Here is a 143549-nt window from a genome sequence, read left to right on the forward strand (position 1 = left end):
GTGTCACCGCGTGGACATCGAGAACGTGTGGTGGCTGGTACAATGTTCCAGAGACGCGTCAGCGTCGCACTGTTGGTCAGTGCTCTTCACGGGGTGGAAACCTTGATAGGGAAAGAAGGGAATGCTGGGAGCAGCGGATATAAAAGACTCATTACCGGACTGAAAGCTAGATTGCCACTTCTAACCCCCAATTTGTCAATCCACCAGAGTGCTGAAGAGTATAATTTTCTAGTCAGCGCTTTAGACGCAAGGTCAGACAGAAAGGAGCTTCCATAAAAATCGTTGAGGCCTTGGCCAAAGAATCAAGTGCAGCCCAGTGGCCATCTTCTGAGACTAGAACGTGCTCAATTAGTGGGCCTGAGAAAAGGCCGCTCTATGTTCTGGGAAATGGGAGTCACCCTGCCTGGCGCGGGCTGGTTCCTCCCGAAAGAGGACATCTAAGGATGACACAGACAGGACGTGATCACTCCCCAGCTCCAACAAGGGCCTCCACGTGCCCCACTTGCCCAGATTAAAAACCAGGGCCTGGGGCTGCAGGAAGACTGCGACGCTGCCTAGATGCTTGGAGAGAGGTGCGCAGCAAATGCCAAGCGGTGGGCTGCAGCAACCAGATAGGTAATTAATGTGATTAGGAACACAGAGAGGAAGCATGCTCTTGCCGACTGAAAAGCCCAGGAGCATAATTACTGTTTTCTTACCAGCTCACTGTCTGTTCACATTTCAAAGCCTGGTTGGTGTTAAGACTGCTGTGTAAACATCAATAAAATCCAAAAGTGCCAGATCATCAGGCTTCCAGGGCACAATGGCTTTTTGTTTTTGGTATATTCATTCCTTTAAAGATGCATTTCAGAGTTGCAAACATTAGGAAGAATCATCTCCATGCTTTGGACTAATCTTCGAGTTTGTAATGAGTTAACATCTCCCCCCAGTGAACATTTATTATGAAGGCTAATTAATTGCTTTCCAGCTACAAGAGCCCTTTGCATTCAAAGAAAGTAGGATTCACAAGCAGAGACTATACTGTTTATTAAACAAAGCAACGGAAACAAAGGGCTTCTCCTTTCAAAATCCCTTCTATTTAACATAGCTTTAATCAAGAAAAGAAACATACAAATGCAAGAAATATGTACAGGTAGAAAAGGCATACCAACCAAAATGCAACATTAACTGAAGGGAAAACTAAAGCAATGCTCTGTAGTTGCCTGGATGTCCCTAGGGGACGGCAAGTCACTGCTTATCAGCCTTCCTCAGAAGAGACAATTTTGATTAATATCAGACCCATCTGACTCAGTCTATTAGACCCTGAAGGAAGGATATTTTCAGATAAAAAAGATATGACTTTGATTAATAATTCTACCCTATTGCCATTCCAAGCATTAACAACTATGTGGCACCTCTAGAAAGAGAGCCTTTGAATTCTAGGAAGACACGCCTACTACAACACCCAGGTTCCTGTGCACAATCACTTCTCGGCTCTCCCTCCCGAGAAGGGACCCAAATCGTGGAGGTGTCACCACTGGAGAAGTGGAAACCCTACTTACATAATTTATTTCACTGTCTGCAGATTTAGGGTCAATTACTTGTGACATAATTCTCGGTTGAAGACAATGAAATCTTAATAAAACTGATAAAAGCCTAAAGACAGAGGGAGTGACTGCTACTACACTCCCCGCCAGCTGACCCCGAGGTCTGACATGGTTTACACCACAGTCCTCCGAGCGGATTTCCCTTTGCTGCCAGTGGGTTCCCAGACGCACAAGAGGCAACGGCTTAGTCCCCCACAGAGAGGCACTCCTCAGGTGGGGCGGGGCGGGGGTCGGGGGTCGGGGGTCAGTTCGCCTTAGCCCTCTGTCTACAGACTCCTGCCCCGTTAGCAGGCTCAGCTCACATCGCCGCAGCGTTTCTCCTGATGCTCACGATCAACCTTCTGCCATATTCTCTGTAGTCCACGGGCTTCACGTCCATCACAGTGGCCTTAATTCGAGACTCATCCTTTGAAAAGAGAAAAGCGATTTGTGAACGAAGGAAAGCCTGTGGCCATGGGGCAATGGTTTCAATGATCCCAGCAGGAGAAATCACAAAGACACGCTGGGTTCAGAGTTCTGTCATTCCGATAAGGAAACAATGATGGTGAGAGCCCAGGGCAGACTTTCTGGGGCCGGGAGAGTGGACAAAGGCCTCCCTTCGATACAGACCCCTCTCACCTGTCCCTCGCGCTCCCAAATGCTCAGGAACCTAGACTCCAAGCGCGATGGACCTTAGAGGGCTCATGAAGTTCAATGTATTCTCTTTACAGAGGGGGAAACAGGAGCCCAGAGGAGACAGTGACTTCCTAAAGCCACACAGCTGGCTCTGAAAGCAGGGGCCGTGGGGAGAGGAGAAGCACGCACGGCAGGGGAGGGAGGCCTGCCGTGGGCCCACCTCGGCCCCGAGAGAGGCGACCTCGCTGTCCTTCACCTCCCCTGTCCACGTCACTCAGGGGCCGAGCAACTCTTCCATCCCTCCCCTTCCTGACACCACCCTGACATCGTATCACTGACCTCTGGAGTCCCTGTCTCACTTAACACTCAAAAAACCGAGCACAGCTATCAGCAGGTATTAGGGTTAAGGTCTGACAATAAAACAGGACGAGTAAACCCTGAGGCAAGCAGAGAAGTTTTCTGAATTCTCTCCGGTTCACTAGGTTGGATGTTGCCTGCAGAGGCAGAACCGGGTGAGGCCAGCTCAGGGGCTCACACGCTACAGTGTGCTCTGTACTGACTAAACCCAGTCGTATTTCTAAGCATGGTTGAGAGCAAAGCTCTGAGGTTGGACTGCCTGTGTGCCATTATTAGCTCTGCCACTTGTTAGCGTATGAATTTAGGCAAGTTACTCATTCTCCGTATGCCTACCTTTTTTTGCTGGTAAAAATGGGGCTAACAATAGTTTCTACACATAGGGTAACTGCCAGGATGAAGCGAGACAATGTATGTAAAGGGTGTAGAACAGTATCTGGCAGATAGTAAGTACTCAATAAAGGCTGTTTTATCATGACTTTACAACCGTATGATGTTATGAGCTATTTAAGGAATTTTCAAGGTAATTTTAACTACATATGGTCTTTGTTTCACATACTGACTTTAGAACCCAAACCATGTGGAAGATGTGAGTCCATTTTGTTGGGACACAAACCAAAAACCCCCAGGTTTTAACTGAAAAGGCCATACAGCGGGACTTCCTTGGAGGTCCAGTGGTTAAGACTCCGCACTCCCAATGCAGCGGGCACAGGTCTGATCCCTGGTGAAACTAAGATCTGGCTTGCCGCAAGGCACAGCCGGGGAAAAAAAAAAAAGGCCACATAGCATTTTTTCTCTGGATGTTGACACTGGACAAGACCCTTAACCTCTTTTTTTTTTTCTTTTGCTGTACGCAGGCCTCTCACTGTTGTGGCCTCTCCCGTTGCGGAGCACAGGCTCCGGACGCGCAGGCTCAGTGGTCATGGCTCACGGGCCCAGCCGCTCCGCGGCATGTGGGATTCCCCCGGACCGGGGCACGAACCCGTGTCCCCTGCATCGGCAGGTGGACTCCCAACCACTGCGCCACCAGGGAAGCCCCCCCTTAACCTCTCTTTAAGTCTGTTTCCTCATCTGAAAACAGGATGATGCTTGGTACCCCAGTGCTGGGAAGATTCAATGAGTAATAAATGCAGGGTGCTTAGCGTTGGGTCTGGAACACAGTAAGCAAGGAACTGACAGTTAACACTATAATGTCGCGGGGGGTGACAAACAGCAGTTCCCCACTGCTAACCCTCCTGCACCTTGGGTGATGTTACTTACATTGTAGGTCTCCAATTTGACCCTGATCCTGAATGTAAAAGATCTAAAGTTGGCATTCTGGAAAACTTCCTCAAATGCTTGTTCGTTCTGCAAAAAAAAATGTAAAACTGTAGGCATGGAAACTACCAGACCATCTGAAAATGTCCGTGAGATTTCTGAAAAGACTTTGAGGAAAATCCTTGAGAAAATGATCACCCCCAGTGGCTTAAAATTTCTTAGGAATGACTAAGGTGACATTTCATCACATAAAACTGTTTAGGTAGAATTTTATTAAAAATTAAAATACTCTACCTAGAGTGCTCAAATTCATAGGGGCAGAAAGTGGAATGATGGCTGCCAGGGGCAGTGGAGAGTTAGTGTTTAATGGGTCCAGCGTTCCAGCTTAGGAGGATGAAAAAGTTCTCGAGCTTGATGACGGTGATGGTTGCGCAGCAACGTGAACGTATTTAATGCCACTGAACTTACACTTAAAAATGGTTAAAATGGTAAGTTTTATGTATATTTTACCACAATAAAAAAAAAACTGAAACACTCTTATGAAACACATTTCTAAACTTTAAAAGTCTGTGATGGAATAGATCTGAGGCTCAGCATCTTCATCACCAATTAAGGATGGGAGGACACACTCAGAAAAAAGTTCAAGTTGTCATATGCATTATTTCAGCCTCTGGATTTACAGCTATGGATTTGGTGAGGAAGTGAGGAAGACAGGAAAAGTAGGCAAAGGTTAGGGAAAAAGTTTAAAAACGATACTCCTCTCTCCCTCTTTCTCTGGCCCCTCAAATACTATTTGATTAAGCTGCTGAATTAAAAAAAAAAATGTCTGGTAAACAGGGATCAGAGAAAGCATTTTATATAAATATGCATAAAATAAATGTACAAGAACTTTTTAAAAAACAGTTCATATCAGTCAAGTATTATCTTTGCCAGCCACTTGAAACATGAAAATAGCTTTATTATATATAGAACTGTTTTGTGTAAAGGTTACTACACACACACACAAAGTCCTCAGGCTTTCGGGTATGTAAATAAAACAATGTGTTAAACCTTCAGAAAATCACACCAGCTGCCATGATTCTTTCAAGATCAGTGAAAGCATGGAGCGCCTACTCCAAGAATATCATGGTTCCTGAGGGAAGAGTTTCTATATGTCCTCATTCACTGGCAGTGAAACCAGCCAAATGTAATAAGCTCATAAAAAATCCTGAAAGGCTGCCTCAAGCCTTAAAATCTGATATGAAAATAGAGGACCAGGCAAAACAGATAAAAGATACCATCATACTTTAAAGTCAATTCCAGTTATTTCTGTAAAAGGGCTTGTTGGGATTATTTTTAGAGAGCTCATGGACAATTTCAAAGAGACACAGGGGCAGAGCTAAACGGACAGAATAGAAGACAGAAAAGAAAAACACACACACACCAAAACAAATGACAAACCCTTTTTTTTGTTAGTGGCTTTTATAAGTATCCTAACCGATTTGGAGGAAAACAGGGGAAAAAAATCTACAGATAGATGCTAATTTGTGTGGCCCAGAAAATATAGCTTTTATTGGTCTTTACATGTTTTATCTGAGCAAGTACCTTTCTTAAGTTTAGGATAATTAGTAATCTATTCCCTGAATTAAATAAAACTAATATGTGAAAATACTAATTTATAAAAATGAAATGGAGAAAGTTATCTTATGAAAGCAAGTTGCTTCGTAAGAATTCCATCTGACAACATGAAATAAGCAAGTACCTTATACGTCAATTTAAACCAGGATTGATTCAACTTTTCAGAAAACTGTTCGTTACATTAAAAAGGCACATCTGGAATGGATAAAGATGTGGTACATATACACAATGGAATGCTACTCAGCCATAAAATAGAATGAAATAATGCCATTTGCAGCAACACGGATGCAACTAGAGATTATCATACTAAATTAAGTCAGAAAAAGAAAGACAAATACCATACATGTGGAATCTAAAATATCACACAAATGAACCTATCTACAAAGCAGAAACAGGCTCACAGACATAGAGAACAGACTTGTGGTTACCAAGGTGGGGACAGGTAGGGGGAGAGGGATGGACTGGGAGTTTGGGGTTAATAGATGTAAACTATTACATTTAGATTGGATAACAAGGTCTTACTGTAGCACAAGGAACTATTCAATGTCCCGGGATAAACCATGATGGATAAACCATAATGGACTTAAAGTCCAACAAAGACTCAAAAAAAAAAAAGGCACATCTGTACTTCAGCTTATTTCAGAAGACACCTTCCAGATCTCAAGTGACTGCAGGCACACCAACTCTTGGTGTGCTAACAGTAACAGGAGAAAAAAATGCTGGAAAGTGCTGTTTTTAAAGCATTTTCTCTACATTACTTCATGCCTCATTGTTAGCACGTCCAAGGTAGACACAATTAGACAGAATCGGATAAGCTCTCAAATAATCATCAGTGAGAAACTATACAACACCCAAAAGCAACAAACCAAAAAATATTAAAGAGCAAAAAATGGGCAAGTGTTATAGCATGGGAACTATTACAGTAATAATACAAGACGTGGCTGACCTTCTCTTTTAACTCCCCAAGATAAGCAGTGCTTTGTCCAAGGATGGCCTCTGCAGACTCCTGGAAACATGTGACCCACTGATTCTCTTGAAAATCAGCAATATTTACCTAAAAAACACAACTTTACGTTATTTCAGCAAAGAAATAATAAAAGGAAGACACGCTAAGGAGACTGGAAGGTTAACTTTTTCTACTCATTAAAGTAATTTCTAGGGAAAAAACCCATTTCCACTATATATGCCATATTCTTTCCAAAGAATGTAAAAAGTATCCAAGAAAGAAGTTCAAAATGTAAGTCTGGATCACAGCAGGAACAAGATGTGGTGTGTATGTGTGATTTCAGATCTCAGTGGAGATACAGCCCAACTAAACTCTCCTTCAGACACAGAATCTGGGCACAATGGACTCAGTGGCCCTCCAGCCACAATGGCCTTTGGACTAAAGGTTTTGAACAAGCCACCAAAGTCCTCTGCATTTTAAACCGTACATCCTTCAGTCACCAGGAGGCACTCCATAAGACAGCTCTCAGTCACTGCTGGCATCCCAGACAATTGGAAAGCCTGAACTAAAGACAGTGCCAGGCACTTGGTAGGGACTCGAGAAACACCACAGTGGTCCTCATCCACCCATTCTACTTACTGACAGGATCATGCGGTACTTGAAATTGGGAAATTCACTGTCACACTTCTCGCAGCGGTACAATCCATTCTGTTGATCAATCACTTTCTTATTGCAGTCCTGAGTTGGGCAGGCCTGGTACATACAGTTCTCTTTGCGAAGATACACCACTGTCGCCACAGAGCTAAAATAGTCGGGCTTCAGGAGAAAACAGTGACATGAGACACAGAGCACAGGCCTATGTTCAGGACTGGACTTGCCCTTACACATGAGGGGTAAGTGTTTACATATTCTAGTTCTCATGATCACAGTGTGATTACTGGGAATAATTCATTCTATAGTTTTAGAAGTCACTTGTGCTGATTATAAAAGCCATGAAGGTAATAAGCCAAGTTATAAAGCATATTATTCCTTAACAATAAAAGAATTAATTCTAAATTAGACTAAATTAATTAAAACTGAACAGATTATATGAAAGACAAAGACTTCAAGAGACAAAGACTTGTTCCTCCTGTTCCTCTGACCCTCCAAAGGTAACAGAACCAGGAAACACTGAGGAATGCAGTAAAATCTAGCACAGTTATGTTCAACCATTCCTCCCACATTAAAAACAACAGCAATGATTTCTAGCGTCTAGATTCAACTTTATCTCTATTTGGTCAGGTGTCAGCAAGCTTTTTCTGTAAAAAGCTAGACAGCAACTAATTCAGGCTTTATAAGCCATTGTTGGGTCACAGTCTTTGTTGCAGCCACTCACCCTGCTGCTGTGGTGCAAGATGGTCCACAGACAGTATGGAGATGAGAGCGGGTGGCTGGTTTCAATGCGCTTGTATTTACAACAGGCAGCAGGCTGGATATGGCCCGTGGGCCTGTTTGTGAATCCCTGGTCTAAGTCATCAAATTCAGAATGCAAAAAGACTGAACAAGTGTCTTCAAAGAGGAGACGTCACTGATAAGTAAGTGTAGCAAGGGCCAAGTCATGTGCATGGGCTTTATGTTGCTATTTGCTTTGCCTTTTAACTCTCATGGAAAGGATACGGGAGGAATAATTTTGGGGGGCAAGCAGTTCCCTCTGGGTGTACTCAATTCAGGGCCAGGTCAGCAGCCTCTGGGGCTTCCTGATGTTTCAGAACAGAAGAGGCAAAACAATACGGTGGATGTTTAAAGAGCTTGGGCAAATCCTCACTCCAAAAGGCCCTAGAGAAGGGGAGTCTCTGAGGAGAATGCCTGAAGGATGTTTCTATATTTCCAGGTAAGGTCCAGATTCAAAGTGTGACTTGAAAGTTTGGGTGCGAACAGGTACTCTCTAGGCCTGATTTCTTGTTACCTACTGTCTACTCCTAGATCTAAGAAGGAAACTGGTTGACAAGAGACACAGATCTGTCCAATGTTTCATTCTCAGGATGCTGTATAACAGCATTATGAATTGCAGTCATTGACAATGATGAATAAGAGAGTATAGCGAAATGAGACAGTAAGGAATAAAAACTATATTGTATCACATGAAAATAATAAAGCAGGAATTACTGGTTTGGGGAGCATAAAGGAGAAATAAATGATTTAAATACTGAACTGCTGACAAAATACAGCTTTAGATTAAGACGGGAGGAGGGTCATTAGATACAAACATTGAAAGGGAAGTTGCAACTAAAGCCAAATACCAGAGCCATTCTTGTCAGAGAATACCAGCAGCGCTCAGCCCACGAGACGTTAATATTCTACAGCCAGTGAGGGCACATGTGAACTGCCCGATGTCTGATGCTGAGACTGACTAATGCTCGGTGTGAGCTATAATCTCAAAAGCCACCTTCTTGGTATACGGGCATTTCAGTTTGCAGGAACAATCAGAGAGAAGAAATATGGACCTGAAGGCAGTTCATAAAATACACAACCTGATTACTACCACTTGGCTAAGTTCCCTCTGAGAACTACACAACTCTCTAAGTCAAAGCTTGAACATCTTTCTGCCTCAACCTACCTGAGGGATGTAACACACTCCTATTAGAAAGCACAGCTCCTTCATTCTGGCTGGGATCCTCAACCAATACGCCGTGCTCTGGGCAGAGACGCAGGTAAGACTCATAGCTCTGAATTAAGGTCTAACAGCTGGTAGCAGAAATGGAATCTGAAAACTATTGTCTTGCACATTTTACATGCTTTTGTGAAGAAAGTTAGGAATGCAGATACCTTGTCACCTTGGCCCAAGTTCTCTGATTTAACCTCATATAAAGTTTTCCAGTTGGTGTTGGTCCCTCCTATTCCTCCACTCTTTAGATCAGAGATGGAAACGCCAGCTAAGGCTTGTCCTTCCGAGTCAAACCTGAAAAACAAAGAATAACAGGCACTATGTATGCTTATTGAATATGATACTTGTTCCTACATGCTATATACGGGCTATCCACTCCCCACCCAACTTCTTTTTTTTTTTTTTTTTGTGGCTGCGTTGGGTCTTCGTTGCGTGGGCTTTCTCTAGTTGCGGCGAGCGCAGGCTACTCTTCGTTGCAGTACGTGGGCTTCTTATTGTGGTGGCTTCTCTTGTTGTGGAGCACGGGTTCTAGGTATGCGGGCTTCAGTAGTTGTGGCACACGGGTTTCAGTAGTTGTGGCATGCAGGCTCAGTAGTTGTGGCTCGTGGTCTCTAGAGCAGCCTCAGTAGTTGTGGCGCATGGGCTTAGTTGCTCCACGGCATGTGGGATCTCCCTGGACCAGGGCTCGAACCCGCGCCCCCTATATTAGCAGGCGGATTCTTAACCACTGCGCCACCAGGGAAGCCCCCCCCCCCAACTTTCATAGGTCAGGGCCAAGTGAGCTGATGGTAGTATCTTCCTCATTGTATCTTAAGTCTACTGAAGAAATGGAATGACCTCTTTTTTATCTCAATTGCTTTGATGCCCCCCAGTGGTCAAGAAAGACAGTGCCCAACTACCACAGAACCTTTTATTAAATTAGCCTTGCATATCAACACTGGCTGGAGGGCCCAAGGCCTAAAAACAGTAACCCGGAAAGTCAACAACAAAAAAAGCAACAATGGAGAGCTGTGGTATAGTTCTTTGGGCTACTGATGCTCATTTTTGCTCAGCAGCTGCATTTTTATCATCACTGAAATGTATCAGGATAGAAAGGGACAGTTGACATATTTTAAGAGGGTAGCAAAAAGTGTTCCCATGGTGAAAGATCTTTTAAGCCTGGTATAATTTCAAAAGATTATATGATTCAAAGTAATTTCTTAGAAGGTATTTATCTGTTTCCTTGTAGATTTACCATCTTAGTGAGATTTTACTCATGCCAGTATATATACATATTTTAAGTTATTTTCTTTTTTTGATTTTATTTTTGGCTGTGTTGGGTCTTCATTGCTGCATGGGGGCTTTCTCTAGTTGCGGTGAGCAAGGGCTACTCTTTATTGTGGTGCGCGGGCTTCTCATTGCTGTGGCTGCTCTTTTTGCAGAGCACAGGCTTTAGGTGCGCGGGCTTCAGTAGTTGTGGCACGCGGGCTCAGTAGTTGTGGCGCACAGGCTTAGTTGCTCCGCGGCATGTGGGATCTTCCTGGACCAGGGGTCGAACCCACGTCCCCTGCATTGGAAGGTGGATTCTTAACCACTGGGCGCGCCACCAGGGAAGTCCCATTTATGCCGTTATTAAAGTTGAAATTAATTTATGTTAAATTATTATAAAATTGATTACATTTCTTGATCACATATCAGCTAATATGAAGGAAAGGGGGCCCGAGAGGAAGTGTCTCAGAAACATACTTGTGGCAGGGAAGAGTCAGTCTGAGATTAACCACATACAGAACAGGCTCCTTAAAAAGAGAGCATGGAACAGAACGGATGCTGCCCTAAGCTGCAGACAATTGCCTTTTTGTTCTGTCTGATCAGCGGCTAAATCTGTCACAGAGGCACAGCAAGGTCCACAAATCTGTTTCACCACAACTAGCTACATGAGTTTACGGTTTCAAAAACTCCAAGGAGACATTTGCCACCGAAGACAGCTATCCGGAGTCAACAGAGCAAGGAGAGAGGCAGCCCTTCTTACAGTAAAAACTCCACATCGTTGCAACCAAGATCTAAACATCTCCAGTCCTTGCTTAGTGGGACGTGTACACTGAGCTTCTCTTTGATCAATGCCAAGTTCTTTTATTCTAGAGGCAGCCATGTCTTTTTATGTTGACTGGGATCACAGTTATCAAGAAAAATATGAAGACCTTAATGTGGGCATGCAATTGAACTGGGCTCGAGCTCCAGCGCCTGTACAAAAATCAAGCAATAAGAACAAACCAAAGCTGTGATTACGTCTGGTCAGGTTATTAATGAATGGGCCTTCCCTTATAATGCAATGCTAGCTACCAGAAGAGTTAAATACAGATCCACAGGGACCACATGCACAAGGCTGGCTTAAGTGACATGATCATGCCAGTAGATATTTCATGAAACTATTCAAATACTAGTGCAACTGGTTCACATTAGGCTCAAACAAAAGTGGGGAGTATGTAACACGAGCTAATTCCTTAGTCACTCAAACCCTAAGACATGGTTGGAAACCAACACACTCCCCCCTGTGACCACAGCTACACAAATTATTTAAGCTCAAGCTAGTTCCAGGGCTTTCCCTGACCACATCAATGCTTGCACACCATGCTTCAGTTTGAAGTGCTCTTTTAAGGCAGAGTTTAAACACCCTAAACAGCTAGACATAGTGAGGAGATTTCAGTAGCTTCTCCTCATCCCACGAGTGCTTCATGAATAACAACGCAATGCCCACAAAGGCCCATTGTGCCCACCGCACTTGATCAGGGTCCAGTGAATACATGCTAGACGATGCAATCGGCACCAAAGACTGGACGGAACAAGAAGCACTCTCTCCCCCGACGCCGCAGAAGCCCACAGCTTTGAGTCATGAAAAGACAGACGCCTCCGCTCACAGACGCCTTCACCATACAGCTGCTACCGCCGGCCTCACCTGCTTCGCAGGATCAAGGTCGGCAGGCAGCATTCCCATCCTAGTTGCTCCCTGCGACTCTCCAGGTTTGTCATGGGATTACAGGTCTGTCAGTTGAAGGGCATTTAGAGCCATCCTTTCAGAAGGCACAATGTCTCCAAGAAATACAGGCACTGCTCCACCCAGAAACGAAGCTCTCTGCTTGGCAGACAGCTCATATACCGATCGTGGGAACCAAAAGAACCAGCTCTTCTCCAAACTAAGGCTCAAATAACCCTTGTGTTTAGCCCCATAAAACCTACCATCCACGAAGCTTGTAGGCCTCTGGGATGTCAGGGTTCACAATGACGGTACTTGAAGACAGTACAGAGAGGCTCCGTCCACCAAAATCAGAAACTCTGGCTCCTCTGATAGCCATCACGGGTTGTCTAGAACCGTCAAATCTATCAGCCTGCATAACAACAAAGACACCGAACAAACACAAACAATTGTCACTAGCAGGAAGAACGCACAAAACATTTTTACAGAAAACAAGGGAAACAGCCAACAGGAGAGTGAATGCAATAAATGGCACATGGAATCTATACAAGAATATAGAATCTGCTCGGAGACACATCAAAACTAATCGAGAATTAGAGGAAAGAGCGTTTCACTATGTAAAATCTAAATCTTAGCAAATCTCACAGAAGTAAATCAAATAAAGGTTTTCAAATACTCCCCAGACAGTCCAACCCTTCATTAGGAAGGGTCTACACAGCCGACATGGCCAAAGCCCCACAGCTTCCAGGGCAAGACCACCACCCTGGAAGCTCTTTAGGTCTTCGCCTCTCTGCACGTGCCCTGACCACTCAACGCGGGTACTCACATCTTCTCCCCACAGAGCAGCATTCACCACTTTCCCTGACATGTCCATCAAATAGATATTCCTCTTAGAGACTTCTCTGTTGTTAGACTTCACTGTGATTTTAGTGACATCTTCATAGCTCTTGCAGATTCCGATTATGTCTAAAACACAGGCACAACGTTTTAGCAAGAGATGGTCAAGGCTCCCATTACAGCATGACCAGAGGTTGGACAGCAAGCACTGAAGTCTCATGCCTCCCCTAGATGTTGGAAACAGAACTAATAACCACCACTCTCTTCATTCTCACACACATACTTACCTACAAGTGAGTCTTTAGACTTGTTCTCTAGGTCACCAATCCCTGTGAAATCAAACTGAACTGTGGGTAAATGACGACCATCTTCACAGGGCATGACAGAAGTCTCATTATTGAAGGTCATCTCATAGTCATTTTTGACGGCTGTGAACTGTTTGTTGGCGATCTTCAGGGTGCCTTTAGAGAAGTAATAGACCTGTAAAAGAGGCCAAGCTATGGAACATGGGATAGGCCATCAAGTCGGATATAAAAACCCTTTACGGATCACACAGCTCTCCAACAGACAGCATCCCCTCATCCCACCGCTCGGCTGTTCCCGTTCTCGACTCCATGCTACTGTACCTTGTTCACATCAATAAGAGGAAAGAACTTGTCCACTTGCTCATTGAAAGCAGTCGCTCTGATTTCGCCCTGCAGAAGCATGCGAGAACAGGTTAGAATTGGGGAGTTCAAGTTTTACCAGTGAAAAACAGGACATCTTAGTGTCAAAAGGACATCTTTAAAGCAGTAGCACAGTCACCCCAGAAACACACAGTTCACAGTCACATATTCAAGTTAGTAACCCTGATGAAACAACCCAAGTTTAACTGGTTGATCCCGTTACTGTGCTTCATTAACCTCAAGTTAGAAACCTAAATAAATAAATAAATAAATAAATATTTTCGGACACTGAGTGACACGACTGAAGCCCCCAGGGAAGTGTGCTGAGCCACATGTCTGCACCGAGCGAGGAATTACTTCATACTCAGGAGTCACTGCCAAAAATGTTAAAAACAAGTCATACTTTCAAGTTGCTTGTGATTGGATTTTCACTTTTACTTTTCCATCAGTCAAAATGCTACAGAGGGAGAAGAAACTTAAATTAACAGCTGAATTTTTAGCCAAATGACAGATGAGACCAATAATTTGGTAAAAAAAAAAATTAGGTTCTGACACCGATTCTACCCTCACAGTCAATACATTTTAGGGTATTATCCCATCTTCGAAAAACAAACAAAAAAATAAAAACAAACCGTTTTTTTCGGCCCTGCTAGAGGTTTGAATAGGAAATATGCAGCAGTCTGAAAAGAATGCTTGAAGTATACATTAGGAGTTATAAACAAAACTAATGGGGCTTCCCTGGTGGTGCAGTGGTTGAGAGTCCGCCTGCCGATGCAGGGGACACAGGTTCGTGCCCTGGTCCGGGAGGGTCCCACATGCCGTGGAGCGGTGGGCCTGTGAGCCACGACCACTGAGCCTGCGCATCCAGAGCCTGTGCTCCGCAACGGGAGAGGCCACAGCAGTGAGAGGCCCGTGTACCACACAAAAAAAAACCAAACAAAAAAAACAATGGACAGAGAAATAGCATGACAAGACTTTGTGGAGACTCCACAACATGGATTTTTCGTCTCTTCATCACGGTTTGGTCTTGTTTAAGAAAAGCACATAGAGGGACTTCCCTGGTGGCGCAGTGGTTGAGAATCAGCCTGCCAATGCAAGGGACAAGGGTTCGATCCCTGGTCTGGGAAGATCCCAATGCTGCGGAGCAGCTAAGCCCGTGTGCCACAACTACTGAGCCTGCGCTCTAGAGCCCGCGAGGCACATCTACTGAAGCCCGCGCGCCTAGAGCCCAGGCTCCGCAACAAGAGAAGCAACCGCAATGAGAAGCCCGTGAACCACAACGAAGAGTAGCCCCCGCTCGCCGCAATTAGAGAAAGCCTGTGTGCAGCAGTGAAGACCCAACGCAGCCAAAAATAAATAAATAAATTTATTTTTTAAAAAAACAAACAAAAAAAACCCCAGAAAAGCACATAGTGTCTGCACAGCCAGAATCCATCTCCCACAAAACCGATCACTTATCACATATCAAGGCTGCTGCATACCTTCTGCTGTGGCCCAAAGCTCCACTTGGCTCCTAAGCAGACATAACCCCCTGGGGCTTCGACTAAGCCTGCCAGCAAGTCAGACAGTGTCTCTGGTTTCTCCTGCCCATGAGGCTACTTACCTTTAGAAAACTAATTTCTACTGCTACAAATGCTTTCGTTTGAGATCAAGGATTTTATTTATGACTTTAACCCTTTGCCCCCAGACAGCATCAGAAGACTACAATAGAAGAAGAACAAGAACAATCGTGTTTCTTCTTGGCTTACTATTGTTGTTCACCGCACAGGCCTGCACAGAGGTGAGCCCCCTGTTTCTCAGAGAAGAAGACTCCTCTTTCCCCACTTGACAAATACTCACACTCTCATCAACTAGTTCTATGGAGAAAAGCTTCCCTTCCCCTCGGGAATTGCTCCAGGTACGGATCTGACTTTTGTTGGTAACACGAGCACAAATAGTCCACCTAAAAACCAAATACATTATATTAGTGTTTGGAGTCTTACTTGGGAAAGATCTGAAAGGTTCCCTATCATCTTCTTATAGCCTTTCTTATCTTATGCATATTCCATTTTTCAGTGTAAACTGTATTTTAATCCAGCTAATTAAAACCCCACGATGACATCCAGGTTTGACAGTTTGTAGAATAAGCAAATAGTAAAACACACAAGGTGATTTAACACTGACTCATTCTCCTGTCAAATAAGTAAATTTATGAACGTTCTCTCTTCTCCAAAAAGCATCACCAAGGCAACACTATCCCCTTAATGAAAGGTTCTAAGCTAGAAAATGCAGTAATACCAGCAATTATATTTTGCCACTATTTTCAATCATGGGAACTGATATAACTGATGTCAAACTTCTGTCTCGTTTCCAAGACACACTGAATATAAATATAGGGATATGGAACGCGGTGTTGGTTCAGGCACCAAAAGAAAATACCCTCAAGCACTATGACCTCAGACAGAGGCCACTAAAAAAGGAGGCACATGGTCTGACATCCAGTCCTAGTGCCCATCCTGAATGCAGGTGCTGGGCACATTAGCTACCTTACTCATAATTTCACAGGGGAACGGATCTTCGCTATATTGCAAAGAATTGAAAAACAAACAAAAACATATCTGAAAGAATTCTGAAACGAGTACTCACTAATTTTCCACAGCTTAAATTAATTTTGAATGGGAAGAAGTCATATAAAAGAAATATCTGTTCAGGTTATATTACTATGGTTAATACAAACAGCAGAGATTCTTTTAGCCAGCTAAATCAGAGTAATAATTTTTAGACTAAAAGTCACCTATTTATATGATAAGATGAAATACCTTCTGAATTAGAAAATTTATTCTTACTCATAGGACTACCAACTGATTCTTGAAACATTAAATCTTTTAAATTTCAAATTCTTTTAAAACGAATGAAATTCCACAGGCTATGGATGACTGCTCTTTTTGCCCTTCTTTTATTGAGAGTTAAAGGTTGCCACAATTTGTTATCTCCTCCCCCTCTAGAGAAAGAAAAAAGGAGGAAACCTATTTTATGTGTGGTAATCCTGAAGTTCACATATAAGTAACTCAAGAGCCCATAATAACCTCTTATATCGTTTCTAAGTCCCTTCTAAACTTATTCCATGAAATAACTCACTTGGACTGGTAAGGGGTGAGGCTGGCAATGGGTACCACTTTGGCCTGTGTTCCCCCGGAGCTGCTCCCTAGGCTGGTACCTCCAGGTTTTCCAAATGTCTTTGAGGCACCAAAAGTCTTAGATACAGTGGAACCTTTAAAAACAAACACAAAGAAGGACAATCATTATTTTATTTAAATTTTATAGTAAGTTTTGCAAGAACTCTCAATTACTAGTGACATCATACAAGATGAGAGACAAAGTTTTTCCTTTTAAATAATCAAGAGATTTGGACATCAAACAGAGACTGAAACAGGAGGCTAGAGGCAGATCTAGGAAGAAGGCTGGGCACACAGATGTTCACGACTGTATCTGCTGACTTACGCCCTGAGGTCAAGATAATAATGGTAATGAATCCAGACACTGCTATTTCGGAGGTCAACCCTCTTAAACTTTTCCCGTGTATCAACAGGCAGGATAATGGGTCAGAGAAAGAAAATCAACCTTCTTGACTGGTAAAACTGATGACAAGTCACTAGTTGCATAAGAGAAAAAGCAAAAGGAAATGCTCGGAATTAAGGGACACAGTGGGTGAGCCATCCGAGGTGAAGGATACCTATCACAAATATATCGCCTCAAAACATCCCCAGAAAACTCCCAGTTCTCAACTGGTCTTACAGTCACGGAAAGTCTAGAATGAAGTTTACTGGACTGGGTTTAGTTGGGAGCAAAGGGCAAGCATCAGTTTTCGGTTCAAGACAAGTAGGTGGCTGGCTTTTGTGACCCCTTCTTGACTCCTTTAGCCAAGCCTAAGAAGCTGTCTTGCACTTGGGAAGGATACGTAATTACGTAAAGCCTATAAGCAGATGAAATCTTTTACATGCACGCTGTTTCTATAAAGCTTCAACCTCCAAATTCAGAAAAGATAATTTAGTCCAATGATTTCACATATTCTATATCAAAACATTTCTTCAGAATGGCATCTGGCTAGAAATGTAAATCTTCCATCACTTGGCATTTATTTATTGAGTTTCCACAGCCCGTATTGCACTATTCTAGGCATTTGTAGCACTTAGTAAAAAAGATACATACACAGTCCCAGGTCTTCAAATTTTCTCTTCTAACTGGGGAGTCAAGAAACGACTACACACACAACAGTAACAATTACCTCAAGGTGACACAAGGAAGCACACATACTCTACAGAATATTTATGTGTGTGTGTATATACATACCTAGTATACAATACATAATTATATAAAACACACACACATCCAGTTTTCATGCTGGCAGGCAGCCTCCCCTCCATACACTTCCAGTCCTTTTTCTTTCAGCACCCAGTTATGTGTTTAGGGAATGTTAACTGATTTTTTAAAATCAATCTCAATATAAGCCAAAGATAGACAACTGGAAAGATAAATCTGTACGGGTGGGGGGTGGGAAGAAGAATAACATACTATTTGTATTTTAGCCTAAGGAAGTAACTTTTAGGGTCTTTACCATTTTAGATAATCTATTCTACCACCCCCCTTTGACAGTACATAATTTGAGAGTTCTGTATAAATAGATCCACTTAGAAAGGGAGATGGATAGAAGATAGCTAGCCCTCGCAAGGTAGATAAAAACATCAAAGACTCATGGGGAAAAAGACTTATGTCCTGCAACTTTCACAGAAACATTAGTGACGTCTTAACCCTGCTTTTCTTAGAATCTTAGCATTGAGAAATAGAAACTAATAGTTGAGGGGAGGGGAATAGGTGATGTATGTGAAGCTGGGACAGAAAAAAGAAACTCTAAAAGTAAATTTCAGCCAAACTCTACAGATCATAATTTTCAGTGGCGACATCCCACATGAGGAGGTTCCTAAAGCAAAGGCCAGAAAGTAAACAAGATGATTCCATTACAGCCTCTCAGGACCTGCTGAAGAGAAAGTTAAAAAGAAACTATTTCTCATCCATGAGACAGAGAAGCAGGACCTATGACCAACATAAATGATACTGTCTTCAAGCTAAGATAAACACAAGAGCCCCAGATGGGAAACCTGGAGACAGACAAGCCAAATTTAATAAGTGGATCCTAAAGAGTTAAAAGGCGAGAATTTAAAAGGTATGTATTTCACAAAGTCAAGAGGGTCTAAGTGAGAAACTACCAGATAAACTGTTAACAAAGAACAGTGTATAATTCTGATTTTTTTTAAAAAGCATATTAAGTATCTTTAAAAGACAGTCTTTAATCATTTTTTCAATCACACACTTTACAATAATTCCAAGAAGAATTGGAATTATTCTTTGCAAGAAGCAACTGTCGTGAACAGCATTTTGAAAACTCCCTTTAGTCTCAGATTAAATTTCAAACCATCATTCGAAAGCCTGCCACATACAATCAGCAGGCATCCTCATATGGCAGCCTTACCCACTCCCGAGCTCCCATTCTGTTGCTGGGGCCTGCTGGCTGGTGGACTGGCTGCTGAGACTGGAGGAGGAACTACTGGCTGTTGTCCATGTCCTGGTGATCAAAAGAGAAAGACCATTTTAGTGCAAGTAATTTGGGTTAAGAGACTTAAACTTAAGTAGAAGAAATACTCTGAGAAAGTGTAAATTTGTGATATTGTCAAGGACTCTTGTGGGTTGGAATTCATGCTGGGGCACTCAACTGCATGCAGCGAATGTGCTAGGGGTTCACACTTATGTTTTCATTACCTAAAAGGTTGGCTCCATTTACCTTTCACCTGCTTATAATTGATAGCTTTTGGTTTTAATGAGGTTCTCCCCTAAAGCCTTGCCCATTTCTCCCACGTGAACCTGAAATAAAGTCACTGAGCTGAATCTGTGACATTACCACTATTTCCATAGCAACAAATCGATGTTATCAACAGAACTGTGTTCACGGCAGGATCTATCAGAAGAAAAAGCTGGGTGGTAACAAAAACCTAAAAGCGGTTCAATTGTCTCTGAAGTGCTCCTGCTTCAAAGGGAAAGAAGACATTCAGAAAGGATTCTACCCTTTCCTTCCCAAACAAAGCAACTTTATTTTGCAACTGACAGTTGGTGGAAAATAAGAGTTGAAAGCGCCTTCGGTACTGTGAAGGCTAGTGAACTGTCACAGCAGGAGAGATGAGGATGGAGTTCAGAAGCAGCTGTGGCAGGGAGACAGTAAGATTAAAAGGAAAAGGAGGGGAAACGAGCATGTCTCTCAAGCAGAAAATAAGAAATGCCACACCATCAGAGTATTTACTTGCCCCCTCACCTCTTCTGCAAATGTTTAGGAAACTGAAGAATGTTAAAATTGCAAAAATACACTTAATTTAAAAAAATAATAGTTTTATGGAATTTGATGTTGCCTTTGTGATTGGCACTAAAAATAGAAGTCAACCCAATCTGGGCTGTTCACTAAGAGTGCTTGCAGCACACAAGTGCAGCTCAAAACATATCCTAGAGAGCCCTAAGAACAGACATGGTGAGCACCCCTGGATAAAGCTCCCTGCCTGCCGCCTTGCCCCTGCTTCTTCCACCACTGAGTTTATTCCTGCTGGGTTTTCCAAGGCCCTAACTCACATGGGCACACTGCACACTGACTCCCTTTCCTCCTGCCAAAGTTACTCTTAACTGGTACAACTAAATGGGAGTTAACAGTGCCATTACAGTAAAATTAATTTAGCATCAAATTAAAAGGGTTAAACAGAACTGATTATTTAGTTCTTCCTATAGAGAGAAAAACTGAGAGGCACCATTTACAGGGAAAAAAGAGCCAAGATTATTGACAATGAATTTCTGTGTTTTATGTTTTAGCTTTTCCATCACCTCTGAATTTACAGAGTGTCATATGAGATTGCTTGGGAGGACTGTTCTCCTTTGACAATGTGTCTTATGAAGGAACATTGTGAAATTTTACAGTGAACCTTTTTTTAAATCAGTAGGGAAAAGATGAGTTGCTCAGTAAACAGTATTGGGGCCAAGTGGTTGGAAAAAAATTAATCTGTAATTTTTTTTTTTTTTTTTGGCTGCATTGGGTCTTCATTGCTGCATGCAGGCTTTCTCTAGTTGCAGCGAGCAGGGGCTACTCTTTGTTGCACTGCGCGGGCTTCTCATTGCGGTGGCTTCTCTTGTTGCGGAGCACAGGCTCTCTAGGCACATGGGCTTCAGTAGTTGCAGCACAGGGGCTCAGCAGTTGAGGCATGCAGGCCCTAGAGGGCGTGGGCTTCAGTAGTTGCGGCACGTGGGCTCAGGAGTTATGGCTCGCAGGCTCTAGAACGCAGGCTCAGTAGCTGTGGCACACGGGCTTAGCTGCTCCACGGCATGTGGGATCTTCCCCGACCAGGGCTCGAACCCGTGTCCCCTGCATTGGCAGGCGGATTCTTCACCACTGCGCCACCAGGGAAGTCCCTTAACCTGTATTTTTACCTGCTTCATGAAATTTTATTCAAATGAACCAAAAGATTTAAACATTCGAAGATGGAACCATGAAGATACACAAATCCCTGCTGTACTCCACCCTAGTTCCTCCCCCTCCCACTGTCTGAAACACACCTACACTCTCAAGTCCCTTCCTCCTCTCCACGCCTGCTTCTTCAAGTATCTTGCTGAACAGGACATGGTCACAGGATCTTGCTGATCTCTTACACTCATTTCCATCAAAATGTAACTAACCTTTATGAGGTATCTATAGTAGAACGGTGGTTACCAGGGACTGGTGGGAGTGGGGAGCGACTGTTCAATGGGTGCAGAGTTTCAGTTTGGGGTGATGAAAGAGCTCTGGAGGTGGATGGCGGTGGCGGTTGCACGACAATGACTGTACTGAACATCACTGAACGATACAACACTTAAAAAATGACTAAGATGTAAATTTTTTTTTTTTTTTTTTCGTATGTGGGCTTCTCACTGTTGTGGCCTCTCCCGTTGCGGAGCACAGGCTCCGGACGCGCAGGCCCAACGGCCATGGCTCACGGGCCCAGCCGCTCCGCGGCATGTGGGATCTTCCCAGACCGGGGCACGAACCCGTGTCCCCTGCATCGGCAGGCGGACTCTCAACCACTGCACCACCAGGGAAGCCCCCTAAGATGTAAATTTTATGTTATGTGTATTTTACCACAATTTTTAAAAATGTAACTTATCTGTTTACCTATTGCAAGATCAACATTTTAAAACATTTTAACATATGGATTAAAAGTAATGCTATAATTTCTTTTTAGTAGTACATAACATAATGGTATAGTTTTATCATCATTGGATTCTTAGAGTCAATGAAAATAGTATATTTAACAAGACTCCAATTAGGCCCTGTAATAGACATGTTCATAATAGCTACAATTTTCTGAATGCTTACTATGTACCAAGTACAAGGTTAAGTGCATTATTCCATTTACTCTTTAGCTCTCTATATAAAATATATATAGATAGTATTATTGCACTCATTTAACAGATGAGAAAAGTGGGTTTAAGAGGTCAAGGAACTTGCCCAGAGTCACCCAGGAAGAGACAGAACCTAGTCTTGAACCCAGGTTTGTCTGACTAGATCTATTCAACTTCACCACCATCTAGTTAATTTTTAATCCTAAGCAACCAATTCTGGAAGCCAGAACTCTTAATTATATAGAACATAACTAATAACCACAATATCTGGTAGTTAGGAAAAGCTACTAATCCATTTATTAGAGCAATCCTTAATTCCTGCTTTGGACCACATTTGTAAATCTGGCACAAAAGACAAGAGACATTCCCAAGCCAAATGGATAGCAAGAATGTTGGTGCATTCTAAATAGCAACAACTGCCCCTCAATTTAATGCACTGCAATACAACCAATAACCATAAGACGTAAAAGAAATCAGTACACAACTAAATAATAATCTTCCTAAAAATTAAAATTATACCCCAAAGCAGTAATACAGATATTCAACTTCTGATAATCTTCAGTTTTATGTCACCTGCAAACCAAATCATTCCAATAAGGTGGACCAAGGTCATAATTCTTAGACCTTTTTGCTGTATGCTAGCTTCTTATCGCCAGCTCTGACCCAGGAGGGATATAGGATATTTAAAAGCAGACTCGAGCTCCTCAAGTTACTTGCACTCCCACCTATCTTTTTTTTTTTTTTTTTTTGCGGTACGCAGGCCTCTCACTGCTGTGGCCTCTCCCGTTGCGGGGCGCAGGTTCCAGATGCGCAGGCTCAGCGGCCACGGCTCACGGGCCCAGCCGCTCCATGGCATGAGGGATCTTCCCAGACCAGGGCACGAAGCCGCGTCCCCTGCATTGGCAGGCGGACCCTCAACCACTGCGCCACCAGGGAAGCCCCACACCTATCATTTTTATTATCATTATAATAGTAAATGAGCCACCAGCTGAGAAAAATCAGCCAACAGACAACAGAGTATACAGAGTAACAAAAAACTCAATTTCTACCAACAATTACTTTCTTAACAACCACCACAAAGAATTTAAGGTAGAGTCAATCCAATAAGTACGATTTCTTATTGGCAGAAAATGGACAGAGTCAGGCTGAAAAAAATTCCAGCTAGTATCTTTCAATAATGAGTGATACTAATAACTAAGCAGCAAGTTAAGAAATTTAAGTCTAAGTATAATACTGTGGTTAGAAATAGTGTAGGTTCATAGAACTAATATACATACTGATTAAAAAATATATAATGGTAAATATGGGAGATTTAAAGCCATCCAACCCAATACTGTATGAAAAGTGAACTGTGGGGGGCTTCCCTGGTGGCGCAGTGGTTGAGAGTCCGCCTGCCGATGCAGGGACATGGGTTTGTGCCCCAGTCCAGGAAGATCCCACGTGCCGCAGAGCGCCTGGGCCCGTGAGCCATGGCCGCTGAGCCTGCGCATCCGGAGCCTGTGCTCCGCAACGGGAGAGGCCACAACAGGGAGAGGCCCGCGTACCGCAAAAAAAAAAAAAAAAAAAAAAGAACTGTGTTTGAAATTTTACTTCTCACATTTTGAAAATTCTGTAAGTATCTTTACTTAATGTGGTACTAGTACCATGAGACAATTTCAATACACATTTTGGAATTCCTCTGCTTATTTCTGGGCTGGGTCTAGTGAGTTAGGTCATCTGATACGTCACAGGTCTGGGTTAGGTGCTAGGAGGATACAAATCTAACCTTAGCTCTCTATCCACTAATAACAGTCTCCTTGCTTTCCAATAGACAATTAGAAACCATTTCTGTCAAATACACCCATAAGGTAGTAGTCACTATAACAAAACTATTTTCATGATGGCCCAAGTAACAATGTGTTACTGATCCGGTTACAATGAAATTCAATAGCAAATACTCTTTAACAGCAAAATTCTGTCTCATCCCTCTGCACTTTAACAGACCCTGAAGAAAGGGAAGAGCCAGAGGAACTGGGTATTGAGACAAAGGAGTGTTTTCCATAGTTGTATAGTTCTGACCTCAAGTGGTAATCATCTTTTAACCCTTTCATCTCCATCTTTACATCAAATACTTTTGCCCCTGAAAGGCAAAATGTCCAAAGCAACCATTCAGTTAAATACAACATAAGAAATGTAAGAAATCTGGCCAAAGGTGATAAGTTGGGCATAATCATCTCTCCCTCACCCCTACGGCATCCAAAGATTTCATAGAGATGCTAAGTATCACTTTGTCTTGACTCTCCTTCCTAAAAGCTGAGAATAAGATAACCAATGTGCTCATTTTAACAAAAGTTTACTAATGCAAAACAATTGTGATGTTCCAATTTAATATTTTAGAATTCTACCTGAATAGGCTCCAGCTTTCCCTTTCCAATTTAAAGCACCAAATTATTATGTTTGGTGTAGGTAAAAATTAAATCTAGAACGTTTCATTTCTGGAAGAAGCATGGTGATGACCTGGTCCAAAACCTTCCCACTTCTTCTAAAAATCATAGAGAGCAACAAGAATGAATACCCGTTCCATAAACGAACATCCCACATACAGACTGCATCTTTAGTGAAACTAGGGGAAAAAGACAAATTGCAAAGTATGTGAAAGTGAAGCCCAAAACACCACAAATCAAGACATCACAACTGTAAGAGAGAAGCAGCATGGATGATTTAAATACAAACAATGAAACTGCACAAGTACTAGAATAAAACATGGGTGAATACCTTTATAACTCAGTGAGGAAGACCTTTCTAACTATGGCTCAAAACCCCAAAGTCATAAAAAAAAAAAAGAACTGGAAAATTCGACTTCATAAAAACAAAAGTAAACTGCTGCATAGCAAAAAAAACACCATAAGCCAAGTCAGAAAGACGTTGTAATTCATATCAGAGACAAAGGACTAATTCCTCTATTTTTTTAAAGAACTCTCTTAAAAATTGAGAAGAAAAAGATACACAACCCACAAGAAAAATGGGCAACACAACAGTTCACAGAGAATAAAAAGCCCTTAAACATTTAAAAGGATGCTAACCTTGCTCAGAATACAAATTAAACACTACACTGAGAGGCGAGTTTTCATCTATCAGATTGGTAAAAAAATCAAAAGATTAACAACATACTCTGTTGGCATAGCTGTGAAGAAACCAGTATTTTCACATACTGTTGGAATGCAAAATGATACTATCCTATGGAGGGAACCCAAGCATATCTACCTACCACAAAGGCATTTATCCATTGATCCAACAATCTCACCTCTGGCAATCAAACCCCCTCTGACCATGTACCTGCATATGTATAAAGTTATCTGCTGCAGCACTGTTTTAGTAGTCAGAGTATGGAAACACCCAAGTGCCCATCAATAAAGGGCTGCTTAAACTATGGAATAGTCACACAACAGAATACTCTAGACTGTTAAAAAAATAAATAAAAATAAGGAAGATCTCTAAGTATATGTATGAAAATATCTCTAGGCCGAAATTTTAAAAAAACACAACAGGATAAAAAAAAGAGACAGGATAGTGTACACAGTATCCTGTCTTTGGTGTAAGCAAAGTGGATTATGAATGAAAATATATAATTTATGTATTTGGTTATATTTTCATTAAGAAACACCTGAAAGGGGAATTCCCTGGTGGTCCAGTGGTTAGGACTCCAGGCTTCCACTGTAGGGGGCCCAGGTTCAATCCCTGGTCAGGGAACTAAGATCCTGCAGCTGCATGGCATGGCCACAAAATAAACAAACAAACAAACAAAACAAAAAACCACCTGAAGGGACTTCCCTGGTGGCACAGTGGTTAAGAATCCACCTGCCAATTCAGGGGACATGGGTTCGAGCCCTGGTCTGGGAAGATCCCATATGCCATGGAGCAACTAAGCCCATGCGCCACAACTACTGAGCCTGCGCTCCAGAGCCCACAAGCCACAACTACTGAGCCCATGTGTCACAAGTACTGAAGCCTGCGTGCCTAGAGCTTGTGCTCCGCAACAAGAGAAGCCACTGCAATGAGAAGCCCGCGCACCACAACAAAGAGTAGCCCCTGCTCGCCGCAACTAGAGAAAGCCCGCGCACAGCAATGAAGACCCAACACGGCCAAAAATAAAAAAATAAAAAGATGTGGTCTATATACACAATGGAAAGCAAAAGCTTCATTCTTTGAAAAGGTCCATAAAATTGATAAACCCCTAGTCAGACTTATCAGGAAAAAAAAGAGACACAAATCACCAATATCAGGTCTAAAAGAGGTGACATCACCACAGTTTCTACAGACACTGAAGGGACAATAAGGGACTACATTTATTTTATCCAATCTGATAGTTTCTGCCTTTTAATTGGAACATTTATTCTATTTACTTTGATATAGGCCAATAAATTCAACAACTTAAATAACATGGTCAGATTTCTTGCAACACACAATCAATGTGAATGACTATGTATCTGTTACAGAAACTGCATTTGTAGTTTAAAGCCGTTCCATAAAAAAATATATATGTATCAGGGCCAGATGGTTTCACTGGTAAACTCTACGAAATATTTAAGAAAGAATTAATACCAATTCCAAATAAACTCTTGCGTAAAATTTAAGAGGGAACACTTTCTAACTCATTCTCTGAGGCCAAGATTACTATGATACCAAAGTTAGACAAGGTATGACAAAATTACAGACCAATACCCCTCATAATATAGATGTAAAAATTCTAAACAGGGCTTCCCTGGTGGCACAGTGGTTGGGAGTCTGCCTGCTAATGCAGGGGACACGGGTTCTAGCCCTGGTCTGGGAGGATCCCACATGCCACGGAGCAACTAGGCCCATGAGCCACAACTACTGAGCCTGTGCATCTGGAGCCTGTGCTCCGCAACAAGAGAGGCCGCGATAGTGAGAGGCCCGCGCACCGCGATGAAGAGTGGCCCCTGCTTGCCACAACTAGAGAAAGCCCTCACAAAGAAACGAAGACCCAACACAGCAAAAATAAATAAATTAATTAACTCCTATCCCCAACATCATCTTTAAAAAAAAAAAAAATCTAAACAAAATCACATCAAGTGGATTTGCTTGATTTAGCAAATCAAATCCAACAATACATAAAAAGTAGAAAGAGATCATGACATAATATGTACCCCAGAAATCAGATTGGTTTAGCATTCAAAAATGAATGTAATTAACCAATGAAAAAAGAAAAACGATATGATCATCAGCAGACACAGAAAAAAATTTGACAAAATTCACCTTTTATTCCTGATAAAAACTCTCAGCCGAGGAACAGAAGTAAACTTCCTCATAGTGATAAAAAGAATCTATGAAAAACCTACAGCTAACATAATATAATACTTAAAGGTGATAATACTTAAAGGAACAAGATGTAATAGTTAAAGGAACAAGATATAATAGTTAAAAGAACAAGACAAAAATGACCAGTAAGGGTTAATATTTTTTCTTATGTATTGGCCATTTGTTTTCCTTCTACTGTGAAGTGTTTCTTCTCATCCAATGCCTGCTTTCCTACCGGAGAACTTTTCCTTGAAAAAAATAATATCAATAATAATAAATATAAAAAAATTTTCCCTTGTAAAAAATTTAGTAAGTATTAAAGATTAACACTTCGTCAGACTTATCTTTTGTAACTATTTTATCCTAGTTTATGTTTGCACACCTTTCTATTTCTAACATGCAAATTTTAAAATTTTAATGTAATCAAATATTCATTGTGAATTATTCCAATCCATTTAATCCATTCTCTTTTATTTCTTTAAAATATTTATTTTATTTTTATTTATTTATTTTGGCTGTGCCAGGTCTTAGTTGTGGCATGCAGGATCTTCATTGCGGCATGTGGACTCCTTAGTTGCAGCATGTGGATGCCTTAGTTGCGGCATGCATGTGAGATCTAGTTCCCCGACCAGGGATCGAACCTGGGCCCCCTGCATTGGGAGCGCAGAGTCTTACTGGCTGGACCACCAGTGAAGCCCCCATTCTGTTTTATTTCTTTATTTTTAAAATTTATTTTTGGCTCCGTTGGGTCTTCATTGCTGCGTGCGGGCTTCTCATTGTGGTGGCTTCTCTTGTTGCGGAGCACGGGCTCTAGGCACGCAGGCTTCAGTAGTTGTGGCTCGTGGGCTCTAGAGTGCAGGCTCAGTAGTTGTGGAGCACAGGCTTAGTTGCTCCACGGCATATGGGATGTTGCCGGACCAGGGATCGAACCCGTGTCCCCTGCATTGGCAGGTGGATTCTTAACCACTGCACCACCAGGAAGGTCCCTATTTTTATTATTTTTAATGGTTTCATTTTTTTAACTTTTTAAACAAATCTGGAATTTATCCTGGTGAACAATGAGGCTCTAACTTTTTTTTTTTTTGGCCGTGCTGCACGGCTTGTGGGATCCTAGCTCCCAGACCAGAGATTGAACCCAGGCCCTCAGCAGTGAGTGCACGGAGTCCTAACCACTGGACCACCAGGGAATTCCCTCTAATTTTATGTTTATTTGACTTGATGGAGGGGCAGACAAGCCTTCTCGAGTCAGTGATTTGATGATTCTTTGACTTTTTTTCTAAACTATTATTGTCTCTCTTGTTTAAAGTAATTAAATTTTTCTGATTTCACTGGGCTTTCCTATATATTTTCACAAGAAGATAAAAGTTATTATCAAGAGATAATCACTGTTGAAAGGATTCTGGAAAGACAGCAGAGTAGGAAGCACCAGCAATCTATCTCTCAACCTAGACTACAACTGCACTGGCAGAATTCATCTGTTATAACTACTTTGAATTCAGAAGTCTATAGAAGGCTTGCAACTTCAGGGGAAGGCTTGGTTGGTGAATTTCCACCAATACCAGCCCTCAGCACAGTAACAGCTGCCCATTCCCCACCCCTCAGCCATGTGGCACACAGCAGTGGACCTGTTCCTGGAGCAGCCTGCACACCATTTCTGGAACTGAGGTGGGCAGAAAGGATCCTGTCCTCCATAATTGGGGATCTGTGCTGTGAATGCTGCTTCTGATCACAGAGGTGCAAAGAGACAGTGACCATTGCTGTTGCTTCCTCCAGTGTTGCAAGCCCTAAGCCCTCTGATGAAGTGCCTTCCAGGGATTTAAAGGGCTGGCACTCTTTCTTCCCACTTCATTTTTCTCTTCTTCCCCTTTTGGGAGACCGACATTAAAGACTAAGATATTCAAAATAACTGCTAGAGGGGCTGGAGGTCGAACTAATCACCAATAATTCAATCAATCATGCCCAAGTAAGGAGGCCTCCATAAAAACCCCAAAGGGCAGGATTTGGGGAGCCTCTGTTGGTGAACACATGAAGGTCCGAGGCAGATGGCACACCCTGAGGGCATGGAAGCTCTGCACCCCTTTCCCCATACCTCGCCTTATGCCTGCCCTTCTACCTCGCTGTTCCTGAGTTATAGCCTTTGTAATAAATCGGTAATCTAGTAAGTAAATTGTTTCTCTGAGTTCTGTGAGCCACTCTAGGAAATCACTCTAATTGAACCTGAGGAGGGAGTTGTAGGAAGCTACAATTTATAGCTAGTTGGTCAGAAGCACAGATAACAACCTGGACTTACTTTTTTATTTTTTTAATTTTATTTATTTATTTTTGGCTGCGTTGGGTCTTCGTTGCTGCACGCGGGCTTTCTCTAGCTGCGGCGCACGGGGGCTACTCTTCGTTGCGGTGCACGGGCTTCTCATTGCGGTGGCTTCTCTTGTTGTGGAGCACGGGCTCTAGAGACATAGGCATCAGTAGTTGCGGAGCGTGGGCTCAGTAGGTGTGGCTTGCAGGCTCTAGAGCACAGGCTCAGCAGTTGTGGCGCATGGGCTTAGTTGCGCTGCAGCATGTGGGATCTTCCCGGACCAGGGCTCGAACCCGTGTCCCTGCATTGGCAGGCGGATTCTTAACTACTGCGCCACCAGGGAAGTCCCAGCCTGGACTCTGGACTGAAGGGGAGCGGGGTGAGGGGTGGAGGCCGTCCAGTGGAACTGAGCCCTAACCCTGTGAAATCTGAGGCTAACTCCAGGTAGCTAGTGTCAGAACTAAATTGAATTGTAGGAGACCCAGCTGGTGTCCACAGAGAAATGGAGAATTGCTTATCAGGGGGAAGAAAAAAAACCCATACATCTGGTCACAGAAGAGCCAGAAGTATGTATGACTGTTGTTTGTAGAGAAAAACAGAGGAGAGGTTTTCCTTTACAGAGTCCTACCATCATTTCTTCAGTATTGAAAAAAAAAAAACAATGAAAGAATAACCTGGTTGCTAGACTCCCAAATCACTAGTTTTAGTAAGAGTAACAAATCAAACTATATCAAAAGGAAGAATTCCAAATCTATGAAGAGGTATTCAACTGAGTGCTACAACCTATAAAAAATATTTTACCTTCATTATAGGGCACTGGATTGCCAATCTTTAATCCAACTTCTTCAGCTGATTTCAAAACTTCTAACTCCATCAAAATAACCACTCTCCTACAAAGGCAAAGAAATAGAAACATGTTAGAAAAAATAAATTCAGAAGCCCTTCAAACGACAAGCTACTTAAAAAGCTTCCCCCAATAATCACTGCGATAAAACGATTTCCCTTTGTCAATTGTTTTTCATTACTGAATAACTTGAGAAACATATGATGTCAATTCCTACATAAACATTTCCCTTAATCTTTCATTGTATCATTATCAAGGGCTTTTATGATTGCAGGGTTTTCATTTCCCAGCTAGTTCCTTAATTAAAATGCAGTGTCCTTACTACATACTGTATCTTCAAGGAGCAAATGACATGATAAGAATTTAGATTACTAAACCCAAGAATATGTGGCACAAGAGATGATCTGCTTTCAGAAACATATACTTAGCTGAACAATTACCTTTTCCCAGTGAAAACCATGACGATAGATATTTTTTAATTGTGATTACTATTAACCAAGGACTTCCAATTCTTTGTCCATCTTTAATTCTGACTAAAACCTTTCAATAACTTCTCAAGGACCTTCGGCCACAAGTTAAAAACCTGTTCACACAGCCTACAAGGCTCTGTAAGGTCTGGCCTCGCACTAACCTCTCCGGCTCATCTTGCGCCGTTTCCCCGTGGTGCACTGCTCTCCACCATCTGTTTCCTTCCAGCTCTTGGTGTACATTCCGCTCTCTCCTGCCACAAGGCCTCTGTACACGCCGCTTTCTGATTGTGATGGTCTCTCATTCTGCCTCATCTAATATTCAGACGCTTCCTTAATCTTTGGTTTAGATCAGTTTTCTGTTATACTCCTTTCTACAGCCATCATTTCTGTCCTTCAGGTCACTTCTCTCAGGTTTAATTAATATATATTGACATATAATGATTAATATTTGGGTTAATTATGTTCATTATTTGATTATTTACTCACATATGATATATTTTAGTTGTATATTCATTATTTATTATCTGTTTCTCTTACTAAACTGCACTTTCGGTAATGGCAGGTATCCTCCAGTGTTTACTGTAGCAACTGGTCCACAGTCGTTGCTCAGTACGTGCTTGAACAAGAATGTCACAATCACGTTCGTATTTTAAAGAGGACTGCAATATGAAGGAATCTGAGGGGAAGACAACTGGAGGCGGGGGGAACAACAGCAGGAAGAACTGACGGGGCCTGAATTAGCATAGTTGAGATGGACATTAAATATAGTAGATGGGAAATTCAATTCCCTGGTAGTCCAGTGGTTAGGACTCCATGTTTCCACTGGAGGGAGGACAGGTTTGATTCCTGGTCAGGGAACTAAGATCCTGCATGCCGCACAGCATAGCCAAAACGAAAAAAAAAAAAAAAGTAGATGGTCTGGAGCAATTATTTAAGCAATAATAAGCCCAACCTCATTGTGATGGATTCTTTAAATGGTCTGACTGCTGTATTTTGGATTTTCACATGCAATTGATCAGTTTGTGCTACCTTTATCAAGTTTTCATATCAAGGTTATATTTCTTCAATAAAATAAGCTTGAAACTATCTGTTTCTGAATATTACATACAGATTCACTATAAAAACTCGGATAGATATTTAGTGGTATTTTAACTACCTTCCAAAAGTATCCACATTTTGGATAACATAGAAAAATGGAAGGCTTATTATCATTTAGCATTACCCTAATATCAAAACCTAAGAAAAAACACACTAAAAAACCCCACTAATTTTATTTTGTAGTATACATACATCCTAACTAAAATATCAGCAAGATGAATCCAGCAGCACATCAAAAGAATACACCAATATCAACTTACAGAAAACACAGATGACAAGGACACATTACAACTTTATAAAGATACAATCAGCAAAATCCAGACTGTGGGAAACGGTGCATGAGGATAAAGTACAAATGACCTGGTTTCTTCAACAAATAAACACTAAGGGAGGAAAAAAGATATGGAGGAGGAACCTAGATTCATAGAGACTTAAAAGAACTATCAACCTACTGCAGTGAGAACATTACTTTGGACTCTGATACAGACAAATTAATTAGACACACACACGAATAGTTGGAAACTGAACAGTGACAGAATATTTGATATTTTAGGTGCAAAAATGGAATTTTAAAGAAAGAATTACTATCTTTTAAAGATATATACTAAAATATTTGTGGAGGAAATATGTCTGAGATTTGCTTCAAAATCATAGAGGAGGGTAGATGTGGAAGGCATTTAGATAAAACAAGATTGGATATCAAGTGATAATCTGAAGATGGATAACAGGATACATAGGGATTCACATACCATACTCTTGAATGGACTTAGTATCAAATACTATGTAAATTTACTGCAGTTCTTTGTATTCCAACAGGACTTCTGTGGGTTTTTTTGATACTTGAAAGAATAAACATGGAAGAAGAATAATAAATATGGAAGAATAAATACAGAAAAACTACCAGGTGGGCTTCCCTGGTGGTGCAGTGGTTAAGAATCTGCCTGCCAATGCAGGGGACACACGTTCGAGCCCTGGTGTGGGAAGATCCCACATGCTGCGGAGCAACTAAGCCCGTGCACCACAACTACTGAGCCTGTGTTCTAGAACCCGCGAGCCACAACTACTTAGCCTGCATGCTGCAACTACCGTGCGCCTAGAGCCCGTGCTCCACAACTAGAGAAGCCACTGCAATGAGAAACCTGAGCACCACAACTAAGAGTAGCCTCCACTCGCAGCAACTAGAGAAAGCCTGAGCACAGCAACAAAGACCCAACACAGCCAAAAATAAATAAATTAAAAGAAGAAAAAAAAAAGAAAGAAAAACTACGAAGAAAATTTGGGGGGAGAAAAAAGTAAAGGAAGACATCATCTGTAAGTTACTAAAATATTCTACAGATGATACTTTACCTGGAAACACTATGGCAGATGTAATTATCTGTGTTGATATAGATGTGGAGAAACTGGAACCCTCATACATTGCTAGAGGGAATGTAAATTACTGTAGCCACTCTGGAAAATAGTCTGGCAGTTCCTCAAAAATTTAATCATAAAGTTACCATTTGACACACAATTCTACTCCTAGATATATATAAAATAAACAGAAACATGTCCACACAAAAACTTGTACACAAACATCTACAGCATTATTCATAATAGCGAAAAGGTGGAAACAACCCTAACGTCCAAACGACTAGATAAACAAAATGTGACATATCTATACAATGGAATACTATTTGGCCATAAAAAGGAATGACGTACTGACATGTGGTACAACATGAATGAACCTTGAAAATACCATGCTTAGTAGAAGAGGCCAGCCACAAGAGACCACATATTATATGACTTCATTTATAAGAAATGTCCAGAATAAGCACATCCTATAGAGACAGAAAGTAGATTAGTGGTTGTCTAGGGCTGGGGAGGATAGGGAGTTTGGGGGTGATATCTAAAGGGTACAGGGTTTATTTGGAGGGCAATAAAATATTCTAAAATTAATTGTGGTAATGGCTGCACAACTCTGAATATAGTAAAAACTATTTTACACTTTAAATAGATGAACTGTATGGTACATGAACTATATCTCAAGAAGATGTCACCAAAAAAAAAAAAAAAAAAAAACAAAGAAAGAAAAAACAAACTCTGGCACTGACACGAGACTAGACAAGCAGATCAAAGGAAAAGATGGCAAACAGAACAGAGTCAGATAAAAGGAATACTAGTCTCTCTTTATCTGTTTTTGTCACCAACCATCAATTCTCCACACAGCTATCAAAATAATCTCTTGGAAACTTTAAAAAACTTAAATCAAATTGTACCAGTACTCCCCTGCTCGAAAGCCTATAGCTTCCCATCACACTTAGAATAAAATAAACTCCTTACTGTAAGTCTTCCATGATATGGACTATCCATTTGGGAAAAATTAAGCTAAATTCCTCCTTCATACCCTATATAAAAGTAAACCTCATATCAAATCACTACATTGTACACCTGAAACTAATACAATACTGTAAATCAACTATACTTTAATAAAAAACAAAAATCAAAACCTTAAATAACTTAAAATAATTCCACTGCTTTTAAAACTAAAAAACAAAACCTCAGATGAACCAAAATCTACTTTAAAAAATTCACAGAATGTCTGAAGAACTAAGAAGTATTTTTAAATAACCCAGTCACGAAGCTTCCTAAGGAAAATACAAAATTCAGAAGCCATAAAGAAAAAAATGGACAAAATTGACTAAATTTTTAAAAAATTCTTTAATTCCACATCACAAGACACCATAAACAGTCGATAAAAGTAGACTACAAGGTCTAATAAAGAATTAGCTAACAAAGAATTAATTGATATCCCTGATTTACAAAGCGCATCCTCCACGTCTCCCTGAACACACACACGCAAAAGACAAAGTATATCATCAAAAGCTATTCAGAGAAAAAGTACAAACAGTAAGTATATGAAAAGACACTTGACCTCACTAACAGGGGAATTTATTATTTTATATACCTATTGTTTTCCTTTTATAATACAGAAATTTAAGTTAAAATAATGATGACTGGCAATTATTTTTTAAAAATCAGTAATATCTGCTATGTTGACAAGGTTAAGGGGAAACAAGTATTTTTCCCCCTAAAAACAGGTTTATTGAACACATATCATAAAAGTTATCCTTTAAAAGTATAATTCAGTGGTTTGTAGTATATTTACAGAGCTGTGCAAGCATCACCACTACCTACCTTCAGAACATTTCTATCACCCCAAAAAAGAAACCGTGTGCTCCATGGCAGTCACTCTCCATTCCCCCACCACTGGAAACCACGAATCTAATTTCTGTCTGTGTATTTGCCTATTCAGAAACAGGTACTCTTACACAAGGCTCAAGAGTATGTTAATTGGTATACTTTCTACAACAGACGTCCTTTGATCCCCACAACTCCTAAGAAATAACAGCATGAGCATGTAAAGATAAATGTACAAGGATGACTGCTAAAGCCCTGTTGGGAATAAACCTAAATGACCATCAAACCTAACTGACCAGGGCTTCCCTGGTGGCGCAGTGGTTGAGAATCTGCCTGCCAATGCAGGGGACACGGGTTCGAGCCCTGGTCTGGGAAGATCCCACATGCCGCGGAGCAACTAGGCCCGTGAGCCACAACTACTGAACCTGCACGTCTGGAGCTTGTGCTCCACAACGAGAGGCTGTGACAGTGAGAGGCCCGCACACTGCGATGAAGAGTGGCCCCTGCTCGCTGCAACTAGAGAAAGCCCACGCACAGAAATGAAGACCCAACACAGCCAACATAAATTAAAAAAACAAAAAAAAAACCTAACTGACCATCAAGGTAAGGAATAAACTTGGTTGTACACACACAGGTTCTCAGCAGAGGCAGGAAGGAACACACGGCATGCAGCCATGCTGAAGCGGTGAAATAAGGCAAAGCTCACGGGAGTGGAACTCCACCCTAGACTGGAGTGAATGGAGCTCGAGGTTTAGTACTCAACCACAGCAAAGCTCTCCACCCTCCCCTATACCATACCCTAGAGGAAAGAAAAGTGGCTAGAAAGCACCACTCAAGCACTCAGGTAGCCTGGAGTGGAAGATAACAGGTCCCAAGTGGGAAGGTTGGCAAGGGGATGTACCTGGACTAGACTATGTCAGAGCAAATGAAGTCTGGACAGAACTGTCCACGTTAAGCATGAACAAGATAAAAGGAAATGACATAGCAACAATGTAACACACACAGTGTATAAAAATAAAAGGAACAGAAGAGGCAGAGACAATTAACAATCCCATCTAGAGGAAAGCATAAGCCAAGAAAGGGAATACTTCCCAAGTGTGGTGTGCAAAATAAGACTAAGATTTCAATAAAAGTCAAAAGATGAGATGAAACAAGAGATTGAGAAGAAAAGGGCGCTTGAAAAGTTAAGGAAAAAACAGAACAAAAGCAGTATCATTATACATCTAATACTTAAACTATAAACATCAAGGAACAGAACAGAGAAAGCTAAAAACTGAACTATAATATATAATATGTTGGAAAATCTTAACTGAATCCAATGCATGCATTAGAAAAAAGACTAGAGCAAACTGAATGGAGAACAAAGTTACCCTGGAACTCAAATGAAACAGAAACATAAGTAAAAACTGGAACACAAATGAAACAGAAAAGATCATTAAGGAATAACAGAACAATCTCATCAAAAAGAAAGACCTAACTCCTAACTGCAGACTGAAAGGGCACCATGCACCAGTGGGGGGAAAAAAGGAACCACGGACATTTGAGACATAGCCTGGTTAAGTTACTGAACTTGAAACATAAAGAATTCTTCCATCTAATCTACAGAATCCATTCAAGTTTCATAAATTGTCTTATGATATGCTTTAATGGCAATAGGATCCAGTTCAGGATCACTTGTTATATTTAATTATATCTCTTTAAACTCCCTGAATCTGGAAGGATTCTTTTACTTTCATGCTTGAAATTTGAAAATCAGTTATTTTACAGAATGTCCCTCAATTTACCTGAGGCTTCCTCATGATTAGATATGGATTATGCATCTTTGGCAAGAATACAGTAGTACTGATGCGATGTTCTTCTCACTGCATCCTACCAGGTAATACATGACTTCTGTTTGTCCCATTACTGGTAACGTTAACGTCAATCATTGGAATAAGGTGCTGTCTGCCAGCTTTCTCCACTGTGAAGTTGCTTCTTTTCCTTTTACAATTAATAATTATGCTCTGGGGAGGTACTTTTACCCTATGAATAACTTGTTCCTCCATCAAATTTTTACCACTTGTTTCAGCATCTGTGGTAGGCTAGATGACCACCCCCAACCAAAAGATATTCAAGTCCTAATCCCTGGAACCTATGAATGTTACCTTATATGGCAAAAAGGGACTTTGCAGATGTGATTAAACTAAGGATTGAAGTGGCAATTTTATCCCAGATTATCCGATGGGCCTTAAAAGCAACCACATATCCTTCTAAGGAGGCAGAGGCAGACCTGCCACAGACAGAAGAAGAGGTAACGTGACCATGGAGGGAGGGATTGGAGTGATGCAGCCGTAAGCCAAGGAATGCTAGCAACCACCAGAAGCTGGAGGAGGCAAGGAATGGATTCTCCCAGAGAGCTCCCAGAAGGAGCCGCGCCCTGCCGACACCATGATCTCAGCCCGGTGAAACTGACTTCAACTTCTAACTTCCAGGGAAAATAATTTCTGTTGTTCTAAACCACCAAATTTGCAGTAATTTGTTACGGCAGCCACAGGAAACTTATATAGCACCTATCAATGTTTCCTGCCTGAATTAATACTATGACGGTTGCCAAATGGTGATTTTCTAATTCCATCAATCCATTTACATTTTTAGATGGCATTCTATTGTAAGAAAAAGCTTTCTGGGCTTCCCTGGTGGCGCAGTGGTTGAGAGTCCGCCTGCTGATGCAGTGGACGCCGGTTCGTGCCCCGATCCGGGAGGATCCCATATGCCGCGGAGCGGCTGAGCCCGTCAGCCATGGCCGCTGAGCCTGCGCGTCCGGAGCCTGTGCTCCGCAACGGGAGAGGCCACAACAGTGAGAGGCCCGCGTACAGCAAAAAAAAAAAAAAAAGAAAAAGCTTTCTGTCCCCCACCCCGTATTCATTTATTCAGTATGGACTTATGAATTCTTATTTTATTCAGTAGGTTGCAGTCTGTTACTATTCATTTATTTACTTACTTTTAATTAATTAATTAATTAATTAATTATATGGCTGCGCAGGGTCTTAGTTGTGGCAGGCGGGATCTTCGTTGCCGTGTGCAGGATCTTTGTTTCGGCATGAGGATCTTTTAGTTGCAGCATGCGGCATCTAGTTCCCTGACCAGGGATCGAACCCAGGCCCCCTGCATTGGGAGTGCAAAGTCTTAACCAGTGGACCACTGGGGAGTCCCTATTTTTATTTCGACTTTTAAATTGCCCTAGATTTGGCAAATATGACTCTGCTAGCCAACAAAAAACGTCATATTTCAGCTGTGGTTAATCAGGTGTGAATAACAGTTCTGCTCACCACTGTATCTCTAGCATGTAGCATCTTGTACGTACTTAGCATACTCTGTTGGCTGAAGAAAGCGTTTACTATGAAAGTCAAGACTGCAAAAAGGGCAGTGTTACATAATTAATTATATCTTCTTTTGCCCTAATAAGTGATCCCATTTCATTAAAAGATATTTAAAAAGAGAATCCTAAAATCAGTGCTGCTGAACAGATTAGAAATAAGAGCTCTGCATTCGGCTTTAATTTCCTGCTGTGAAATTTCCAGTTCGGTTCCATATTTTTCTCCTTTTGGTGCCACATTTTAGTTGCCTGAGTTCAGAACTCAATAGTTGTAAATTCTTAGCTGAAAGCTTTTCGACTTCTAATTGAATTTTGGCATCCAATGAACTTGTCTGTTCAAAAATTAGTCTCATTATACAACACAATAGAACAGAAAAAAAGATACCACATACCTTCCATCTTTCAGAGTGTTCACAATAAATCGGTTAATCTGGCAAATACAGTTGCTAGACAATCGTTCTTCCTCAACAAGAGGGTTCAACTGTGTTGCCAACATGAAAGCTGAAAAGCACAGAGATTACTTCAGTCTCTAAAACATTTCAGTCATGACAATCTAAAAGCTGATCATACCTGTACCAGCAAAGAAAAACATTATGCCTTAAATATTAAAACTACTCAGACTCTGCATAGTGAAAAACAGTAGTAATTTGCTGGGCATTAAACATCTGCTGCTACTCTGAAATTAAGTATTTCTTAAGGTGCCCCAAATCATCTTTTCCATCACTCAGGTTTCATGACAAAGACTAAAAAATCTTTTCTAGGTCCTTCACCTTGTGACTAGAAACAGTAAGTATATACTCTGCAAATTCTCTCCTTTCTCCCTGTAAAGCTTCCAACACAGAAATAAAACCCCAAAAAGACAAGTATCGGACAGCTAACCAATCATATTCACTAAATGTCAATATCATCCTAAGGGAAATTAATCAAAGAAAGCACAGAGCACCAGTTAGACAAAATTAAGCCAAGTGGCAGCTTTCCACTCGACCCAGTCTATTGTTAGAATGCACTCTGCCAGCTGCAATTCTGTCTTTACGAAGGCAGAGCCAAGCCAATGTAGACTTCTGGAATGCTCCAATTACTGCAACCAAAGTGTTGGGTGCGCTTCTATTATTTAAATACAAATTCCTAGATTTATACATCATACGTACAAGACAGAGTATTCAATCCATCACTCATAAGCAGTCGATAACGGGGTGGATTATTCCCTGTAGCAATGGGACGGATGTTCTAGGAAAGAAAACATGATTCATTAGCCAGGTTGTCTGCTCAGTCCCCAGGGATCAGTAAACTTAAGTGGCAGGAGAGTGCCTTCACCATTAGTTCAACACAATTGAACTGCTTGCCCATTCTCGACACCTAAATCCAAGTAAAAGAAAATTGGATTTGATGATTCTCCCACCAACCTCTCTCTACTAACGTTATTAAACATAACATAAACAAGAATAAAATAGGTTGCCAATACTCTTCTGTTCTCTCTCCCTTAACTCAAACTTGATTGAAAATTAATTTTAAAAAACATCCAATAAGGCACCTAATATATGTATGGTACTATGTAGGAAACATGATAAAAATACAAAATGGAAGAAAAAATCCTTGCCCTGAAGAGACTTATAACTGGGGTGGAGACAGAGGCAGAGAGACATAGCAGAGGTGTGCACATAATGACAAGACATTTATTCCAGCTTAAAGGAAATCAGAGGCAGCTTTCTGAAGAAAATGAAATACGAAAACAGCCTTAAGATGACTGGCAGGGAGGGATTCCCTGGTGGCACAGTGGTTAAGAATCCACCTGCCAATGCAGCGGACGCGGGTTCCAGAGCTGGTCCGGGAGGATCCCACATGCTGGGAAGCAACTAAGCCCGTGCGCCACAACTACTGAGCCTGCGCTCTAGAGCCCGTGAGCCACAACTATTGAGCCTGTGTGCCACAACTACTGAAGCCCACACGCCTAGAGCCCATGCTCCACAACAAGAGAAGCCACCGCAATGAGAAGCCCGTGCACTGCAACTAGAGAAAGCCCGCATGCAGCAACGAAGACCCATCGCAGCCAAAAGTAAATAAAATTTTAAAAAATAAAATAAAATAAAATAATAAAACTGGGAATATTTGCCTTAAAAAAAAAAAAAAAGATGACTGGCAGGGAGTTTGGGAGTAACAGGGAGACAGACCCTCAGGCTTACTGAGTCACAATCTGCAAGTATGATCCAGGATTCTGCTCCTATTGATTTTTAAAATTCTCACTAAAATTCGAGAACTCCTTAAATGAATGATAGGGTTAATGAAGAATTTTAAGCAGACAAGTTGCTTTCAGGTAGATCTCTCCAGAGGCCATATGTAAGGCAGATTTGAGCAAGACAAAGCCCAGGGCAGAAAGACAACCAAGGGGGCAGAAGTACTGATGTGTAGCGCTACAGTATCCACCAACTGTGGAAAGACAGAAAGGCAAAGCCTCAAACGTGAACCTCCAAAGGTCAAACTCTGGCTAACACGACATTAAAAATAAAGCCTGGTTCCTCTCTCAGAGTTACAACATGGACTGGACTATTTCTGTGATGATGAAGAGAATTTTGTAAAGTGGACACACTTCCTGAAGTGGATTGTATGTCCTCTATCAAATGTAACTTATAATTATATGTAAGTTTAAAACACGTTTGACATAAAAATATGTAGGTACTCACAATGACTTGGAGAATGGGTTTTATGAATGTATCTCCCTGTTGCATTATGGCCTGAAAAAGTAAAAACAGATGCTTATGAGATAGGCACTCAAATCATGATTAAAACTTGACATATTTTTAATTTGGTGTCTGGAATAACCCACAGATGACATTATTAAGAGACCCTTTTCCGAGCTTATCATTTGAAAATCTACTTTAAGCTTTAATCACTCTGGACAAATCATAAAATCATACAAGTGGGATTCATACTTACCGACAAGGATACTACATCTAAAACGCTGGCATCGCGTATGTACTCATTATTCATAATAGCACATTTATTTTCCTACACTGCCCATTAATAGGGAATCAAACAAATAAGTACAGCAAATCCTTAAAACAGAATATTATGCAGCCTTAAGAAGATGTTTCGGGCTTCCCTGGTGGCGCAGTGGTTGAGAGTCCGCCTGCCAATGCAGGGGACACGGGTTCGTGCCCCGGTCTGGGAGGATCCCACATGCCGCGGAGCGGCTGGGCCCGTGAGCCATGGCCGCTGAGCCTGCGCGTCCGGAGCCTGTGCTCCGCAATGGGAGAGGCCACAACACTGAGAGGCCCGCGTACCGCAAAAAAAAAAAAAAAAAAAAAAAAAAAAAAAAAAAAAAAAAAAAAAAAAAAAAAAAAGAAGATGTTTCTAGGGACTTCCCTGGCGGCGCAGTGGTTAAGAATCCACCTGCCAATGCAGGGGACACGGGTTTGAGTCCTGGTCCAGGAAGATCCCACATGCTGCGGAGCAACTAAGGCTGCAAGCCACAACTACTGAGCCTGCGCGCCACAACAACTGAAGCCCGCGCGCCTAGAGCCCATGCTCCACAACAAGAGAAGAAGAGAAGCCACTGCAATGAGAAGCCCATGCACCGCAATGAAGAGTAGCCCCAGCTTGCCCCAACTAAAGAAAGCCTGCGCGCTGCAACAAAGACCCAATGCAGCCCAAAAAAGAAAAAAAAGATGTTTCTATACCACTGGTTGCCTTTGTGAGAGGAACTGGGTGATGGGGGACGTGTGTGGGAGGCAGACCTTGCACTACATCCTCTTTTATACTGTTTGAATGTTAAATCGCATGACTCTATTAGCAATTATAAAAGTAATTTCTAACAAAAGCAAAATAACTATTAATCAGGCTTTTAGTTCGTTTTTTTTTTGTTTGTTTGTTTGTTTGTTTTTGCGGTAGGCGGGCCTCTCACTGCCGTGGCCTCTCCCCTTGCGGAGCACAGGCTCCGGAGCACAGGCTCAGCGGCCACGGCTCACGGGCCCAGCCGCTCCGCGGCACGTGGGATCCTCCCAGACCGGGGCACGAACCCGCGTCCCCTGCATCGGCAGGCGGACTCTCAACCACTGCGCCACCAGGGAAGCCCTTTAGTTCGTTTTTTAAAAGGCATCATTTAAAGGTAACCATCAGAAAAACTAGCTAGCTAAAACTCGTTGTCTGACGTCTGCTTTTGCCCATGCTGAAATAAGTGATACCAGACTAGCTCTTCCAAACATAAACTAAAAACTGGACAAAAATATATAAACTGTTTTCAAATACCAGGCAACAGGTAGAACAAGACTGTGGTCCCTGAAAGGAAAACAAATGAGCTTCTGCACAGAGGCACTTTTGGACCATAGCATAGGGAAGGGAACCCAAGAAGAATATGGCAGTCCTGCTGAGCACAGATCACTTTGGGGAGGTGAGTCATCTGGACTTCCTGGATGCAGAGTACCCGACAGGAGGGAGCTACATAGAGAAAGAGCTTCAATAACCTATGCAGGGGTTCCCTTGAGTTTTTGGCTGAATTCTAAGTTGTGCATACACAGAATGAGGTGCCACAGACCAAGTAAAGATTAGAGAGCTACAAGCTGAAAAATTACTGGCGCTCACCCAGGCTAGAGCACATGTGAGTTCCAATTAGCCATTTGAGTGGAGAGAACTCAATAAACACCTGGTGCATTCAGTAGAAACCCCAGGAAGGCCATGCTTTAGAAATAGACTAAACTATCCCCAAAGTAAAAGCTACTCTAGACCCACTACAGTCTCAGAGGGCTCAGCTGATCTGCAAGTAAGCTAACAGTCTGCCAGAACAACTCAATATTCTCTATACACATATTCTAGACACTGAACAATGTATTGTTCATAATGTCCATTGCCATCTGGGGTCCCAAGACCTTTGCAGAGGGTACATGAATTGAAAACTATTTTCATCATAATAAACAAGCTTTTGTCCTTCTCACTCTCGTTCATTCAATACAATGAAAAACTGGCTGAAGGACTAATAAAACTTTATACTGTTACCACTTATGAATGTCTACTGGATGAAAAATCAGTAATAGAAATCACAGCAGTTCCACTTGCTAATAATAAAGCAACTTGTTGAATTAAAGAACAAGATACATCATGAAGACTGAGTTAATATCTCTTCCGCAGAATTCTACTTTTGCCTTATGAATGGATGAATAGATAGATGTGGCTAGACTGGCTGCTTTGCTTGTGCTCATCTCGTATCAGCACCAACTAACCATCTAGTAAGATCATCTTTCATGTGAATGCTGAGAACAAACACAGACTATGTTGAAATATTCCAAGTGTTGAATCACTTTCAAAACTCATGGTTTATCCTGAAACAGCTGTGTTGACATTTGCACTGATGGTGCAAAGCAGTGGTAGGTAAAACTACTGGTGCCTTAGCCGAGGTACTATAGTAGTAGTCACTGTATTCTTCACTGCCCTGAACACACTGGGGAGGGGAGTTTCACTAAAAAAAAAAAAAAAAAAAACTTGAAGAAATAAAATTATTACATTAAATCTTAACCTTGAGGACAAAAAAATTTTAATATTCTATGCAACCATACAGAAAGTATGCCAAAGTCCTTCTGCTGAAGTATGGCTGTGGCCTTGAGGAAAAGCACTGCTACAACTGTTCCAGCTGCAAGTTGAACCGGCCGTTTTTTCCTCATGGAACGTCATTTTAACTTGAAAGGGTAAACGACAAACCGTGGTTATTCAGACTTGGGAATTTAGTGGATATCTTCTCAAAAATAAAGTGAGACAATTAACTGTATTTGTTGCCAATGATAGAAGAGTTTTCTAATGAAAATCAGGACTTTTGAAAACTTGTATTCACCAGCTTCCTAATACTTACTGACTTTCCTTAATTAAATCAGTAATGATGTTAATAAGCATGAATTTTTGTCATATAACAAAATATATCAACATTTGGAAGATCTGTAAAATGCAACGAACGAATATTTTCCAAATGACCGAAACATGGCGTTACAAATAATGCATAGGTAAAAGATCCATTCAAAATGGAAGACAGGCCAAATCTACATTCCAACTAACCTTTAAGAAACTACCATTTGTTGAGTTTTGACACAGTGTTAAAGGAAACCTGATTTTCTATTCAAAACACTTCTGACACCAAATGTGTGGGTTTTCCCCATGAAGCAATTCTCTGCAGACACCAACTGGGCGTCTCACAAGTCAACTTAATTTTGACACTAACTACCCAGAATTAGTGTAGACCCCACAGGTTAAGGGCTCAGTCCCTCAAGACTGTCCAAGTGCCCACTTCATACACTAATCTCAAGTAGTGCGTCCCCAGGTGACCCACTTTACACTTGTTTGACTTGGCTACAAATTGTGGGGACTTCCTTGGAGTCCCTCACAGAACTCAGGGAAACACTTGACTTAGTATTACTGGTATATTATAAGAGATAGTTAAAAGGATACAAATGAAAATCAGATGGAGAGGCACATAAGACAAGGTCTGGATGGGTCCCAAGCACAGGAGATTCTGTTCCTGTGGAGTCTGGAGGTGTGCCCCCTCCCAGCATGTAGATGTGTTCACCAAACTAGAAGCCCTCTGAACTTTGTTGTTTAGGGATTTTTCTGAAGGCCCCATTACATAGGCATGATTTTTTTTTTTTTTTTTTTTTTTTTTTTTGCATTACGTGGGCTTCTCACTGCTGTGGCCTCTCCCGTTGCGGAGCACAGGCTCCGGACGCGCAGGCCCAGCAGCCATGGCTCACGGGCCCAGCCGCTCCGCGGCATGTGGGATCCTCCCAGACCGGGGCACGAACCCGTGTCCCCTGCATCGGCAGGCGGACTCTCAACCACTGCGCCACCAGGGAAGCCCCATAGGCATGATTGATTAGATCGTTGGCTATTGGTGATTAGCTCAATCTCCAGCCTTTATCCTGTGGGGTGAGGTGTAGAGCAGAAAGTTCCAACCCTTTAATCACATGATTGGTTCCTGGCAATCAACCCCTATCCTGAAGCTACCCCGGAGCCCACAAAGAGTTACCCCATTAAACTTCAGGTATGGTTGAAAGGGGTTTATCATAAGTAACAAAAAAAGCTCCTCCAATCCTATCACTCAGGAAATTCCAAGGGTTTCAGGAGTTCTGTGTACCAAAAACTGGACAAAGACCAAACATATATTTCTTATTATATTACAAGATCACAAGGATCAGAAAAGAAGCCTGAAAAAGGCTATTAAAATACTCCTCCTTCTTCCAACTACATATTTGAAGCCAGATTTCCTCCATATAGTTCGACCAAAAAAACCATATATCCATATACTGAACGCAGAAGCTGGTATGAATATCTAGCTGTCACGTCTTCTAGTAAGCCAGATATTAAAGCAATGTGCAAAAATGTAAAACAATGTCACTTTTCTATTTGTTTTGAACTATATAACTGTTTTTCCTAAAACATGTTATTTATGTTAACAGATGAGTTTATTACTATTTTAAATGAATAAATATTTTTAAAATATCTGTTATAATTTCAAATATGATAAGGGAGATATAACCCACAAAAAAAAAAGCTTTTGGGGGGGCACTCAGTGATTTTATACAAATGCAAGGTATTCTAAAATCAAAACATTTGAGAACCACTGTGTTTTGGACCAAACATTTGTGTCCTGACCCCACCTCCCAATTCATATGTTGACGCTCTAACCCTCAGTATGAGAGTATCAAGAGATGGGGTCTTTGGAGGCAAATACTTTCAGATGAGGTCACGAGGGTGGAGCCCCCATAATGAGATTACTGTCCATATAAAAAGAGGGACTTCCCTGGCAGTCCAGTGGTTGAGACGCTGCGCTTCCACTTCAGGGGCCACGGCTCGATCCCTGGTCATGCAACTAAGATCCTGAATGCCACGAGGTGCAGCCAGAAAAAAAAAAAAAAAAAAGAAAGAAAAGAGGAAGAGACACCAGAACTCACTCTCTCCACACAAAGAAGAGGTCATGTGAGCACAGTGAGATGGTAGCTGCAAGCCAGGAAGACAGCCCTCACCCAGAACTAAATATGCTGGTGCCTTGATGGATTTCTCAGCCTCTAGAATTGTGAGAAATAAATCTGCTGTTTACATCACCTAGTCTACGGTATTTTGTTATAGTAGTCCAAGCTAGGATGCGCTGCCCTAAAACAATCATTAAAAACATAAAGCATCGCTAATAAGCCAAAAGTGGAAATAAATTTTAATCATAAAAAATACTCAAATAATCCAAAAGTTGGGAAAAGTTAAAAAATAGAAAAAGAATAGATGGGACAAATAAAAAAACAAGCAGCGGGCTTCCCTGGTGGCGCAGTGGTTGAGAGTCCGCCTGCCGATGCAGGGGACACGGGTTCGTGCCCCGGTCCGGGAAGATCCCACATGCCGCGGAGCGGCTAGGCCTGTGAGCCATGGCCGCTGAGCCTGCATGTCCGGAGCCTGTGCTCCGCAACGGGAGAGGTTACAACAGTGAGAGGCCCGCGTACCACAAAAAAAAAAAAAAAAAGCAGCAAAATGAAAAACTTAAACCCAAACTTGTAATTATATTAAGTGTAAATGGTTCAAGTACTCCAATTAAATGGAAGAAATTATTGTAATGAATAAGAAGGACCCAACTATTTGCTCTGTACAAGAAACGCACTTCAAATATAAAAAGGCAAATTAAAAATAAAATACTGGAAAAAGATGTATCATTAAAAGCAGGCAAAGTAGACTTCAGGACAAGGAATATTACCCGGGATAAGAAAGGACATTTCATAATAATAATAGGGTTGATTCCTAAAGGAGACACAGTGGGGACTTCCCTGGCGGTCCAGTGGTTAAGACTCCGCACTTCCACTGCAGGGGGCACGGGTACAATCCCCAGTCAGGGAACTAAGATCCGCATGCTCCACAGCATGGCCAAAAAAAAAAAAGACACAATGATAAATGTGGTCACCTAACAACAGGGTTTCAAAATACATGAAGGAAAAACTGACAAAATGAAAAGGAGAAATAGACAAATCCACTATTATAATTGGTGGTTTCAACATTCTTCTCTCAGTAATTGACAGGGCAAATAGACCAAAAAATATAGAAATAAGAATATAGAAAACTTAAACTATCAATAAACTTGACCTAATTAGATCATCTAACAACTGCAAAATACACATTCTTTTAAGTGTACCTGGAACATTTTCATCAAGATAGTCCATATACTGGGCAGTAAAACAAATCTCAATAAATGTTGAAAAGTTGAATTCATACAGAGTACGTTATTTGACCACACTAGAATTAAACTAGAAATCAATAACAATATGATATCTAGAAAATCTCAAATACTTGGAAGTTAAACAACAACCTTCTAAATAACCCATTTGTTGAAGAAATCAGAAGAGAAATTAGAAAGTTATTAACAGAATGAAAATTAAAATACAATCTATCTAAATTTGTGGGATGTACCTAGAGCAATGCTTAGAGGGGAAAATACAGCTTTAAATGCTCTCATCAGAGAAGAAAAAAGCTCCAAAATCAATCATCTAATATTACACCATAAGGAGCCAGAAAAAGAATAAATTAAACCCAAGTACACAGAAGGAAAGAAATAATAAAAGAGCAAAAATCAATGAAATAGAAAATTGATAAAAAATAGGAAAAACACAATTGAACCAAAAGCTGGTTCTTTGAAAAGATCAATAAAATTGATAAACTTCTAACTAGTCTGGTCAAGAAAAAGAAAACACACATTCTCAATACCAGGAATGAAAAAGGCATCAATATAAATCATACATATATAAAATTTTATATATATTTATATATATATAAAATAAGGGAATATTAGGAACTTTATGAAACAACTTAGATTAAATAGATAAGTCCCTTAAAAAAACACAAATTGGGGCTTCCCTGGTGGCGCAGTGGTTGAGAGTTTGCCTGCCGATGCAGGGGACACGGGTTCGTGCCGCGGCCCGGGAGGAGCGGCTGGGTCCGTGGGCCAAGGCCGCTGGGCCTGCGCGTCCGGAGCCTGTGCTCCGCAATGGGAGAGGCCGCGGCAGTGAGAGCCCCACGTACCGCAAAAAAAAAAAAAAAAAAAAAAAAAAAAAAAAAAAACACAAATTATCAAAACTACATAAAAATACAGAAAATCTAGATAATTCTATATCTATTAAAGAAATTCAATTTATAATTTAGAATATTCCAAAAGAGAAAACTCTAGGTCCAGATGGCTTTACTGGTAAATTCTATCTAACACTGAATGACAAAAAACACCAATCCTGGGCTTCCCTGGTGGCGCAGTGGTTGAGAGTCCGCCTGCCGATGCAGGGGACACGGGTTCGTGCCCCGGTCTGGGAGGATCCCACATGCCGCGGAGCGGCTTGGCCCGTGAGCCATGGCCATTGAGCCTGCGTGTCCGGAGCCTGTGCTCCGCAACGGGAGAGGCCACAGCGGTGAGAGGCCCACATACCGCAAAAAAAAAAAAAAAAAAAAAAAAAAAAAAAAAAACACCAATCCTGCATAAATTATTTCAGGAGATAGAAGAGAACACTTTACAACTCATTGTATGATGTTAGCTTTACTCTGATAGAAAAAACAAAGTCATTGTAAGAAAGAAAAATTACAGATCTATATATCACTCATCAATAAAGATGTAAAAATCCTCAACAAAATATCAGTAAATCAAATATAGCACTATATAAAATGTATATAATATGTCATGACCATGTGAGGTTTATTCCAAGAAGGCAAGGTTTACTCAACATTCAAAAATCTATTATTGTAGTCTGTCACATTAACAGAATAAAGAAGAAAAACCACAACCATCTCAATAGATGCAGAAAAAGCATTTGACAAAATTCAACACTTACTCATTATAGAAAGTCTCAGCAAATCAGGAATAGAAGATAGGGTTAAACTGATAGGCATCTACCAAAAAATCTAATTACCAATCACACTTAATGGCAAAAGACTAAATGACCTCCCCTAAGATCAGGAACAAGGCAAGGATATAACTCTCATCACTTTTATTAAATATGGCAGTAGAGCTCCTAACTAATGCAACAAGATGAGAAAAAGAAATAAGGGCATAGGGACTTCCCTGGTGGTCCAGTGAGTAAGATTCTGAGCTCCCAATGAAGGAGGCCCGGGTTTGATCCCTGGTCGGGGAACTAGATCCCACCTGCATGCCACAACTAAGAGCCCGCATGCCGCAACTAAGAGTCCACATACCACAATGAAGATCCCATGTGCCACAACTAAGACCTGGCGCAGCCTAAATAAATAAATAGATAAATAAATATTTTTTAAAAATATATTTTAAAAAAGAAATAAAGGCATAAAGATTGAAAAGGAAATAATAAAACTGTCTTTATATGCAGTCACGTATGTAGAAAATCCTAAGGCATCTACAAAAAACTACTAAGTCAATTTACCGAGTTTTCAGGATACAAGGTTAATATGCAAAAATCAACTGTTTTTTTGTTTTGTTTTGTTTTGTTTTTTTGCGGTACACGGGCCTCTCACTGTTGTGGCCTCTCCCGTTGTGGAGCACAGGCTCTGGACGCGCAGGCTCAGCGGCCATGGCTCACGGGCCCAGCCGCTCCACGGCATGTGGGATCTTCCTGGACCGGGGCACGAACCCACGTTCTCTGCATCGGCAGGTGGACTCCCAATCGCTGTTGTGGCCTCTCCCGTTGCGGAGCACAGGCTCCGGATGTGCAGGCTCAGCGGCCATGGCTCACGGGCCCAGCCGCTCTGCGGCATGTGGGATCTTCCTGGACCGGGGCACGAACCGGTGTTTCCTGCATCGGCAGGCAGACTCTCAACCACTGCGCCACCAGGGAAGCCACAACTGTATTTTTATATACTGCCAATTAACAACTGGAAAATGAAATTTTAAAAAATACCATTTTAATACCATTAAAAAAACCCTAAGTCTAACAATACATATGCAAGACTTGCATACTGAAAACTACAAAACACTGAGAGAAATTAAAGAAAACCTAAGTAAATGAGAGATATAGCATGTCCATGGTTTGAAAGATTCAATGTCTGTAAGAAGTCAACTGATCCCAAATTGATCTATAAATGTAATGTACTATCAATCAAAATCCCATCAGGCTTTATTAGAAATTGACAAGCTGATTCTAAAATATATATGAAAATATAGAGAACCTAGATTCAGTAAAACAATTTTGAAAAAGAATGAAGCTGGAGAATTTATACTACCCAATTTCAAGACTTACTATATAACTACAGTTATGAAGACAATGTGGTACCGCTGTAAGTACTGACATATGGAGCAATGGCAGAATAGGCATTCTAGATACAGACCCACATATATATAAATTCTATCAAAGGTGACAACACAATTCAATGGAACATTATAGTCTTTATAACAAACGGGGCTGAAACAACTGAATATCTGCAATGGAAAGAATGATCTATACACCATACATAAAAAGGCAAACTTGAAATGGATTACAGACCTGAATATAAACTAAAACTATAAAACTTCTAGAAGAAAACACAGGACAAAAGATTTGTAACCTTGAGGGAGACAAAGATTTTTGGGGACAGAAAAATACAATTCAGAAAAGGAAAAACAAAACAAAACAAACCCAACTGAACATCAAAATTTAAAACTGCTCTTTTAAAAGAACACCATTGGGGCTTCCCTGGTGGTGCAGTGGTTGAGAGTCCGCCTGCCGATGCAGGGGACACGGGTTCGTGCCCCGGTCTGGGAAGATCTCACATGTCGCGGAGCGGCTGGGCCCGTGAGCCATGGCCGCTGAGCCTGCGCGTCCAGGGCCTGTGCTCCACAACGGGAGAGGCCACAACAGTGAGAGGCCCGCGTACCGCAAATAAATAAATAAATAAATAAATAAATAAATAAATAAACAAACACCATTGAGTTTCCCTGGTAGCCTGGTGGTTAAGAATCTGCCTGCCAATGCAGGGGACATGGGTTAAAGCCCTGGTCCGGGAAGATCCCACATGCTGCGGAGCAACTAAGCCCGTGCGCCACAATTACTGAGCCCGTGCTCTAGAGCCCGCGAGCCACAACTACTGAGCCCATGTGTCACAACTGCTGAAGCCTGCGCGCCTAGAGCCCGTGCTCTGCAACAAGATAAGCCACTGTGATGAGAAGCCCACGCACCGCAACGAAGAGTAGCATAGCCCCCGCTCGCCGCAGCTAGAGAAACCCATGCACAGCAACGAAGACCCAACACAGCTGAAAATAAATAAATAAAATAAATTTATTAAAAACAAAAAACAGCATTAAAAGAATGAAAAGCCTCAGATTGGGAGAAAATATATATAATGCTTTCATCTAACAAAAGACGTGTCCAGATTAAATAAAGAATTCTTACAACTAACTAATAAGAACATGTTCCAATTTTTTAAACAGGCAAATTAACATACACTTCGCAAAAGGAATACAAACAGCCAATAAGCACATGAAAAGATGCTCAAGATCATTAGTCATCAGCGAAAATCAAATTAAAATCACAGTGAGATACCACTACACATTCACTAGAATAGGTAAACCTAAAAAGACTGACAAAACTAAGTGTTCGTGAGGAAATGGAGCAAACAGAATTCTCATAAACACTTTGGAAATAGTTTAGCAATTTCTTATAAAGTTAAATGTTCAGTTATCACATGACCCAGCAACTGCACTCCCCAATATTTATCTCAGAGGAATTAAAATATATTTCCATAAGAAGACTTGTACATAAAAGTTCATAACATCTTCATTCATAATAGCCAAAAAGGAAAATAACCCAAATGTTCAACAGGTAAATAAACAATTGTGTTTATTCATACCATGGAATACTACTGGGCAATAAAAAGGTGCAAACTACTGAAACAACATGGATAAATCTCAAAAATCATTTTGCTGAAAGAAAGAAGCCAGACACAAAGGGTACATATTATTTGATTCCACTTATATCAAGTTTTAGAACAGTCAAAACTAACCTATAGTGATAGAAACCAGAACTCAGAACAGTGGTTGCCTAGGGTAGGGGCAGGGGATGGGAAAGGAGCAGATTGGGGTGATGTATACATTTGTCAAAACTCATCAAACTGCATATAGTTTGATGTATTACTGCATATAGTTTGATGTATTACAGACTGATATAGTTTGTAAACAATATGTATTATAGTTTTTGTTATACGTAAATCAAATTGAACTTCAGTAAAGGTGGTTTTTTTTTTTTTTTTAAAGGAACATAACCGGGGGAAGAGACAGGTCAGTAATTTCATCAAGCACCTTTCTGTTTTATTTGATTCTAAAACCAAATACATGTAGTACTTTATCATTCTTTTTAATTTATTTGTGTCATCATAAATAGTGAATATAAGACTTACTCTTCTGGGATATATAGCATGATATATACACTTAAGACAGAACTGACTTAAATTTTCCAAATTAACATTGCTAATAAAAATACAAAGCAACAGTGGTGATCATTTTGTAATGTACAGAAATATCAAATTACTATGTTGTGCACCAAGAACTTACACAGTATTGTAAGCCAATTATACTTCAAAAACAAACAAATGAACAAACTTATAGAAAAAAGAGATCCGATTTGTGGTTACCAGAGGCAGGAAGTAGAGGGAGGAGGAACCGGACAAACGTGGTCAAAAGGTACAAATTTCCAGTTATAAGATAAATAACATACAACATGATTAATATAATTAACAATGCTATATATGAAATTTAATTAACAATGTTATATATGAAAGTTATTGAGAGTAAATCCTAAGAGTTCTCATCACAAGGAAAAAAATACTTTTTTCTTCTTATTTTGTATCTATATGAGGTGATGGGCATTCACTAAACTTACTGTGGTAATTGTTTCATGATGTATGTAAGTCAAATCATTATGCTGTACACCTTAAACTTATACAGTGTTGTATGTCAATTATATCTCAGTAAAACTGGAAGGAAAAAAATACAAAACAATAGAATGGAATGGTTCAGAGCACATGTTCAAATCCTCACCTCATGCACAAATTACTTAACTTCTCTGGACTTCAATTACTTCATCTGTAAGATGGGGTTAATGATAAAAATCTACTTTACAGGGTTACTGTAACTACTGACTATAATAAAGTAACTGGCACATTGGAAAAGATCAAAAGTATTCATTCCCTTCCCCTTTCTTTGTATTACCTAATTACTCAAGATACAAATGCTATTAGTTCTAATTACCACAATAGTTCCACGCATAATCTCTTATTTTATGTTAGCTCTTGCCGATAATGCACTATTTGTGTGTTAGTGCTTACTCTTTGGGGTCTATGTCTTTTGAACTAAAATGATATTACCTGCTTTAGCTGATAAACAAACTTGACAAAGGTACTCTATACTCCATCACCACAAACACACACACACACAAATTTTCCTTATCGTTTATGAACAAAACCTAAGTAATACTTCACCTAACACTGGAAATATGTTTCCTAAATTTTGAATATGGCAAAAACTAACTCAAATTACTTGAAAAATACCAGTCACTTTCCTTTAAGGTGAAGAACAATTCCTAATTTGTCTTAAGGATGCAAGGTAGCAGCTATAAAGTAAACAAGGACTACAATTTGCAATCACTTCTCGGGGTTATTTCTAATTTATTAAAATATTCACTCAACTCTGCCAACTGTTCTTCCCCATCCATCTCTGTCCCTTTTTTTTCCCTGACTCACGCGCAATTAGCAAACATTTATTGGGTACCTAAAACTTGCCAGCAGTCCTTCCGGTATTGGGGAGGCTATGTTGAGCAAAAAAACAGACATAATTTCAGGCCTCAAAGAATTTACAATCCAGTGGTGGGAGACAGAAAGTAACTGATATGAATCAAATAAACAACATATAAATGTAAGATCACATCTGTGATTATTAATAATAGGTAACATATAATGAGCATTTATTATGTATCAGGCATGGACTAAGCACTTTAAATTAATAGCTCATTTAATCGTCCCACTAACCTTAGGCAATAGGTACTAGGTATGATTAACCTCATTTGACAGAGAGGAAAGGCAGAGTTTAATATCGTGAACAAACAGGAATTAGGGGCTGAAAATAAAGGGATTTAGCCTAGCAAGGGGAGTCAAGGAAGGCTTCTCTGAGGAAGTAACTGAGCAGAGACTTGAAGGTTACATTAGTCAGCCAGGGGAGAATGAAGAACCACCCAGGCAGTAGGCACAGGTTAAAGAATGTTCAAAGCCCCTGTGGAAGGCAGGAGTATGAAATATACCCGGATTTAAATTAAAAAAAAAAAAAAAAAAAAAGGAAAGGCTGGAAAGGAGGAAAGAACTGGTGGGAATACGCTATGATGGGAATGGCGGGAGGAGGGTTATGCTGGGTAGAAGTGAAAAGGCCAGGCAGAAACAATGGTGCCAGTGTGGATGGAGAGAAGTAGATGCATTTAAGAGATATATGTGGAGGTAAAACACACCAGACTTGGGGAGGGACTGGACATCCGGGGTGACGGAATGTGTAGCAAGAATGATTACACAATTTCTGGCTGTTATAACTCAATGAATAATGGTGCCATTCATCCAGACAGGGAACGGTAGAGGCCCAAATTTAGAAAGATAATGGATTTGCTTTGGGACATGCTGAATTTAAAATGTTTTTGAGATATCAAGTACGCAGCTGATAGAGGTTTGTCTTTGAGTGTAAAGGTGGCTCCGGACACAGAAATTTACGAGCAATTGACATACAGATGGTAATTTGTCTCGCGAGAAGAGTCAACAAAAAGTTACAGAGAGATCTCCAAATAAGACGGGGAAAGACAAGCCAAGCTGAGCCACAGAAACCGAAAGAAGAGGGTGTTACCAAAAGAAAGCGAGGCTCAATAGTCAAACGCTGCTGAGAACTCGGGTAAATTTAACTCTCAAAAGTGTCTGTTGGATTTAACGACCTGGAGGCACTGCTGACTTCAGCCAGGGTTACTTCTATAGTGATCAGGGGAGTGACTGATTGGAGTCTGTTGAAGGGTTAATGGGAGGGGAGGAAAAGAACTGAAAACTGACAACTCTAGGAAAGTTAGGCTGCGGATGGGGGAAGGGGAGGAGAAAGAGAGTGGCTGCGGGAGAGAGATGGGCGAAAATCAACAGTTTATTTTGTTTCATTTCCTTAAGCAGGAAAAACATGAGCGTGTTTAAAAGACGATGGGAAAAATGCTTTGAGGAGTGATGATTCTAGGGAGTCACCCGGCGGTTCCTCCCCGGCCCCCGCTGTCTCCTCCTCCCGTGTTCTCTCCCCCTTCTCCACCCCGCACAGCCCCAAGGCCCACAGCCACCCCGGCCCGCGCCCGGCTCGCAGGCGTCTCCTCACCGCAATGGCCCCCTCGCTCAGGTGGCCCACCATGGTTCCGCCGCAACAGCTCCAACGCTCCCGCTCCCCCGCAGCCCTGGCTTTACTCCAGGGAACCCGCGCGCTCCAAAGCGATTGGCCCGAGGACTTGCGTGCACCGCGAAGGCCTCCCGACGCGCGCACGGCACGGGGGCGGGTTTAGGAGCCGAGCAGCCACCTCATTGGCCGAAGCGCGGCGGGTGGCCCACATGACTCACCGGAGCCCAGGTCCGGGGCCTAGTCGCTGGATTGCCTGGCCTGGGGGCGGGGCGCGGAACCGCGGAGCGCGCGAAGCGTGATGCGTGATGCGCGATGCGCGAAGCGTGATGCGTGATGCGCGAAGCGTGACGCGGACGCAGCGAAGGGCGCGGAGTGGATGAGTTACGTTAGCATTCCGAGCAAACTCTCGGAAACGTACCCAATTCGGCCTTTGGTGGGCAGACACTGACTGGTAGCCCAGAGGAGTGGTAGAGCTGTTGCCCTAGTAACTCTGCTACTGGATGTAGGCAAAGCATTGACTTGCTTCCTTCAGCAACCCAGAGCTGAGCTCCCGCAGGTTCCAGACCCTGAGCTTGGCACAGTGGGGATCTCTCAAGGTAAATAAGACCTGGTCCCTACCCTCAGAGAAGAGCACAGTCTGTCGAGGGAATTGCTGCTGTGAGGAGCACTAACTCAAGGTAGACATGGTTTGGGCCCCAGGAGAGACACAAAGTGTGCTGCTATCACAGGTGGAAAAATCAGGGAAGGCTTCCCGGAGGAGGTACCATTTGAACTGGGCCTTGAAGAATGTTTGGAAATTTGCCAGGTGGACTCCAAGTGAGGGTAGGGCCAATGAATAGTCTTTGTAACACCTAGGGAGATGAATAGCCTGGCAAACTGGGGATAGCTTTGAGTAGCTAGAATAGTAGGGTACAGAGGAAGAAGTGAGAGTTGAGCATTAGAAAGTAAGCCAAGAGTCAAATAATGAAGGGTTTGTACTGGGCTTCCCTAAATGCTAGGAGGAGCATTGATGAATTTAAGGCGGAGTACTGACATCTGTCTCAATGTGGAAGATGGACTGAATTTGGAATGGGGAAGTGGGGGGTCTGAGGGCGTGGAGACTAGTTATAACACTCCAGAAAGAATGCCGGACAGGAAATGGTGCGGGCTTGAACTAAAGGAGTGACCTGGGGATTGAAAAGAAAAAACTGAACTGGGTAAGAGTTCTGATTCATCATTGTATAACCAGTACCTAGTATGATGCCTGGAACAAAGTAAGCTTTCAATAAATATTTCTGAATGAAGGGATGTTGAGTGAATTGGGGTGAGAAACAATAGGTGCTTCCTCAGCGTGTAAACAACTATAGGAAGAGACCACAAGAATTGATTTTGTTGCTTCATGCATGCTTGAATGGAATCTTGACTTTCTAGAATTGTGCATTTGTAGAAATCCGAATTCCTTATTTTCTTATTCATTTTTTAGATTTAAAGTAGCATGGATCTCCCCGTGGATGAGTGGAAATCGTACATACTTCAGAAGTGGTCTTTGCTCCCCAAGTCCATTCAGGTTACAATTTCTGCAGCAGAGACTTTAAGCGATATCTTTCTTTTCTCATCTTCGCTTCTTCAGTAAGTGAATGGAAGCTTTAACCAGGGAAATTTTGATGCGGAAAACGTTGTCTTTTGTGATTTGCTCTCAAATTATATCTCTTTTTTTAAAATATAAATTTATTTATTTATTTTCTTCGTTGGGTATTGCGTTGGGTCTTCGTTGCTGCGCCCGGGCTTTCTTTAGTTGCGTCGAGTGGGGGTTACTCTTCCTTGCAGTGTGCGGGCTTCTTATTGCAGTGCTTCCTCCTGTTGTGGGGCACGGGCTCTAGGCACGCAGGCTTCAGTAGTTGTGGCACACAGGCTTAGCTGCTCCGTGGCATGTGGGATCTTCCCGGACCAGGGCTCGAACCCGTGTCCCCTGTGTTGGTACGTGGATTCTTAACTACTGTGCCACCAGGGAAGCCCGTCAAATTATATCTCTTTTTGATGGAAAGTTACCTTTAGGTTTTTATATTTTGGGGCATTCAACACTTCTTGCTGTTTCCACAGTTCTTTCTAACCTACTATTATACAACAGGTAGGGATGCTATTTAGCTTTTTCGGTGTCAATATTATGTTTCAGTAATCAGTGCCTTGCTGTTGTCACTAGGCTGTGCACCTTGCTGTATCCCAAAGGATACAGTGGACATTTACTAGCTGCACATAGAAGTTCATAAATGCTCATATTTGGAAAGAACCATAGAGGTCATACAGTCTAACTCCAGTAGTTTTCAAACACTCTTGACTACACTCTTCAATAAGAAATATATTTTATATCACAACCTAGTACGTATACTAGTTTTTTATACGTATATAAAAAACTGAAACAGGGGACTTCCCTGGTGGTCCGGTGGTTAAGACTCTGCTTCCACCGCGGGGTGCATGGCATCCATCCTTGGCTGGGAAACCAAGATCCTGCATGCTGCGGCGTGGCCAAAAAAATAAAAAATAAGTAAATAAAAAACTGAAGCAGGAGTTTCCCAAACTTCGTTCAGTGAATTTTTATTGAACATCTATTTTGTGCCAGCCACTGTGCTAAGTGCTTAGTAAGCAAAAAATACATCATTTGAAAAAAAATAGACAAAGATCCTTACCTTTGAGGAGCTTAATTCTAGCAAGGAGGGACAGACAATAAACATCATAAATAAGTTAAAATATATAGTATGTTAAAGGTGAGAAATACAGTAGAAAAAAAGGAAAAATTGAACAGGGTAGGGGAAATAGGCAGTGCCAGGAGCGAGAGTACAGATTGTAGTATTAAGTAGTATAATCAGATAAGCCTCATTGAAAGAGTGAAAGTGGAGCAAAGTCTTGGAGATACAGGAGTTAACTAAAGAGATATCTGAGAGAAGAGCATTCCAGGCAGAGATCCTAAGGTGGGAGAGTATCTGGCATGTTTAAGCAACAGCAAGTTGGATGAACAGCTAGTGGTGGATGAACAGAGTAAGCCAGAGGGAGGGAGAGTGGTAGGAAGTACCATCAGAGAGGTAATGGGACACGCATGGGAGTTGGGGAAGAGCAGGTGGCACAAATCGAGTTGACCCTTTCTTAGTGCCTTATCTTTTTACCCTGAGTAGGAAGTTATTGCAGGGTATAGTAGGCAGAATTCTAAAGATGCTCCCCCTGCCCCCACGCCAGCATTCTGGTCCCCTGGTTACTCAGTCCTGGTCCCCTCGTTACTCAATCTAACATTAACCTAAGCACTGCTGGGAAGGGACTTGGCTGATGTAATGAAAGTCCCAAGCCCCCTGACTTTGAGATATAATTATTGGGTGGGTGTAACCCAATCAGACCAGACCTTTAAAAGCAGAGAGTTCTTCCCAGCTGGTAGCAGAAAGGGAAATCAGAGAGATTCAAAGCATGAGGTTTGAATGCGATTTGGCTGACTTTGAAGATGGAGCTACATGACACATGACAAGGAATGCAGGAAGCTTCTAGAAGCTGAGAGTGCTTCCTGGCTAACAGCCAGCGAGGAAATGGGGACCTCAGACCTACAATTGCAAGGAACTGGCTTCTGTCAGTTCTAAACTCAAAATCCTGGATGAGTTTAGATATAGATTCTTTCCCAGATCCTCTCTATAAGAGGTCACCTTGATTTCAGCCTTGTGAGACCCTAAGCAGAGAGCCCAGGCAAGCCCACCTGGACTTCTGATCTACAGAACTGAGAATAATAAATGGGTATTGTTTTAACCTGCTGAATGTGTGGTAGTTTTTACACTACAGTAGAAAACTAATTCACAGGGTTTTGAGATAAGAGTGATACAATCTGATTATATTTTAAACAGATGTCAGCAAACAACAACCGGCAGGGTAAATCCATCCTACTGCCTGTTTGTGTGGCCATCAGCTAAGAATGGTTTTTACAGATAAATATTTGTAGTCGATTTGATGATGGGGAACATTGGCTTTGAACTTCAGTTTAGCAAAATGGTATCCATTAAAAAAATTTTTTTTCATTCTTCTCATTAGTAGACCTGTGTTACAAAAGAATTGTACTCAATTATTATACCTTGAATTTTGTCAGTAAATGATTTTTACAAGCGTGTTTTTTCTTTTGTTGTATAAGCACCTATGTAATAGCCTCGATTTTACCTCTTGGCCCAAGCAGGCTAAATGTCTCTGGTTTTCTAGAGAAAGTTTGCTGATCCCTGTTTTTCTTTGTTTTTTTTTTTTGCGGTACGCGGGCCTCTCACTGTTGTGGCCTCTCCCATTGCGGAGCACAGGCTCCGGACGTGCAGGCTCAGCGGCCATGGCTCACGGGCCTAGCCGCTCTGCAGCATGTGGGATCTTCCCGGGCCGGGGCATGAACCCGTGTCCCCTGCATCGGCAGGCGGACTCTCAACCACTGCGCCACCAGGGAAGCCCTGATCCCTGTTTTAAAGGATTGCTCTGACCACTGTGTTGAGTATAGTAGGAGTAAGAGTGGAAATAGAATTGTTGGAAGGCTGTTGCTTTAATCCAGGTAAGAGAGGAAGTGATAGTAATTTGGGCCGGGGTGGTAGTAGTGGGGATGATGAGAAGTGGTTGGATTCTGATGGTGTACTTAATAGCATTTCCTGACAGATGGGATATGGTATGTTAGAGAATGAGAGAAGTAAAAAGTGACTCCTGGGATGTAGACCTACAGGGCCAAAGGTAGAAGGATGAAATTGCCATCACCTGGGAAAGCTGCAGGTGGAGGTGTCTTGGGAAAGAAATTTAGGGGTTCGTATTTCAGTTGGAAATGTCTAGTAGACATTCAAGTGGAGATGTCTTAATGAGCATGGAATTTATGAGGCTTGGGCTAGAGATACAAATTTGGGAATTACATGGCATTTTGAGCCATGAGACTGGAAAATTTCACCAAGGAAGAAAGTGTAGATGCTTACTGCATGTGATGTACTTCTTGATATTTTCCCTTCTATTGATCTAATTTTTAAAGTACTAATCAGGACCCTCTAAACTGATTTTGTGACCTACTGAGTCATGACCTACAGTTTGAAAAATAATGTTAAAACTCTGGGATTGGGCTTCCCTGGTGGCGCAGTGGTTGAGAGTCCACCTGCCGATGCAGGGGACAGGGGTTCGTGCCCTGGTCTGGGAAGATCCCACATGTCGTGGAGCGGCTGGGCCCGTGAGCCATGGCCACTGAGCCTGCGCGTCCAGAGCCTGTGCTCCACAACGGGAGAGGCCACAGCAGTGAGAGGCCCGCGTACCGGGAAAAAAAAAAAAAAAAAAAACTCTGGGATTTGTGGATTCCCTTTAAAAAATTTCCAAAAATGTTGGAGAACTGCTGATGAAAACTCTGGTTGATACCAAGATAAATTGGTATAGCTTACTAACAGCAAAAAGGAGTATCAGTAAGAATCCAAATTTGAAGTTTTGGAGCACTGAAAGGAATATAAATCAAAGAAGAGGATTTGTCTGATTGTTTAATGTTGGAGTTCCTCAAGACTCCTGCCTAGGCTCTCTTTCCTAGTCACTGTCTATTCTCAACCAGTTCAGCCTCATTCACACCCATGACATCAGTTACCTCCTATATGCCGATTACCCTTAAAATTATATCTCCAGCCCTCACTTCTTCTCTGAGACACAAATGTCTAATCCAGATGACTACTTAAAGCCTCAAAGATACTTAAAATTCAACATATCCAAAACCAAACTCACCATCTTGTCTTCGAAATTAGATTACCTTCCAGTGGTGTCTATCTTAATGAACTGCACTGCCTTATTTCAGTCCCTAAAACTAGAAACCTGTGAACCATTTTATATATATATATGTATGTATTTATGTATGTGTGTATATGTATATATATATATATATATATATATATGTATATTTATTTATTTATTTTTGGCTGCATTGGGTCTTCACTGCGTGCGGGCTTTCTCTAGTTACGGCAAGTGGGGGCTACTCCTCATTGCGGTGCATGGGTTTCTTATTGAGGTGGCTCCTCTTGTTGCAGAGCATGGGCTCTAGGTGCATGGGCTTCGGTAGTTGTGGCTTGCAGGCTCTAGAGCGCAGGCTCAGTAGTTGTGGTGCACAAGCCTAGTTGCTCTGTGGCACGTGGAATCTTCCCGGACTAGGGCTTGAACTCATGTCCCCTGCATTGGCAGGCGGATTCTTAACCACTGCGCCACCAGGGAAGTCCCCCATTTTATATTTTAAAATAACTCATGATCATTCCCCCTTTTTACTTCAGATCATCATGATCCCTTAGTGAATTACACCACCATCCATCCAGTTGCTACCCAGAAACCTAGGAGTCATGCCTGATTTTTCCTTCTTCCTCATACCCCGTATTAAATCCATTGCCAAATTTTGTCCATTGTAGGACTGTGAACGCTAAATTTCTTTCACATTTGGCAAATAAGACTTCTGCTTCTGGATAGGATATAATAGGTCACAACAGGCAGTACTTTTTTTTTTTTTTTTTTTTTTTTTTTTGCGGTACGCGGGCCTCTCACTGTTGTGGCCTCTCCCGTTGCGGAGCACAGGCTCCGGACGCGCAGGCTCAGCGGCCATGGCTCACGGGCCCAGCCGCTCCACGGCATGTGGGATCTTCCCGGACCGGGGCACGAACCCGTGTCCCCTGCATCGGCAGGCGGACTCTCAACCACTGCGCCACCAGGGAAGCCCCAGGCAGTACTTTTGAAACTAAAAAATATTGATACTACAATAATCATATTTTTAAAGACACCAGAGAGCAACAAGGACCAGATGGACTAAAATTCCAGAGAGCGAAGACTCCTTCCTAGGCGTTCGCTATCCATGGTCTTTCCTGGGGGTAATTAAAGGCTGAGGATCAGGCTGGCCCCAAGCACAGGGACTGTCCTGGGGGAAACTGAAACCAGCAGACCTTTTGGCGGTCATTTGGGGCTGATGTGATGGATTGGAAACTACAAGATGGCCAAACTCAAGGCCCAAATTTAAAGCCCGTTTGCCTCATGGGAGCCTTGCCAGTTCAGGTACTAGGTACCATTAGGGTTATACTTTTTTTTTCTTTGGCTTGTTGTTTTTCTTTTTTATTAATGTTAGTAAGATACAAGTACATTCTCATCGCAAAAGATTGATACAATATTTAATAAACTAAAACATGAAAATTTCCCCCTTAGCCTTCTCATTCTCTTTCAGAGATTACCACAAGTTATTGGAACTTTCTATTTCTTTTTTATGTATTCTCGTACATTCATACATAAATGTGTGCGTATCTTTTTCTCCTCTATTAGATTATATTATGTGTTTTGTTCTTTGAAGTTCTTTGCAGCATCACACCTTAATCTTTTTAGCAACCAAAGGAGATTGCTAGTATATTATTGCCGCAACTTACTTATTTGTTTCCCTATTGATGGGCAGTTATGTTCTTTCCAGGTAGTTGTTTTTGTTTTTTTACTGTTACAAACAATGCTGCAATGAACAACTTTTATATATGTTGTACATATGTTTAGAATTTAAGATAGATTCTTAGAAGAGGATTTGTTGCATCAGTGGTTGTGAGCAATTTAAATTTAATAAATACTGCCAAATTGTCTTCCAAGAAGGCTTTACCCGCTTACCATGAACATATCCTTGCCAACATTAGAAAACAACAGTCTTTTTTTTTTTTTTTTTTTTTTTGCCACACCGCACCACATGAGGGATCTTAGTTCCCCTACCAGGGGGTTGAACCTGTGCCCCCTACGGTAGAAGCACGGAGTCTTTTTTTTTTTTTTTTTTAATTTATATATTTATTTATTTATTTTTGGCTGCATTGGGTCTTCATTGCTGCGCACAGGCTTTCTCTAGTTGCAGCAAGTGGGGGATACTCTTTTTGTGGTGCGCGGGCTTCTAACTGCGGTGGCTTCTGGGCTCACGGGCCCAGTTGCTCCACAGCACGTGGGATCCTCCCAGACCAGGGCTCGAACCCGTGTCCCCTGCATTAGCGGGCAGATTCTCAACCACTGCGCCACCAGGGAAGCCCCGGCAGGCGGATTCTTAACCAGTGCGCCACCAGGGAAGTCCCAGAAGGCAACAGTCTTTAATTTTGGCAACCTTAAGGACAAAATAGGCTTGTTTTAATTTGCATTTTTCTGATTGCTAGTGAAGTAATGCACCATTTCTGATGTTACTCATTAATATTTGTTCTGTGAATTTTTGTTTGTGTCCTTTCCCCATTTCTCTAGAGGGTTGTCTATCTTTCTCTTAATAATTTTTAAGGGGTCTTCATGAATCTGACCATATATTTCTTTGCTATATATGTTACTAATTTTTCTCCTAGTCTATTATTTATCTGTTTTTATTTTACCTTTTGTCTCATTATATATAAATTGCATGCATATATTTTAACTTTTTTTTTTTTTTTTTTTTTTTTTTTTTTTTTTGCGTTATGTGGGCCTCTCACTGTTGTGGCCTCTCCCGTTGCGGAGCACAGGCTCCGGACGCACAGGCCCAGCGGCCATGGCTCACGGGCCCAGCCGCTCCGCGGCATGTGGGATCTTCCCAGACCGGGGCACGAACCCGTGTCCCCTGCATCGGCAGGCGGACTCTCAACCACTGCGCCACCAGGGAAGCCCTATTTTAACTTTTTTACAGCCATTTCTGTCTTTTTCTTTTATGGTTTCTGGGTTATGTGTCTTAGGATAGTCTACTCTTCCCCAAGATTATAAAAATATTCTTTATTTTCTTCTGACTTTTTTGGTAGTTTTGTCTTTTAGTTTTAGCTCTCTAATCCATCTGGAATTTATTTTTGTGTGTGATGTGAGGGAATAGTCTAAGTTTTATTCCAGATAGTTTTCCCACGTCAGTTATTGAATAGTCCATCCTTTCCTCAGTTCTTCAAAATGCCACATTTATTAAAATTAAATTCCCACTTTTCTATAAATGAGTTTCTAGACTCTACGTCTGTGCCAAAACCAAAGAGTTTTAATTACTGTGACTTTATAGTATCATACTAGAATTTTTTCAGTTTCAAGTGACAGAAACCCAGCTCAAATTAGGAAATCTATAGGCTATGGAAACTAGGATGTGCAAAGGCAGATCTATTTTTAAGCAGAGTTGTATCCAGGAGCTCAGAAGATGTCATCAGACTCTATCTCTTCATCTGTCAGACAGACTGTCTCCACCTGGTGGGCAGTATAACCATTGGTAACCTTGAGCACATGCTGATAATAGCTTAATAACCACAAGAAAAGAGGTCATCTTTCCTAAGAGTTTTGGCAAAAAAGGTCTGGGTTGGACTCTGATCAACCTAACTTTGATGGCATGCACACCCCTTTAACCAAAGATGTGGGCTCCTCTGATTGGCCAGGCCTGTAACACATGCCCAACCGTCTTGCAAAATTGGGGTCAGTCCTACTTCAACCACAAGGAATGGTTTCCGCACTGAGATTTTGTTACCAGACGTGGTGAGAAGGAGCAGTTGAAAGCAGGGAAGTCTGGTACAAATGTGTCTTTGCTATCTGTTAAGCCAAGTTCCCACACACATATGCACAGTCATTATTCTTTTTCAAGAATATCTTGGCTATTCTGTGTACATTTCCCCCATGTGGACTTCAGAATTGACTGTCACGTTCAATAAAAAGTATCATTGGGTTTTTGATTGGGAATTTATAGATTCATTTAGGGAGACTTGACACCTTTACAATATTAAATTTCCTCATTCACGTAAAGGGTATGTCTTGCCACTTGTTTAGGGCTTCTTTTATGTCCTTAAATAAAGTTTTATCATTTTCTTTATATAGGTCTTGCACATTTCCTCTTAGATTTATTCTACTTCTTACAAGGTTTTTGTTCTTGTGAATAAGACTTTTTCCCCCCAATTACATTCTCTGACTGATGATTGGTGGTATAAATATAAGCTAGGAATCATCTTATAATAGGCCACCTCACTGTACTTTCACATTATTTCATCATTTTTTATGCCAATCCACTTAGAATTTTTAGTAAGTATATCTGCAAACAGCAATCCTCCTTTCAAATATTTGTACCTCTTCTTTTACTTTTTAATTATAGCATTATTTAGACCTCTGGTGCAGTGTTGAATAGTAAGAGGCATTTAGGACATTGCTATAGGTTTGTAGTATATACCCTTTATCAGTTTAAGGAAGTTGCGCTATCTTGTATCATAAATAAGTGTTGAATTTTATCAGTCCTTTTTTTTGATATGTTTTGGGAGGAATGATCATTTTCTTATTCTACTTTAATCTGTTAAGGCAGAATTGACATCAGTAGATTTACTGAAGTTGAACTGTTTTGGAGAATAACTCTGGTTATCATCTAACATTTTTTTTTAACACAGGGCTAGATTCAATTTGCTGAGGTTATTTTTAGGATTTTTATATCTATATTCTTAAATGGTATTAGACTATATATTTGTGTGTGTGTGTGCTCTGTTCATCAACTCTTGGTATCAGGGTTATGATAGCCTCATGGCATGAATTGGAGAGCTTCCCATATTTCTCTATGCTCTGAAATAATTTATATAATGTAAGGATTATTTGATTCTTTAAAGCTGGTAGAAAATCCTGTAAAACTATGTAGACCTGGTACCTTATTTTTATTTATCTATTTTTGGCGGTACGCGGGCCTCTCACTGCTGTGGCCTCTCCCATTGCGGAGCACAGGCTCCGGACGCGCAGGCCCAGCGGCCATGGCTCACGGGCCCAGCCGCTCCGCAGCATGTGGGATCCTCCCGGACCGGGGCACGAACCCGTGTCCCCAGCATCAGCAGGCGGACTCTCAACCACTGTGCCACCAGGGAAGCCCCCCTTATTTTTTAAAAAATATTTATTTATATTTTATTTATTTATTTATTTTGGCTGCACCAGGTCTTAGTTGTGGCATGCGAACTCTTAGTTCCGTCATGCATGTGGGATCTAGTTCCCTGACCAGGGATCGAACCCGGGCCCCCTTGCATTGGGAGCACAGAGTCTTACCCACTGGACCACCAGGGAAGTCCCTAGACCTGGTACCTTATTACATGGAAATATTTTCCTTTTTTAGTTTATTTTTTATCAGAATAATATGCACATAGTATAAGAAGTCAAACAGTACTTCAAAACTTATAAAGAAAAACAGCAACTCTCGCTTACTCTTCCCCATTTCTATTCTGCAAAGACTGATATTTAAAATCATTCTGTTTCTTCCAGAATTTAATTTCATATTACTAAACAGTATGCTAATATTGCTATTTTTGAATTTTCAGTTTTAGATGCCAAATCTAGCTCTCTTACCCCCAACTCACATGTATATACTTTGTTTTTCCCTCATTCTATCATCATAACTATATTATAGTATATAACCAGTAGAATATGATACTGGTTAAATCAGTTTTCAACGTGTATATCATTATGTCTATGTAAATATCATATGAACCACAAAGTATACTTTGAATTACATTTCCTTTCTTGTACAACTCTTATTTTCCCTGAAGTTAAAAATTGCCTCTATTTTTATTTGTTCTGTGTATCTCTCACTGCTTCATCCCCAATCTTCTCTACTTAACAAGTTAGTTCCAAAGAGCTGTTTGTAAAACTATTCAATCATAATCTAAAATGACCAAAAAAGATTTAAATTTCTAATCTCCATATGTTTGCCCAGTAAATGAAAGTATGAATTGGGCCTTCAAAGCTTAAAGCCAGGCATACACTCTTCTTTCTTGCCATTTACAGTCTTTGAGGAATGTTTTACCAAATTAGATGCGTTTTGTCAGTATCAAAGACCTTTTGAGACACATGGACCTCTCGCATTGATAATCTAGTGTCCTAGGGAATCCTTAACAGACTCACTATCCGCACTCACTGCCTTCCTATTTGTTTTGATTTTACACTGATTCAAATGGAATACTTTGTTTTGCCAGCAATCAAGGAAATGCTCAAAGACTAACGTATTTAAGTAAAAAAAGAACATAGGAGCCAGTCTGAAGAGGTTTCCATTGGCCAAATTTAGGACAATCTGAGCATCAAAAAGTATAATGATGAGGGCTTCCCTGGTGGCGCAGTGGTTGAGAGTCTGCCTGCCGATGCAGGGGACACGGGTTTGTGCCCCGGTCCGGGAAGATCCCACATGCCGCGGAGCAGCTGGGCCCGTGAGCCATGGCCGCTGAGCCTGCGCGTCCGGAGCCTGTGCTCCGCAACGCGAGAGGCCATGGCAGTGAGAGGCCCGCGTACCGCAAAAACAAAAAAAAATTTTTTTAAATAATAAAAAAGTATAATGATGATAATGGTTTATAAGAATGAATTTTTTTAAGTCCATGGTGATACTCAAAAAAATACATAAATAAGTAAAAGAAGAAAAGGGGGAAACATTTGTCTTTACAGAAGAATGCTAATTAATAAGTTTAGAAATAATGATAGAATTAGAAAATCACCATTTTGTAACTCCCAGTGTAATAAGTGATTCTGGCAATAATCGTCAATGGATGCTCAAAACATTAGAAGAAAGATCACTGAGAAACAGGTTATTCACATGGTCTCAAAGTATGGCCCCATAGATTACTTATTAATGTTACTTGTTACAAGGGGAAAGTTATCTTTATATTAGAGAAATCTAACAGTCACCACTTTAACCAGGTGACCAAACAACATCACCAGTAGTGATGGGACTGCCTGACATGTGTCTCCTGGTTTGAAACAACAAGAAGTATACAGATTTAATGATGGACTAATATTCTTGACAAAAATTGTTTGATCTGAATCTAATCATGAGGAAACAATGAGACAAAACCAGAATGTGTAACGTTTTCCTGGTCTTGAGTCTTCAAAAAAACTTAATCATGAAAAACAAAAAAATTATGGGACTGTCTCAAAAGAAACTAATGAGAAATAACTAAATGCAGTATGTTAGAACTTTGATCTGGCATCAGGTTGGGGTAAGAAAAAGAAAGAAAAGACATTTTAGGAATAATGGAGAAATTTTAAATGATATTTGAATTAGTGTTATTTTTTTAATTTAATTTATTTATTTGGTTGCATCGGGTCTTCGTTGCTGCATGTGGGCTTTCTCTAGTTGCATCGAGCGGGGGCTACTCTTTGTTGCAGTGCTCGGACTTCTCACTGCAGTGGTTTCTCTTGTTACGGAGCTCGGGCTTTAGGCGCGTGGGCTCCAGTAGTTTTGGCACGTGGGCTCAGTAGTTGTGGCTCGCGGGCTCTAGAGCTCAGGCTCAGTAGTTGTGGCGCACAGGCTTAGTTGCTCCGCTGCATGTGGGATCTTCCTGGACCAGGGATCGAACCTGTGTCCCCTGCCTTGGCAGACGGATTCTCAACCACTGTGCCACCAGGGAAGTCCCTAGTGTTAATTTTTTAGGCATGATAATGATATTGTGATATCAAGATACAGAAGAATGTCCTTATTCTTAGCAGAGGCATGCTGAAATATTTAGAGGTGAACTTCCATGATGAGTGCACTTACTTTCAGGAAAAAAAATGTGTATGTGTGAATGTGTGCGAGTTATTAAGCTGCAGTTTCTCAGCTCTGATCTTCTGTACTCTTTGCTGGGGCTGGGACTTTCTGCTTTGCCAATTGACCTTATAAGAGGCTTTACCTCTCTAGGGCTCTAGAAAGAGAAGGCACGGCTAGAAGAAGGAACTTGGTTCCTTCTATCTGCTTCCTAGTTAGACTCTACATGCCAAAGAATGAAGTTGGACCTTTACCTTACACCATATGCAAAAGCTAACTCAAAATAACTCAAAGACCTAAACTTAAGAGCTAAAACCATAAAACTCTTAGAAGAAAACATAAGCCAAAAGCTTATGACATTGGATTTGGCATCTTTTTCTTGGCTATGATACCAAAGGCACAGGCGACAACAACAACAAAAATAGGCAAATCAGACTTCATGAAAAGTAAAATATTTAGTGCATCAAGTGACTATCAACAGAGTTAAATAGGCAACCCACAGAATGGGAGAAAATATTGCAAATCATACATCTGCTAAGGAATTAATATCCAGACCATATAAACAACTCCTAAGACTCAACGACAACAAAAAACCCAGTTTAAAAATGGGCAAAGAGCCCCCACTCACCTCAACTAGAGAAAGCCCATGGGTAGCAACAAAGACCCAACACAGCCCAAAATAAATAAGTAAATTTTCTTTAAAAATGGGCAAAGGACTTGCATAGATACTTCTTCAAAGAAGATAAGCACATGAAATAAGCATATGAAAAGATGCTCTTAACATCACTAATCATTAGGGAGATGCAAATCAAACTACATGATACCTTATTATCCTCATATTTATTAGATGGCTACTATCCAAAAAAATAAAACAGAAAATAACAAAGTGTTGTTGAGGATGTGGAGAAATTGGAGCCCTTGTGCACTGTTGTTGGGAACGTAAAATGGTACAGCCACTATGAAAAACAGTATGGCAGTTCTTCAAATAATTAGAAATAGAATTACCGGGGCTGCCCTGGTGGCGCAGTGGTTGAGAATCCGTCTGCCAAGGCAGGGGACAGAGATTCGAGCCCTGGTCCAGGAAGATCCCACATGCAGCGGAGCACCTAAGCCTGTGTGCCACAACTACTGAGCCTGAGCTCTAGAGCCTGTTAGCCACAACTACTGAGCCTGTGTGCTGCAACTACTGAAGCCTGCGAGCCTAAAGCCCATGCTCTGCAACAAGAGAAGCCACTGCAATGAGAAGCCCGAGCACTGGAACGAAGAGTAGCCCCTGCTCGCTGCAACCAGAGAAAGCCTGCACGCAGCAACGAAGACCCAGTGCTGCCAAAAATTTAATTAATTAATTAATTAATTTTTTAAAAAAGACAAGGCACCAATTTAAAAAAAAGATAGAATTACTATATAATCCAGCAATCCTACTTCTGGGTTTATACTCAAAAGAATTGAAAACGGGACTTGAACAGATTTATTTGCACACCAATGTTCAGAGCAGTATTCATAATAGCCAAGAGTGAAAATAGCCCAAATGTCCATTAACAGATGAATGGATAAACTGTGATATATACATATAATGGAATATTACTCAGCTATAAAAAGGAATGAACCTCGGAAACATTATGTTAAGTGAAACAAGCCAGACATAAAAGGATGAATACTTTACCATTCCACTTACATGAAGTACCTAGAGTAGACAAATTCATAGAAACAGGAAGTGAAATAGAGGTTATCAGGGGCTGGGGAGAGGGAGGAATAGAGAGTTATCATTTAATGAGCGCAGAGTTCTAGTTTGGGCTGGTGAAAAAGTTCTGGAAATGGATAGCGGTGACAATCGCACAATATTGTGAATGTACTTAATGCCACTGAACTATATACTTTAGTTAAAATGGAAAGTTTTAAAATATTTTAGCACAATAAAAAAATTAATTAGAAAATTGTTCCATCTCACTTCCACAAATTTTTTATCATAACATTCCAGAAGAAAATTTGAAATATTAAAAAAAGAAAGCTTTTCAAAACTTTAATTACTGAGTTAAACCTGGTACTAGAAGAATGAATTATTGCAGCTTAGTTCTTAATTACACTGAAGAACAATTACAAAAACATTGAGTTTGTCATCATTTTGGATTAAGATTAAGGGATATCCATTGTTAGGCAAGAAGAATTTTACTATTATTACTGTTCACCACAACTTCTTTGTTTGAATAGGGTTTTCAGGTTTAACCTAATTTACAACAACATAAAAACAGAACAAAGAATAGGATCTATGGTGTACCAGATATTCATGGGGTATTGTCCTCATATTTTCTGGACTGGAATAAATTTTGAACAGGCAAGCACACCTTCTGAATTAAATCTTTCCTTATTTTTCTTTTTGTGTTATTTACTTTGAGATTTTTTTCTGTATTGTGTTTAAATATTAATAAAATATTTGATATTAACTTAAAGATCAATAGTGTTTTGTGAAATTTCCATATATACATACACAGATGCAGCTTACTGAATCACAATGTGAAAGGTATTTCTTTTTTTGGTTGTTGTTGTTGTTGTTCCATTACTGCCTTTCTGGTTTTTTTGTTTTTAATTTTTGGCTGCGTTGGATCTTTGTTGCTGCGCACGGGCTTTCTCTATTTGCTGCGAGCTGGGGCTACTCTTCCTTGTGGCACGCCGGTTTCTCATCGCGGTGGCTTCTCTTGTTGCCGAGCACGGGCTCTAGGTGCGTGGGCTTCAGTAGTTGTGGCACACGGGCTTAGTTGCTCTGCGGCATGTGGGATCTTCCCGGACCAGGGCTCGAACCTGTGTCCCCTGCATTGGCAGGCGGATTCTTAACCACTGCGCCACCAGGGAAGCCCATGAAAGGTATTTCTTATTGTGGGTCTTTGTAAACAAAAATTTGAAAAACACTTTTCTAAACATTCTGCAGTTTTGTCTTTGATTTCCACTTTGACCCAGGAGTTGCTTAAGAGAATTTTTAGTTCCCATGTTATTCATATTTTGCTTCATTGCATTGTATAGTCAAAGAGTATAGTCCAGGTTATTCTATACTATTTCTTTTTATTGGAAAAAAAGAAAAAAAAGGTGTATGTTTGTGTATTTATACATTAGAGAATTCGTATACTTGTTTTTAAAAACTTTGCAGGTTGAAATAATTTCAGATTTACTTGCAAAAATAGGATATTGTTGTGCAATGCCCTTTCAGATTCCCCAAATGTTAACATTTCACTACATTTACTTTATGATTCATCCTGTCTCTTCCTTCTCCTCCTCCTCTTCCTCCTCCTCCTTCCCTCCCCCTCCCTCTTGTCTCTCCCTCCCCCTTCTCTCCCTCCCTCCCCTCTGTCAGCCATTCACTCAGGTATTTTCAACAAAGTTTAGGTGGCGAGTATACCTTGGTGCAAAGACTTGTGTATTGTGTCCTTCTCCACACCCAAACTTCTGTATAATGCATTATCCAAGGAATGGTTTATTGGCCAGTAACTGAATAAAAAACTTATATTCTGTCCCAATAGAAATTCCAGTCCCTATGTCTCTGAGACCAAAGATTTTTCCCCCCAGTCACATTACATAACACATCCAACCTCTTTTGTCCCAGTATTTTGTAGGCAGTCACTCCTGTTTCAAGTGCAATGGTTAGGAGTTTTCCTAGAAATAACAAATTTGTGCTTTTTTGTTGTTGTGGTTGTTCTTTCTTCATGAAGACCAGAGGATGAGATGTTTTTAAAAAGGCTTTCTAGAGGTTACCTTGTTGGAAAGGACCCCAACGCTCCCCTTTTCTACAGAGAAGAAGGAAACAAAAAATTTCAGAAGAAGGATTATATGGGAGCCACAGTGCTGTACTCTAAGGTAAGAGGACCGGGCCACCCCGCCACGCCCAGCCCAGCTCAGCAGGAGGGGCTGTCTCAACAATTTAACAATTCATATTTCTTCAAAAGAGAGAACCGTTACTGCTGAATTGTGAATTGTGTATTGTGTAGCCACTAGTAGCTTTGCCTATTAATTTTGGATTGGATTTGAAAAAGAAAACTGGCACAACTCAGCTTTTGGTCATATTCTGAAACAAAGGATAGTTTGTATTATACGTCCTGAATTCCATCAAGAAACTTCTATTCTCATATTCCTTCAGACACAGTGTAGCAAGTCTCGTTGGATGCCTTGGCCTCCCTCCTCCATGTCTGTCAGCTCTTACTGAATTGTGTGCCTTTTTTGTCTGAATAACTGATGAGGCTGTTGCTGTGATAGTCCCAATTTAGAGAACAGCTGGATTTTTGGTTGGCCACCATGTTAGCTTATAGCCAGTATGACTTAGGTAAAGTTACAAAGGAAAATAAGCTCAATTGCCACAGCCCAGTTGAACTGCATTTTGAAGGTTGTCAACAAATATTTAAAATTATTACACTAACCATCAGTGAACTAGGTTTCAAGGAGGAATAGTGGCTTTTAACAATCTGTTGCTCTTGTCCTGCTTCCAGAGTAGAAACTGGAACAAGATCCCTGAGAGATTTCCTTCCATAATTTTTTAGAGATAAATATGGGTTTAAAGCAAGAATATATCAACCTCTTAAACCAGGTCTGTGAATCCTGTATATTGAAAGAATGAGTGTGAATTTGAAGAGTGTACCCCCTACTCTGCATCTTTAACAGGCCTATGCTTAAAGTTTGGAATTAGTTTTCCAAAAACTATCAGACCTACAACAGCATCTTCTAAAATTGATAAAAGCCCTGCTTTGTAATGCTGAAAAATGTAAGCATTAGTGATTGCTGAAGAACTAAAATCCATTAGATGTAATGATCACTGGTAAATGGCTTAATAGTAGTTCTTTTTCAGAGCTAATCTTTTTTCAACTGTATGCATGTGTGTCATAAATGTGATCACAGGGGAAGCTGTTCAAGGAAAATAAGTAAACTAAAAAGTGAAATCAGACAAAAAAATTGAACCTTCCTATTTCATGAAACTAGTATTTTGTTGATTGTGGTACTTTGCAGTTTTCCATAGAGCTGCTATTTTCTTTCTTTTTTAAAATAATATTTGTTTTTGTCTGATTGTAAATGTAATATATGTTTACTTGGAAAATATAGAGAAGCATAAAAAAGTAAGAAAAAATCCCATAACCAGTGATAAGCACTGTTAACATTTTTGCTTATATCCAGCCAGCCACTTTTTCCTCTGAAAATATGTTTTTCTTGTACAAAATGGCGATAATACTGTACTTACTGTTTTATAACCTGCTTTTTTTCCCCTCAACAATTTATTGTGACCGTTTTCTCATGTTATTAAATTTTCCACTAAAACATGATTTTTGTACAGCTGGCTTAGTGTTCCATTACAGAGAACTATACTTGATTTAACACCTAGTGTTCGCAGAGTGTTTGGTATCATAAAGCTGCAAGGAGCATCTTTCTATGTAAATATTTGTATACACCTGACTATTTCCTAAGGATAAAATCCTAGAAGGGCAATTGCTTGGTCAACTGAATGTATTTTTTTTTAAGGCCTTTGGCACTTGTTGCTGAATCATTCTCCAGGAAAAAACTAGTTACATCCCTTCTAGCAGAGTATGGGAATGTTCATTTCTCTATATCCTAAGCAATATTGGTTATTTGGTATTATTAACATTATTTTATCTTTTTATTTTGGAATAGGAAATGTGTTTACATAGTTAGAATTTTTAAGGTGCAAGAGTATAGAGTGCAGTCTACTTCCTCTGTCCCCCAGCCACTCATTTCCCATCCTCAGAAGCTAGCACAGTTAAAGCTATCTTTCCAAAGGTACTCCAGCATATATAAATAAATACAAATAATCTCCCACTCCTGCACACACATACTCTTTTTATATAAATAACATTCTATACACACAGTTCAGCACTGTGTTTTCCACTTATATTCTGTTATATAGATATAGTAGTAATTTATTTAATTAGAGTCCTTTAGATCACTATTTACCTTTTTTCCTATCTTTTGTTACTTCAGACAATTCTGTGATAAGAAACTTTGCATGTGTGTTATTTTGCACATATCTATAGGATAAAGGATTATATCTGTAGGATAAATCCCTAGAAGAGGAATTGCTGGGTCAATGGAGATATAGATATATGTATTAGGAGATATATATTGTCAAATTGCCTCCATAATTGTGAGACCAGTTTACACTCCCACTAGCAATGTATGAGAATGACCGTTATCCCACTCCTATGCCAACTCAGTACGCTATCAATTTTACTTCTTTGCAAATCTGATAAGTAAAAAATAGCATCTCAGTAGAGTTTTAATTTGCATTTTGCTGATTATGAATGAGGTTGAGCATCTTTTCATTTGTTTAAGAGCCATTTATATTTCCCATTAGAATTGTTCATATCATTTGCTTATTTTCCTACTGAATTATTGGTTGCCATCGTATTGATCTGTAGGAACTGTTCATAAAGTAAAGAAATGAGCCCTTTGCCTGTAATAGGAGTTGCAAATATTTTTTCCAGTTCGTTTGTCTTTTGATATTGCTTTTATTGGTTTGTTGCTACAAGTAGATTTTTTATTTTTATGTGGTCAAATTCATGAACCTTTTATGACTTCTGGGTTTGTGTCATAATTAGAAAGGTATTTCTGACTCCAACATCACTTTAGATTATTTATATAGTTTCTTCTGGTGCTCTTATAGTTTCAATTTTTTTTTTTTTTTTTTTTTTTTGCGGTACGCGGGCCTCTCACTGTTGTGGCCTCTCCAGTTGCGGAGCACAGGCTCTGGACGCGCAGGCTCAGCGGCCATGGCTCACGGGCCTAGCCGCTCCGCGGCATGTGGGATCTTCCCGGACCGGGGCACGAACCCGTGTCCCCTGCATCAGCAGGTGGACTCTCAACCACTGCGCCACCAGGGAAGCCCTAGTTTCAATTTTTATATTAAGATTTTGATCCATTTGTTATTTATCCTAATGAAAGTTTTATTATCATATATCGAGAACCAACTTTATTTTTCCTCAGTGGCTACTTGTCCCAATACTTTTATTGAATAATCCCTGTCTTTTCTCCAGTGATTGGAGATGCCACCTTTATTTTTATTTTTTTTAAATTTTTTTTGGCTGTGTTTGGGTCTTCGTTGCTACGCCCGGGCTTTCTCTAGCTGCAGCGAGTGGGGGCTACTGTTCGGTGGGTGCACAGGCTTCTCATTGTGGTGGCTTCTCTTGTTCCGGAGCACGGGTTCTAGGTGTGCGGGCTTCAGTAGTTGTGGCTCGTGGGCTCTAGAGCGCAGGCTCAGTAGTTGTGGTGCACGGGCTTAGTTGCTCCATAGCATGTGGGATCTTCCTGGACCAGGGCTCAAACCCGTGTCCCCTGCATTGGCAGGCGGATTCTTAACCACTGGGCCACCAGGGAAGTCCCACCTTTATGATTATTATTAATCCTTGCCAATTTGGTGGTAGAAAAAAGTAGCCCTTTTCTGCTTTCATTTTCATGTATTTGACTATCTGTATATGAGCTGTTTCCCACGTATCATTTGTGTTTCTTCATTTGTGAGTTTCTATTTGTTCCACTCACACTTCGTTATGTGCCGGATTATGCTCCTCAGTTTTCATTTACCTTTAATACTGTTTGTGGCTGAAGCTGTGTCTGAAGCTGCGTGTCTGAAGCTACTGTCTTCAAAGTGCTTTACCTATTTATTTCCTCACTTGATCTTCACACCTTTCCTCTAAGGTAGTTAAAAATGAAGCAGATGAAGCACAAAGAGATCCAGTAACTTAACCAATTTCATACAGTCTTTAGTAGCAGAGCCCCTATTATCTGGAAAAAAAAAAACTCTAAAGATGCTAGTTTCCATGTATACCTTTAACCGGTTCATTGTTCTGCAGGGAGTATCGCATTCAAGCCCCAACTCTGAGGACATTTCACTGTGTTACGCCAATCGCTCTGCAGCCCTCTTCCACCTGGGTCAGTATGAGGTGAGTATCAGGATGCCTGGTGTGATTGGAGAGGATCTGCAGGGGGGTTCCCTGGAGGACTAGACCTTCATCCCTGCTTCTACATTAGAAAGCTAAAATTGGAACTGGTTGAATTGGAAGCAAATTGATACCTCCCGAACTTTTTCTTTCTCCTGATTCACTTCACCTGTCTCAGGTGATTACATGGGGTAGTGTGGGTTGGCAGGAAAGAGACATGCACATCCCCCAGGGCCGTGGACTCTATCCAGTGGGTCAGCAGTGCTCAGTGTCAAGATCAGCTATGAGATACGTTGCTAATAATACTTCAGGTTCCAAGTGTTTGCAAACTAGTTACTTGTTCAGGGTGGTGTTTTTTTTTTTTAATAAGTAGATGAGCATGCTCAAGAATATCCCTGCAGGGCTTCCCTGGTGGCGCAGTGGTTGAGAGTCCCCCTGCCAATGCAGGGGACACGGGTTCGTGCCCCAGTCTAGGAAGATCCCACATGCCGCAGAGCGGCTGGGCCCGTGAGCCACGGCTGCTGAGCCTGTGTGTCGGGAGCCTGTGCTCCACAATGGGAGAGGCCACAACAGTGAGAGGCCCGCATACCGCAAAAAAAAAAAAAAAAAAAAAGAATATCCCTGCAATAATAAGTCTCACCCTCAATATAAATTTTGAGTGGGAAAGTAAAAGTTGCACTGAAATGCCTGTTGGGTGGGGGGACTTCAGATGAGTGGCTTCCTCCTCATCCCCAAATTGAGGTCTAAGGACAAACTCTAAAATGCCACTTGGGCACATCCATTTTGGAATTCTACAAAAATTTAAAGTATACCCTAGAGTTAAGAACTATTTGAATCACCACAAGTTCACACTTAAGCCCTTTGGACTAAGAAAGAAGAGCAAGAATCTAAGTCACGGCCCTAAGCAAGAAAGGCCTGGGCTACTATAGACAGCATTGGGAAGACCTTGTGAAACATTTAACCCTTTATAACTTCCCTATATTGTTACTTCTTATAATAATAATTCCCATGTATTGAGCACATACTATGTTCCAGGCATCTTTTTAACACTTTCGATATATTACCTTATTTTCATTTTTAGTTCTATCCTGTGAGGTATTATTATCCCTGTTTTTCAGATGAGAAAACTAAGACACTGAGAAATTAATTCACTTGCACAAGGCCATACAGCTAGCAAGAGGCAGAGTGCGTACTGGGACGCCCTCTTAATCATCGTACTATGCTTCTATCTGTAAGACTTTTTTCCTTAGAATCAGAAATATTTACTGACAGTTAAACATAATATCTTCAGCATCTGTTTCTAATCATTCAATTAAAAGATCACAGTAGAATATGATTTAAAGAAATAAGCACATGATTGTAGTTCCTCCTTTTTTTTTTTTTTTTTTTTTTTTTTGCGGTACACGGGCCTCTCACTGTTGTGGCCTCTCCAGTTGCGGAGCACAGGCTCTGGACGCGCAGGCTCAGCGGCCATGGCTCACGGGCCTAGCCGCTCCGCGGCATGTGGGATCTTCCCGGACCGGGGCACGAACCCGTGTCCCCTGCATCAGCAGGTGGACTCTCAACCACTGCGCCACCAGGGAAGCCCTGCTCCATTTTTAATAATCTTTAACTTGTAGATTTTTGTTAAGACTTTCAAATGGACATTTAAGAGTAGGGACCAAGGGTCATTTTGGGATTTTCTTTCTGTTTGCAGACATGCCTTAAAGACATCGTCAGAGCACAGACGCATGGATATCCAGAAAGATTGCAACCCAAGTTGCTGTTGCGTAAGGCGGAGTGTCTGGTGACCCTGGGGAGACCACACGAGGCAAGCCAGACCATCAGTGATCTTGAAAGTAACTTTGCTGCCAAACCAACCCTAGCAGCTTCCCAATTTCAGATTCTGCAGAGAACCCTCTGTCGTCTGAAAGTAAAGGTACAAGAAAAGGAGAATCTCACAGAAACCTCCCCAGCAGCTCTAACCAAAGCCTTTGAGGATATGGACCTAAGGGAAGAGAATGAACACATTTCCAGCACATCATCATCTGTCGGCTTATGTATGGACCCTTTAAAAGGCCGCTATCTGGTTGCCACAAAAGATATTCTCCCAGGAGAGCTTCTGGTGAAAGAGGATGCTTTTGTGAGTGTCCTTAACCCAGGAGAAATGCCACCATGGCATCATGGCCTCGAGAGCAAGTGGGATACCAGAGCTACCAATGGGGACCTCTACTGTCACCGATGTTTGAAGCACACTTTGGCCCCAGTTCCCTGTGATGGATGCAGCTATGCCAAGTATTGCAGCCAAGAGTGTTTGCAGCAGGCCTGGGATCTCTACCATAGTATAGAGTGTTCTCTAGGGGGGCTGCTTCTCACACTGGGTGTTTTTTGCCACATTGCCCTGAGGTCGACTCTTTTAGCTAGATTTGAGGAGGCTGGCAAAGTCATAAATAAGCTTTGTGGTGAGATTACTAACAGGGATATCTGTTTACCTGAAAGCAAGAATCTGGCACAAATACTCAGTTATGACCTGGGAGGGGAGAGTAAAAAAAAGGGCAAAACAGTTGAGACCCCGATTCCTGGATGTGATATTAATGGGAAGTATGAAAGTAATTATAATGCTGTCTTCAGCCTTTTACCCCATACAGGAAACCATAGCCCTGTGCACAAATTCCTCTGTGCTCTGAGTGTTTCTGCACTGTGCAGGCAGCTCGAAGCAGTCAGTGTACAGGCCTTCACAACAGGTCTGAAATCGTCTAAGCTGAAAGCAGCAGCGGCTCCTGTGTTGTATCCAGAGTTGAATATTTGGGGAGTGGCCATGCTGAGACACATGTTACAGCTACAGTGTAATGCTCAGGCAATAACAACCATACAGCAAACAGGTAAGAGGGAAACTCTTTTTTCTGCCTTACAATATTCTTCTTGATGTAGCTAATGTTTGCGGAGAAAGGACTGTAAAGGAGAACAGTAGCATTCAAACAGATCAGTGGCCTAAAGGAAAACACAGCTGTCTTATGATTATGCCATTGAGAAGCTATGTGACCTCAACTTATTTTGATCCTACTCTGCCTCAGCTTTCTCATTTGTAAAATGGATAGTTTAATCGCACCTAACTTTACAGAGTTGTGAAGCTGGTGTGTTTGTTTGTAAAAATACTTTAAAACCCTATTACCAAAAAAAAAAAAAAAAAAAGTTGTGGGAGACTTCCCTGGCAGTCCAGCAGTTGAGACTTCGCCTTCCAATGCAGGGGGTGCAAGTTCAATCCCTGGTTGGGAGCTAAGACCCCACAGGCCTCATGACCAAGGAACCAAAACATAAAACAGAAACAATATTGTAACAAATTCAATAAAGACTTTAAAAAATCTTAAAAAAAAAAAACTACACTGTTTAAAAAAAAAAACCTATTACACTATTAATTTCTGATTGTGGAGGAAAGCTGAAACAATGGATAAACAAGACTGCAGAAGGAGCAGGGTCTGTAGTTAAGGTATCAGAATCTTAACTCACTCCTTTGACTCAACTACTCTCTTCTGTTTTCAGTTGCCAGGTTTTCTCCCATTCTTCTGTTTTAACTCTCCGAGAGAGGAATCTGGCCCATCACAGCTTTTCACACAATGCTGCTGTAAGCTGTTGGCCAGCCTGTGTTTGGGCAGGCTTCTGGTCAGGGGGCCAGCAATCTGGAGGCCACCTCTAGACACAGACCAGCCCTAGCCCTGCTTTCCTGAACCAGCTCCTATAGAAGAGGCTGTTAAGGTAGATGGGGAGGTTGCACGTGCCCAGCATCATGAGTGCCATCTCTAATACAACTGTACTGACAATGGGTACTATTATTAGAAAAGAAATGGCATTTCCAGTATTTCTATTGTGTGATCTCCATTTTAGCGGATAATGTGTTTCAATTCAATCAGCTCATTATATTTTTCTCAGTTTCCTAATTAACCCTGTGGAGGGGAGGAATTAGGTCATATCTACACCTAGGATTTATAGGCAGATTAATATTAAATGTGGCTTCACTAAACTATATACATGCTTAACTCTTCTACTCGTGTCATATTAGGTAATCTAGAATTCTGTCAACCTTTTGTTTATATATTTTTATCTTCAATTTTAATTCATCTGCCAAGTTATATAGTGTATAGTATTTCACTAGAGGTATTTTGGGGCAGGACTCAATTCCGCATCCTGAAGTGCATGGAACATCCAAAAATAGCACTGGCCTCATCCCATGATACAACAAAATCATACTGCAAGCTAGTCTCCATTTTCTTCTCTGCTTTTGCTGCTTTGAGCCATTGCTACCTTCTAAAATATGTATCTGTTGAGTGTTTTTCCAGAATTATGTTTCCCCTAGGGTACATTCACTGGCATTTTAAAAACTACTGTTTTCATTTTTTGTTTTTCTGAATATAAAAAATAGTATATGGAGCTTCCAGATAATATGGCAGAAAGCTGCCAACTCTTGATTCTGTTGTGTCTTGCCTCTAAAATACTTAGTAGAACATACAAAAAAAATGTAAATGTCAGTAGCTCTAAAAACTATGGAAACTATTTTCTGGGTAAACAATAGCAGTGACCACAAACTCAGGCTGAATCCCTGAGGCAGGATGGCAGAGCGATAGGGACAAACGAAAGTGTTTTCCATCCACCTTCCTTCATTGGCCTCCCTCTTACAGTCAGAGAATCTTAGCCTAAAATTTGTTGCTCCCTGTGCATGAGATTTCATTACAGTCAATTTTTTATTTGCATAGCAGGTGTTGAGTAAAATTTTTCACAAGTTGTTAAGAGTGAATTTTGGTAGGAAGACTGTGTATAGCCAGAAATACGTGTATTTTCTGTGGCTAAAAAGGACTAGAAAAATAGATACGTAGCATAATACTGGAGACCTGGAGTGACGGAAAGAGAATTGGAGACTCTGTCTTCATCTATGAGGTTCTAATATTTTATGCATGATTTATTCTTATTTATATGATGTTTTAAATATATATATATATATATATATATATATATATACATAGAAAAAATAACACTAGAAGTAAAAATACCAAAATCTTAATTAACAGTGATGAATTCTGATAGTGGAAATATGGGTGATTGCTGCTTTTTTCTTTGAACTGTTCTATATTTTAAAAATTAAAAAGTTATTCACATGGTGGTAACTTCAGTAAATTTTAAATTGGTTGTAAACCTTTCCCTTCATTCTAAGGAAAAAACAAAGAACATTAAAAAAAATAGTTCACAGAGCAAAAGATAGGGAGATGATAAAAATGAGTCTATAATAGTAAATAAAAATGAGCTAAACTCTTAAATTAATCTTTCAGAATGGGTCAAAAAGATTAAAATCCAAGTATATTCTGTTTACAAAAGTGACACTTAACACAAAGTGGGCAAGACATGTCAGGAATCACAAGTAAATCAGGGTATTAATATTAATATGAAACAGTAGGGCTCAAGGTACGATATATAGTTAAACAAAGAAGGCATTTTATTTTTGTAAAGGAGACTCTTCTGCAATATATCATCAACCTTAGCTCTCAGGAACATAGAGATTGTGTCAATAAAACAAAAATGACTGAGTATACAAGGAGAAACTGGCAAAAACTCCATAGTTAGAAGAAACTTTAATATACCACTCTGACTTTGATCAAATATATTAACAATAAGGATCTAGAAACCAAGATAACATAATAAAATAGGGGATTCAGAGATATATCCACCAAACCTTGTGTCCTGTAGACCAGGGTTTGGCCAACTTTTTCTGTAAAGCGCCACATAGTAAATATTTGGGGCTTTGCAGGCCGTATGGTCTCTTGTGCAACTACTCAACTGCCCTTGTAGCATGAAAGCAACCGTAGAAAGTATACATATGAATGAGCCTGCCTGGACTCCAATAAAAGTTTATTATCATGTCATGAGAATTATTCCTTTCACCTTTTGTCAACCACTTAAACACGTAAAAACAGGAATTCCCTGGTGGTCCACTGGTTAGGACTCCACGCTCTCACTGCTGAGGGCCCAGGTTCAGTCCCTGATTGGGGAACTAAGATTCCACAAGCCTCATGGTGTGGCCAAAAAAAAAAGTAAAAACCATTCTTAGACCACATATGTACAAAAAGAGGCACCAGGCAGGATTTGGCACACGGGCTACAGTTTACAGACTCCTGATAGAGACAAAGATTTGGCAAATCTAATTAAGAAATCTAGGGCTTCCCTGGTGGCGCAGTGGTTGAGAGTCCGCCTGCCGATGCAGGGGACGCGGGTTTGTGCCCCGGTCCGGGAGGATCCCACATGCCGCAGAGCGGCTGGGCCCGTGAGCCGTGGCCGCTGAGCCTGCGTGTCCAGAGCCTGTGCTCTGCAACGGGAGAGGCCACAATAGTGAGAGGCCCGCGTACCACAAAAAAAAAAAAAACAGTATGGCACTAATATGATAGCCCCCCAAAAGTATTAGATTCTTTCTTCAAGCCATTAAAAAGTTAAATATTTAAAAATTCAGGAAATTCCCTGGCAGTCCAGTGGTGGTTCTCCGAGGTTTCACTGCCAAGGGCCCAGGTTCAATCTCTGGTTGGGGAACTAAGATCCCACAAGCCACGCAGCTCAGCCAAATAATAATAATAATAATTGGGCCTCCCTGGTGGCGCAGTGGTTGAGAGTCCGCCTGCCGATGCAGGGGATACGGGTTCGTGCCCCGGTCTGGGAGGATCCCATATGCCGCGGAGCGGCTGGGCCCGTGAGCCATGGCTGCTGAGCCTGCGCATCCGGAGCCTGTGCTCCGCAACGGGAGAGGCCACAACAGTGAGAGGCCCGCGTACCACAAAAAAAAAAAAAAAAAAAAAAAATAATAATAATAATAATAATTAATAAATTAAACCATAAAATATCTAGAAAAAGATAAGTGAACTTTTATGTAGTTTTAAGGTGGTAAGAGAAGCTTTCTAAAGTATATAATACCAAATTTAGGTAATTAGAAGATAGCTAGATTTAACTTAAATACCAAATTTCAGAAACACTATAATCAGAAAACAAGACAGAGAATGTGGGTGAAAGAGGTCCTGGAAGGAATGAAAACATTGGACTAGGAGGCAGCAGACCTGAGTTCCTGTTCCACTCAGTCTAACCACTTACTCTTAGCTCAGGGTACTGAACCTTTGTGTGGGTCAGTATTCTCATATGGATAATAAGAGGACTAGATGAACCTCCAGGCCTCTAGGGAAGACTCTTTGCAAAAATGACCACAACAGTTCCTCCCATCCCTGTATGTTTGCCCCTTTGCAACTTGACATTGATTTTTCTCCCATCAAGGGGTAGAGTCTATTTCCCCTGCTGAATCTTGCTTTGACCAATGGAATGCAGTACAAGTGATGTTATGTGACTTAATGAGTCTAAGCCTTAAAAGAGACCTTGCAGCTGCCATTGTTACCTTCTTAAAATGATGGTGTGGACTGTGAACAAGCCTGGGCTAGCCTCCCTGAGGACAAAAGACCACGTGCCAGATGACTGCAATCATATGGGTAATCCCAGGCAAGATTAGCAGAAAAAATGTTCAGCTGAGCCCAAGCAAAGTTGCTGGCACACAGCATTGTAAGCAAATGAAATAGTTGTTGTTTTAACACTCCCCACCTCCAAACACCCATAAACAAAAATTAAAATGTGAGTGACAAAATGAGAGAACATTTCTAGCAACTATACAGCTCATTTTTATTTTTTAATTTTTAAAAATTTTTGACTGTGTTGGGTCTTCGTTGCTGCACACGGGCTTTCTCTAGTTGTGGCGAACGGGGGCTACTCTTCGTTGTGGTGTGCAGGCTTCTCATTGCAGTGGCTTCTCTTTGCAGAACACAGGCTCTAGGTGTGCGGACTTCAGTAGTTGTGGCTCGCCGCTTAGTTGCTCCGAGGCATTTGGGATCTTCCCAGAGCAGGGATCGAACTCGTGCCCCTTGCATTGGCAGGCAGATTCTTAACCACTGCGCCACCAGGGAAGTCCTTTTTTTAATTTTAATATACATTTCAGGTTAGGGTATAAAGAAAGGGCCATGATATATTAAGTGAAAAAGAAATAACTTACAGGGCTTCCCTGGTGGCGCAGTGGTTAAGAATCTGCCTGGCAATGCAGGGGACACGGGTTCGAGCCCTGGTCCAGAAAGATCCCACATGCCGCGGAGCAACTAAACCCGTGCGCCACAAATGCTGAGCCTGCGCTCTAGAGCCCGTGAGCCACAGCTACTGAGCCCACATGCTGCAACTACTGAAGCCCACGCGCCTAGAGCCTGTGCTCCACACCAAGAGAAGCCACCGCAATGAGAAGCCCGCACACTGCAATGAAGAGTAGCCCCCGCTCGCCGCAACTAGAGAAAGCCCACGCACAGCAACAAAGACCCAACACAGCCATAAATAAATAAATAAATAAATAAATGTATTTTAAAAATAATAATTTTTAAAAAGATGGGCTTCCCTGGTGGTGCAGTGGTTGGGAGTCCGCCTGCCGATGCAGGGGACACGGGTTTGTGCCCCGGTCCGGGAGGATCCCACATGCTGCAGAGCGGCTGGGCCCGTGAGCCATGGCCGCTGAGCCTGCGCGTCCGGAGCCTGTGCTCCGCAACGGGAGAGGCCACAACAGTGAGAGGCCTGCGTACCACAAAAAAAAAAAAAAAGAAATAACTTACAAATCGCCATGTGCACCTTGTTGCCAATTATGTTAAAAATCCATATATAAGGCTAGAAAGAAGACTGTAAGAAAATGCACCAAAATCTTATAGCTGACTGAGAGGATTATAAATGACTGTTATTTTCTCTATAATTGTCAGTTTTTTAATTTTTTTTTCACTGCCATGTATTTCTTCTTTAACTAGTTTCTTTAAACAATAAAATAGTTCAAATGATAAGAACATTTTTTTACATGAACATTTTTAAGGCACTTGATACATATTGCAAAATTGCCCTCTAGGAAAGTTGTACCAGTTACACGCCCACCAGCAATGTTCACTTTCACTTTTTAATTCAGTCTAATTTTATCTCAATCTGCTAATATTTCTAATCTTGTTTCATCCCTTTTTATTATTTCTTTGGGGTTCCAACACCTCCCAGTTTAGTGTTCTCATTGAATTTCATTAGCAGCTGTTTCATTAGTAGCACAGAAGAAGGATTAAAGTGTTAACTTGGATAGACTTTGACAAAAATCTATAAAAATGTATGTTATTATCTTTGTATAAATCCTATTTAATCAAATTTCCTCAGAAATCTCTCTTTGGTACTTATTTTAAGGGATAGAACTGGCCACTGATGGTATTCCAGACCTTGGTGTGTGTGGATCTCTCTCAGTGGGAATAGCATATTCGTGATATATCTAGATTCACGTCGTAAGGAGGCTTAATGAGGTTCTATGGAGGTTCAGATCAGTTCACTGCCATTTGCTTTCAACTCTTCAGCAACCGAGGAATCTACCTTCACTGTGGGTCCTTGATTACTTTTTTTACACAAAAATTTCTTGTTTTGTAAAATATCTACCAGAATAGGTATATTCTGAAAGTATTGTGAATGAATCTTTTTTTCTTTACTAAATGTACTTAAGGATATTAGCGAGGTACACTTTACGTAAAATATTCAGGCCCTCTGTTTTTTGTTTGTTTTGTGCACAAAATGTCACATATTAAATTTGGTAGTTAAGGTACATACACATTCTCACTTTCTACGATCTCTGCTAACAGATGACTAATGCAAAATATTGAATAATTTTTAAAATCAATACTTAATTTTGTAGAGATAATTAGAGAGGAATTCAACTCTGACATAAATACTCACCCCACTCTGTTCCTGGGCCTACTTCTGTTAGAGGATAATCCATAAATAATTCACGAAGCTGACATTAGTCATGTGTATTGTGATAATTTTCTCTGGGAGAATTTTAGCAGCTGTTCCAATATAGATTGCCAGTTATCAGTAGTTGGGAATGCAAGTCCACTTTTCATTACACAGAGGCTGATTATTCAGACGACAAACTCTTTGTGCCCTGTGCTGCTCCTTCCTGCTGCCTCCTTACCTTTTAGCATTTCTACTGCTCATTAGTACATGTACCAGAAGGTAGGCATTGGACAAGGGTGGGGGGAGGGGACACTAAAATCAGTTAAGCTTTTAGGAGAAGCTCTAATGAAAGATTTCAATACAATTTGTAGAATTGTTGACTAAAATTGAGTCATTTGATTCCCTGCGAATTTTATTTACTTGTTCTAATTCTTGTCTTCCACGGCAGCAGGCAATAGAATCATCTGCAGAGAGACAGTATTATTCCTGATAGTTAATGTTTTCCTTTCTAGAACATTTTCACATGATGGTTTGTATTTTCTTTATTCATTTCATATGTACCTAGACCGCATTATTTGGTGATTGGTGCATTGAGATTCCTGGCATATATGGTGATACCACAATTATCTGATGGCTTATCAGTTTTCCAGAAAACTGAACGTTCCCCTCTAAGTACCAGTATCTTTCATATTTCAACCAGCTTTGTCGGAAACGCTATCTCCTCATGCTTACACCAAGGCTGCTGGACACAAGCCTTTCTGTATGCCCAAGGTTATCTGTACATGCATCCTCCTGAGACATAGACATATGACAAAAACCCATGCAAGTATGGTATCAGTCTGAGAACCTCTGGTTAAGCTCGGAGTGGTGCTAGTGTTTTTTTTGGGGGGGGGGTTTTTGTGTGTGTTTTTTTTGGTGCTAGTGTTTTTGTTTGCCTGAGGCTGTTATTCTTGTTTAAGTTTTCTGCCTCCTCCTCGTCTGTCCCCGTCTCCTTTGCCATTGTCAGAAAACCTGCCTCTTAGTAGTTCTCTGTTTCTGGACTGTGGTGGGCTGAGAAACTAAATAACCACGCCAGTTCGAACTATGGCTAAAATAAGAGGGAGTGGGCCTGCAGCAGAATACAGAGAATTCATATATGAATGTAAGTGCATGGGCCTTGGTGCAGATGTAGCCTCACTGCTTAGAGGCTTTTTTCTTCTTCCTTCCTTCCTCATTTTCAATCACGTGGTTAAATTGCTGGTTTAATTGTGCTTCAAAGAAGAGATGGTTAGGGACATGAGACTGTCTGGAATAGAAGTGGTCCAAAGAGTTTTTTCAGTGAGAACTACTGCTTGACTGATTTCCCGTCAAGTTGGGACAAAGGGCAGAATGAAGAGGTGAGCATAAGAAATATTGATTTTTTTTAATATATAATAGGCCTATTTAGTGTAGGGTAGTAATTAGGTTACTTGTTCTATTAACCAACCAAAGACCAGTTAAACAGAAGCACTTGGGCTATAAAAGTCTTTAGGAAGTAGCCTCATCTGGTGCTCTGGTTTCCATGTTGTCATGAACATTAGGAAACTGTCTATCTGGAAGGCTCCCTACTGATCATTCTTTTTTTATTACTCTCTATAAATTCTAATCTTTGGATTTTTTTGTGGTATTGAGACACAGTGGTTAGGTTCCAAGATTCTGGTGGACGTTTCATGTGCTCATTCGCTTTGCTTCCCAGGAACCAGAGTTTGCTCTGAGTCATGCTCCATCTGATTTATCTCGGATCCAGCTTGTGGAGCTCTGACTCAGCCGCGCTTCAGGCCCGATTGCCCAGCTCGTCTTCTGAAGAATGGAGGGCGAGGCCAGGACGAGTGTCCTGACACATTTTTCCCTTTTTCCTCTTGCACTCTCAGGATCTGAAGAGAACCTCATTACCGACAGCAGGCAGGTGCGCCTTGCCACAGGGCTGTTCCCCGTCATCAGCCTCCTGAACCATTCCTGCAGCCCCAATACCAGCGTGTCCTTTATTAGCACCGTCGCCACCGTTCGGGCATCTCAGCAGATTAGAAAAGGGCAAGAGATTCTCCACTGCTATGGTGAGCCATCCATCCTCCCTCCTGGCCACTTTTCTCCAGCAGAAAAGGACGGGGTGAATTCGCCTGAGCAAGCCACAGGGCAGGTGCCTCACCTGTGCAGAGTCTGCATCCTGGCAGAGGCAGTGCATACTTATGGGGAAGAAAAGCCTCCTCGCTAGGCCCTGTTGTATCTGCACTATCGTGTTTGATCCCTGTAAATGTCCTATTCTGAAAATAGGCCAGGAACAACTTCTTGGTTTCTTTTTCTTCCTGTCCCCGCAACTTGGAAGCCTGTTTCTGTATCTAGTTCCACAAGTGTTTGAGTGAAATGTACCTGTCGCATGATGAGTGATTGATCAGACCCTCCGCTAAGCTGAAGTTTTTTAAGTAGTGCTTGATGCTCTCTTGCTTTAAATACTGGCCAAGCGTGGTGTCTCTGCAGGGCCCCACGAGAGCAGGATGGGTGTTGCCGAGAGGTGCCAGAAGCTGAGGTCTCAGTATTTCTTTGACTGCACCTGTCCCGCTTGTGAACGTGAGAAGCAGAGACCCTCGCAGGGGCCCAGGCGGGAAGCCTTCTGTTGTCACCGTTGCAGCGCACTCCTGCAGGTGAATCTCTTTCTCCCCTCCCTTCTCTTTGCTTTTCCTGGCGGTCAGTTATCCAGCCTAAAGGCCTTAAATCTTTAGGAGGAAGCCATTGGGGCTCAGAGGTGCTGATAGCAGTACTCTCTCTTCCCTTTTGCCCATCTTCCCCGCACATTGATTACCCCCCTGCAGGAACTACAGGGAAAGGTTGGATTTAGTGATCTCTTTCTTGCAAAGAACAGAAAATCCCACCTAAACTGATTTGGGGTTCAGGGAGACCGGGAATTTATTTGCTCAAGTAAATCACTAAGAAGTCCCAGCGTAGGGGTACTTCAAATACAACGTGATCCAGGGGCTCAGATAATGTCACCAAGGCCTAATTTTTCTTTCTACCTCCCTCAGCTCCATTTTCTGTATTATTTAGCCCAACCTCAGACAGACTTCCCTCCTGTGGTGACCAGATGGCTGCTAGCAGCTCCAGCATCAGATCCCCCCGGTCCAGAAGGATAAAAACATATGTACGCTAACAGAGATCTAGGCAAAAATCTTACTGTGTTTTATCAACCTGATACCTGCGTCTGGAGGAAAATCAGAGTCACAGTTTCCCCCCAGCCATTTGGGCCAGAGGAATGGGCCAGATCGGAGCCACATACTCCCCACTCCTGCCCCCAGGCCCTGACTTCAGGAGGGTGGGAAAGGATCCTCCGGAGAAGTCAGGTTGCTATTGCCAAATGGGGCCACAGATTCTGGCATCTGAAAAACAGCAAATGTCTTAGAACTGTAAGTAGAACATGGAGCTGGTTGTGTTGGAAAGCTGAAGTCACAAGCCCGAGGACAAATGTGGGGAGGCCTCACCCAGCACTTTTTTTCTATTGGTTTCCTTATGGCTTTTTCATAACCACTAGAAATGTGTCTGTCATCCAAAGTCCCAGCCCCAAAGAGAAATAAGATAGGGGCTATCAAGATGGAAAGAAATTGTGGTCTGTACCAGTTTAATTTGGTTGCAAAAAGTAAATCTCAGGCAGGGATCGGCTCCTGCTTTCATTGCAGTTGCCGCCATCGAACCAAATTCAGTCTGCCCTTGGTCATGGTGTGTTACTGCAGGAGTCCTGCCCCCATAGGGTCAGAAGCTCTGGAGCAATCCTATAATGTAAGCACATGCAGTGTCTGGTACAGGAAAAAAGACAAAACTGACTTCCACAGGGAGATGATGTTCTGAGCTGTGGCAGCACATCTTGTACGGAATCAGTCAGCAGAGATCACCTAGTCTCTCAGCTACAGGACCTTCGGCAGCAGGTGGGGATGGCCCGGAAGCTTCTCAGAAATGGCAAACTAGGTGAGACTGGCTCCCTGCTTTGGTCCTCCAGCCCCTTCCCTTTTATTTATTTTGAGATCACCTTGAATTCAGGGATACTCGGTGAAGACTGAAGAATTGAATTTAATTATCCCCATGCCAGCCACAAGATGGCTTTGTGGGCCAGTGAGACCAAACCCTTACCAGCTCAGTTTGCATGGTATCCTTGAAAAAGGGCCAACTGATTTAAGCTGTTGTTCTCTTAGGCATCAGAGAGTTAGTTAAAGACTAACAGGTTATCTCTGACATCCGTGATCTTTGTGCATATCCAGAAGTTCAGTGTCATTTATTTTAATTCGAGGGCCTCATGACCTAATTTCCTAGAGAAATTGTTCTGCCCTCATCAGAGCATCATCCCTCTTCTAAAGAGCAGTGGGGGGACTTCCCTGGTGGTCCAGTGGTTAAGAATCCGCCTTCCAACACAGGGGAGGCAGGTTTGATCCCTGGAACTAAGATCCCACATGCCGCGGGGCAACTAAGCCTGTGCACCACAACTACTGAGCCCACGCACCACAACTAGAGAGCCCACGTGCCACAGCTACAGAGCCCAAGCACTCGAGCCCATGTGCCACAACTAGAGAGCCCGAGCGCCACAACTACTGAGCCCATGCACTGGAGCCCACGCACCACAACCAAAGATCCCACGTGTGGCAACTAAGACCTGAGGCAGCCAAAAATAAATTAAATAAATAAATAAATATTTTTAAAAATAAAAATAAAGGGCATTGGGCCATGTGCCCAATGGATGTAAGTATCCTGCTTTTTCCAGAAAGGGAGTGATGGAACCCCTCGTTACCTTGGAAAACTCTGCCTTAGAGTTTGACATCGTGGGAATTTATTTACCCTATTTTTATGAAAGTTGACCTTTAGCTTAGATTTTTGAGTCAAGAGAAATAATGACCATAAATGGAATGTAGTCATTCCACTTCAAACTGAAGTTGGAAACCCACAGTAAATGTGGGGAGGCCTCACCCAGCACCTTCTGCTATTGAAAGAGAAAACATGAGAGAACAGCTTTATTGGAACAAGAATTGTGGGTTGATCACAACCCAAGGAGACAAAGTGGGGTTTCCACATTCAGCCCAGCCCATAGAGAATTTAAGGGCTGGGTTCTCATTTCTAAGACGGGGTTTGTGTCTGTAATGAGGCCACTTTCCTTTGAATTGATAGAGCGAGCCATTCAGCTGTTGTTGGGATGCCGGCATGATGCTGAGAGCTTCCTGTTGGCGGAACACAGCGTGGTGGGAGAAATCGAGGATGGCCTGGCCCAGGCCTATGCTGCCTTAGGTAAGGTGTGTCTTCACCTTCCGCTCCAAGGATGAGCCTGCCTTGGGTGTTTGGTCATGATCTTGGCCTCGTCTGGTTGGTTCTCTCTGAGTCTTTCAACTGAGGCTGCTCTCCCTTCCATTTAGCTTTCCTTACCCTGAAAATGTTCATCCACAGTTGACTGTGGTTCTTTTCTGAAACCAGATTTTCCTTTCGTTGCAGGGGACTGGGAGAAGTCAGCCACCCATCTACAGAAGAGTCTCCGAGTGGTTGAGGTTCGCCACGGCCCATCCAGCGTTGAGATGGGCCATGAACTCTTCAAACTGGCCCAAATCTTCTTCAATGGGTAAGTCTTTCTCTTGTTTCCCAGCACTTCACCGGGCCACATACTGTTCTTTTATTAGGCTCTTCTGTGTATTCCTTTTCTTTTCTACAGTGCTTTTAAGCATGTTGACACGTCTTTATTTCCCGTTTAGGAGAGATTCTTCCTTCTGTTTTGCTGACAAACTTGAAACTTTAGAATTTCCTCCTGGGAGATATGGGGAAGCTCTTAGCTCTGAAGGGAGTTTCCCAGGGAGAACTTGCCCAGGCCCCCGCCCCCCCAACCCGCCACCACTACCGTCATAGCAGTTCTTCTCAGCCCCCTCCCCTGCCCCGCCCCCCACCCCCACACCCCCCTCGGCAGTTATTCACACCTCCCCCCCTCAGCGCTCATTCTCAGCACTCTCAGCTCCAGGGCCTCTTCCTTCCCCCTGGTCCTATTCCTTTTAAAGCAGCTGTAATCAAGCACGGGTCATCTGGCTCCCCCGGGGACATCTGGCAATGTCTGGAGACATTTTTGATTGTCATGACTCAGGGCGGAGGCCAGAGATGCTGTTAAACATCCGACAGGGCACGAGCCAGCCCCCGCACACACACAGCTGAGAATTATCCGGCCCCAAATGTCAACAGTGTCAGGGTTGAGAAACCCAGCTTTAAAGGTTAAAAGGAAAAAAGAGGGTTGATGAGTTGACGCCTCATCCGCTTTTGTAACTGGGATCACTAGGAGGCCCTGCTGTCAGTCTTTCTAGACGGAATATGTCCAACCTTGGTAAAGCTGCTGTGTGGGAAAGTGTTTGAAGCTCGGTCCTAGGATTAGGAGGTGGGTGGACCTGATACCCAAGACATAGAGGCAGTCCACCCCGTCAGAGAGAGGGAAAGGGCTGCAGAGTCAGGCCATAGGCGGACTCCGTGACTCTAAGGCAGAGACTCCTGAGTAAACCTTGGGGTAAATATCAGATTAGTGCTTTGAGATCTGCCTGTTTCTCAGAATCCTGGAATCTTTATACCTCTTTTTCATAACTTTCATCTCAAACTCTGCCTTTCAGTGTGTTTCTGAGAGCCTTATCTGCCCTTCTAGATTGTAAGATCCTTGAAGACAGAAATGATCTACTTTACATTCTCCACAGGGTATGAGTAGGCCCTCAGTTAATGTTTGCCTGATTGAATGGGTGGATTCACTCCCCTTACCTCCTTTGCTTCAGGTTTGCAGTACCCGAAGCTCTGAACACAATACAACAGGCAGAAAAGGTTCTGCTGGTGCACTGTGGCCCTTGGAATGATGAGATCCAGGAGCTACAACAGATGAGATCCTGTTTGTTGGACCTGCTGCCCATCCCTGTGGGACCCAACAGATAGGGTCCCAAGGGGACCTTGACCAACAGGAAAGGAGCCCGTGTGGGAGGAGTTAAAGAGGGTCTGTTGCTGCTGAGCTGTCGCCAAACAATACAGGACTTGTCTGACAGTCACAAGCCTAGTGTATGAGGGGAGGGGAGGGCTTAGAAAGCTTTGCAGTTGGAGATGTGCTCACCTATTTTGATGATGTTTCTTGAAGTAGTTAACTGCTCTGCAACAAAAACTCCTGGTTCCCAGAAAAAACTTAAAACTGGTATCTGGAGGGAGAGCCTAAGCCCTTTAAAAGGATTTTAGCTGATCTGCAGGCATCTGGCTGTTAGCCTGGGGTTTTGGCTAGACGCCACCTCACTAAATGATGATAGTCTGTTTCCCTGGAACATTCCTTTGGTTTCTAGTAGTAATGTTGTGTACCACTCCAGTGGGAACTTAAACTCTTAATAGTTGTATTGTAATTGAAAAATAATTATAAGCAAGAAATTAGTGAGGCTCCTTACCTCTGGAGATATAGTTTCATTTATGGTACCTAGCTTCCTTGAATCCTTTGTTAAAACCGGTGGAGTATAAATTGTGAATAGAGAAATAAATATGGGGCCATTTTATTGTTGGGGAATTTCTTCCTAGGATGGCAACTCTAAATTTGTTTTCTACCAGTTTTCGAGTCCTTATTCTGTGGTTTTCATTGTATACTCTAGGCAGACTCACTGACCAAACACTAATAAAATCAAGCTTGTAGCAATGACTTTATAACACATCGTTTCTGAGTTCTGTTTATTAGCAAGCCTGAAAAGAGACCGCTTTTTTCTACCTCCCCAAGCAGGCAAGTGAAATACAGACTGCATAATTACTGAGAAGGGGAAAAAAAACAACAACTTCAGAAGGTGCTGAGGGTGTGGGCATTGCTGCTAGCGGTTTCACACTTAAGAGACAAAAAGTAGTAATGATAGCTGTTGTCTACCTGGATGTATAGCAATAGTCTAAACCCCATCCCAGTCAGAAGGCCGGAACCCTGGGTGCTTTATCATCCCTGGGGACCAAGTGGTTCAGATGAGTTGGTGGAAAAGCATACACACTGCTTTGAGAGTTTGCCCACCCCGGCCATGCCCAAGAAGTGCCCAGTGGTTGCCCCGGCATTATAATCAGGAACTGAATAGCCCTGACGCTGCCTGGCAGTAGCTTTGCAGGAAGCTGAGTGTTCAGAACATGGTTCACACTCAAATACTTGAATGAAGGGCAGGCAGAATCGCCTTTATCTTCCTTTCCACTAACTCACTTTGGCAAGGGCTGTGGCCAGTGAGATGTTTTGGTAGAGCTAACTCTTTCAGGAAGAAAAATTTAGTCTTGACCAATTCTGTAGTTCTTTTCCAAACACTTGGCATGTTTCATGTTCCTGAAAAAGGAGGTTCTGTTGTACTTTGTAAAATAGGCCCCCTTCCTTAAAAAGAATATGTGTAGAATTTTACATAGCAGACCTCATTTTATGTGAACTTGAGAGCTTTCTTTAAATGCTCTATAAAATAAAGAATTATTTCCTGAAGTTACAAACTTCCTCCCTTATCTGTCTGCATGTTATCCTGTGTTGTCAGGTGACATTAGCTTGACTGGGGGATATCCGTGCTTGCATTAAAACCTAAAGTCCGGTGTATTTAAGAGCATGGTCCACTGATTGTGGAGACAGGAAATTCCTTCCCGGGGGATTAGTGACCTAGAGTGTAAACCCCACAGAGCAGAGAATCAATGCAAACTGTAGTTTGCATTGCAATCAATGCAAACTGTAGAATGCAAACTGTAGTTGTTTGCACTACAGTTCTTATCTCACCTGGTGACTTTCTGCAGAGTTTAGTTAGACCCAGGCTATAAATACGGGACCAGCAAATTCCTAAAGGGTTATTTATCTTCATATTAAATTTAACATAGCTCAAAATAGGAGGAGGAACAGGGTAACAAAAGTTAAGGATAAAGCACTTTTATTGCAAAGTATACATTGAAACATAGGGGCAGCCTTCATGTAATATATAATCTGCCATCCCTCTAGCGTTTTCTTCTTCTGGGGTATTTGAACATTAAATTGGAGTATTAAGTGCCCCTGGGGTCCAGAATTTTGCCTATGAAGAGAAGGGCCCCTGTGTCTGTGTCCCTCAGTACAAAGATGAAAGGTTGGTTAAGGTGATAGTCCAGGGAGAAGGTGAGGTGGGCAGGCTGGAGCCCTGGGCTGGGGGTGGTACCCGCCCCATCTTCATTCCACTCAAAGCCAGTGCGATGTTCCACTTGAGTAAGTTTGATAGGTTTGCCCGTGATCTTGCTAAAGTCTGGTGAATCAAACAAGGACTGCAACTCTGCAGAGATTGAGAGAGATTTCCGTTAAAACCTTGCCTCATCAACACCCCAAGGAAGAGTACAGTCCTGATTCTTAAATTCTGATTCTCAAGAAGGCAAGCAGGCTGGGAGTGGAACACCACTTTTGACCTTCTGTGAGGTATGTAGAGCTCTGGGCTGGTTAAGGGTTAAGTGACTTGCCCAGGAGCACACAGCAAGTGAGGTTAAGATTAGAAACCAGGTCAAGAGACCTATCTCGAGAGGCAGTGTTCTGAGTTGCTGTTACAAGACGTATGCTCTTGGGGCTGAGGAGTGAGTCTGATAAGGAAGGCAGTTCAGTCTTCCTCTCCAGCACTATTAGAATTAAGGAATCATCCCTGGCCTCGGTACAATGCCGTGGAGCCTTTGCGTTCCGCTTAGCAAGGTGGAAGGCTCAAAGACTCTACCCCACCCACCCCAGGAGCAAAGAGGTCTTGCAGAAACATACTCATCTCCTGCACAGACTTTGTGAGTTCGCCTTCATAACTCAGCTTCAGCTTGGGGATGGTCAGGACCGCTTGAACAGTCTTCAGTTCTCGGTCTATGTCGTGAATGAACTCAGAGGTGAGGCTCTCTTCTATAATGGTCAAGTTCTGGGTCACTTTCAGAGGCAGGAAGAAAATGATACTCATGCTCCCGGTCAAGGGCAGCTGGGCAATCTGAAACGACAGGGAGGAAGCACAGGCGTTAGTCCTTTGGAGCCCAGGAGCCTAGAGATAGGCACACCCCCCCAAGCCGCCTTCTCCTCTCCTGTAACCAGGCCCTGCCACGCTTTCCCAGCCCCTCATCTATGTAACAGTTGTCCCTCGAAGCTATTGCTTTCCGACAGCAAGATGTCTACTGATGTTTCTTCAAAAAGTAGGCCATTGTCTTTTCTTTTCTTACCTGGGCCTAATACCAACTGAAGTTATCTGCTGAAAGAATTTTCTCCTGTCGTTCTAAAGGGCTAGAATTGAATCCCAGGTCTGTGTTTTCTCCCAAGGTTTGTCTGCCAACAGTTACTGATCATCTGTTATGTACAGAGCCCTGGACTAGAAATAGGGACTCCAGGCAGAGCACACAGAAGCAGCAATACAATGGTCCTTTGAGCAGCGGTCCTTAACCTCAGGTCCACAGGACAGATGGCATCAGAGGTCCCAAGAGCCCCTGAAATCATCTACAGAAATGCATACATGGCATTTCTCTCCAGTGCTTCAGGTGTTTTGTCCGATTTCCAAAGAAAAAGGAACTACTGACTTCGAATGTTCAAAAGTCAGGTACGAAAGACTTAGAATGCCAGCAGTTTGGAGTTTGTGACAATTTTTGAAAGTTTAACTTTGACTTCTAGAAATACAAGTTCTCCCCCCAAAAAAAGAGAAAAAGAAGGAAAGAAAAGACAAGAATTAACACCAGCATTTGAGTGCCCAATCTTTTTTTTTAATTTTTTAATTTCATGCTTATTAACATTTTTTCAGATTTATTCAGACGTATAGTATACGTTGATCATGACACTCCCCTGCATACTTTTTTTTGGGCTGCACAGCATGTGGGATCTTAGTTCCCTAAACCCACATCCCCTGCATTGGAAGCGCAGAGTCTTAACCGCTGGACCAGCAGGGAAGTATCTTGAGGGCTCATTTCACATTACCTTATCAACCCTTACAGGAAACCCTGAGTGAGAGGAGAAGTTTAGATAACTATGCCCCTTTATTTTGAGGAAAAAAGCCTCAGAGAAACTATTAACTTACTGAAAGTCACACAGCAAGTAAAATTTAGACAGCTGTCATCTCAAAAGTCATTCTAGGCCTTCCCTGGTGGCGCAGTGGTTGAGAGTCCGCCTGCCGATGCAGGGGACACGGGTTCGTGCCCTGGTCCGGGAGGATCCCACATGCTGCGGAGCGGCTGGGCCCATGAGCCATGGCCTCTGAGCCTGCACGTCCGGAGCCTGTGCTCCACAACAGGAGGGGCCACAACAGTGAGAAGCCCGCGTACCACAAAAAAAAAAAAAAAAAAAAAAGTCTTTCTATTCCCACTACATCATCCTGCCTGTCCCCGCACCCACTACCCACTCTACCCCTACAGACCTTGCAGTTGAGATCAGAATCGAAGCCGTAGCGTAAGATGGCCTTAGGGTCTGACATCGTGGGGACCTTCACGGTCCTCTCCTCATCCAAGTGGAAATCATTTAGGGAAGTCTTTCTGGAGTCAAACTTTGTTACCCACTGCCCTGGAATGAAACAAATGGAGTGCCCTGAGCCCCAGGAGACCAGAAAGGCATTGGGACCGTGCTGAGGCCAAAGCATATTGCTGAAAATTGCCTGGCTACAGGAATCTTAGTCGTCAGAGGCCCTGATACATCAGGGAATAGCTCTATCTCAGAATGTGCAGTCTGGACCACAAAATTTCTAGGGTCCTGAATACCTTCCATACGTAAACTCGGGAGGAAATAGGTTGATTGTCGGGGTTTATTCAAGTTCTGTGATAGCCTAGGAGAAAGGTAAACTGGTGTACACTTTTACAGCGTTGTGTCCGGAAGACAATCCAGGGAGGCTAGAGCTGGAAGGGACCTCGACATCATGTCATCAACCCTCTCATAGCTGAAAAAGCCCAGAACCCCAGAGAGGTGAAGTGATTGCCAGCGCTCACACAGCGAGCCGATAGTTTAACGTGGCCTTTAACATGCTGGTCTGTGACAGTTTCTTTCATGTCCTGGAGCTCAGTGCTTCAGGGAGGACTTTTCTCTAGGAGTTTAGGGGTCCACTCTGCCTGATAGACACTTTAAGGGGAGGCACATCTTACCCAAGGCTCATATGAATAGGGCTGGCCTCACACTGGGCCCGTGGAATAGACTTGGGCACATCAACACAGCCTAGAAGAATGTTGTTAGAAAGCTAACAACGGTTTATCAACGACCTGCTGTGTGCCCCAGGCATGATGCTAGGGTCCATGTGAAGATGGGAGATGGGGGAAGGGGAAGGGGACGCTGGGACGAAGTGAGAGAGCGGCATGGACATATATACGCTACCAAACGTAAAATAGCTCGTGGGAAGCAGCCGCATAGCACAGGGAGATCAGCTCGGTGCTTTGTGGCCACCTAGAGGTGTAGGATGGGGAGGGTGGGAGGGAGGGAGACGCAAGAGGGAGGAGATATTGGGGATATATGTATATGTATGGCTGGCTCACTTTGTTGTAAGGCAGAGACTAACACACCATTGTGAAGCAATTATACTCCAATAAAGATGTTAAAAAAAAAAACGATGGGAGACGACACAGACAGAGTGTCCCTGAAGTCAGTGTATCGTCCCCGAGTGAGAGATAAGAAAACAGGCCCAAAAAGGCTATGAAGCTTGTGCAGGGCTCTCCAGCCAGTACAGGCAGAGCTGGGCCTGGACCCTCACCTGGCTCCAGCCAGAAATCTACCAGTGCCTGCCCCAAACAGGTGTGGGAGTGGGAGTGCCCCCTTATCTCTGCTAGTCTTTCTCTACGGCCCCGTACACTTTGTAGGCACTTATCCAATGTTTGCCTTGAGTTTGACGACAAGCAGGCAGCCCTCAGGCAGGTGCCTTTCCTGGGTCCTCCTCTGCCTTCTTTGACTTCCCCTCTTTCCTGGCCCCATCTGACACTCATTGTCCGCCCTTGGCCAAAAGCCAAGTGGAGAAGCCCTCACCCTTGAAGTAAGCCACACCAAGAAGGAGAATGCTGATTCCACTGGGCATTTGCCTCGTGGACCTAGCGACTTTCCCTTTCATCCGGGCCTGCACCCAGTTGTTAATCTCCTGAAGGTCCAAGTGAGTGTTGCCGGTCAAGATTCTGGGCCTGGTCCCATACGACTTTTCCAGGGGTGCGACAAAGCTGGCTTTTATCCGCAGCTCTGCGAAGAGACGGGGCAGAGGTTAGTGTGCGCTGAGAGCTAACCCAGCATCCTCTCTGAGAGGTTCTGGTTGACCCTCAGCAGGCCCCGACTTCCTGCCTGGCATCTTCCCGGGACACGCCAGGACTCTGTGCCAGCTTCCCCTGGCACTGGACGGGGAACAACAGACCTCACTCATCACTGTTTCTCTTCACACTACTGCCCTTGCCCGACCCTCCCGCTGCCTCCCTCAGCCCATTTCCTCTTTCCGATCCTCTCTGGGCTCACAGGGCCCCTTCCTGCCCCCCAGGGCCAGGCCTGGCCAGAGCAGACGTGCTCTGGTGGTTAGAAGGAAACCCCCATGTGCAGCACAGAGCCCCACGCGCCTCAGGCATCCCGGGTGACTCACTCCTCTCAAAGACGATACGGGAAGCGCTCTTGAGGTTCTTCTCCGGGGCGGTGACGGAGGCAAGGAGTTCCTTATAGGTATTGTGAATGTCTGGCTTGCTGATCAGGTCATAGTAGAGAGCCCGGTGAATGCTGGATTCTGTCCGCTGCTCCGCTCCTGCCAGAGGGATGGGCGTGTAAACCTCTGTAACTGCCCACTGGGGCCCAAGTCGGGCCAGCTCCTGGAACGGGGCAGGGACACCGCACCCTAAGTCTTCTTGTCTGCTGGTACTGGGGATGTTCTAGGTGGAAAGGAATCTGAAGGCAACGGAGGAAAAATAGATTTTCCTGAAGGTAGGCTAAAGGCATCGGGCCTAGGGAGATAGAAGGGTGGGAGTGAGGGTTCAAGTCCCTGTGCTTCTCCCATCACAACACTTAACCAGACTCTTCTGCAGTTTCCTGTTTATTTGTTTCCCCCGTGAGCTCAGCTGTGTGACCCAAGCGAGGGCACAGACCGTGCCTGTTTGTGTGCAGTTATGTCCCCAGAGCCTAGCCACACCGACGAGGCTGGCACGTAGGAGAAGCTCGCATAAGGAATGTCAGTAAGTGGTCCCGAGGCCACACACCCGTGTCAGCAGTGCCCTGCCCCCCGAGCTCCCACTCCGCACACGCCAGGACCCCCAGGCCCAGCCTCTCGGCCCTCTTCATCCTCCCTGGGTGAAGTGTCTCCAGGGCTTAGAGTCAGATATGTGCAGAGGCCAGAGGGCAGCTCTAGGATGCAGGGCTTCCTGCATCCAGGAACTCACCCAGCGAAAGGGCAGAGAGCGCCGTGGCCACGCTGAGCGGAGACAGGATCACGTTAGCAGCGGGGCTCTCCCTGGATCTCACGCGGTACAAGTCGTAGCCAAAGTTGGAGACGGCGGCCGCCAGCTTGTTCACAGGGACCTTGAAGAAGGGATCCTCCTCCTCCACTGGCAGCCCCGTGGTCTCAGGGGCCAGGGAGCCCTGCATTTGAGCACAAGGACCAGTGCAAATGAGCACGGGATGACTGGTCTCATCGCTTTGTGTGGGACTGTCCTTCTGGTCCCTGAGGGCTGTCCTGCCTGTGGATGGTACGCTTAGCCTAGCGTTGGAATGAGTCTGCCCCTGCTCCTGTAGGGGCGCTCTGCTGGGGAGAAGTTAGCTGGCCCGCTTTAAGCGCCAGTGACCTGTGAGCCTCAGGCCTGTAACACATTAAAAATAAATAAATAAAAGGAGAGGAGTTCCCCTTCCCAAGAAATTCTGTTCTCAGGCCAGACAGGCTCCCTGTCTGCTTTTACCCTTGCTCACTGCTCATGGGTCTCCACCTGGACCCTCCTATCAAACCCTTCCTGTCTTTCATGGCCCTGATTAGATATCACCCCCTCCACCACAGACTTTCCCTGATGGCCCCAATCTGAAGGCACCTTTTGGTTTTCTGACCATTTTTTCAGAGTCAACTACCACTTCTGTAATAACCGCCTACCATGTGCCTGCCTCTGTGCTAGTTCTTTTTATTTGACTTACTTCATTTCATACTAGTCAATGTAGATGATACCACCAAAGACTACTATCTCGAAACACTGAGTTCCTTGAAAGCCAGAACTGAGTCTTTCATATTTCCACCCATCCCCAGCACACCTACAGAGTAGGTGTTCAGTAGATAAAAAATAAGTGACTGTCTGTGATGGCCCTGTAAGGATTTTTTTTTTTTTTTTTTTTTTTTTGCGGTACACAGGCCTCTCACTGCTGTGGCCTCTCCCGCTGCAGAGCACGGGCTCCGGACGCGCAGGCTCAGCAGCCATGGCCCACGGGCCCAGCCGCTCCACGGCATGTGGGATCTTCCTGGACCGGGGCACAAACCCGTGTCCCCTGCATTGGCAGGCGGACTCTCAACCACTGCGCCACCAGGGAAGCCCCCTGTAAGGATATTTTTAATCCCATTTTATAGATATGAAAACAGACTCCAGTAACAGTGACGTGTCTAAGATGATAAAGCTAGTGAGAGGGTGAACCAGAATTCAAACTTGGAACTCAAGACAAAGTCCAGGGACTTCCCTGGTGGCGTAGTGGTTAAGAATCCGCCTGCCAGTGCAGGGGACACAGGTTCGAGTCCTGGTCCGGGAAGATCCCACATGCCGCGGAGCAACTAAGCGCGTGCACCACAACTACTGAGCCTGCTCTGTAGAGCCCACGAGCCACAACTACTGAGCCCACATGCCACAACTACTGAAGCCCGCATGCCAAAACCCGTGCTCCACAACAAGAGAAGCCACCGAATGAGAAGCCCGCGCACCACAGCTAAGAGTAGCCCCCGCTCGCCCCAACTAGAGAAAGCCTGCGTGCAGCAATGAAAACCCAACACAACCAAAAATTAATTAATTTTTTAATTTTTTAAAAGACAAGGGACTGGTCCAGAAGTGCCCTGGTCCCTTGTGTGACCGTCACTCCCCTACCCCCACTGTCACATAGCATAGGCTTCTCAGCATCCGCCTTTGCAACCCGACTGTGCTCTCTCTGGACAGGAAAGAGGCCTTTCCACACTCTTAACACCTCTGCTGCACCCCAGTCAGGACTGGAACAAATATCCAAGGCCACCACCCACTCAGTGAGACCCACAAGTAATGCAAGGTAATGAGAAAAGGTCTTCACTGAAGGGACAGCCCTGGACTTGTTAGAGCATTTTTGCCTTTCACCCTGTTGGATCTTACGTTTGTCCCCACTCTGTTCTGTGAAAGGCAGGGTGAGACACTTTATGTTTTGCTGATGGAAAAACCAAGGCCCTGTCTAGACAGAAAGGCCAGAGCCTGGCCTGCAACCTGGGTGTTGTCCTGTCTCCCATGCTGCCTACTGAGGAGGGGCTGGAATTGCTGATGCCCCGCCAGGCACCCACCACACACACCCCGCCTCTGACCTCCTCCAGGCCGGTGTTCTGGCAGCTGCCGTGCCCGAGGAGGGCTCCAGTCCAGAGAAGTAGCACAAAGGCCTGCATCCTGGGGCCTGCAAGAAAGCAAAAGAGGTGGCAGGCTGCTTCCCTCACCCACCACCCTGCAACACCCAGCCACCTTGGGCAGGTAGCAGGGCCTTGGCAGGGCTAGGCACCTTCCCTCCAGCCTCCCCGGGCTGAAAGTGGACCCTCAGCTTGCTGTTCCCTCCCTCTCAGCACCTCCCCAGCCCTCCCCCTGCCTCACAGCCCACGGTCCTATGGCGAGCTTGTGCTTTCATCCATTATCTGTGCCAGGAGACCCACCTCTGAGCCTAAACTTTCAGGGTAGTGAAGACCCAGCAGTGGGCTCCTCTGTGTGGACATGGGCTTTTCCCTGCGGGCACACTGACCAGCTCTTGATACAGGATTTGGGTCAATGTCTAGTAAAAGCATGGGGGCAGAACCTAGGTCTCAGATGTAGAATCACAGAATATAGAGAATGGGGGCATCTGGTCCAGCCCCTGCTACCCCCAAGTTCTCAAACTCTCTCCTTGAATTCCTCTGCCCTGGAACCTGTGGCCTCATAAGCAACTCGTTCCCTTCTTGGACACTTCTGTGTCAAAAGCTCTTACTCTCGGGGCTTCCCTGGTGGCGCAGTGGTTGGGACTCCGCCTGCTGATGCAGGGGATGTGGGTTCGTGCCCTGGTTCGGGAGGATCCCACATGCCACAGAGCGGCTGGGCCCGTGAGCCATGGCCGCTGAGCCTGCGTGTCCAGAGCCTGTGCTCTGCAACTGGAGAGGCCACAACAGTGAGAGGCCCATGTACCGCAAAAAAAAAAAAAAAAAGCTCTTACTCTCATGGTTAGGAGTGCTGGGTCTAGTGTCAGACAGCCTGGGTTCAAATCTCAATTCTGTGTCTTCTTTGTGCGGCTTGCGGGATCTTAGTTCCCTGACAAGGGATCGAACCTGGGCTCCAGCAGTGAAAGTGCTGAGTCCTAACCACTGGACCGCCAGGGAATTCCCCTCAATTCTGTGTCTTAATACCTCTCTAAATCCCAGTGTCTTCTCTTGTAAAATGGAAATCAAATAGTACTTACCTATTGTGATGAGAATTAAATTAGATGATGCCTTCATAGCACTTAGTGAGTGACACCAGAGACAGGTGAGTTCTCCAATGATCCCTGAGTCAAAATGTGTCTCCCTACTCCTGGAATCCCAGGGCCCCCCTTCTCCCTGGAGGTAGCCATGTCCTCTTCCCCCCACTAGCTCGGATCTAGCTCTGAAACCTCCAAGAATTCTTTCCTTCAGGTTAAGTAACCCCACTTCTTAGTAAGACCACCCAAGTCCCTTTACCTCCTGAGCAGTAGCCTCTTTGGACAAGACTCTGGTCTGACCCCTGGACCACAAGGGAAGAGGGAACTCTGGGTCTAGGGCTCCCGCATTCCTTGCCCTCCTACATTCATTGCCTCTATGAGCTCACCCCTGGAATCAGGATGCGGAGGTGGGAGGGGATGAAGGCAGCTGGGGGTGTTCATAAACAAGATCTTCTGAGAGGCCTTCTGGTTAGAAAGTGGGACAAGGTCTCAGCAACCAGGACCTCTGCTCTCCCTCCATCCATACTGCCATGTCAAGAACTTATCATCTGGGCTTCCCTGGTGGCGCAGTGGTTGAGAATCCGTCTGCCAATGCAGGGGACACAGGTTCAAGCCCTGGTCCGGGAAGATCCCACATGCCGCGGAGCAACTAAGCCTGTGAGCCACAACTACTGAGCCTGCGCTCTAGAGCCCGCAAGCCACAACTACTGAAGCCCGTGTGCCTAGAGCCCATGCTCCGCAACAAGAGAAGCCACTGCAATGGGAAGCCCACACACTGCAACGAAGAGTAGCTCCGGCTCGCCACAACTAGAGAAAGCCCGCGCGCAGCAACGAAGACCCAACGCAGCCAAAACTAAATAAATAAACAAACAAATTTATTTAAAAAAAAGAACTTATCATGTCTCCCCTGCCCCTCCCCTCCCCTGCAGCACAAATACACCCTTGTGTGCACAAACACACACAGGCCAAGGGTCTCAAGCTCTTTCTTCCTTTCATATACCCATAAACACACACACACACACACACATGCTTTCCTGACTTCTCAGAACAAATAGGAAAATTAAGAGTGCAGTGTGTGATTTTTGGTCAAAGTCCTTAAAATTAAGTCTAATAAGCCACTGGACAACATTGTAGAGCATGAAAGGCCGCAAAAGAAAAGATGGCCTCTGAGTTTGCTCGGCTTACGGCCGGACGGCCTGTGGGCCCCAGCCTGGCTTTCTCTCTAAACCCTGATCTCGAGCACGCGTCTCTCAGTGAGTTCCACAGACCCTTGTGTTCTCAGCCAGCTGCTCTTCCCCATGGCTGCCCCTGCCACTCAGGGAGAAATCTTCCATTGAGACAACGGGAAAAGCTTTCTGCAGTGCAAGATAGAGCCCTTAAGGCTATCCAGGTTCACAGCTGCTCTCTCCACCGGCCAGCCCCACCCAGAGCTGGCAGGGGCCTTCACTGCCTGAGCCTCAGCAGACTGGCTTAGCGGAGACTGGAAATTCAGTGAGGTGCAGGGCTAGAGGGAAAGCTGTTAGCTCTAGTTCCTGGGCCAGGGTAGGGAACTGAGATAGGAGGGAGTAGGTGGGAGATGTCATCCTGGTGTGGTGTTTAAGGAAACCAAGTTCAAATGCACTTGAAGATGGATCTTCTCTGTAGGAGTCCCTACAGAGTGTGAGCCCAAACCTCAGGTCATGTGATCACTTGTCACCACGTGAGTGGGCTGAGGACTAAAGATGAGGTGAGCCACCCTGGCAGGGAAAGGCACCTGGGTCCACAGCTGGCCCAGAGCCAGTCTCCAGGACGTTAATGGCCCCTCTTTGACTCCTCCACCTGAAGCCCTGCGGATGAGGGAAGTGGAGAGATGATCGAAAACCCCCTGCAAGGGCAGTGAGAGGGTAGAGAGTAAGGGTCTGCACGGGGGCCCCTCTGAGCACACTCAGTGCCCTGTCCAAGATGACTGTTCCGTGGGCTTGTCCAGGCCTCCATCGCCTGGCCAGGGGCACAGGGACAATGGTGCCATCCTGTCCAAGGGGCAGTGTCCAAGCCAGATTCCTGTCCTACCAGGCGGGGGAGGGCAGGGAGAGGAGGTAGATATCCTCCCAGTTGGGCCAAGCTCAGGCCTGCCTTCCGGCCACATTGCCCAAATCAAGAAACACAAGGAACTGATTTTGTGATCTTGCCTTCAAGCTGGGAGGATAAATTTGAGCCAGTACATGTGTTTCAGATTAAACCCAGCTGTGAAACGAACACCATTCCTCCTCCTCCTCCCAGGACCGCACAGCCTCCAAGCCACATGGCAGTGGACCTCATGGGCAGTTCATGGAAGGGCACCACCCTCTGCCCTGGCTCTGGGAGGGAGATTCCGAGGGGTCCCTCCAGGCCCACCCCACCGTGGTGACCCCATCAATGCACAGGCGACTTTTTTTCTGAAGTTTTGGAGCCTGAATGAGCGGGGCCAGGGCACCCATGAGTGTCACCTCCCCACACCCCAGAAGGACCAGCCTTAGGGACAGAATTGCCTGGCCCGCTGCCTGAGGGCTGAACTCTTGGTGGACCCGCCTGGGCCAGACAATGATGGGGTTTCTGGGAAGCCTGAAGTTTTTCTCTGGCCCAGACCCGCTCCTTGCTGTGGCTTGTCCCAGGGAGCACCAAGGGTGCGGGCAGCCCTCCTCTCCAGCTCCGGCCGCTGAGCCCCCAAATCCCATACACCGGCTGGGCTAAATAGCGGTCATTGTTGGTGAGAGGCCAAACCCCCACTGGTCACCCAGCTTTTACTGGCAGCTGATTTGGCCAAAGAAAAAGGGTGGGCACTGGATAGAAGGACCCAGCTGTCCTCCATCCCAGGCCTGCCCGGAAGCCTCCCCACAGGCCAGCTGCTTGGCAGTGTCGGGAAGTTACCTTTGAAATCAGCACCAGTTGACTTTGAAAAGGCAGCAGGGCGCTGAGCCCAAGCCATGGCCGGGCTGCAGGATGGGCTGCTTCCCTGACTGCCCCAGTGGAGGTACAGCTCCCCGACAGCCTCCTTCCCCCAAGGCTGCAGAGCCCCCTGAAGTGATGCTCAGACCTGACCCAGCAGCCAAGCTTTCTGCCTCTTCCCCGCCACCACCCCCCTCCATTGTTTCCCACCCATTTCATTCAGGAGTCTTTCCAGCCTCTTCTCCTAGTGATGCAGTAGTGTTGGGGGATAAGTGGGCTCTGACCCCCAACTCCCTCTGCCCTCTCTAACCTACTCACCCTGGTGCCCAAGCTGCAGGAACTACTGTCTTCCCACCTCCTCTCCCTTACACCCCTCTTTTCTGCTCCCTGAAGTACCCCTGCTTCACCCCCGTCCCCCCAGCCCAGAGGAGCCTCCCGTCTTCCCCAGACACACATGCAGACCAGACAGGGAGCTCTTTACCTGTGAGTGCGCTGCAGCTCCGCGCCCCAGCCTAGGTCTGCACACTGAGGGGGCTGCTGTTAAGCCCCAGAGCTTTTTCTGCTGCCTCCTAATCCAGCGTCCAGCAGGCTTCAGATTACAGCTACTCCTTTCTTAAAGCGACCTGCACTCAATTTGGAGTCTGTGATTGCATCATTGTCCGGTGTTCACTTTAACCCGCTTCTGCCTTTCCACCACACACCCCCAGACAGACACATTCACACACCCTACTGCTCCACCAGACCTTCTTTGGGGTCCTGGCCTTCCCACCCGACCTGGCAGCCTGGCCCGCCTGGGTGGGAGCCAGGACTGAGGAAGAGTCTCGCAAGAGGAGGCCCAGGAGAAGGCCAGAATAGAGGAAACAGTGGCCCAGAACTGGGACTCTGGGTTTTTCCTGGTCCTTGGTTCTGGCACTCGGATTTGGGGCAAGACATCACTCATGGCTCCTACCTTTCCTCAGCTGGAAAACGAGGGGTTGGTACGGGAATGTCTGTGTGCTTTTTTAGCCCTGAAATGCTCTGATTTCTGAAGATCAGAAAAGGCAGTGGGGACATATCTGAGCAGAGGAAGAATGAGATGAACTGTAAACATTAGTCCTGAGAGGAGGCTGAGCGTGTGTGCCTGCCACCCACCTGGGCACTGCGGAGATCACCTGGGAGGAGACCACCGAGGCCTTGCTCACCTTGGGGCGTTTAGGAACTTGCAATGCAGTTGTGAAACTAAAACACTGACATGGGAAATAATTGGAGAATGTACCAAAACGTTTTCTAGGCATGTGTGGATCCTGGTCAGAAGCCCAGTGGTCATTCAGACAAGGAGGGATCAGAAAAGGAAGGGAGAGGGGCTTCCCTGGTGTCACCGTGGTTGAGAGTCCCCCTGCCGATACAGGAGACACGGGTTCTTGCCCCGGTCCGGGAAGATCCCACGTGCTGCAGAGTGGCTGAAGATCCCACGTGCTGCAGAGCGGCTGGGCTCGTGTGCCGTGGTCACTGAGCCTGCACGTCCGGAGCCTGTGCTCCGCAACGGGAGAAGCCACAACAGTGAGAGGCCCGCGTACTGCAAAAAAGAAAAAAAAAAAGAAAAGGAAGGGAGAGCCTCTGGGATATTTAGAGGAAGAGAAAATTTAGGGGAACTTCACCTCCTGTGAGGCTTCAGGGAGCAGAGCTGGGCCCCTGGAAATTTCCAGTGAACCAGATTCAGCTTTATATAAGGAAGAGTGTATCAACAGTCCAGAGTTCATCCCTGGCGGTCCAGTGATTAGAACTCTACGTTTCCACTGCACGGGGTCCGGGTTCGATCCCTGGTCAGGAAACTAGGATCCCACAGGCTGCGTGGTGCAGCCAAAAAAAAAAAGAGTTCAATCATTTCTTTTTTAAAATTAATTAATTAATTAATTTGGCTCCACCAGGTCTTAGTTGTGACATGAGGCATCTTACTTGCTGCCTGTGGGATCTTTAGTTACAGCATGCAGGCTCTTAGTTGCGGTATGTGGGATCTAGTTCCCTGACCAGGGATCGAACCCAGGCCCCCTACATTGGGAGCTCGGAGTCTTAGCCACTGGACCACCTGGGAAGTCTCCAGAGTTCAATCTATTCAACCAAAAATTGAGGACCTCTACTCAAAGCACTCACTAAGTACACAGAGAAGGAGTACATAGATGACTAAGACTCAGTGCCCACCCTTCAGAAGCTCACTGGCTAATAACAGAGGATGATGTGAGGACAGATCGTATAATTCGGCACATTCTGTGATAGCAGTCTCTACAGCCATGCCATCCAATATGATAGCCACTAACCACATGTGGCCATGGAGCAATTGAAATGTGGCCAGTCTGAGTTGTGGTCTGCTATAAGTATAAAGTACACACTAGATTTTGAATATTTAGTATGAAAAAGAATGTGAACTATCTCAATAATTTTGACCCTGATTACATATATTAGGTTAAATAAATATATTGTTAAAATTAATTTCACCTATTTCTTTTTTAATGTGGCTGCTAGGAAATCTTAAATTACATATGCGGTTTGCATTGTATTTCTACTGGACAGCACTGCTCTATAGAGTATCATGGCAGCACAGCTGGAATATATGAACCTAAGCTGAATCTTGAGTAAGAATGAGCTAAGCATAGAAAGGTGGGAAGGCGTGACTATCCTGTGGACAATTTAAAACTGGATCCCTTTCTCACACCATGCACAAAGATTAACTGTAGGTGCATTCGAGGTTTAAATGTTTCTGAAAAACAATTTCTGTTTTTGAAAACCTTTTTTTTTAACATTTTAATTTTTTAATTTTTTTTATTCAAGTATAGTTGATTTACAGTGTTGTGTTAGTTTCTGCTGTACAGCAAAGTACATCAGTTATACATATACATACATCCACTTTTTTTAGATTATTTTCCCATATAGGTCATTACAGAGTACTGAATAGAGTTCCCTGTGCTATACAGTAGGTCCTTATTAGTTATCTATTTTATATATGATAGTGTGTATATGTCAATCCCAATCTCCCAATTTATCCCTCACCCCCTTTCCCCCCTGGTAACCATAAGATTGTTTTCTACATCTGTGACTCTATTTCTGTTTTGTAAATAAGTTCATTTGTACCACTTTTTTAGATTCCACATATAAGCGATATCATATGATATTTGTCTTTGTCTGACTTACTTCACTCAGTATGACAATCTCCAGGTCCATCCATGTTGCTGCAAATGGCATTATTTCATTCTTTTTTTATGGCTGAGTAATATTCCATTGTATATATGAACCACATCTTCTTTATCCATTCCTCTGTCGATAGACATTTAGGTTGCTTCCGTGTCCTGGCTATGGTAAATAGTGCTGCAATGAATATTGGAATAATAATTATTCTATATATAATAATAATTATTATAATAATAATTCTGTTCGAATTATGGTTTTCTCTGGATATATGCCCAGGAGTGGGGTTGCTGGATCATACAGTAGCTCTATTTTTAGTTTTTTAAGGAACCTCCATACTGTTCTCCATAGTAGCTGTACCAGTTTACATTCCCACCAACAGTGTAGGTTCCCTGCAGAACCTTTTTAATGACTTTTTTTTTTTTGCAGTACGCGGGCCTCTCACTGTTGTGGCCTCTCCCGTTGCGGAGCGCAGGCTCCGGACGCGCAGGCTCAGCGGCCATGGCTCACGGGCCCAGCCGCTCTGCGGCAAGTGGGATCTTCCCGGACCGGGGCACGAACCCGCATCCCCTGCATCGGCAGGCGGACTCTCAACCACTGCGCCACCAGGGAAGCCCCTTTAATGACTTTTAATTTAAATTATTCACTTATTTTTGAATAGGTATTTTTTTAATATGGTTCAAAACTCAAAAGCAACTAAAGATATACAGTGAATGACTCCTTTTCACTCTGATCTCCAGTCACCTGATTCCACTCCCTGGAGACAGCTGATGTTAATCTCTTTCATATGTATCCTTTCAGAGATAATTTTAATTGCTTAAAAAACAAATGTAAACACAGATACACAACAGGAAAAAATGTAAATATTTTAGAAAAATATATAGATGGATTTCTCTGTGATCTCTCAGTAGGAAAGTTTTTTTAGACAAGACACCAAAGAAAGCACAAATTATAAAAGATTGATAAATTTGGCACTAAAATCAAAAACTTATTTTCATGAACAGATACCATAAAACAAAATGAAAAGACAAGCCTCACACTAAGAGAAAATATTTGTAACACAGATAACTGACAAAAAAAGATTACTAACTATAATACAGAAAGAACTACAAATAAATTTTTAAAAAAAGAAAGAAGAAAACAATGCAGCAGAAAAATAGGCCCAGGTAATTCACAGATGAAGACTCCTGAGTGGCCAATAAATTTACAAAAAGATGTTTTTCACCCTCAATCAGGGGAATGCAGATTAAATACTTTGATAAGTGTATTTCACACTCATCAGATGGGCGAAATTGAAACACCTGACAATACCAAGTATTGGTGATCATGTGGACGGCCAGGATCTCTTAGGCCCTCCTTATGAGAACATAAATTGATACAACCCCTTTGAAGAACAATCTGGCAACCAATGGCAAGGTTGTGCATAACCTTATGTGGCAGCCCTGGCAGTGAAAGATGGAAAACCCAAACCCACAGCTCAGCAATTCCACTCCTAAACGTGAGCCGAAAAGACTCTGCACAAGTGCACAAGGATGTAGCAAGAATATTACAGCAGCACTCTGTAATGGCAAAAAAAAAAAAAAAAAAAAGAAAGCTCCCTCAATGTCCAGCAACGGGAGATTAGATAAGGGGTGGGAAAAAAAAAAAAGCCTACAGCGATGAGAAATACTAAAGGGAAGCCACTTAACACAGATTCATCTCCCAATATGAAGTGATGCCAAGTTGCAGGATGATACATTTGTGGAAGGTTTAAAGACACACAGAATGATACTATTAATATATACCACTCAGGGATTAAAACTCATGGGGTGAATGTAAAAGAAATGCATGAAAATAATAAAAAACTAATTCAGGATGATGGTTTTGGGGGCAGGGGAAGGGTTGAGGAAGGGAATGTAGGACTATCAGTATACTGAGAATATTTTTTAAGCTGGACAGTGGTCTTATATGATTTATTATACCCTTTGTATGTCCTAATTATTTATAATTACTTATAAAGAAAGAAGATTTCTCTTTCTTCCGAGTAGCGTGAAAGCAGTGTGTCCCACGCCTGCCAAAGGAGAGGGCCTGCACTGGTGCTTTTCAAGGACTAGGCTCCTGCAGGCAGCCCCTCTCCTGCCTAATCAATGTAATCCTTCTCTGAAGGACCATTCCACAGCCTTTAAACAGCATGTGCTACTCCCTTCTTCAAAGACTCTTCCTTTATTGCCGCATCCCCTAAAGCTACCGTCCATTTCGCCTTCCTCCCTCCCAGACATGCGGGAAAGAACTATTTACTCTTAGCGCCTTTCCTTCCTCACTCTCCAACTTGCTTCTGTGCCCAGTTCTCCTTTGAAATTGCTGTCGCCAAGTTCACGGGTGACGTCTGCGTTGACCACCAAATGGACATCTCTGCCCTCGGCAGCAGGCGGCAAACTGTCCCTCCTTGAAACCCTGACTCCCCACACGCTCTCATTTTTCTCGCACCTCAAAAGCCCCATCTTCTCCATCTTCCTTGCTGGCTTGATTCTGGGACACCTTTTCTTCTCTCTCCATCTACATCTCCTCTTAGGTGATTTCTGCCAGTTCCATAACTTTCAATGCATCTGTGAGCTCCCAAATATATACTTCCAGCCCAATTTGACATAGCCACATGGATGCCCAGCATGTAAGAGGAACATACAATTCATCATCCAAACACTTCTAAGCACAAAAGCGGGTGCTGTGAATTAAGCTGGAACCACAGACATAACTCAAACCATCCCAGGGAAGACTGGGACATATGGTCACCCTATATTAGTGTGGCATTTCAGTCATGTTCAAAATGGAAATCTCCAATCAAACAATCTGCAATCCTAAAATCTGTCCCTCACTCTGATTCCCATCTCAGTAAAACCCATTTTTCTCAACACAAAAATCCGGGGATTTGAATGATGAGCCCCACCATCCTTGACTCTTTCCTCTCCCTCATCTGCCATACAGTCTATGCACAAATTCTATAACGTCTACCTGCAAAATATACCTGAAGTCTGACCACTTTCCTGCATTTCCAGAGCCAGCAGCCTGGGCCAAGCCACCCATGTCTCTTGCCGGCTAACCAGCCTCCCTCCTCCTGCATTTGTGCCTCTAAGTCTGTTCTCCTCACAGAAGCCAAATGAGCCTTCTAGAGCTTACCCTCAGACCATGGTGCCCCTCAGTTAAAGCCTTCCACAGGGACTTCCCTGGTGGCACAGTGGTAAAGACTTCATGCTCCCAATGCAGGGGGCCAGGGTTCGATCCCTGGTCAGGGAACTAGATCCCACATGCATGCCGCAACTAAGAGTTCACCTGCTGCAAATAAGGAGTCCACCTGCCGCAACTAAGGAGTCCACCTGCCACGACTAAGACCCCGTGCAACCAAACAAATAAATTTAAAAAAAAAAAGCCTTCCACAGTGAATGAATAATTGCCATCCCCAACGACATGGATGAATCTCACAAACAGGAGGTTGAATGAAAGAAGCCAGGCACCAGGGAGAACAGACTGCACGATTCCTTTACATAAAGTTCAAAACCAGAGAAAACTAGTCTGTTATCAGAAGCCAGGAGAGTGAGTACTGTTTGTTGATCTGAGTACTGGTTTCACTTTGTTCGTGAAACAAATTCATTATGCTTAGGTACATTTATGACTTGTGTACTTGGCATACTATAGCTTCAACCCCAAATTTTAACTTGTTTATTGTTTAGACCATTCTACCACCAGATTTAGGCTCTGGGGGTTAGAGGTCTTGTTGTCTTTTTCATTGCTGCAGCCCCAGAGCCTGGGGAACTGCTGGGCACACAGAAAGCACTTGACTAGTATTTACAGGACAGAGGATGCAGTTAAGGCAGCCAGACCGGCAGCACGGAGAACCCGGGAGGTGACAGCCGTGACCCTCGGGAGTGATGATGAGATCCAAACCGTGGCTAGAGCCCAAATGGAGAGGAAGAGAGAGCTGAGAAAAACGCAGGAGGTAAAATTAAGCTGGTGGGCTTGCTGATTTAACTTTCCAGTAGTCTCTTACCTCTCCTAAGATAACAACAGTCTTTACAGTGGCCCTAAATCCCTCAGCGGTCTGTCCTCAGCTCCTCTCTGATTCCTTCCTACATCTCCCCCCTCACCCCCTCCACTCCAGCCCCACGGATCTCCTGCTCATCCTGAACCTTTTGAGCAGCTCCCACTCCTCTGCCCAGGACACTCTTCCCCAGGACGTCCCCATAGTACCCACCCTTGCCTCCTTCTAGTCTCTGCTCCAAAAGTCACCTCCTCCGGGAGGCCCTCCTTGCTTTATTTCTCACCAGAGCTCTCACCACCCTCTGACATACCATGTATTTCACTGTTGATTTATTTCCCATCTCCACACACTGCTGGTCTGTAAGAAGCGAGATCCCATCCTAGGGACTTGCTCTTAACCACCGCACTACAGGGCCGCAGGTGGCTGCTGCCACATGGACACCCTGCACTCACAGACAAGGGCTGCCCCCAGCCCTGTGCCAAGGTGCCCCCAATTGCTTCCCCCAAATCCTCAGGCGCTGACAGCCTCCAGCTGGAGCCAGTGCTCCCGGCAGCCTGCCCGCCCCCGTCTGGCGGGCGCCAGCTCCAGGCAGAAGGGCTGGCATGTAATTAGAAACTCCTCAAGCTCCGTAATTGCCAGTTCTTCTCCCAAACCAGGAGGCTGGTGCTATTTTGAGTCGCCTTTGTTGCCGGCTGCCTGAGGTCTGTAGAGAGGAACGGGCTGAGAGCAGAGCCAGGCTGGCAAGGGGGTGGCCCTGGGCAGGGCTGGTGAAGTCAGAGGGATGGCATGGTGGAGAAGGGCTGGCGAGTGGCCAGAGGCCAAACGTGGCACAGAGAGGGCTGCTGCTCCTGGGGGCCCAGCCCGTGGCCTCCTCCCGCCTTCCTCCAGCCCCCTGCTCCCACCCATGCCCCAAACAGTGACATCACAGCAGACAGGCCCATTCATTCTTTATTCAGGTGGCATAAAAATCACTACAAAAACTTTACAAAAGAGCCTTCGGGAGCTAATGCCCCCCACCCCTCGGCCACTGAGACACCAGGCAGGGGGGACAGAGGGGAGAGGAAAAAAGGGGAGTCCCGGCAGTGTTGGTACCTCCGAGGACCAGCGGGGAGACTGAGGCGACGGGGTGGGCTGGAGGCTGGTGGGTCTTGGGCAGCTCAGGGCAGAGGCAGTTGCGTGGGGTGCTCGACCTCCACCCACATGTTTAACCCCACGACAGTGCTCGGCACCCCCGGGCCACCCCGTCTCCCCAGCCTGATGTCCACTCCTCCCCGGCCCTCCGTCTCTGGTAAACAGGTGTGGAGGCGACCCAGCCAACTTAGGGAATAACCTACCTACCTTCCTGACAAAAATGAATCCACAGCTGCCCTCCCGCCCAAGCCCCAGACGAGGACACCCCCTGAGCCCCTTTGGAAGAAATGACGTGGGATCAAGGCCCATGGTTCCCGGATGCCCGCCCTCCTCCCAGCGCCGCCCCTCCCCAAACTCCCCAAGAGGAGACGAGAGAGTGGCTGCCCTCCTCCCCTCTCCCAGACTGCGCCCCAGGCCCCCGCCCGCAATCCCACAAAGCTGTTTGGAAAGAGCCACATGAGTTGAGAGGCTGGTCCAAGCAGGGACTCGGGCTGCTGGCGGCCACAGCCCCTCACTTGGGGCTGCTAGGTTGGGGGTAATCCTCCTCCGAGGGGGGCGCAAGTTTTAAGTCAGGGTCGAAGGGCTTGTCTCCGCGGGGGAAGACTTTCTGGTGCTGGGAAAGGTCCCTGTTGTCAGGGGAGTCCTGCTGCTCCTTGAGCTCCGGCTGCACGCCAGGATTGGGGTTCCTCACACTGCCCACAAAGAGGGGCAGGCTCGTGCTGTCCTCGAGGATGAAGAAGAGGAAGGGGCGGTTCACGCTGAAGGAGGAGAGGGACATGCGGGACATGGCCGTGCTGGTTGTCGCGGCCGCCTCCACGCCGGCCTCTCCGAGCTCCAGCGTGGACTGATGCTGCACGCTGGACACCACCAGGCTCTGGTCTGAGATCCCACGCAGGTCCGGGGCCTGGAACAGTTCCTGCAGGCCTGCCCAGGCCAGGAGATGGCTGGTCAGAGCTGCCTTCTGCCCCGTACGCTGCGTGGACCTGCCTGGGAGGGTGTCTGGCATCCCGGCCAGGGAACACCTTGAACCCACAGACTGCTGGTTAACTCCTATTTAACCTGCATGTATCAGCTTAAAGGTTCCTTCCTCCGGGAAGCCTTCCCCGAGCCCCTGCCCTGAAGTCCAGACAGATGCCTTTCCAATAGTTCCCTGGGTGGACTAGAGAGAAGCCCTCTGTCTTATCACTTAACGCTGAATTGTAAGTACCTGATTCCTCCTCTGCCGACCCCGTGAGACTCAGCTCTTTGTATGTGGTGGGTTCCTCGTGCCTCTTGCAGCAGAGTCAGCGAGGCTCACATGCCACCCCTGGCCCTCCACCCAGGATTCTTTGCGATGCTCAGTCTTGGGCAGAGCAGGTCCTCATTCCCTTGCCCCACCCCCTGCCCAGGACAGAGAGTCCGAGGGTGCATATCAAACCCTCTCACCTCCCTAAGCCCCAGAAAAGGCCAGGACACAAGTCTAGCTCTGACTCAGACCTGCCGGCTGGGGGCTTCCTCCTTACCCACCCCGTCCGGCTGAGCCGGGAGCTGTCCCACGCCCGGCCTCCTTACCCAGCTGGCTGAGGATGGCCACCAGGTCCATTTGGTATTTCAGATGCAGCTTAGGCAGCTGGACTGTGGTGGGCCTCTCCCGCAGCAAGGGCTGGTGCAGCATGCCCCAGCTCAGGTTAGCCAGCACCTGGGACACGTTCCACTCAAAATGGGTGGGCACGATGACCACAAAGCTCATGTTGTTCTTAAAGGGGAAATGAGCCACCTACAGACAAGGCAAGGAGACAGCATGAGGACCAGAAAGCACCCAGGCCGAGGTGGGGACTGGGCCAGCATCGCTTATGAGACAGTCCATCCTTCACAGGTGTGTGTGGGGTCTCCCTGAGCCTCCACTTCCTCACCTGTGGAGTAACACTACCTGCACACACTGCCGGCTGACATGTGACGGAAAGAGATAAGCTTTTAAAGCTTCTGGCCGAGTGTCTGCACATAGGCGGCGCTCACGCAGTAACTGGTAGTTTTCTCTCTCCTCCTCTGCTACCAGCTAGCCCGTGACTCAGGGTGAGGAACCCCCTGTGTCCGCCTCTCAATTCCACGCATACAATGGACCAGGTTGCCCTAGCAGAGGAGCCGCTGCCAAGGGTGGTACCCTATCCACTCCTCTCTCCTCCATCAGTGACTTTGCCTGGCTGTGTATTTATACTGTGATTTGGGGTAAGAGTTCATGTGAACAGAGTTTCCGCAGCTAAAGAAGTGTGAAAACCACTGGGCTCCATGGGCTTTGGTGGATGTCACTCCTCGGGCTCCAGGCAGAGCACCCAGGGGGCAGGACCCCTGCGGCGGGAGGGGGAGTGCCAGTGTCTGGCTACCTGGGCCAGCCCGCAGAGGGCGGGCCAGACAAGAGGAAGACCAAGGAGGGCCAAGGATGGAGACGGAAGGGTGAAGGAAGTGTGGGCAGGACACAGCCTGGCAGGAAGGAGAACCAGATGGACCACGTGTCAGGGGGAACCGGAGAGAAGCTGGGACACTGCTCCAAGTGCCTGCCTCGCCCACAGCCCCTCTCAGAAGAGGCCTTGTGAAACTAACCAACACTGCCGTCTCAGCCACAGCCGACCGGCCCAGGGATCAGCCGCTTAGGCCAAGGGGACCATGTTTAGGCTGGAAGCAAGGGAGGCTGCACCTGAGATAGCCTGACATAGCACTCTCTCTAATCAGAATGTTCCATCAGGATGCTGACAAAGCCATCCCAATCAGATCCTCCCTTCCAAGGAGCACCGTGTGAGCGCTCAGGTCGCATCTCCCAGGCTTCAGGGTGCTGAGGCCCTGTGCTGCCCCACGACACATGGGTCCTTGTAATAAACCCCCATAACCAAAGATCACCTGGGACTCAACTCAGTGTCCCTTCCTCAAAGAAGGTTCCCTGACCACTCTAGCTAAAATACCTTTCCCCCCACTATCTGAAATTATCCTGTTGATTTATGTTTGCTCGTGCACTGTGTGTCTTCCCTCCCCAGAACAGGGATCTGGTTTCCTTGTGCTCCACTAAACTCGCAGTGCCTGGAGCCTCAGTTTCCTTGGATGCGGGCACAGCGAGACCTTTCAGAGCCACCTGCCCCAGTGATGTGACTGCAAGGAAGGTGGGGCACACCCCTGACCCCTGTGCCTGCTCCAGAGGTGCCCACTCCACAGGTGCCCACTCCTGTCTCCACCTCCCAGCACCCAAGCCCAGGCTGGGGAGTCAAGGGTGACCTGGATCTCAGGCTGCTCCAGCAGAAACCAGCGCAGCGGGTATGTGCGGGCTTGCATCATGTCCACCGGCACCGTGAACTGCTCGTCCAGGTGGAAAGTGTCTCTCCGCGTGAGATTCGGGTCGAACTTCCTCCTCCAGAAGCCTGAATCCAGCAGAGGGCAGGGGCCATATAGACTGGGACCAAGGTAGATTCTACCCCACCAGTCTCTTCCCCATCCCACCCAGAACCCATTTAAGGGATGAAAGGTGGAGGCTGAGGCGCCAGGGGGTGCTGTGCCAGGTGATACCCAGGTAATCTGAGGTCTGTTGTTCCCTGGAGCGATTGCAGAACCTGGGCTTGTGTTCTCCCCTGCCCTGCCCTGTTCCCAGGAACCTCCCCTGGGTCTTTTAAGACTCGGTTTCCTCCTAGGGAACTCTCTCCACAACAGCCCCATCCAGTTCCTGGGCCTCCGTCCTGCCACACCATTACCTGTCTCCTACCCTCTCGGCCCAGGCCTGGGGAGGAAGAGGGACCCTCAGAAAAAAGCGTGCCTACGGGGCAGGGGTAGGGTCTGCGGTCAGGGACCCGAGAAGGGGAGGAGCGCACCCTGGAAGTGGATGGCATTGAGGAGAAGCAACACTGTGTCATCTGGCAGATCTGAGAGGAAATCCTCAATCTTCCCCTCTGTGGCCTTCTTCACCCATTGGTTGATGTTTGCCAGGTCATCCCTCTTCCTTCCCGTCAGGCTCATGGGCTTTGCACCAAAGAGCTGTTCTGATTGTTCCAAGAAGTCCTCTCTGATGGGAAATCCTGCACAGAAGGGCCCACAGGCTGTTGCCAGGACTTGGGCCCCACAACCACCTGTGCTCCGACTGGCTGCCTGAGCCCACACCTGTCTCCCTCACCCCTGTCCACCCCAGGGCACAACCTAGGGAGTGTCTGCCACCAGCACCTACCTTTCTGCAGGTACATTCTGGCAGCCAATCGGAAAGCCCCAGGGCCCAGGTCCTGGCAGAGGCGGCTGAGCAGGTGGGGGAGGCAGGTCCCTGAGTCCACGTGCAGCACCTGCTGCAGCCTCTGTAGCGTTTGGTTCTGAGCACCTGGAGGGGACACAGCAGCTGTGGTCCTTCCCGCCCCCACTGCCCTCTCCCATCCCTCTTGAATACCTACAGTGAGCATGCCCACGAGACCACACTTTCTCCTCCCATATCCTGAACTGGTCTGAGGGACAGGACTCCCAAGTCTACTTTCATCTCTGTTGCTGCCAATCTGGGCAACCTCAGCCTATTGCCTTCCCTCTCTGGGGAAGGTCCCACAGTGAGACCCTCCAGTCCAACGGAGACATTGTACCTATCATATTCTTGCACAAAAATCACCAGAAGCACATCCTGGGCCCAATCCCTGGGATTCTCATTCACAGAGACTGGAGTCTGCATTTTTACCAAACATCCAAGTGACCCTGATGGAGGAACCACCTGCTCGTAAACTCTGGGGTAGGTAATGAGTTCCTACTGGCCTCCCAGCTCTGCTGGTCTGGACAGGTGCTCCCACAGTACCTAGTGCCAGGTGAGACAGTGCCAGGGCCACACTCAGAGGCGACAGGATCAGGTTGGGCCTGGTGGAGCTTCGGGCCACCAGGGAGAAGAGATCTGTGGTGAAGGCCATCATGGCCTGGGCCAGCCTGCGGGTCTGCTCCGGGTTTGGGGATCCCTTACAGTCTCCTGGGCCCTTCTTTGGGGCAGTCTGGCCACCAGGCTCCTGCAGGGACAGATTAGGGGTCAGTGGGGTCAAAGGGTCAGCTCCAGGTTCCGTGTTGAAGATCTCCCTCAAAGCCCCTGTGCTGGGGACAGCAGGGCCTTGTCCCAGTCCAGACATGGGCAATGGCATTCAGGGGACTAGGTCCCTTCCTCTGGTCCCTCCCACCCTCTCCCTTCAGGCCTCAGCCTCACTGCCACCCGTCCCCCATTTCCTTGCCCCTGCTGATGGCCCTCCTCCCTCAGGCCCCGCCCACTCTTCCCCAGCCCCACCTGGTTGTACCTGGTTGGCCAACTTGAGGAGGGAAAGTGGGGGTAGCTTCTGCTGGGTCTGCCCGCTCATCAGCTGAAGAAAGGAGGAAGCAGATGGAGAGCAACCCTTCCCACAGGTCTCCCCACCCTGCACCAGCCACAGGCGAGGCCCCCCTGGGGCCTTCCTCCCTGCCGTGCCTCTCTCTCCCCAGTACCTGCAGGCCCAAGGGCTCCATGGTGCTCACAGGAGAGAACTGTTGAGAAAGGAACGAGGAGAGGCGAGGGAACCCCTAAAGCCAAGACCTCCCTCGACCCTGCCCCCCTCCTCTTTGCCCGGGACCCCTGGCCTCTCCCGCTGCCACCTCCCCGCCCCACCCAGACCGCGGCCCAGGCTCACCGCTGAGCAGGGGCTTTGCAGGCAGGACACGCTGAGCACCAGGAGCCCCCAGAGCAGCGCCATGTTCCTGTGCGGGATGGGAAGCCTCCGTTCCTTCCTCGCGCCCACACCCGCCGTGGAATCCCACCCTCACGCTCACAGGCAGCCGAAGTCCTGAGCCATCACCAAGGAGGGGACAGCGACAGCGGCAGCACACACGCCCAAAGCACAGCACTCTGAGCGGTGAATTGCTTGAACTCCCCCCTGAATTGCTTTTTCCCCTTTGTGTTTTCTGGTTGTTCACTTTTCATGCACTGAAAATGTTTTTGTTCATAGGGGGAAAATATTACCCAAACAAAAAAATGTCCCCATTCTTCAAGGCCTGGTGTTGTGAGTCAGACCTGGGTTTGAATCCAGGCTGCGCCTCTTGGCAGAGGACGTAGGACATTTCCCTTAACCCCTCTGGGCTTTGCCTCATCTTGTAAAATGGTGGCGAAAGTCCCTACCTCTACCCATGTGTATTGCGGGGACCAACCTAAGTCAGTCTTTGTGAGCCCTGGCTACACGGCCTGGCACTCAGCAATGGCTGTTGTCAGTCTAGCCCAAGGGCCCTCTTCTGGGAGGCCTGCCCTGCAGCCTCCTCCGCACTGGGGCTCCCACCCCGGAGCTCCTACCCACTGGCTGCCCTTTGCTGGCTGGTCTGCTCTTGCCCACAAGGGTGGATGGGACTGTGGTCTCAGCAGGGGTGGTGGGCTGGGCCAGAGACTGGCCTTGTTGACCCAACAGCAGAGCCCAGTGAATGACTCTGGCCAGAGCCACCTTTGGACTTACGGAAACACAGGACCTGGCCCCCTCTCTGCCCCAGGCTGGCTCCGGGAAGCTAGGCTGGCGGGTGGGGATGGGCAGGTCTTGGTCCGGCCTCGGAGCAGGTCTCACACACAACCACCCCGCCCCCATCTCAAGCATCCTTCTATCACCCCTGGCCCCATCCCCATCCCACACAAGGACCCTTGGCCAGGGCCCTGATCGCCAACCTGGGCTTCTGAATCTTCCTGGCAAGAAAAGGCTTCCAGTCTTTCACTTCCCAGAGGGACTACCCCCAGAACCTCCGCCTTGGTTCCTCATTACCCCAGGAGACGGAGAAGTGACAGGCCTCCTGAATAAACTCAGCCCAGACCCCCTCGGCTAGGTGGGCAGCTCCAGGCCAAGCCACCCATCTTACCTCGGCAGGCTTCTCGCTGCTGCACACGATGTCCCTCTGGCCCCACTTGGGTGCTCCCCACGCTCTGCCCGGGTTCCAGCCAGCCCAGCTGAGCCCTCCCCTGCCACCAGGACCTTTGCTCTCAGCCAACCCCTGTTCCAATTGCTTTCTCTTCTGGTAAATATTGACCTGCACATCCGGTTAAACATTGATACGGGGACCAAAAACCCCTTTCCCACCAAAGCATCTAATACTGGGACAGCTACCTGGAACCCCCGTAGATGTGGGTCCCACTTGAGCCTGGAGAAAGGAGGTTCAGGAGACGGTCGATGAGGCTGTCCTCAGCCGGAGGGCAGATCCAGGAAGGACAGGGGCCTTCCAGTGACCCCGTGAAGTGAGAGGTTATCCCTGTCTTAGTCAGGCTCAGAGAAGCTATGTGACCTGCCCAAGGACACAGAGCTGGGCTCAGAGTTACATCCAGGTTCCTACTTCCAATGTCCTCTCCTCTCCCCCATAACTGCCTCCTCCTCCCAAGAGGAGGGAAGCGGAAGCTGCAAGAGACGACGCAGGGAACCCAGGATAGGATGATGCCCATCCTCAACCCTCACATGCCCAGGCTCCTGGTTGGATGCCTCCAGCCTGGATCCAGAAGGCAGGGGTGGGGAGAGAAAAGATGCAGAGGGACACAGCCTCTCCCAGCACCCTACTTCATCAGGAGCAATACCTCCTTACCCTCCTCAAGGGTGAGGGTTCTAGAAACTGGCCTGGGGCTGCACGAACCAGAAGCCCTGTACCCAGTACCGCCTGAAGAACAGTGATCAGGCTGCCTCCGCACCTCCTCACTCTCTCCTCGCTGTCCTGGAAGCTGCAGGGTTTCAACTTTTCCCCACCCTGGCACCGTCGTCAGGAAAAGCCTCACTCAGGGACCTCCCCAGTGGTCCAGGGGTTGGGGCTCCGCGCTTCCACTGCACGGCCGAAAAAAAAGAGAAGCCTCACTCGGTTCCATGGCTCTTCCAAAGAATTTATTGATCATATTTACATCTATTGCAAATAGTGAGAAGGCAGCAGAGGGCCAACCTCAGACCTCATCTCTGCTCCAGAATGTGAGGACCCGGGGATGCCTGGGTCTTCCTGTCCCCTGGGGGAGGGAGACCTGAGATGCAGAGATGATCCTTCTTGCCCCTTCTTTCAGGGTCTTGGACCTGCTCCCCCAGGGGCTCTGGACCCAGGGGCTGTCTCATCAGCTCAAGGCACAAACACTGTAGTGATGGGTGGGCAGGCAAGGCATGGGGTCGCTCCTGGCAGCCACCACCGGGCCCAGTCCATCTTCTCTCCTTTGGTCCCGCCCTCTTTCTTCCCCTACTGGTCCCACACTGGGCAGGGCCTGGCTGGGAGGACACTTAAACCCCCGCCCAAGGCCCCTAACTCCTGGACCATGGCCAGCCCTTAGAGGCTGGAGTCCAAGCACCATCAGTGTCCTGGACTGGGGTGGCATCCCCGTCCTTGCAGGACAGGGGCAGAGAGAGCCCAGCGAGGGGTGCTGTGGCTGGAGACCGGCTAGGCAGGGAGAGTCTCCCTTCCCCTTCCCAGAGCTTCCTGTCCCCATGTGGATGCAGAGGGCGGAGCCGGGGAGGAGAGAGGGCAGCGATGCTTCCTCCAGGCTCTGCCTCTTGCTTCCTGCTGGCTCAGTGGAGCAGCATCGCCCCAAGCCATGAACGAGATCCCTTCTGGCAGCCTCAGTGGCTCTGGGGGTTCAGGAGCCCAGACCTCCATGCCACCTTAGCTGGCAGGCCATGTGGGTACCCAGGGCATGGGGCCTGAGGCTTGCCAGGAGGGATGCTGCTGGGGAAACAAAGGTGAGGGATGGACTCCCGGAGGACGTGTGCCCACCTCCGCCTGGCCAGCTCTTGCCTCGGACTACGCCAGGAGGCGGATGACCCCGTTGTCTGAGCCCAGCAGGAGGTGGCGTTTGGTGGGCAGCAAGGCCAGGCTGGTGAGCGTGCCACGGAAGTTCTCGGAGCTGAGCTTGGTGGTGGCCTGGGAAGGCGGCTCAAGCAGGGAGCAGACGCCGATCTTGTTGGCCACGGTGCCGGTTACCACCTCGCTGCCGTACAAGTCGAAGGTGTGGATAGGGTCGGAGGTTGACTTGTAGTGATGCGTGGGCTTCTGCTCCAGCTCCTTCCAGACAGTCAAGGAGTGGTCCGAGGAGGAGCTGACCAGGACACTGCCCTCCACCGCCTGCCCAGGGAGAGCAGAGCCTCAGCAAGGCCCAGGGTCTTCCTGTTTCCTCCCATAGGATCTCCCAGGAAGACAGGGCGTCCTGGGCCGGGGACAGGCTGCCACCCTCCCACGTTATATTAATGTTAGTTAACAGGAACATATTAAGTGTCATCAACCTAGTCATCATTATAATTTGAGCACTTACTATGTCAAGCATTGTATTAGGTACATTAAACGTCTTACTGTGGTTAATCTTCATAACAACTCTATGAGGAAGGTGTTATCATTGTTCCCATTTTACAGAGGAAAACACTAAGGCTCAGGAAAGTTAAGTAATCATACAAGGTCACAGAACCAATAAGTGGCAGAGCCAGGATTAACACCCAGGCTGACCCCAGAGACCTCCTGATGCTTTCTTGGAAAGTCAGGATTTACAGGCACCCAGAACCCAGGATCCCCTGGGGGGCCCTGGAGGGAACCAGGGGCTGCCTGCCCCCAGCAGTGGCAGTGCATGTGCCCTGGCTGCCACTTAGGATGGGGAGGGAGTCCCAGTTGCCTGGAAAAACCCTCCCACAAAGAGCCCTGTTCCTCCCTTCCTGCAGAACCTCCCTGAGCAGTTCCTTGAGGTCTGTGATTGAAAATGGGCTGGGGGTGGAGGTGGGGGCAGGATTCCCATGCCCAATCCGCCCCTGCCCGCACCAGGGACAGCCCAGCTGGGGGCATGGACTCTGCTCAGTGGTCTGGGGGCAGTAAACAGCCTCCCAGCTGAGCTTTATTTAACCTGACTGGGTCATGGACAGGGCCCGACCCCTGATCCTCCAAGCAAGACAAATATGGACAAGGGTTACTCATTAGAACATCGCCAGGAAGCAGCAGGGTCAGCTCGGCCCCCCGGTTCCTCCCAGCGGCCAGCCTCCTGCCGAGGCCCCCGTGGTGGAGCTGCCTCCTGACCCTCCCTGCCCATCAGCCCTCGGGCAGGTATAAGGGAGGTCAGCTGGAGCCTGTCCTGGGTGGGCTCTAAGCAGAGGTGAGGGCTGGAGCAGTCAGCCAGGAGGGGAAGGGAACCTGGTCTGTCACCTTGATCTGCAGGATGTCCCCTTCATGGGCAGGCCAGCCACGCAGAACCAGGCCCGTACGGGTGTCCAGGAGCACCATGAAGCCCGAGGAGAAGCCGGCCACCACGCTCCGGCCGCTGGGGCTGACAGCCAGGGAGCGGACAAGCCCAGGGTTCAGCCCGCCGCTCAGGCGGAACTCATGCTGCGGGCAGAGGAAGACAAGATGAGGCGCCACCGCCTGCTCCAACCCGCATCTCCCCGAGGTCCAGTTCATCCCCCAACCCACACAGCTGGAAGGCCTGAGCCTCGTCCCCCATCAAGGGGGGGCTCCCCAAATCCCAGAGCCAGAGTCCCACCCCCCACCCCCCAGGGTTTGCGGATGATCTGTCACCAAAGAGAAACTCTGCCCTGGCCTCCTCTCTGCAGGGGTCTCTCCTCCCTGCCAGGCACCCAGGCCAGGGCTCAGGGAACAGGATGCCCCTGACCTGCAGGCCAGGCTTCCGGCAGTCTACAAAGCGCAGGGTCGAGTCAGAGCTGGCCATGGTGATGCTGGTGTGGGGGGCGGGCATGACAGCCACGGCGGTCAGGGGCACCCGGCTGTCCGACGGCTCCACCATGCGAAGGGTCTTCCCTGGGAAGGAAAGGCACGGTGGATCTGGGTCCCGGCCACTGATGGAAGAGCCTCGACTCCTCCTATCCCCTCAACGCACCCCGTACCTGACTCCCACATCCCAGGAAACCTCAATAAATGCTGCTAAAGATGTTTCTTGACCCTCCCACCTTCCTACTTCCACGGCCAAGCCAGGCCCCTCTCTTCACACAGCACCCCCGCCGAAAGCTACCTCCCCACCACCTACCTCAATGCTACTCTACCTCCTCACCCCCTGCTTTTTAACCTTATTTCTGCCTACAATGATGACAAAAAATAAGTGAGCAACTGTTTACCAACCAGGTACTATGTGCTCCACGTTAAGCCAAACCCCTATGCATTATCTTCTAAAGCAGCTGTTCTGATTCCCATTTTGCAGATAGGAAAACTGATACTTCCAGCAGCAGTGACTTGCTCAAGGTCACTCGGCAAGTAAGTTGGCAGAGCCGATTCAAACTTGGGTATGACGGATTCTGAGTCTTAGATGCTCCTCTCTGTGGCCTCACCGGGTCACCCTAAACCACATACCATTATACCCCAACCCACCACCCTTGGTGGAGTACAGGACAGCAGCAACAGAACAGACCTCACCTGGGCCCGCTCACCTGTGAAGGGGTCCCAGACGTGCACAGCCCCATCACAGCTCACCACACACTGCGGGGCCTCAAGCTGGCCCACAAAGAAGACACTCTTGCGGTGCTGGGCATAGACGAGGCGTGAGGCTGTCTCACTGGTGCCGTCCCCAGAGTTATAGAGGGGCCAGAGGCGCACGGTGCGGTCCTTGCTGCCACTCAGGAAGAAGTCCTCGCTGCTCAGGGGCACCACACACTTGACGGCCCCTGAGTGGCCGGGGAAGCTCTGCAGGCGGATCTGGTGGAAGTGAAAGTGGGCATCCTGCTGGTTCACGCCGATCTCGTACTGCCAGTATGCCAGCCAGTTCCCACTCAGCCCGTGCGCGCTCCGCGGCAGCTCCAGCTTCAGCGCGTTGTCCTCGCTCTGGTTGCCGAGGTCCCCGCCACCCACCCCGGAAATGGGGCCCAGCGGGCCGGGGCTCTCAGGCTGGGAGTCATCGGGGATCTGGATGCGGTTCCCGACCAGGACGCTCCCAAAGGTCCCCGAGTGGCCGTCGTCCTGGGGGCAGCTCCCACCCTGGGGGTCCCACTCAGGGCCGGTGCTGGGCGCAGTGGGCTCCACGCTGGCAGGGTTGCGATTGCTTGGGCTCATGCTCTCCAGATACAGCCCCGCCAGCTCCCCCACCAGCTCGTGGTTGGGGACGATTTTCCTGATGATGTCACCTAAATGGGAGCGGGAGAGGTCCTGAGATTAGGGGAGATGGCAAGCGACTGCCACCACCCACCCAAGGGCTCGGGAACCACAGAAGGCAGGGCAGGTACTGTCTGTGCAACTCTAAGCAAGTAACTCTTCATCTCTGAGCCTATTTCCTCCCCAGGAAAATGTGGATTCATTCCTTCAGTATGGACATGTGAGCATCTTCCACATGTGCTGCGTGCCATGCTGGGCATCAGAAACAGAACGGTGAACAGGACAGGTCAAGCCTCCCACAGCCTAGATTTCAGTGGTGGGATGACAACATATCTGACCAGGGCTGTTCATCCTATTCAGGGCGATGACACACGTAGACGCTTGGCACAGGGCCTGGCCTATACGGGAAGCTACGTAAACAGTGGGCTGCTCATTCCTCTCAGACGGCTGCTAAGACGTCAGTCCGGCAGCCTGACTGCCATGCCTGCCCCAGGGACAGGCCAGGCTGCTCCCGTGCCTCCTTGCTGGCCAAAGCTCAATCCCTGTTTATATGTCACTGGGACTCAGGGGCCTAAGGCCAAATCCCTTTGCTCTGACCCAGAGAACTGTGCTTAACACCCACTCCTGACTCTAGGGGCTGGGGGAGCATGGGGCCCTCCCAGGGGAAGAGTTGTAGCCACAGAGGCTGGGAGGGGAAGTGATGGGCCAGTACCCAACAGGCAGGAGAAGGGCACGTAGATTGTATACGCCATCTCCAAGGTGAACACCTTCTGCAGCTCGTCCAGCAGGGTGGGGTCCACCAGCCGCAGCTGCCCATCGGAGAAGGCCACCTTTGGCAGCTGGCCCTCACTGCGGCCCACGGACTCCAGCTTCAGATCCTGTGGGCAGGAAGCCCGGGGAGTCAGCGGAGGCCACAGCCCCTGGCCAGCCCACCCCAGCCAGGTAGGTCTGCCCACCTGGTGCCGAAGCTCATGCAGCTGAGAGAAGATTTGAAAGAAGGTGGCCACGGGCTCACTCAGGTGCTGCTGGACCATCTCCTGTCCGATGCGCAGGCAGATGAGGGCGATGAGGCTAATAGTTTTCATACACAGGACAGTCCGGGCCTGGGCTCCACTTGGGAACCTGGAAATAGAGCTTATAAGCTCCAGCCCCCACTGACTGTGCAGGGCTTTCCCAGATCTATCCGAAGCTGTAAGCGAAAGGAGCTCTAAGACCAAGTGGTCCAGACCAGATGAGGAAACGAAGGCACAGACAGGTGTGGCTTGCTCAGGGTCACCCAGCTGGGATGAGAACCAGGACTCCTGACGCCCCGCACCCCAGGCCGCCCCCTCAGCTGGGCTGCTCCCCTGTGGGGTGGTGCAGGGCCCTACCCCGTGACGAGGGAAGTGAGGAAGCTGAGCACGGGCAGCAAGACCTCGTGGCTGATACGGGGCAGGATGTCCATGAGGGTGGTGTCTGAGAGGTACACGATGATCTTCTGGGTCAGAGTCACCGCTGCCAGCAGCCCCGCCTCCTTGCGGCTGTTCAGTCGACTGGGGCCTGAGGTACTACCCGGGGCCACCTAGGGCCACAGAGCAGATGAGGGCCAGGTTGCCTCACAGACCGCCGGGAACCCAAAGAGGTCCTGGGTCGGCCCTCAGCCGCCCAGACCCCGGCTGCCAAACGGTGACTGACCAGGTAGCTGATGTAGGGCAGGTACTGGTAGGTGAGGACGGGCTCCCCGTACAGGTGGGCGACGTGGAGGAGGCAGCTGAGCACGGGGCCCGACACTATATCGCCCAGTACTGGTCTCTTCTGGTAGATGGTGCCCACGCTCAGAGGGGGGCTGTCGCCACTGCTCACGGTGAACTGCTGCCGGGTGGGCCCTGCCAAGGAAGGGCCAGCAGCCTTGAGTAGCCAGTGGAGGGCAGGAGGGAGGTGGGCCTTCAGAGACTGTGGCGGCCACTCCTGCTCACTCTAGCTTGGGGTCTCCCCGTGCCTCACCCAAGGAAGGAAGGAGCTTACAGACTGGGACCCAGGACCAGGCCAGGAGGTGGTCCGAGGTGAAAGTGGGAAGGATCCGCTACAGGGGGACGAAGATGGGCAAAGGGCTGGAGGAAGCCCCATCCCCGGCCTTACCCACGTAACACGACGTCAGCAGGCGGAGCAGGTTCCGGGCCACGTGGCGAGAGGCCACGGTGGGGCCGAGCTTGGCGGACAGCCAGCGGACCATCTTGCAGGCCGTATCTGCAGGGCGGGAGCAGGCCCTGAGCGCATCAGATAACGGTGGCTCACTACTCCCCGACCCCACCCCACGGACACCGCCTAGCCGACGCGGACTCCAACTCTGCCCAGGAGCCCAGCCAGCGCCTGGCCACCCCACGCCACCACCCTCCCTTTAGCAGCTGCAGAGCTGGCCCATGGGAGTCTGGCTTTGGGGCTGCTCCAGGCACCTCTACTCGGGCATACCCAGCAGGAAGGTGACCCTTTCAGTGAATCTCCCCCAGCTCCGAAATGAGGCCCTGGCTACCACCCCCACTGGCCTCTTCCCGTTCCGCTTCTCTTCACCCTCTCAGTCTAACCGCACTGGCCTTTCACAGATTCTTTAATGGAACCGTGACAGCCCCAGAGCCTCCCACATGCTGTTCCCTCTGCCTGGAACGCTCTTCCCACCGCAGAACCTGCCATTTTTGCCCAGCTACCTCCTCCTCATTCAACCTCAGCGGGCCCTACTTCCAAGGAAGCCTTCTCTGACCCCTGAAAATGAGATCTAAGCCCATGTTATATTCCCTCGTGGTAGCCAGCCATGCTGTTTGTAGCACTAACAGAACTCATGCTTACGGAAGACTGCCTACAGCATGGACGTGAGCTCCAGGAGGGCAGGCCCACGGCTCTGCTGCGTGTGGATCTGCTCGACCCACTGCTTGGCACAGGGCAGGGGCTCCGCACATGATGACTGTTAGACCAACACCTCCAGGCCTGAGAACTCACCAAGAAGGATCTTCCGCTCTTTGCCCTCCGACTGCTCGGTCAGTGGTTCCTCTTCTTCCTCCCCGTCAGCCCCGCCGTCACTGGCCACAACCGTATCCATGGACAGCACCGTGCTGGACAGCGTGAGCTCAGACGCCTCGGGGACCTCATCCTGCCCCCCCTCCCCCTCCTCCAACACCACACAGCCTTCCTCCTCCTCCTCTTCCTCCTCGGAGCCCTCGCTTTGCTTCAAGTCCTGGCTGCTGTCACCTGACTTGAGGCTGCTCTTGTCCACCGGGGCGCCCCCCTCGTCTGCCACCCGCTCGTCGCCCAGGGAGGTCTCGCTGGTGCTGCTCTTGTCACTCAGCCGGCCCAGGCTCACAGCCTCAGCCTCCTGGGGCTGAGGGGACTCGGCCACGTAGAGCCCGGCCTGGAAGTCCTCTGTCTCAGGGAGGTCGGCCTGGTCGTGGAAGCTGACGCCAGACGTGTAGTCCAGGAGCCCCAGGCCCGAGGAGGCAGCAGGCTCCCCATCCATCTGGATCTCCTCCCCAAAGGCACAGGAGCTAGGCCTGGCCCCCAGGAGCCCACTTTCCTCATCCTCTGCAGCCCCCGCCAGGCCCTTGTTTTCCTCCTGGGAGGTCTCCACACCCGCCAGCACCTGCAGGACGTGGGGCAGCAGGTGGACGAGAAAGGCCTGCAGGCCCAGCCGCACCATTAGCTGGGCCACAAAGCAGTCGGTGTACAGGTAGAAGCGCCCGTGTAGCCGGCTGGGGCTCTCGTAGGCACCAATGAGAGGCTTCAGTAGGTACTTGTTAGCATTTTTGGGGCCCAGTGCCTTGGCGACAGGTTCAAATAGGTACCAGGCCGTATACACGGCTGTGTGCTCCTCAGACATGAGTGACAGCACGAAAGGCAGCAAGATCTCCAGGCCCTCGGGGGTGATGTCACCCAAAACTGCACCCAGTTGCTGCCACAGAGCAAAGACCAGCTCCCGCCCCTGGGCCTCGTCCTCCACGCGCCTTGCCTGGTACAAGAGGATGAACTTGTGCAGCGCGGGGAAGTACGGAGGGAAGGGAACCGCGGAGCTGAAGGGGCTGAGGAGCTGGGCCGGGCAGGGCGGGGGCAGGCCCTGGGAGACGGGCCTGTACTCGAACAGCGGGTCCAGCTTGCCCCTCCCTGCAACCACGGGGCCTTGACGGCCACTGAGCTGCAGGAGCGTGTCCAGCACGGGCTGCAGAGACACAGGGACCTCCTTGGGATGGCGTGTGCAGAGCCCCCGAACAGCCTCGAAGCGTACCCACAAAGGCGCATCAGGCTGCAGTGTCCGGACCCTGGTGGCAAACACCATCTCAGCCAACAGGACACCCAGCGCCTGCATGTCCCGATGGAAGAGGTCCCGCAGCTGCACGGCTCGCTGGACCTGGGGCTGCTGAGGCACCTCCAAGCGGCCCCCCAGGCCTTTGGTCAAGAAGTTGCCCAGTTTCTCCAACTCTTCCAGAGCCTGCAGAGGACCGAAGCCCTCCGGAAGAAGAATCTTGCCCTCCTCACCTTCCCCGGGGTCTACCCCAGCAGCTTTGTTCCGGCGGCCTGGTCGAGAGGCTGAGGCCCCTGAGAAAGGCAGGAGGCCTGGAGGGGCTTGACTAGAAGAGGAGGAGGAGGAGGAAGAGGAGGAGGAGGAGGGGCCCAGCTGGTCACCTGCCTTCCCAGTGAGGGAGATGGAATCCAGAGCTTCTGTCGCCTGCTCCAAGTCATCCTCCCCCACCACGGGCCTGTCCCTGGCCCAGGCAGCCTCACGGGGAGTGGCCTCCAAAACCGGCCTGCCTGTTCCATTCGCAAGCTGTGCTGGGAAGTCCTCCCGGCCTGTGCTCTCCTGGATGGTCTGGAACAACAGCCTGGGGATGAGTGGAGGTTCAGGGGCAAGGGCAGGGGCCCCGGCCAGGCGCCGGGGGTGCGGCTGATCGAAGAGCTGCACCACGCCGTAGCTGGTCAGGTGCGTATGGGCGTCCACCAGGTGCAGACACACGTTCTTCTCCTTCACAGCCTCCTTGCCCTGGAGTTTGTAGCCAAAGGTGAGGTCAATCCAGTGGTGTAGGTCCTGGGACACCTCTCGGCTCTCCAGCAGCGCCCGGTGGGCAGCCACGAACTCCTGGCTGGAGCTGCACCAGGCCGGCACGTCCAGGTCAGGCATGTCAGGGTGGATGGAGCAGAAGATGGAGGGATCGGTGTAGAACTCGGGGATGCACTCATCAGGTGTCCAGCTCTGCATACGCTCCATGCTTGCAGGATACTCATGGGGCTCCCACTGCGCCCGCACGTGTCCACAGAGCACCGACCGGGGTGTGCGCCGAGCCTTGTACACATAGTATGTGATGTCAGAAAGCACGTCAGAGATGTGGTGGGGAACGTGTGGTGGCTCCCCGCCCCCCGCGCCACCTGCCACGAACGCCTGCCGTGTCATCTCATACGTGAAGTCCAGCTGTTTATCCCCCTTGTTGAGGCGGAACTTGGACTTGCGCAGGTCTCGGAAGCGCCCCCGGGGCGTGGTGAAGTCCACCACCCAGGGCAGCACTGGGTGGTAGTTGGGGTCCCCCTGCCGCCGACCTGCCAATCGATTCAGCTGCATGAGGTAGTGGAAGTTGCTGATGCGGCCATGGACCCAGTCTAGCACGAGGTCCCTAAGTTCCTCCTGGCAGGTGGGACACCCAGGTCCCCTCCCTCCCTCCCCTCCAGGCTCAATGCCTGCTCCATTTCTTGCTACAGAGATCTCATCATTCTCATCTTCTCTGAGCTTCTCGTAAGCACTCAGGTCCAGCCGTAGCTCACTGCAAAGCTTCTCATCCACAGCGATGTGGTGCAAAGATAGGGCCCCACAGGCCAGTCCCTGGCGGTGACAGGCATCCATGGCCCTCAGCACGCGGAAGAGAATGAAGAGCACCTTGGCTCGGCTGTTGGTCAGCTTGGCAGGGCTGAAGGTGACCACATCATGCAGGGAGAACTGCACATAGGGGTGCACCACGTACAACATCTCTGGTGACTCCAACAGAGCCTCAGCTCTCAGAAGACTGGGAGAGGCAGGGTTGCCCCGAGGAGGACAGGGGCCATCTCTGGCATGTGATGGGCACTGGGTAGCTTCGCCCACTGGCAGGAAGGGGCAACCATAGACCCTCTGCAGAGCTTGTCGTACTGAGTCCAGGGCAGGGACAGCTGCAGGGGCAGGGCTATGACTATAGGGCTGCCCATAAGTGTGATATGCGTGGCGCCACAGGTTGCGATAATTCTGGGCAGCCACATCCTGCATGAAGCGAGTGAGGGTCTCCGGGCTGCCGGACCCCTCCTCAAAAGGCAGGGAGCCCAGCGGGTAAGAGAGCCTCTGTTTCCGCAGCCCGTGGACCTCCACTCGCGTCCAACCGGGGGGCAGCCTCTGCACGGAGCGTTGCAGGAGAGTTCTGACTTCCGCTTCGCTCAGGCCTTCAGCGCGGGGACACGGTCCCGGGGGCAGCCGGCGCTCGCGGAGGCTGGCCAGCCAGCGCGCAGGCACTAGGGCCACCACGTGGGTGCCCCCCGGGGCTGGAGCCAGCTGCCGGGCATCGATGTTCAGGTCTCTCTCCACGCTCCGGAGCAGCTCCTCCATGTCGGGGCTCGGGGGCGGTGACCAGCCCTCGGCCTCGGTGGTAAGAGCGACTTCCCGCCCCCTGCTCCCCAGGGCCATCCCCTCCTGGCTGCCTGGGGGCGGCGCGGGGCTGAGCCCGGCCACGGCCCTCCTCGCCACAGCTTCCGGAGTCCCAAGCCGGGTGGGTGGGGATGGGAGAGGGACAGGGGCTGGGGCGGAGGAGGCGGGGGTGGGCCGGGGACAGAGGGGGCGCGGGGGCGCACTTACCCCTCAGCAAGGTCCTGCACTCCGAGAGCGGCAGGGCGGGGGATGCGGGGCGCCACCGCCGGGCTCCACCGTGACGGGTCAGCTGATGCTGCTCACGTGATCGCCCCGGCACGGAAACAACCGCACGTGGCTCGACTGGTCCGGGGGACCCCGCCTCCCGCCCGCGCCACCGCCCGGCCGGCCTCGGCGCCCTCCCTCCCAGCGCTCTGCTGGGCCCGGTGGCGGCTTCGCTTGCTCGGGGTGAAAGGGGCAGGAGAGGAGAATACTGAGCGACCCACGGGATTTCCCCTCCCCTCCCTACTTCCTCCTTCATGTGCTGGGTCGCGGACCTAGGGAGGCTTTCCCTAGAGATGGCAGACTTTAAGTGGCTGATCATCCCTGCCACCACCTCACCTCCCTCTGGTTTTACAGAGAAGAAACCCGAAGCCGGTTTTTTGGGACTTTTGGGACTTTGGGGGACTTTTGACATAAGTCACTTCACCGCCTCCATGCTGCCTACCAAAAAAAAAGAGCTTTTAGTTTTACAAAATATTTCATCAGTAACATTCCATTTGGCCCTCACAACACTCAGTGAGGTAGGAGGGACGGTTACTATTTATATTTTACAGGTGAAAACCAAGAGCCTCCAAAGAGGCTTGTCCAAGGGGCAGAATGGAGACTTAGAAGGTGGTGCACAGATCCTTTAACCTGGAGTCCTCCCCACTGACAGACCTCTTAACGCCTTTTTTTTTTTTTTTAATTCTGGGCAATCTGGGGGAGAGAAGAGGCCCAGGCTCAAAGGCCTGGAGTTCGTGGGAGGAAATGTTCCCCCAAGACTTCCTGTTGAAGGGCTGCCTCTGCTTTGCTGCAGAGCCTGCCTGCTGTGGTCAGAGCCTTGCAGATGCCACGGTGGCTGGGGGGAGGGTGCAGCACGGACAGGGAGCGGAAACCAGTGAGCTGGCACCAAAACTACAGGACTCCTTCAAGGGGTCTCAGTTCTGACTCATTTGCAGGATAGATAGGCCATTGTCTACGGCAAACCCACTGTCTGTTTTTTGAGTCCCACTCCTAGAAGGAGAGTTTGCCTCATGTAGGAGTCTGGTGTGGAGATGTGGGAGCTCCATAAAGGCACTTAAGAAAAAAATAAAGTCCTAATTAGAGAGGAGACTGGAATGGCTCAGCCATGATCTAATTCCATCCATCTTTCTTGAAGGGGCAGCCAGAGCCCCTGATGCGCTTGGTCACGTGACCTTGGGCAGTAATAACTTAAAACCACCGTTTTTTTAAAAAATGTATTTTTCATTTTTGGCTGCATTGGGTCTTCCTTGCTGCACATGGGCTTTTTCTAGTTGCGGCGAGTGGGGGCTACTCTTTGTTGTGGTGTGTGGGCTTCTCATTGCTGTGGCTTCTCTTGTTACGTACGGAGCACGGGGCTCTAGGCGCACGGGCTTCGGTAGTTGTGGTACGCAGGCTCTAGAGCACAGGCTCAGTAGTTGTGGCGCACGGGCTTAGTTGCTCCACAGCACGTGGGATCTTCCCGGACCAGGGATCGAAACCATGTCCCCTGCAGTAGCAGGCAGATTCCCAACCACTGAGCCACCAGGGAAGTCCCACAACCACCACTTATGAGCGCTGATTAGGAGCCAGGCATCCTGCTAAGCACTTTGCATACTTTGATTTGTTTAGTTCTCACCACAACCCCTTTTAAGAAGATAGCTTTAGATCCCTTTTAGGATGAGGAAGCTGACTACCTTAGGTAACTTGCTTAGGTCACATAGCTAAGAAGTGGTAGACCAGGATTCAAACCCAGGCCTATCTCATTCTAAAACCAATGTTCTTCATACTCCTTGGCCATGCAGTATTTGTTTTGTTTTAAAAATTTTATTGCAGTACAGTTGATTTACAATGTTGTTTTAGTTTCAGGTGTACAGCAAAGTGGTTCAGTTATACACATACATATATTCATTCTCTTTCAGATTCTTTTCCCATATAGGTAATTACAGAATACTGAGTAGAGTTCCATGTGCTATACAGTAGGTCTTTGTTGGTTATCTATTTTATATATGTAATATATATGTATAATCCCAAGCTCCTAATTTATCCCTCCCCTCCCCGACATTTCCCCTTTGGTAACCATCATGCACTATTGTTTTTTCACCAGGGAAATTAGGTGTTCCTTGACAATCTTCTATCCCCAACATTGGTCTGAGTACCTGAGACCAAAGGATGGTCTGGAGGTAGTGCCTGCTTCTTCTTTTTTTTTTTTTTTTTTTTAATACTTATTTATTTATTTAGCTGTGCAGGGTCTTAGTTGCGGCATGTAGGATCTTCGTTTTGGCATGTGGATTTTTTTTTTTTTTTTTTTTTAGCTGTGGCATGCAGGATCTTTAGTTGCGGTATGTGGGATCTTTTAGTTGCGGCATGCGGATGTATTTCCCTGAGCAGGAATCGAACCCGGGCCTCCTGAATTGGGAGCACGGAGTCTTAACCACTGGACCACCAGGGAAGTTCCTTTGTGCGTGCTTCTTAGTACCAATAAAATTTTGGTCCGCATGATCTTTGCTCTTCTCTCAGTTTACCTAGACTGAACAGGAGTTACTTTTTCTTTCTGCAAGTTTGTGTGTGCCCTGCCCTCTAGTGGTTTTGACTTGCAATGCAGCAATGACCTTGAGTGTAACTAACCTTATGCCTTACAGTTCTTTCCATCCCTTAAACAGGGATGTCCTTGCAATACTGGGCACTGGTGCCCTAAGATTTCTGGGGTACTGACACCTTCCCCAGTCTGAGCCCTAAAGCCATGGTTTTTCAAACTTTATTATGTACTTCTGATTGAGATGCTGGAATCTGAAATTTTTTTTTAATCTGAATTTTTAACAAGCACTAGATAATTCTGATGCAGGCAATGTGCAGTCCACATCTTGAGATATAATGTTCTGTAACAGCTCTATTCCCAAGTGCTCCATGAATCCCAACCCAAGCACACTTGGGCTTTAGGGAATCTGGTACCAAATTAGTCACTCTCCTTCGCCAAACTCGGTATTGAGTTTCTGGGAAGTCATGGCTTGGAGGGTCAGGGAGGGAAGCTGCAGCAGCCCCAGCAGTCAGCCCATGCTGAGTGAGGTTAGCTCTTGCTGATCTGGCAAGGAGAAAAGTGAAGGAAAGTAGTGTTTAGTGCACCAACCGTGGGCCACGTACTGTGCTAGGTGTTTTCAAACATATTCCTTTCTAAAACCCTACAATAAGCCATGAGTTTATTATTCATTCAGTTTTGTAGATGAGGAAACTGAGGCTCAGAGATGTTAAGTATCTTCATCAAGCTCGCAGCTGGTAAGAGTTGGAATGTGAATCCAAGCTTGTCTAACTCAGTGGTTCTCAATTGAGGGTGATTTTGGCCCCCAGGGGACATTTGGTCATGTCTGGTGACAATTTTGATTGTCGTGGGGGGGTGCTAAAGGCATCTAGTGGCCCAGGGCTACCGCTAAACAAGCAACTATGTACAGGACAGCCTCCACAAGAAATTAGCCAGCCCCAAATGTCAATAGTGCTGTGATTGGGAAACCCTGGACTCAAAGCCTGTGCTTTTGCCCTATAGGGTGGGAGGGTGGGGACATGGAAAGTTAGAACAAAATGGGAAAGGGCCTACCCCAGGGCCTTGGGTGAGAAGGAAATGGGACTTTTATGCTAAGGATAATGGAGAATGGGGGCAGCTGGTGAGATTTCTCTTTCTTCCAAGCTTGGCCAAGACCCTGCTCAGTTTCTCCCAACCTTGCCAAGTCAGTCCTGGGACTTCACACTAAGCTTGTCCTGGAGTGACCCCGACTCCCAGCTCAGGGCTGGGGCAGAATATTTACCTGGGTCTTCTGGCACAGGACTTCCCAGCCAAAGCGCCTGGTTCCTGGGGACCTTGTGCTCCACCTGTAGCCCCTGGGAGGCCTCACATTAACACCTTTGCAGTGGGGGGTGAAAGTGTAAAACATGGAGCCGTGGAGGTCCAGGAGGTGTCTATGAACAGTTAGAAGTGGAGTAATGGGCAAAGCCAGGAGGATCCCCTTAGCAGGAGCCTCTCTCTTGAGCAGGAAGTAGGGGGCAGCTGGCCTGGGAAGCAGGGTTCTGACCCCGAGGAGGCTTGTTTCCAGAGCCATTCCTCTTCTCTAGGTTTAGTCCTCAGCTTCACTGGACCTTCCCCAGTACCCATTCCTAGAGCACCCACACAGCCAGGCAGCCACCATTCTGGGCCTCCCCAGTACTGGCCTCCCAACTAGACCAGGGGAGGGCGGGTCTGAGCAGACAGTGCCGACAGGAAATACCTCTCGTTCCAGGCTCAGAGCCTCTGAAGAACTAACCAGCAGACTGGGGGAGGGAGAGGGGGGAGAGAAGAGGGAGGGAGGAGAAGGGGGGGCAGGGGAGGGAGAGAGTCTTGGAGTGAGAGGAAAGAGGAAAGAACAGTCAAGCAGGTCCCCCATATTTGGGGTTTCATCTCCTTCCTTCCCTCACCACCCATGGGGGGGTGGAGATAAAGGGATAAAGGAGGGCAGAACTGGGGTAGGATGTGGTAACAGCTGATTCGTCCCCTGAGGTCACACTTCCCAACAATCAGCTGTTACTGGGGTGGAAGGCAGGAAGTTTCCTTAAAGGCACAATGTTCTGAACACAGGTTCGGCATTTAGGAGCTCCTAGGAGCCATAGCAATCACTTGGTGCAGCCCCTCTTTAATACGGAAGGAACTATCTCACACTCCAGGCTGTTATCTTCACCCCGCCAATTGGGAGCTTATGGAAAAGTCGTGGATCCCTCTCCACACGTTCCTCTTTGGTGGTGGTGGAGAGATGCGAGTGATTGAGGTGGGGTGGGTCTCAGACTTGCCGCTTTAACTAAGCGGTTCTGCAGCTTTTGCCAAGTCATTGGGTTCCTTTCCGTTTTTTGTGTTTTTTTCCCCCCTTTGGCCCATCCTCCCGCCCCTCTATGCTCTGATTGGCCTCTGGGGAAGGAGCAGCCTCCTCATTGGTCTCCACCTTTGAAAGCGCTTCCCTAAGTAGGCCTGAGTCGGTGAAAAGCTTCTAGGGGGCGGGACAGAATGGGGGTATTGGGCAGAGGACGGGGTTGCTAGCCAGTTGCACTTTGGCCCGGCCCTGCCCCTAGTTGCTGACCACAAGCCTTCCTTCTACCCTCAGGTGAAGACTCTGCTATAAATCCTTCGTTAGGAAGCCGCTGCTTGAGAGCCTTTGTCTCTCTGTGACTGGGGCGAGACATCTTCTACCAGAAGTCTCCTCTGATTAGGAAGGCTCCAGGAGAGGTGGAGTAGATCTCTCCATTGAAAGCTGGGGCCAGCCGAGGTGGGCAGTCCTCCCTCCCCCAAAAGCCCCCAGGAGTCCTCATTCCAAAGGAAGAGTCTGGCTGCCCTGGGGGCTGATTTCCACCCTCAGTTCTCCTCACTCCTGCTGCCTCTCCTCCTCCACCTTTCCTGACAGATCTATCGCCTCCTGCAAGAGTTCAGTAATCCGTTTGGGGGCTGTCTAAAAGAACCACTCACGGCTCCAAAAAGGAGGGGCTGTAGCCCTTTAAGGACCTCGCCGGGATGGATTCAGAGATGGGTTTAAAAATGCCAACTCACAGAGCGCGCTGGATTCTGGGAACGAGGTGTCAGACCGAGAACTACATTGACCAGTACGCACTGCAAACACACACGCCTTTACTTCCTTCTGCTTTTTAGGACTCGGGTTTGACGTAGCGACCCTCTAAGCACGTTAGCCTAGGCGGAGGGCTGAGCCACACCTTTTCACCTATTGGCCAGCTCGCGACTTGGTGGGCGTGGCCTAGCGCTACTCCACTAGGCAAAGGGTTGGCTTCCTTGCCAGTCAGAGCTAAGACGGTCGGGGAGGCGGGACCAGGGCTAAGCGCTGGCGCCCTCGAGTGGGTGTGGTCACGCTGCCCAGCAGTGGGCGGTGATTGGCCCTGGGCGGTGCAATCGCAGCTTGTGCGTCACGACGCCGCCAGCTGATCGCAGACTGTAGCCGGTGTGTGCTGGGCGCTGGGAAGAGACAGCGCCGCCGGCCGTGGGGATCGGACGCACTGATTTGCTCCCCTACCCTCAGCACCCCCCCCACCCAGCACCAGGTGGGTGTGAGATGGGGTCCCGGCCGCACAGGAGGGAACCATGCTAATGGGGTAATGGGGGAAAGTAGGGTCCTGACGGCCACACCCTGCCCTTCCGGGGGAGGGGAGAGGGGGCGGCGGAGGCTCGGGAGCTCCGGGGGAGAGGGGCCTGGACCGGCTGGAGTAGTGTGTCAGGAGGTTTAAAGAAGGAGTCCGGGACAGTAGTCGTGCGGAGGGTTTTGCGGAGTAGCTGGGAGAAAGACGAGGGGCCGGAGGGCTGAGGGCGGCTAACCTCGGCGCCCTCTGGTCGAGGATACGGGAGCCGGCCTCCCAGCTTGGGGAGGATTTGGACTGGGCGGGTAGCGGGGAGGTGCTTTGCCTCTACCGGCACTCATTGGGTTAGGGCCAGTTGAGCGCCCTGGCAGGGAAGGGGTCTCTGGGCGGGCCGGCCCCTCCTCTCGTTCCCTCCAGGGAATGTTATGTAAGGGGGGAGGGGAGAAGAGTAGGGGGCGGCGGTGCGGGGGGCGGCCTTATGCAACCCAAAGGTTAGGGTTTCACCGCGGGTTGGTGGGGGGAGAAGGCAGGAGGAGAGCCTGGAAACTCTAACCGCCCCCCCTCCCCAGCCTAACTGGCCGTCTTGGGCCGAGAGAAGGTCACCTCTGCACCTCCCCCCAGCCTGTCCGGTTGTGGGGCCCCTAGCCCAGGCCTGGCCCTGACCGCCTGGGAAGCCGGCTGGCTGGGTGGGGCGCCTGGGTTAGTCATCACTGGGCTCCCTCTCTCCCCACCTCTCGGCCAACTCTTGGCCCCTCCCCGTGGCCTCTGGCTAGGCTATTGCCCCCACCTCCCTTCGGCTGTAGTTCCAGCCTCCCAACTCATTTGGCCTGTCATCCTGGCTGTCAGACTGGGCTAGGAGCTGTCAGGGTGCCAAAGGGCTGATGGAGCAGCTGGTCAGAGGGTCAGTGACCTGGGCCCACCCCGCCCTGCAGCCAAGGGCACCTGCTTGGCACAGACTCTCAGCAGCAGCTGAGTCCTATGGGCTGAACAGAGCCTGCTCAGGCAGAGAGGAGTGAGAAGGAGTTGGACTGGTCACCTGGGAGAAGGAAGATACCACAAAGTTCATGCCTCCCAAGAGGGTTTTGTCATTTGAAAACCTCCCACCCTAATCTTTCTTACCCTCGGAGTATAGAAATCTCAAGGCAGGACCGCCTTGGCTCCTTAAACTGGCATGGGCCATGCCCTCGGACTAAGTGTCAGCACAGACCCACCCTCCCCAGCTCACAACCCTCAAGCCTGCCACACCCCCAGCCCCCTCCCTGGGCCATGCTGCAGGGCCCGGCTTTTCCTGCTGATTCATGCGTTGGAACTGTGGGGGCGGGGCTTGGAACTTGGAACAAAGTTCAGACATGGAGGGGACGGCAGACAGCCTGGAATTCATACCAGATGTACCCGGAATGTGCAAGCGGAATGCCTGGCATTTAAGAGTCCTGGGGAAGCTGCCCAACCACCCTGCCCTACCTCCCTCCCCTCCAGCCTCTGGTCCCCTGTCCTCTCCTCACAGTCCCAGGAGCCTCTGCTGACCTTCTTCCAAACCCTAGACCTCCTCCCTTCCTCACTCTTCCCCAGATGTAAGCCCCCCAAAACTCTTCTTCCAGCTGAACTCCCTGGGACCAAGTCAGTTGGGCTGATCCCTGAACTCGCATTTCTGGATCTCAGGTACAACTTCTCACCTAATACCTGGGTGACTGGTGAGGTGTGTCCAGGCTCCCGAGTCCTGCCCTCTCAGTGCTGAGGAGGCTGGAGGCCCCTGTGGGTAGCTGGGGCAAGGCGGCGGGGTGGGGGGGGTGGCGCGGTGAGAGCAGATATGGGTTTCTACAGCCTTCAGTTCTGGAAAGAGGAGCAAGGAAATAGGTTTAGAGCTGCCTCTTGTCTCTCACTGAGGGGCTCAGGTCAGAGCCAAGAACCCTTCATCAGAAGGTTGACCATCTTCTGGGGCTGCACTTTGATGGCCAGGGCGACAGTGTCCCTGTGAGATGGCCCTGCTCAGATCTTTCCCATTTTTCTTTCCTTTCCCTTTAGGAACCTGTACCTCCCACATCCTCACCTGGCTGAGCCGCAGTAGTTCTTCAGTGGCAAGCTTTATGTCCTGACCCAGCTAAAGCTGCCAGTTGAAGAACTGTTGCCCTCTGCCCCTGGCTTCGAGGAGGAGGAAGAAGAGAAGAAGGAGCTGCCTTCCCCTCATCTGGAAGGTGACAGAACTGGGTCTGGGAAGGTCTGAACAGCGAGCGTGATGATACCTTTGGGAAAGGGAACCCTATTCAGCTGGAGAACCTTCACCCAGATTGAGCCAGCAGGAGAGAAAATTTCAGATTAGAGACCTTGGCTGAATTGGGGAATAGATGGCTCTGACTACACCCAAGGTTAGTCGGTCTCTGTGTGACAATGGGAAGAAGTGGAGCAAAGAAAACCCTGCCTACCCCTCTACCTAGATGTCTTTCCTGACCCTCCTTCCTTCCTCGTCCCCCCTTCTTTCCTACTGGCCTTTTTCCAAGTTCAAAAGTAAGTTTCCTCTTCAGGGAAAAGGTCAGACTGAGACTCCCATCTGAGTAGTCATCCCCCTGCTCTTAATTTTTTCCCGTATTTCCTTAGTCTGGCCCAGACTCTAGATGCAGGGATACTTACCTCTATGTGAGACCCTTAGACCTCCTGTCTCATCTCCTCCACCTGTGAGGTGGAGATCGCACAGTTGAGCATGCGTGAGGGAATCAGAAGCCCACTTGTGTGGACTCAGAGCCTGGGCTCTCCTCCGCAGTGGGTGGGAACAAAACAGCTTTTCACATAAGCTATTGCCCTTCCCCCATCCCTGACCAGAACCCCAGGAGCTGGGGGTGGCGGTTGGAGGGAGGGACTAGGGTTAGACCAATGCAAGGGGCTGCTAGGAAATCAGTCTCTGCATTGACTTCCCACCACGCAAAGGTGGCCCAGGCTTCCCCTGCCTCCCAAAGCAGGGCTGCAGCCCCTGGTGGGGCTCCAGCTG

At 46.1% G+C, this 143549-nt stretch overlaps 5 protein-coding genes across 10 annotated transcripts; 1 reads left to right on the forward strand and 4 right to left on the reverse strand.

Moving 5' to 3' along the window:
- Nucleotides 1-1884: 1884 nt before the first annotated feature.
- Nucleotides 1885-55789, reverse strand: RPA1 (replication protein A1; the record flags this gene model as incomplete). Its single annotated transcript, XM_079725860.1, has 17 exons — nucleotides 1885-1992; nucleotides 3816-3902; nucleotides 6376-6483; nucleotides 7015-7191; nucleotides 9181-9313; nucleotides 12233-12381; nucleotides 12796-12935; nucleotides 13094-13286; nucleotides 13433-13501; nucleotides 15311-15413; nucleotides 16589-16721; nucleotides 18978-19070; nucleotides 30309-30397; nucleotides 38844-38952; nucleotides 39600-39678; nucleotides 41130-41180; nucleotides 55757-55789. The coding sequence occupies 17 exons, from the start codon at nucleotides 55787-55789 to the stop codon at nucleotides 1885-1887; spliced, it is 1854 nt and encodes a 617-aa protein (XP_079581986.1).
- Nucleotides 55790-57248: 1459 nt separating this feature from the next.
- Nucleotides 57249-93817, forward strand: SMYD4 (SET and MYND domain containing 4; the record flags this gene model as incomplete). The annotated part of the gene is given in 11 exon segments (XM_079725574.1): nucleotides 57249-57382; nucleotides 72896-73040; nucleotides 77030-77119; nucleotides 78813-79977; nucleotides 88777-88959; nucleotides 89381-89553; nucleotides 89555-89587; nucleotides 90724-90856; nucleotides 92045-92161; nucleotides 92363-92486; nucleotides 93664-93817. Coding segments are annotated over 11 exon segments (2451 nt in total).
- A 2070-nt stretch (nucleotides 93818-95887) lies between these two features.
- Nucleotides 95888-103400, reverse strand: SERPINF1 (serpin family F member 1; the record flags this gene model as incomplete). 3 transcript variants are annotated; one of them, XM_079724705.1, is made up of 7 exons in its annotated part: nucleotides 95888-96147; nucleotides 96615-96825; nucleotides 98230-98372; nucleotides 99813-100016; nucleotides 100405-100560; nucleotides 101189-101387; nucleotides 103315-103400. In XM_079724705.1, the coding sequence occupies 7 exons, from the start codon at nucleotides 103390-103392 to the stop codon at nucleotides 95888-95890; spliced, it is 1251 nt and encodes a 416-aa protein (XP_079580831.1). The 3 variants fall into 3 exon arrangements, with proteins under 3 accessions (XP_079580831.1, XP_079580830.1, XP_079580829.1); XM_079724704.1 differs by having other exon boundaries at nucleotides 103297-103392; XM_079724703.1 differs by having other exon boundaries at nucleotides 103294-103392.
- Nucleotides 103401-116137: 12737 nt separating this feature from the next.
- Nucleotides 116138-121313, reverse strand: SERPINF2 (serpin family F member 2; the record flags this gene model as incomplete). Of its 4 annotated transcripts, none has more annotated exons than XM_079725082.1 (9): nucleotides 116138-116550; nucleotides 117178-117382; nucleotides 118867-119009; nucleotides 119454-119657; nucleotides 119804-119947; nucleotides 120404-120590; nucleotides 120885-120947; nucleotides 121069-121107; nucleotides 121251-121313. In XM_079725082.1, the coding sequence occupies 9 exons, from the start codon at nucleotides 121311-121313 to the stop codon at nucleotides 116138-116140; spliced, it is 1461 nt and encodes a 486-aa protein (XP_079581208.1). The 4 variants fall into 4 exon arrangements, with proteins under 4 accessions (XP_079581208.1, XP_079581207.1, XP_079581206.1 ...); XM_079725081.1 differs by having other exon boundaries at nucleotides 120404-120605; XM_079725080.1 differs by having other exon boundaries at nucleotides 120404-120605; nucleotides 121048-121107.
- A 2126-nt stretch (nucleotides 121314-123439) lies between these two features.
- On the reverse strand, nucleotides 123440-134311 carry WDR81 (WD repeat domain 81). The gene is made up of 10 exons (XM_079725189.1): nucleotides 130588-134311; nucleotides 129736-129843; nucleotides 129292-129482; nucleotides 128988-129178; nucleotides 128574-128739; nucleotides 128330-128495; nucleotides 126960-127649; nucleotides 126191-126336; nucleotides 125728-125907; nucleotides 123440-124668 (listed from the first exon to the last, which is right to left on the reverse strand). Exons 1-10 carry the CDS (start codon nucleotides 134273-134275, stop codon nucleotides 124348-124350), a joined length of 5847 nt encoding a protein of 1948 aa, XP_079581315.1. The 5' UTR covers nucleotides 134276-134311; the 3' UTR covers nucleotides 123440-124347.
- Nucleotides 134312-143549: the final 9238 nt, after the last annotated feature.

The sequence above is a fragment of the Hyperoodon ampullatus genome (assembly GCF_949752795.1).
Source record: "Hyperoodon ampullatus genome assembly, chromosome: 19".
In the NCBI taxonomy this organism is placed as follows: domain Eukaryota; kingdom Metazoa; phylum Chordata; class Mammalia; order Artiodactyla; family Ziphiidae; genus Hyperoodon; species Hyperoodon ampullatus.

Excerpts from the sequence above, each read along its gene's own strand:
- WDR81 (XM_079725189.1), bottom strand. The coding sequence starts at position 134,275 with ATGGCCCTGGGGAGCAGGGGGCGGGAAGTCGCTCTTACCACCGAGGCC. Across the intron at positions 128,740-128,987 it reads CTCACTTCCCTCGTCACGGG|GTTCCCAAGTGGAGCCCAGG; the intron begins GTAGGGCCCTGC and ends CTCTATTTCCAG. Across the intron at positions 128,496-128,573 it reads TGCATGAGCTTCGGCACCAG|GATCTGAAGCTGGAGTCCGT; the intron begins GTGGGCAGACCT and ends TCCTGCCCACAG.